Here is a 144,179-nt window from a genome sequence, read left to right as displayed (position 1 = left end):
TGGATTGGACCGGTAGATTCCAAACACATTGTTGCACCAAGTATTTAATTTTAGTAGGACCTATTAACATGTTATTTTTGTCATTTACATTAAGAATGTGTATTTTTCATATCAGAATGCTTGTATTAGGGATGACATTGTACGATGTTGATTTTTTTTCTTAAACCATGTAATGTATCAACTATAGTTAGTTGGTATACAAATTTGGCTATCAATTTCATATCATATATATTTTGTACCAATTTGTTTGGTTTCCAACAAGTTTCCATACAAATTGTTAATGATATATACCAACTTTTTTCTAATTTTTAGCTGTAATAATTAAAGAGCAATAAAAGCATGAGATAACTTTTGCGTTTGGTTAATAGATTAGTGAAGTAATTCTTTGAGTGTACTTAAGAAACTTATTGACAATTGTCGTGTGTGTATTTATAAGAGATGATTTAGTTGGTGCGATAGTATCATGGTCTTCGAATTTTGTATTGTTACCGTACCAAGATTACTCATTTTATATGGTACTACCAACCCAATATGTTGGCTATGAAACATGTTGGTCACTAAATTTTTTGATTCGGTTGATAATATGTTGGCTGGTTTTATGTGCTACATATTTGATATCCTTAGCATGTATATATATATATATATATATATATATATATATATATATATATATATATATATATATATATATATTACATTGGTTTATATATAAAAAAGTTAAATATGAATGTTTAAATATTTGACAAATTTGAATTTATAATAAAAAACAGAAAAATATTGAATTATTAAAATTGAAATGTTTTTTTTATCTTTTAAATCTAAACGATAATTTAAATAAATAAATAAATAATAAGGCTTTAATTTAGAAATTTCGAAATTAGAAGGTAAGTCTATTAATGAAATTGATATTCATTTATTATTACCTTTAAATACTACGTATAATTTAATAAAAAAAACATAAATAACATGAAAAAAAATTAATTCAAAATAACCACAAACTGACATACGATAAAAAGTTCTTTATTTATTAGAGTGTGTGTGTGTGTCTATATATATATATATATATATATATATATATATATATATATATATATATATATATATATATATATATATATATATATATATATGGTTAACTTCAAATGAAAACACTATTTAATGTTAGAACGTGAAAACACTACTTTATGTTACTATTCTACTATGAATTTAATATGTATAGTATTGTAGTAATTACAATATGAATATTTTCAATTTTATATTACTATTCTACTATAATTAATTAATATATATATATATATATATATATATATATATATATATATAGTAATTTAGTAAATTCTAATGTAAATGTTAAATATGTGATTGTTCATATATTCGGTGATTAATAATGTCATAAAGTTGTACATACAAAATTTTAATGTGAATATTAATGTGTGATTGTTCGTATATTTGTTGATGAAAAATGTCATATCGTTGTATATACAAAATTTATAGTAGAATACTTACATAAAGTAGTGTTCTCACGTTCTCACATTAAATAGTGTTCTCATTTGAACTTCACAATATATATATATATATATATATATATATATATATATATATATATATATATATATATATGAGTAAATTACTGAAATCGTCCCTATGGTTTGGTTAAAATTGCACGTTTGGTCCCTAACTTTTCTTTTGCATTCGGATCGTCCCTGTATATATGAGTAAATTACTGAAATCGTCCCTATGGTTTGGTTAAAATTGCACGTTTGGTCCCTAACTTTTCTTTTGCACTCGGATCGTCCCTGTGGTTTGATTTTGTTGCATTTTTCGTCCCTGTGGTTTGATTTTGTTGCGTTTTTCGTCCCTTACATACATAAAATTAGGGACCAAACATGCAATTTTAACCAAATCATAGGGACGAAAAATGCAACAAAATCAAACCATAAGGACTATCCGAGTGCAAAATAAAAGTTAGGGACCAAATATGCAATTTTAACCAAACCACAGGAACGATTTCAGTAATTTACTATATATATATATATATATATATATATATATATATATATATATATATATATATATATATATATATATATATATATATATATATATATATATATATATATATATATATATATATATATATATATTAAATATGTTGATACTTATGTGTACAGGCCCCTTCACTTTCAACTATGTAAATTCCACTTTGGAGAAGGCTCGAGAAAAACCCATACAGTTGGACAAAGGTGCTTATTTGTTACCATGTATTTTACACAAAAACCTTAATTCATATTGGCTAGAATATTTGTGGAAATTTGAATTGATCATATATAAGAGAAAGGTATGAAATATAAGTGACTTCATTTTTAGCTGTTGTTTTTTAGTTGTCATTGTGTTCTTTATAAATACGTAGGAGCATCTTTAATGGTCGACCTAACCTATGCTACAACTCAAAATTATTGTCATCTCATCCACTCTTTAAATTTAACCTTTATTTAAATGACATCTATAATGGTTAACATCTTGAAGTAGATTTTTTTTTTTTTTAATTTAACTAATTTATCCCTGAAATGTTCAATCAAACTCACTCATTTAATTAGTTTTTTCTTAAACACACACACACATATATATATATATATATATATATATATATATATATATATATATATATATATATATATATATATATATATATATATATATATATATATATATATATATATATATATATATACACACACACACGAAAGCTCTTATTTGATATGCATTAAGGTGCTTTTTTTTTTTTTTTAATATTATGGTATGTTTGATGTTAACAACCCAAGGAGTAATAGTTTGTTGATATAATGAAATCTTGGTTGCTTTTTAGGTGGCCAACATAATATTCCTCGATCAACCTGTTGGGACCGGATTTTCCTATGCAAAAACTCCGGACGCTTACATAACAAATGATACGTTATCATCAATGCATGCATACCATTTTCTGAGGAAGGTACAATAACTTTGTGCTGTGAAGTTTCATTTTTCCAGTTAGCATAGCTCACCAAGAAATAAATCCATCTACATATTGAAGGAATTTGCATATATATATATATATATATATATATATATATATATATATATATATATATATATATATATATATATATATATATATATATGCTCTACTTATTTTCTTGTAAATGGATTGTTTACTAATTCTATAACTGACTTTTGCAATATATGAGTCAATTGATGACACATTTCATGTCGTCCAAGCATCGAGATCATATTGCAATCTGTCTGGTTTAGATGTAAATTAAAATTACCTAAGATCATGAATCTTTGTTTGCTATGACTATCCCACCAGTGGCTTGTGGATCATCCTAAATTTCTCAACAATCCATTTTATCTTGGAGGTGAGTCCTACATGGGCATAGTGGCACCAATGATTGTTAACGAAATATACAAAGGTATTCTAAATATCGTTGAAGTTCTTGTTATAGAGTTGTGTTTGATAAACACTAGTTTGATTCTTAAATGCTTGAAGTCTGTGCTATAGAGCTTGCTTTGCTTCCCTCTTTATATAGGTAATGAAGTCGGAGAAGGGCCACAGATAAAGATCAAGGTACAAATTGATCAATCACTTCGATCAGTCGAATTTCTTATTTTTAGGTGGCTAGCTTGTGTTACTTCCTTTTTACACATTCTAAAACAACTATATATAGGTGCACGAGTTTGAATCTTGATTACACTGAATTTTATCAACCGCAATGCTTGGAAAATATTCGTATAATCTTTTCATAGATCATTGAATTTGATATATATTTTTTCAAATTAGGGGTACATGCTTGGTAATCCTCTAACAGACACAAGTGGCGACTATAATTCAAGAATCCCATTTCTTCATCGTACGGGACTCTTATCAAATGAAATCTATAAAGTAAATAACTACAACCAAGTTGTCTACTAATACAACAAGTTCCTTTATATCGTTTCTGTAATACGACTAACAATTAAGTTGCATATCAAATTTTGTAGTCTACTAAAGAAAATTGCCACGGAAATTACTTGGATGTAGATCCCAACAACCATCGTTGTATAAATGATCTTAAAGTTGTGGATAAGGTACATGAGCTACACTCTAAATTGGATCATTACCTAGCTAATAATGGCATCTTGAGAGTATATATTGAGTTTAATACATGTTTCTTCTATTTCGATCTCAGTGTATTGGAAGAATTAACAAGCCCCAAATTCTAGAGCCTGCTTGTGACACTTCAAATACTATAAAATCTTATCACTTCAGGAGGGGCTTAGTATCTCTTCACAATGCCTCTATGGATATATGGTCGTTACCTCAAGTTCGAATACAAGGGTGTCGCGTATTACTCTATCTAAACTATTTGCTTCCCTTCTATCCAATCCCCAAAAAAAATCCATCATTTGAAAGAAAAACATGGAGAAAATGGTTTTTGTCTTAAATCAAGGGAAAAATATAAAACCTTTTAATTTTTATATTTTATTTTCTTTTTTATATATTTCATGCAGGATGACCACTATATATACAGCTATGTATGGGCTAACCGCAGAGACGTGCGAGAGGCTCTCCATATTGATGAGGTTTGTAGTTTATAGTAAACTGAGTTCTATTCATGTCTCTTGAATATAATTTGATGGGATAATAATCTTATGACTACCAGGAATTCGATGAAATCAAATGGGTGCGATGCAATGAAAGTCTATTTTTTAATTTTTTTACGAAACCCATATCTAACACACACAATGTCCTAAATACGGTTGCCTACCATGAAAACCTTGCCAATAAAAATTGTCGCGCTCTTGTATTCAGGTATTACCCATTTACCCTTAGCTATTCTTCTTAATTTTCATTTTCCCTTTCTCCTATTTGTCTAGTACTTTCTATCTATCTTATTCATGCATGCATGTGGTATTTAGACAGAGTTTGGTATGTAATAATTGAAGGGGGAAGAGAATGGTATAATACTCTAGAATTAAAAAAAGGTTGTTTGTTTGCCACATTAAAATGGAGTGGAGCATTCCTTTAAACATGGTCTATTACATTCCATTGGACAACAAAAACAAATTTTTATTCTAATGTAATGAACCATTGTATTCTTGTTTTTTCCTGGTTCAAACGCTGAGAACTTGAAACAAAACAAATATCCATTAAATTTTGCATGTTTTTATGTTTGTGCAGTGGAGATCATGACATGGTCGTTCCATAATTTGGAACAATGCACTGGATTAAATCTCTAAAATTTTTAGTTGTGAATGATTGGAGACCTTGGTTTGTCAACAAACAAGTAGTCGGGTTAGTTCTGTTTTCATTACTTTTGTCACAATAAAATATGAAACTGATAATATGTCGACATTATGCTCTTATCTTATTTTCTTGCAGATACACCATGAAATATTCAAACCATGAATACAACTTGACATATGCTACTCTAAAGGTGAAAATTTATAATACTTGACTTTCTAATTATGATGAATAGTTGTTAAACCTACTGAAAAAAGAAACTTTGAAGTTTTGTGATGAAAAGAAACATTTATTGTTACGATTATGATGGTTACCTATTTTGTGATGTTTAAGGGAGGAGGTCATACAGCTCCAGAGTACAAACCTAAAGAATGTTTAAGCATGCTGATAAGGTGGCTCGCTAATGATGCTTTGTAAGAAACAATAATGAAATTTAATATTTGTGTCTTATAACGAGGGTTTTAAGCTCGCACGTTGCATCATGAGTTTAAATAATAATTTTTGTTGCAAGTAAATTACGATAAACATATGAACTAATATGAATCTAACACTTCTAATTCAACCATCAATAACTTCAAAAATAAATACCTACATTGTTAGGGAAAAATCCCAGCATAGATCATCTTCCGAATCTTGTTCATCACAAAAGGATTCTTCATGTGATCCTGTGTAGGAATACGTACAACCAAAGTTTACAGTTTGACAATCTACATACTTGATCTCTACAAATTATGTTGTTTAAAATGATAATTTAACTTTGACTATTCATTATCATTTGGGATGTGAGAAAACTCTACGGAGCGGATGAGTTTTACCACCCCCCCCCCCCTAAATTTAACTATTTTAATTAAAAAATAATAATTAAAATTATACTAACCATTGTGTAATATATATGTTTTTTATTTGACTAGTTAGTCTAATTTTTAACGTTAAACAAAATAAACGAGTGAAAAATAGGAAAATAAGGGGAGATTTTGTGTCAAACGGGGGATTCTGGGGAGATAGGGTGGAAGCAACGGTGATATTGAAATTGGGGGGGGGGGGGGGGGGGGGGGGGGGGTCGAGGCGGGGAAACAGAAGAATTCAAGGTTGGTGTCGGAATCAGGTAAACAGGCGAATTCAGGTGCGATAGAAAGGGATGCTATTTATGTCCCCATTTTGCCATGTTAACATCCTTGGCTATCCTAGGATCTTTTTTAATTGCATAACAAACATAAAAAAAATAGCAGCGTACTTACACTTATAGTTTTTAGTCTAAAATGCATCATACTTATATTTCTTGAAATTTGTTAGGAATTGAAAATTGATTATGTGAATTGGAAAATTATTGCAAGCACATGGAATAATAGGGCTAAATGAAGCAATTAGAAACATACTTCCATTATTTGCTTAACCTAGCATTCTACATCATTTATTTCCAATACAACATGAATGCAGTCATGAAGGATGTTGTAATTAAAAAAGAAAATAAAGCGCATTGCCATTATTTGTAAAACAACTTGCATCTTTTAGTCCTAAAATGAAACACTTTTGCATAAAAACAACTTTGTTGCATACACTTGGAAAAATGTGAAACGTTATTTCATACATCCCTCATAGTCACGTAAAGCGATTAAGTTGAGACGGTTGTAAATGCAATGTAACATCCCAAAATTCATGACCAAAAGTTTCATTTTTAATATAATTAAAACACATTTGTAACTTGGTTCACACATTGAAACGCATTTCAAAGAAAACATTTATCAGAGTTCATTCCCAGAAATCACATATTGTGGAAAACATAGATGCATGCGTTACGATCATCCCGAGCTCCCTTATTTGAAAACTGGAGGTACCTGAAACCAAAACTGAAAACCATAAGCACAAAGCTTAGTGAGTTCCCCAAATACCACATACCATACATATCAACTAAACCATACATGCCACACATAACCGTTAGCCATACATATATCATAATCAATAAAGGTGCAATGTGTCGTACATAGTCTTACCATTATGTCACGGGCCGCCTCGTCATCTTTCTTGCCAAGCTGGGGGCCACCCCCTGGGTCTTAATGATAAGTGCCAAGAGCCACCTTCTGGCCTTCCATACAAGCATCACAAAGACAACTAGCATACATACTACTCTACTTAGACAATTAGCATAAGTATACCAGTAGCCACCTCCTGGTCTTTCGTACATAATGCCTAGGGCTAACCCCCGGGTCTTCCTACATTACTTAATAGCATACAATGTGCGAGGAGCTGCCTCCTGGTATTTCATACATAATGCCTAGGAGTAGGACTAACCCTTGGGTCTTCCTACAATACATAAACCAAATGGGTCGGTATTAGTGCCTTTGACCCATACAAATAGTGAGCAGACTCACCTCGATTGCAGAAGCTTCCTGGAAGAATCCCTAGCTGTTGCCCCGCTGAATTCCTGAGCTATGAATACCAGAACCAGACAAAATCTTAGTTAATAGGCCAAAACCCTCAAGTTTGGCCCAAGGTCAAACTAGTTCAAAAGTTAACGATCAACAGAAGTCAAAGTCAACAAGTAAAACTTCAGGTTAAGTACGCCCAGTGTACTCAGCTCGTACGCATGGCGTACTTACCAACCAAAATCGGGAAACCATATGAGTACGCATAGCATACTCGAAGGTACGCCCTACGTACTCGACTAAATGGCACTTTTCCATTAAGTGCTTAATCTCTTAAGTCCTTTCATCCAACACTCAGATCTAGTCCCACAACATCATTCTAGGTCAAAAGCTTCAACATTTATGACTTTCCATGTCTAGAAAAGGTCCAAAAGCTAAAACCTTAACTTATCAATCCATTAATACATCATGACACTCTCATGGAAGGTATAGAATGATTACATTTTTATGGATCATAAAAGCTCCATAATGGATAAAGTTTCCAACTTTATCCATTAGAATGGACCAAAACACCAAGACCTAGCCTTTAAGCATCAAATGGGACCAAAAGTGCATCTTTTTCAACTTAATCCATTAATTCCAAGTCTCCAACCTTAAGATCTGAATCACAATGATGTTTAGATGGATAAATTTTCCAACTTTATCCATAACAAGGTCACAAAATTTCAAGATCTAAACTTTATGCACTAAAATGACCAAAAGCTCATAACATCTAAAACTAGCTAGATCTAACAAATGCATTGTTAAGATTCAAACTTTATACCTCTAGAAGATAGATCAAGGTGAACAAAGTCCAGATCTACAAGCTCCAATGCAACCAACACTTCTACAAGAAATCCCTTCTTCTCTAAGGTGCACCATGCATACTCCAAAGCACTCAAAATCACCTTCTTTTAGCTCAAAAGGATCATCTAAGGTTAGGGTTTCATGAAAGGGGTGTTGGAGGGGTGGAGGCTGAGAATGGAGTGGGTTTGGGGGAGTTAAGGAGCTTAAATAGGGATTAAACCACAAAAATAGGGTTTGGGCACTGATTGCGTACGCCCAGCGTACTCCTGGTACAACCAGCATACTCAAGATTCCGTTAGTACGCCCAGCGTACACCTTCTTGTACACCCAACATACTCATCTTGGCCCAAAACCACCCAAACTTCAAATGGTCATAACTTCTTCGTTCTTACTTCGTTTCGACGATTTTTATATCCATGGAAAGGTATTGACGAGCTCTACAACCCTATCTAATTAATTTTGACTTAAAACACATCGAACGAAAATCCATAATTCATAAAGAAGTTTAAATCACTACATTCCCATTTTACCCTTTGACTCCAAAGTGCAAACCGAACTATTGGGTGACATATCTTCATTACCCACATCCAAATAAGCCTCAATCTTACCTTTTTAAAGGCCATAATCCTTATGATGACTGCTTTTCGGGTTACAGCCTCGAATTAGGAATTGATTCGAAATAGGACATTACAACTCTCCCCCACTTAAATTAGATTTCATTCTCGAAATCATTCAATACCACCCCCGACATACCAAGCAACCTGAGCAACACAACCATAATCCCGTGAATACCACAACCTTCCCAAGGCAACCGAAACCAACCAAACCAAACTCTCTCTAATCCCGGAAAAGGAGAAATCCTTCGTCTCATGTAAGAAACTACTCCTGCCTCCCCAGATCCTTAGACCTTACATTGGTCTGACTCCTCGCCAGACCTCCCACACTGGAATTGTACCATACAATTTTCCTTCACAGATAACTGATCGAACAACTACTTCTGATCTTGATTATCTTAGTGTTACCAACCGAATGAATTCACTTACCTTGTCTAGATGTCGAACGTCGATCTTAACGGATAGTCTAAATAATTCTTCGAGTAGAGGATCCATCTCTGCAACACTTAGACTCAGATGAGAGTTACACAGCAGTGTCAAATCAATTATTTTGTGATTATTTAATCCAACAGTTAGACTCGGACGAATATTCCACAAAGGATCCTAATCACTACCGCTACTCGGAACACCATATCGTTGTCTAGCTGCTTTCCATAGCAACCATGACTTCCTTAGATCCCAATCTTGTTTTTCACTATCCGAAATATCATTTTCCTGCCCTGTTGTTGAGCCAACAAGCAACCTTGAATTCGCCCCACGCGACCTCCGAAGGATACCTCGTCTGAAAATAACCGCCCTATCTATACTGCCACTCATGGCTCCTTCAATCCTTTTGATCCATCCGATCATGATAGGATGACAACCTGTCGCCACTAAATCTGATGTAAAAATGTGAATGCTACCAGAGCACTATAATCTTACATCATGTCGAATCTCTAACAACCTACCGTTTCCCGAATCCAATCGTACCGTGGCCTACTCACATTCGTGTGACTGACCTGCCCTGGCCTAAATCATCTGAAGGAATCCGTGAGTGAATCACAAATTTGTCACATTCTCACTATCGACTAGGGACCGGTGAATGCTACAGGCTACCTCGCAATCTTACAACAATCCCATACTAATTGACCACTAGTGAATGCTACGGGACACCCCCCTGCAGTCTTACTATACCACTATACTAACGGATAACTAAATAATGTTATGGGCCACTCCTACAAGCTTACAAGGTTTCTACTCTATCTGCTAACTAGTGAATGCGACGGGCCACCCTGCAGTCTTACAACACCTTTACTCTATCTGCCAACTAGTGAATGTTACGAGCCACACCACAGTCTTACAGCACTTCCATACTACCTGCTAACTAATGAATGCTACGGGCCACCCCACAGTCTTACAACACTTCTACACTACCTGCTAACTAGTGAATGATACGGTCCACCCTGCAGTCTTACACAACTTCTACACTGTCTGCTGACAAATGCTACAGGTCACCCTGCAATCTTACCACATTCCCCATGCTATTTGTCCGTTGGTGAATGTGATGGTTATCCCGCAGTATTACAACACCTTCCATGCTATCCGGATGCTAGTGAATGTTATGGATATCTCGCAGTCTTACAACACCTTCCATGCTATCTAGTTGTTGGTGAATGCTATGGCTATCCCGCAATCTTACCTCACTTCCCACGCTAACTTAACCGTTAACCATGGTCTTACTGTTGATTACCAATCCAAACACACCGAAAGTCGAGCACACACATGGTCTAACATCCCACACTAAACTCATGTCCTTACTGGAATCCTCAAGTTGGTTTCCCATAGTCTGCTACACATCAATCAAATGTAGCCCCAAATTCAGGAAGTTTCCTGAACTTCCAATTCATATTATCCCCCCATACGGGTAGCCACTTGGGCCACCTTTCCTTTCCTGATGGGGATACAAGCCCATCCTAATTTCATGATTGCTTCTGTCCTGGGTACCTAAAAGGTTCTCCCCCACTTCAATCCAACTAAGTTTCCACAGCATATGAGAAATAGAAGGATTTCCAATCTATCCTACCTTCCAATGATCGATCTACTGATAACCAGCACTTACTAATGCTAACGATTCATTACTAGCCGAACTTACAAGACCATTCAACCTCTAAAGACAAGATGAACACTTTCTGAATCCCAACAATACTGATAACTCCAGATGCCTTGAAATGACACCGTACTCAGATCTTGAAGTCCAATTAACTGATGCTCAAAGTAAAACTTCGGTAGTAGAACACTTCCCTTGGCAACCCCATGAGTCAATCTGAGCACAATGATTGAACCCTCCAAATCCTGACGAAGGTGGGTAACCACCCTGCTGAACCCTAACCACAGACCTTCCACATAATGGCCCTGAACTGATCTCGACCATAAACCAAGATGACACAGAACACTTCGAACCAGCAAAAGAGAAACGACCCTTCCCTAAACACTTTGAAATTCAAGGTATGAAAATGGCATATGAAACTACTTGAAGATGTAACTCATATATGAGCAAAGAAATGAACCGGATATATGCTTTACCCAAACTGATGCAAGATTCCAACAACTATAAACATAGATATAAATAACCTGAAAGAAATCAAAAGATGCATACCTGCAGAACTCAACTCCTCTCTGTTGGAGCTCCTGCCCTACCTTCTCGTCCATCGGTGATCCTCATAGAATCCGGAGCAAGCAGGCTCACTACTCCTCCCCTCAACATCAAACACTTGTCCTTCTTGTGGACCACCCGATCGTAGTGAACGTATAATGGACTTGCTCCCTGAGGATAGCCTTGCTGACATGGCCAGCCCGACCACTTATAGCAGTTTCCCACGTGTGTTGCACTGAATCTGGTCCTGTTGGTCAAAAGTCTTAGGTCTCTTCTCGGGACCCTCAAAACTATGCATCTGATCTGACCTCCTCTTCTCAATGTGCTCGAAATCAATATCCCACTCTTAGGCTCTAGAGATCATATCATTCAGGGTCTCGCACACTAAAATACTCACGAATTTCCTGATGTCATCTCGCAGCATATCGTGATACCTTACTTTATTCATCTCATCATCTGCTACATATTGCGGTTCTAATAAATCCCTCTCCTGGAACTTGGCAGTGATCTCTGCCACCTTCTCAGTAGTATGGCGGAGATCTAGGAACTCTCGCACCAACTGATGCTGTAACGTCGGAGTTTCAGGGCTAAGCATTTTAGACAATGTAATAGTCTATGTCAACTCTTGTAACTCTTTTTGAAGAAATAAAGATGAAATATTTGAGTATTATGTGAATTATGTGTATTTATGTGCTTATTATTTAATTATAAATGTATAATAAATAAAAGATAAAAATAAGCGTCAAAATTAAAGTGTGAGATAAGCCCGATATCTTTACTTAATGTTGTAGTGGTCGAAACAAGGATTCCGAGGATATAAGGAACGCCGAAATCCGAGTTATAACGAAGAAGTTATGACCCGTCGAAGTTTCGCGACAGAACCGACACGATACCGGGAAGCGTAAATAGTGAATTTACGATAGAGAGAGATTTAGCCTTAGCGATCTAAACAAAAGTCGTAGAATATGTTAAACTAAGAATATCGATAAAAAGAACGCCCAAATCTGACTTCGTATGAAGAAGTTATGGTTGCGTTTAGTTACGGAAAAACAGTTTTCATTTTCCGTTTTTTGTTTTCCCTTTTTGATTTTCGTTTTCCGTTTTCATTTTTCATTGAAAAATTTAGAAAACGTGTTTAGTTAAGCTTATTCATTTTTCATTTTCAGTTTTAGAAAATTAGAAAACGTGTTTAGATGTGTATTTTTCTATCGGTTTTCATTTTTAAAAAACGGTAGCGGTGATAAGGTGTGGGCGGGGGGGTGACGGTAGTGGGTCGGCGGTAGTGGTGGTGATGACAGGCGGCAGCGGTGGTGGTGGTGCTAGTGACGGGTTAGTGGTGGTGGTGGTGGTGATGGTAGGTCGGTGATTGTCGTGATGGTGTTGGGTGGTTGGGGGTGTGAGTGTGTGTTTGTGGGGGTATGTATGTATGTGTGTGTGTGTTTGTGGGTGGGTGTGGGTGGGTATGTATGTGTGTGTGTGGGTTGGTGTGTGTGTATGGTTGGGTATGTATGTGTGTGTGTTTGTGGGTTGATATGTGTGTGTGCGGGTGTGTGTGTGTGTGTGTGTGTTTGTGGGTGTGTGTGTGAGGATGAGTATGTATGTGTGTTTGTGGGTGTGTGTGGGGGGGGGGTATGTATGTGTGTGTGTGTTTGTGGGTGGGTGTGTGTGTGTGTGCGGGTTGGGGTGTGTGTGTGTGTGTATGTATGTGTGTGTTTGTGGGTGGGTGTGTGTGGTTGGGTATGTATGTGTGTGTGGGTTGGTATGTGTGTACGTGTGAGTAGGTATGTATGTGCGTGTGTTTGTGGGTTGGTGTGTGTATGTGTGTGCGGATGGGTGTGTGTGTGTGTGCGGGTGCTATCATGCAAACTTGTAACAAGAAATATCATAGAAGTTGTGTGAAGTATTGGGCTCAAGCCAAAAAGATTGCCAACTCATTGTCAAATTTCTTTGTCTGATCAATTTGAAGTTAAGGCATCGTTTTTGATCTGTAAATGTGGTCAATCGATAGAGATAAATCAAGGTTCAAGAAGGTTTGTCGATAATGATTGTTGCTTAATCTGGAAAATAAAAACATGTCGAAGATAATGATGTTTTTGGTATTTATGTTGATGAAATTGATTATTTGCTAGAGAACATTAAAGTTTTTTTTTTTTTTGAGATTTGATCTAAAAAAAGAGGGTTGGAAAAAATATTTTGTTATTTATCGGAAAGGAATTGACTTTTGATGGTTTAAAGGTTGAGTCAAAAGAATGGTTAAATTTGAGTTCTATAGTGTATATTGTGTCCATTCAATTTTAAATTGGTTTTTAATGCTTGGTTATGATCTTGGTCAAATTTGATGGCTAAAGAAAGAAAGTGAAGAGCCAAAGAATTACAAGGAATTTTAACAAAGAAATTATGAACCAAATGTATAAATTACCACAAACCATAAAGATAATCCGTGTAATTTACCCATTAATAATAAAATAACACGTATCATTTTATAACATTTTGAATTCCATGAATTTTTCCATTGAAGTCTAATTAACTCTCCCTAGTTAAAACAAACTAAAAAATATGTATACACGACAAAATAATCCTTTTAAGTTAGGAAGAGACCAAAACAGCAACCAAACCTTGCCACGGAGACTATTTTTACAAGTTGAAACATTTTTGGACCTTAGCCATAGAAAATTGCAAACCACAAGGACCATTTTTGCAGTTTTCTTAAATAATAGACTAAACTGCACAAATGGTCCCTGTGGTTTGCTCAAAATTGCCACTTTGGTCCAAAAAAGTTTGGACTAGCACCAGAGGTCCAAAGTTTTCATTTTGTTGCGGGTTTGGTCCAATTTGCTTTGAACTTTTTTATAATGATGGATTTGCTCTTGCTTTTTCAATTTATTTATTTATTTATATTTTTATAGTTAAAAGAAAATAAAATACCAATCTCTCTATCCCCCTACCTCTCTCTCTCTTGTACTGAAACCATCCCTAAAATCTGCATCGTCTTCTCTCTCATGCAAATAAACAACCATGGTTATGCTCCACTTCTCTCTCTTCAATCAAACCCTTATAACTAAATTACACGAATGAAATCCCCCCTCCCTTTTTGATTTCTCATAGATTCTCTATCTGTGTTCTAATCAAGAGTTCTTGATAAACCCTAACTCTTAATCGCACACCCCAGAACAAAACGAAGAGAATAAAATCTGATAATTGCTCGAGTTTTTAGAGTTCTTGATAAACCTAGTTCTTAAATCCACACCGACGAAGAAGAAACCTTGTAATTTGTGATTAAATCTTCTCCGATAACTGTGACAAGATCAAGCTAATGACCACAAATTTTAGATGTTCAGATCTCGCTGGCCAAAAGCGCTAGACCTTTCCGATCTCAGTTCTTTCGTCGTCGGTTCTTTGTCGGTAGCAGTGAAGAGCTCAAGGTGACGAAGGCTTTCAAATCGGAAGGTTTTCAGATGGGTTTTCGAGATCGAAGGGTTTTCAAAGAGGTTCAAAAGCGATGTCGATGTTGACAAGTGTAGATCTGGAAATATTTCTCATCAGAAATTACGGATGAAGACGGTCGAAGGCTGCGACGGATTTGACGAAGGGTTGCAGTGATCTTAAACGAATTGAGAAAGAGGGTTATGACTCCCTCCAAAACGACCGCCATTTATTCATCTTTGTCTTTACAGATCTGATATGCGCGAGCTACGGTGGAAATGAAGGAAGACATAGATCTATATCGACGGTGGTTGCGTTGGTTTCCCACAGAAATGGTAGCAATGGCGGTGGTTTCCAATTATACTTTTCAAATATGAGGGTTTCAAGGAGATGGTGGTGGCGGTGTTGAGTTGCAGTGGTCGTATAGGCTAGATGTGTTGACCCGTCGTGGTGGTGGTGACGTTTATCATTTCCGGCGGTAGTGTTCCAACTTTTCGATGTTCTCTGGAGAGAAAGAGAGAGAGAGAGATTGCATATTTTTTTTATTTTTTTTTTATTTCTTTATAAAAAAATTATAAAAGTAAAATAGAAAAGACAAATTTTTTTATTTTTCTTGTAAACAAAAAATTTTAATCAATAAAAAACTAAAAAAGATAAAAGTAAGGGCAAAATCATCATTATGAAAAAATTTAAAGCAATTTGGACCAAACCCACAACAAAATAAAAACTTTAGATCTGTGGTACTAGTCTAAATCTTTTTGAACCAAAGTGACAATTTTGAACAAAACCACAGGGACCATTTGTGCAGTTTAGTCTAAATAATATTGAATCCCACAAGTTTCAAACTTGAGAGGGTTTACTGTTCAAGATAAAATTGGAAAGAATACATAAATAGATATAAAGCATCATCTCAACACAAGCTTTTAACAAACAATCAACTTGGGTTCTTTGCATTAATCAATGGTTGTCAAAACAAAGAAGCACTTGAAACCACATACAGAAATGAATTATGTCGTTTTAAAAAGAATGTTAACATCATAATCCTTAAACAACAATTATAATATCTGATTATGGGTTTTATTCAATTGAGATTAGGTTGTGATTCATGTATCTAAACCTGCATATCTCCTCAAAAAAATCATCAGCACTGCTATGACCACTTTTCATCCTAAGAATCCTTATCTTCATCTTCTTTAAATTCTTCCCAAACTTCACCAAAGACTCAAGTGTGCTCATTTTCTGCTCAGCATTCAATGGTGATCTCACAGTGATCACTACCTCTTCAAGACAAGGAATCATGAAGCTTGAATCCACCTAAAAAAAACCCAAAAACATGTTTTTCATGAACAAAGATTCTTGTTTTTGTTTTACTAAATTAATTGTTGTTTTCAAACTCACATTCTTTAGACTGTTCTTTTGGCATAGAGCAGCAAACATTGCTCCATGGATGTCGAATGTTTTAAGCTTTGGATGACTTTTGAAAAAGTCAACAAAGTCAATTTCTGGAAAGGGAAGAAGAGCTTCAAAATCTCCAGTGAATTCAACTTTCATATACAGATGTTTTACTTCACTTGCAAGTTGAAGAATTTTGTTTATTGCATCCCAACACCATTGAACACCTCTAATGCATAACGATTCAAGCCCCATGAGCTTACTACCAAAGTCCACCATGTAAACCCTCCCTGCAACCAATAAACAACACCCACAAACACAAATTTTGACATTATCATCAAAAATACAATCTTGAAATTATAAGGTAACAAAAAAAGGCTTAAAGATGATCTTGAAATTACCAGCATTGTTTGAAATGGAGAGATTCTTCAAGCAATTGGTGTCACGAACTCTAATCCAACTACACCCTTGAACTTCAAGATATTCAATCTTTGGAGCTGAAAGTGTAAGTGAGCAGCTACCTGATCCATAAAAATCAAGTTTACAATGCTCAAGTTGAAGAAGCTCAATCCAAACAGTCCTCAAACCCTCACAACCAAGAAGCACAAGATTTGTCAAATTAGGAGTTGCTCTCAAAGCCTCAGTCAAAGCTGAGTCCTCCAATTTTGCTCCAACAATTTCAAGATTCTTCATTTTTTGAAACACATCCCATTTTGGAGCACGAACCATTAGCACACCCCAAAGTCTTAAAGACTCGAGATTTTTAGCAAATTGAATGCATTCAAGTTTAGACATACTGTCTGTGTTTTGATCAGCAAGATTATCCATTCGGAGTTCAAGATTCTTTAGGGTGGGTCCCACAAGTGAGAGCCATGAGGTCAGCCCTGTGCTGGTGAATGGGCAGTAAACTACAAGCTCTTCAAGTTGGAAAATTGATGAGACTATCTCTAAGATAATGCAGTCAGGGGTATGACCGTCTTTTAAGTTGTCAAAGATGCTACGAGGGAAGTAAAGGCTTTTAATGTAAGGCATGGAGTCTTTAAACTTTCTGGAGACACAGTTACAAGATGCCACATCTTTAGCATTGTTCATGTTTAGTAAAATGTATTGGACTACAGCTTCTGGTAAGGATTCCATTCTGTGAGGATAATAAACAAAGATGTGATAGTTAGTTCGAATTCAAACTATATACAAGACTGCAGAAAGATTAGGGTTAGATTTCAAATCAGGAATTGGGGGAGTAATGGTTAAATACTGCTTAAAATTGTATATCTGTTAAGTTCTTCAGATGTTATTGAAAGACGAAAGTTATGTGGGTGAAAACCAACCAAAACTGAATCGATAACTAGATGTAAGTTTCGAAATAGAACAAAACCCAGAAACGATGATCAAATTGAATATAAACAGATGAATAAAATCAACTTTGAAAAAGACAAGGCTGTATATAAATGGAAAATGATTGATTCAATTCGTTATTTTTCAGTATTGTTGGATCTTTAAATTGAATTTTATTTAGGTTGAAAACGAACTGCTATGAAATTTTACAAACTTAACGAAAGTAACAAACCAGAAATGTATAGGAGTATAGAACGACTCTACTGTGAGGATGACATGGATATACACATACATCACCTATAATATAATTTCAGACTTATTTCATAATTAAAGTAGAAGTACATCTCGGCATCTGTCTATGGCAATTCAAGTATATGCAAAGCATTAATACCCGTTATTGCGAATCTAGTTGACGATTAATCTCAAAATTGACGTTAAAAACAGTTACTTTAACATCAATCTCAAGATTTACATCTTTCTGTCAAACAAAGAGTAATTATAAGCGAAATGCAACACAGAAATCCAGGCAAATACCACCTTACAAGTAACAAAGTGCAAATAGAATCGACTCACTTACATCCCTAGTAGACAACATAGACAATTTAGACAATTTATATGAAAACCTGGATCCAACAGATTTACATAAAACTGAAACCTAAAATAAAAATAAAAATAAAAAAAGTTTGAAAACCCCTTTACTGAAATCGGATACCTAATAAGCTTGAACTTTCAAAATCACGAAGTATCAACCAAATCGTACCTAAAGGGTAAGGGGAAGTGGATCAATCAAATTCAATCACGAAGCTTGAGAAGCGAGAAAGCAGATCTCCGATGCTGAATTTGAAGCTGCAAAGGGAGTGTGGAGAATTTATGCTTTTCTGTAAAAATTTGAACTTTGCCCGCCGTTGTATCCTCTTACCAACTTTTACTTAATTTTGTTATTTTAAAAATTATTACAAAAAAGTTTGAATTTTGAATAAGTTTTAGGCTAAATCACAGTTTTAGTCCTTGCCGTTTGGTAGACATTCCGAACTTCGTCCCACAAAAAATTTATATCGTTTTATGTATTTTACAAACTTGGTCCCTATGGTTATATGGTTATTCCGAATCAAATCTAATTTTTTTCAATTTTAACATGGATCGTAGCTGATATTTTTTTTGTTCATGATATCGTCTTTTTTACCATTAAGACCAGGTGAAATTGCTATATACTCGTATTATTATTTTTAATTACTTATTATTTATTTTATTTTAGTTACTAAAGTTTATATCCAATAAAAAGAAACTCTCCCCCACTAGCCCTTGTCTTTTGTACTTTTTCACATTCTTGTATCTTTATCACATAGACATTCATACATCTTCAAGTCATTAACCTTCATCGATTCTACTAGGGATTCATCGATTCTACTAGGGATGTAAGTGGGTCCGTACAATGGACCCAAAAATCGAAATTTTAATATTAGTAGACTGGAAACCCGACTGATATAAAGAAACCGATTACGGTTCGATTCAAGGTATAAATCCGGGTATAACCAATATGTAATGTTTGCAACCGGACTTGGGGTTTGGAGTCGGGTTAGAACTGGAATTTTGGGTATGGAACCGAATTTGGGGTTTGGAACCCAAAAATTTGAGCAAACCATGCATAAGTTATTGAAATTTTAAGGTTAAATATCTTTTTTTTAATAGTTATGTGGGCAGAAAAAAGAGCTAAAGATTTCAATTATTCAAGTGGAGTGCCCTAGGGGATGTATGAATTCATGTAGGATATCCTGATACTCTTAATCTAAGATTTTTTGTCTATTCCTTGTTTGGTTATGGCTTTAGAGTTGGATCATTTGTTCGAGTGACTATCTCACATCTAGTTATTTAGGGTTATGCATTTCATGGAGGATAGCTGGTAGCGGGATAGTGTGCTATGAGAGGACTAGTAAGTAGTAGTGAGTTTTATGATTGATGTTTGTCTGTATTATGTGTCTACTTGATCCCTTATTGTTTATATGTCGACATATGGTAGTAGTGGGTTGAGGCGGTCCTACTTTGTGTTGTAGTCCAAGATACTCGGTGTGGGTCGGCTGTAAACCATAGGCACGGAGGCTCTGGAAGAGTGGTTGGATTGAGACGGTAGACCAACAAACTCTGGGTAGTCCGGTCCAATGGCTAAGTGGACCCGTTACGTGTTGGCATTCCAGTCTGAGGAATGATTAGGCCTAGGCATTCCAATTCGATGATTGTGGGAGGTTATGCATGCTTGTACGTTCATATGATGGGGTATTTTGAGGAAACTCACTAAGCTTTATGCTTACCAAGTTGTTTATGTCTTTTTAGGTTTTATTGGTGATTGTGGGAAGGCGAAGGCGGGACTCTACACATTCATCAACAACATTGAGGATTTTGCGTTTCTTATATTACTCTGATTTTCAATAAATATATTTTAGAATAAACGGTTTTCTTAATAATGAATTTATAATTGGGAGGTTTTACTCTAATAAAAATGAAGTTTTTTTATTGTGAAAATGGGACGTTTCACTCTCAAGGTCCCGAATCACAAAAACGCTATGCTTCCAAAGAAGTAGCACACATACACCTAGGTGCTCAAAGAGCCACATCTAACCTTCTAGTACTCATCCTAGGTCCTTGCTCTACTACATCTCTATTCTGCAAGAAGTCTGTTAACCTCGCTAATGGATTCACATAAACCAATTGTACATAACTTAGACTCAATAGATATTCGAATAAAGAATTCCACCTAAAATTCATAACCAAATAAGGAACAGGAAGAAGGCTAGACCAAACATTTTGAGGCTATAAAATCCCAATTATATACAACCATGCAATTTACATGAAGCAATTAGCAATCTTAGTTTCAGCTGTAGCAAAACATCCGCAAGTAATCTCCTAGGCTATAAGGCATCACAAAATCATGCAACCCTATCCTGAAACGCCTGATGGATCCTTAGCCTATCAGGTATCACACATTTATATCGGCTCAATATACAGCAACTATAATACAACATATAACACATATATAGATATTTTGGGAGATCACTTCCTCGAGCTCCGGCTGATTGTACACTCTGCTTCCTCCGCTCTTTTCCTTGAAATTCATTCTTTCTGTAAAAAGGTTTTTATAAAACTTTCATATCCTTAGTTTGAGTTTGGAATCCTATGAGTGTTCATCTAGTTCTCTCAAACCAAGACTCAAATACCAACTTGTAACATCCTAATTTTTACCACAAATTTATTTTTAATACAGAAAAATCCCAAGTATCATAAAGTCCAATTCGATAAAATCCCAGGTATATCAAATACGATAATCCCAAATTGGAGTATCAAAATGAGGAATCATTGAAAATCTACAAGGCAGTAGTGTATAGTCAAGCTTTCGTCTTTCCGCGATCATTAAAGGTATCAAAACACATTTAATCCACAACTATAAGCACAAAACTTAGTAAGTCCTTTCCAAAATATCCATACAACAAAAATATTCAACAAATATGGATTATCAGCAACCCTGGGGATTATCAGCGACAGTATACCCAGTGGACTAGCAGCATGTTTCAAGGGTTAACAACAACCTTGGGGACTTTTTGTTGGGTTTTATACAAACAATCATATGTGTGCATGCAACCCTAGAATTAGATCTATGTTTTCACTATTAGATACACAACATTATGAACACATAAAGAAACCCTAATGTGGCCTACAATTTTCGAAATTCATGTAGAAGGTTAGAACACATACCTCTTGTTGTTATATTGTAATAACAACTTAAATCTTCAAACCCTAAGTCTTGAAAGCAAGCACCACAAGTGTAGTGCCTCTAATGGCTCACAAACACCAAGAGCAAATGGAGAAGCTATAGAGAGAGAAGAGAGGTATAAAAATTCATCCCTAAGAAGCCTTGGGAAGGTATGGATGAATTCATGAGCCAAAGGGGTGTTTATATAGGTGTAGAGATAGGGTTTCAGTCCTTATCCTTATCTAGTTGCTTGCCCACCAAGTAAACCATAAGATAAGCCTTGAATCCTTATCATGGACGAATTCTAAGGCCTTATCACCTTAAATTCGTCCAACCTATCCTTAGGATAATCCTTACCCTATTTTGTAACTATCACATAATTACAATTCAGTCCCTCTAGTTTAATTAATTACATTTGATCACAAAATTAATTCTTAATTAATTATTGACCAATATTAATTAAACAAATATGATTTCTCCTTTAATATATTATTCTTATAACATATTAATAAATCATAATAACCTCTTTCTCTATTATTTCTCCAGTCAAGTTGCTTTGGTGAAGGCAACCCAAAAGGACCATGTACAATCGGGTCAAGTACTTGACAAATATGGTTACGAGCTTAGACACTAATCCAACAGTCTCCCACTTGGATAAGTCTAGTAACTATAATAGTAAGTACTACCCAATTAGCAATCGTAGCTCTCAAAGACGCTGTTAAACTTTGATCTTATCAGTAACCTGTCCTTTAGATAAGGGATCATATATTCCTCCATTCTAGATATCGTATAGACGTGAGACATGGATTGAAATCATTCTCTCAGTCTATGTGTTGTTTCCCGATTTCCGATTTACGACGACTGACTAATTGAACAAATCAAATTAGCCCTATCCCGACCAAGCATTTACGTTTTTCATCACTAAATCATCGAGGGGCCCAAAGATATCGCTTTTATCCTACTTTGTATAAAAGGAACGGATAAACTTTGCTACAATGCTCGCTTGCACTCACTCACCGAATCACACACAACAATATGTTTTATAACACCAAGTTACTAGTGCGTTTACATATTATCAATGTGAAACCGATTTGCAAGATACAACTCACACATCTCGGTTTCAAGAATATAAGATGTTATCGTCTCACCAATCACTCGTGATACAATTCATGGAGTGATCCAAGTGAGCGTGGGTTTATTCCAATGCTCAAATTCATATTCATAAGCACTCATGAATGTTGCAGCAAACATTTGCTTATGTATAATACTCTTTTAGACAATCCACACACCAATTCACGACAGTCTTCATTCATACCTACTTCCAACATATGAATGACGGTGGCCCGTTCGAATAATTTGACTGTTCTTAATCAATTAAATTACTCAGGAAGTCAAAACATGCAAATTGAAACACAAGAATAATACTAATCCCATATGGCCTCAAGCCTTTGAGTATAAATAAAACACCTTTTATTTATCACCATATCGATTACTCATTATTTGTCGTTTCGGGTAATCGACTTCTTACTTGAATTATTACACTTGTCCCATGCTCATAGCATGCACACAATGTTTACCTATGGTTCTTTCTTTGTGAAATAGATCAAATTGAACACGTTTCCAATCATTCTCATTTCACAACTTGAAATCCTCTTCCATAAGTGAAAGAATATCAAATTCTTGCTACTTATAGAATATGATAGATTCTAACATTTTATGCAATGATCCTTTCGTAATGTCACTGCACCAAAGTCACAAAGACTATTGTCAATGATATTACAAAGTCCTCTATCGGAGATTGTTACAAGACAATTCCTTAGATATGATGTATCTCACTCAAATTACATTCCTTTGAACATCCTTTTGCATAAATGTTTCTAATCTAGACATAGATTTTCAATATTCAATTCCCAATATGGACACGTTCCCATATTTTCCATATGATAACTTATTCTTAATAGAATCTTATCTATTCATAATAATGTTGATATGTTCCATCCAATATGGAAACATTTCCATATTTTCCATATGACAACTCATTCTTAATAGAATCTTTTCTATTCATAATAATTTCGATATGGTCCATCCAATACCATGCTTCCAACTACTCACAAGCAACCAATCCTCGTCGAACTTTGGATTGTCCTTTGATAGTTGTTTAATTATTTTAGTTAAAACCGATTCTAGTCCCTTTTCCCTCTAAATGCGCTAGACATTTGGAAAATTTTAGAATGGCCAAATATTAAAGCACTTGCAATCGATCCTTTACCCGAAGCGTATGGGACACGATGCATAATGTTTTATTTGCTATGTTCTCAAAATTCGAATTGTGAAGAGGAATGTCGTAATCATAATCGAAATTTTAAGAACACACTATGTACCTTTGACTAAATTTATTAACATTTCTCAACCTAAGCCTTTAGATTTGAAATGAAGCATAATATTCTCTCCCTTAATTATAGCAAAACAACTTTACAACCCTTACGACTTTGCAAGGTATAATTCTTGTTTTCTATAATTAATATTGCCAACTTGCAATACGTACCTTAATAATCATACAATCATAACATTTATGCTCCCACTATCATGATGATTATTATAAAACATAACACTTACGCTCCCACTAGCTTTGACATGTATTCAGAAACAGCTTAACTTTCAGAAAAACAATACTTATTGAATTTCTTAAGTTCATGTTTCTAATACTTAGTGCTTTGATAATCTTTTATCAATGCTTCTTGAACTTATACACCTTTGCCTTAGATAGTTCATATGTGTGTCTAAACAATTAAGACTAATTACCAAACCTCACAACTCAAATCATGGAAAGGCATACTGTAACCATAATCGAATTTGAGAATGCAATTTTACAATCACTATCTTTTTTAAAATCTTTCTTAGTGAAAGCATTTCCTCACAATCATTTTCATGAAGGAGGAAATCTTATGACACTTAGATTTAAACGTTGTATGTGTTCCTATCCATGTGAATTTGTTAAAACTAAAGTTGACAAATTTAAACTTATATGGACCGAACTTTCTTAATCTTGATTTCTTGCCTTATGGTAGCATAGTTGCCCACCATGTCTTCCAAGTAGTTAAGCAGTTACACTTTTAAAATGTTAGGTGGTCAAATATAACAATTATACTTTTAATTTTAAACCAAAACTTTTATGGTTTTATTAAACTTCTTTTAATTATACACCTTAATTAATTAATAAAACCATAAGGGTCTGATTTGAACTTTTCAAAACAATACTAGGGTTTTAGAATTTAACATTCCTAAAGTAAACTTTTAATCAACTTTTAAATTCCAAAACTTGAGGGCAAGTTTTGAAACTTTTCAAAACAAGTAGGTTTTAATCTCACTTTAAAATTTTCGAAATTTAATACTATTTAAATTAAAATTTTAAATATTAAAACTCTTGATTTAATAATTATCTTGAATTAGACTATTAATTTAATTATTAAATCGTAAGGGATTATCTAAATCATGAGGGTAATTACCATTTATACATTTAAGATATCCTAATCCCTTAAATATCTCTCTAGATTTCGAAATTATGGTTAGGATAATGCAAAATCTATAATTACCATATATAACAATTAGAGGATAATTACAAGATATGGGATAATCCAAATCCCTAAAATTTAGGATCTTATCTTGGGGAGGAGGCTAATTTCGAAAATCAAGGGATTAAGACAAACCCTAGATTTCGAAATTTAAGGGTTTAAGGAAAAGATTTGAAGATCTTATTCAAACTCTTGCAAATTAGGATTTGCAAACCCTAATCTCGAAAAAACTTAGCCTCTTAGGGTTTATTGGCAATAAACCCTAATATGTCAAGTTCATAAAATTGAATAAACTAATTGAAAACAAGTTAACCAAAGGCTCTGATACCACTGTTGGGTTTTATAAAAACAATCCTATGTGTGCATGCAACCCTAGAATTAGATCTATGTTTTCACTATTAGATACACAACATTATGAACACATAAAGAAACCCTAATGTGGCCTACAATTTTCAAAATTCATGTAGAAGGTTAGAACACATACCTCTTGTTGTTATATTGTAACAATAACTTAAATCTTCAAACCCTAAATCTTGAAAGCAAGCACCACAAGTGTAGTGCCTCTAATGGCTCACAAACACCAAGAGCAAATGGAGAGGCTATAGAGAGAGAGGAGAGGTATAAAAATTCGTCCCTAAGAAGCCTTGGGAAGGTGTGGATGAATTCATGAGCCAAAGGGGTGTTTATATAGGTGTAGAGATAGGGTTTCAGTCATTATCCTTATCTAGTTGCTTGTCCACCAAGCAAACCATAAGATAAGCCTTGAATCCTTATCATGGACGAATTCTAAGGCCTTATCACCTTAAATGCGTCCAACCTATCCTTAGGATAATCCTTACCCTATTTTGTAACTATCACATAATTACAATTCAGCCCCTCTAGTTTAATTAATTACATTTGATCACAAAATTAATTCTTAATTAATAATTGACCAATATTAATTAAACAAATATGATTTCTCCTTTAATATATTATTCTTATAACATATTAATAAATCATAATAACCTCTTTCTCTATTATTTCTCCAGTCAAGTTGCTTTGGTGAAGGCAACCCAAAAGGACCATGCACAATCGAGTCAAGTACTTGACAAATATGGTTACGGGCTTAGACACTAATCCAACACTTTTATCAATCCAAAAGTTATTAACAATTTAATTTAATTCACATACAACAGCCAACAAAAATTAAGACTCAACTGGTCAACCTTTATATCTACCACACAGGTATCCATAGTGAGAAGACTCACCTTGCAAATGCAATCAAAAGTCGACGACTCACACAATCAAGAAATAGGTGTTAAATGCCACCTAGATAACCATACAAGATAAACTCTTAGTCTACTTACCCAAAATTAGCAATTTAACCAAAAATCAACTAGGTCAAAGGTAAACCCTCAAAGTCACATTCAAAATTGCCAACAACAAGCCTCCACATCGTGGCCTCCCTTTGGTCACGTCGTGGGCACAAAACAACAAAACAATCGATTGAACAACCAGTCGCCACGTCGTGGGATCTGGTTTGAATAGCTTAATCGGGTTAAACTGCTTTCTACCAATTCAAAGGGCTCCAAAGCCTAGATCTAATCCTTCACATTGTCTTGATGGGTCAACTTTACCCATTAAGACATCTAAATATGGAATGATCTCTAAACCTAGGTCCTTAAAGGCTTTAAGAAGCAAGACCTAGTCATTACGCCCTTAATCACCAAAGATACTCATCCAAACTTTCCAGAAGGTTTTACTTCGCCTAATGGATCATAAATATTGGTGATTTATGGAAATGCATGTCCAATGTATGTCTCTTCCATTTTAGGTCATAATGTAGATGAAAATGACTCAAACTCATGCATGATTCCCAAACCAAAATTAAATCTATGAGATATAATGTTCTTGGGACACAGAAAAATCATAAAGTTACAAATTTATCTATTTGATTCACTAAAAATCCACCCAAGGGTTCTAACATGCAAGATATCTTTAGATTCACCAAGAAGTAACTAAAAGATTAGATCAAGAAACCTTACAACTGGTCCAACAAGGTGCTTTCAGAGATTAGGGATTATTCTTTGCTTGCTTCTTGCAACAACCTTCCTTTACTTCCTTCAAAATGCACCAAAACACCAAATAGAGCTTAAGAATCACCAAAATGAATTCAAAGATCACCAAAAGGGATTAGGGTTAGGGTTCTAAGGTTTAAGAGTGATGGAGGTTGAGGGTAAACAAACCTTAGCCCATGATTTTCTTTAAATACTCAAAAATCAGGTTTTTCTCATCAGATGGCCATCATGTTGTGGCCAACATGTTTCCATGCCATGTGAATCAACTTAAGTCCCATGAACATTCCAAATGTGTTATGTTGTGGTGGTGTATCCACCACGTCATGGCAACCCAAACTCAACTTTTTACATTAACTAAATAAAATAAGAATACCTCTGTAACATCCTGACTCCCATGTATAATATTAAATTATTTTACATTCATAATGTCAGATCAACTCAATGAGTTGGATGCCCAACTCACCGAGTAGAGGAGTGGATGACCGCATGATTTCTAGAGTCTACTCGACGAGTTGGAGGACCTCAAAACGACGAGTAGGAGCTGAGTGAGAAAACCTTAATATTCAGGGTTTGTGTCATATTTAAAGGACCTTAAGCCTTCCATTCCGCCACCCTGGTCACCTTAATACCCTGTGAGAAACCCTAATCGTGTGTATTTGCTTGTGTGTGAGAGAGAAGCTAACTTTGGGAGTTCTAGTGCATATTTGGAAGAGGATTGAAGAGTATCAAGCCTTGGAACAAGAAGAGGTGTAACATCCGGAATTTGGGTATATCTATTTAACCCTTCTCTTTTGTTAAATTGTCAAGATTGGTCCCTAAGTGGGAAAAGTTGCAAATGAGTACGATGGGCGTACTGGAGAGTACGTTGCGCGTACTCATGCACTTGAAATGGACGCTGACTCCTTAAGGTACGCTGGGCGTAACTAGTCCAGATGCAAACTCTAATTTGAGGCTTGAGCCCTATATAAGGAATTATATGGCCTTATCCTCAGCCACCATTTCATAGAGAGAAACCCTAAGAGAGCATTTCCTTCATCCTAAAGCTTGTGTGTGAGTGTTTTGAGCTTCAAAGTGTCATTTCAAGGTGGTGAAGGAGAAGGTGAGGCCATTGTAGAAGCCAGAAGTTGGTGGACAAGAGTAGATCTGAGTTCTTCAGAGGTTGGAGCTTCCTTCTGAGGTAAAAAGCTCAAAGCTTTCCTTGTCTTTTGTGATTTGTGCTTCTTGGACCAATTTTTAGGGTTTTTAGTCCCAAGATGGAGACTTTATGAGCAAATGGTCTCCATAAGACTAGATCTGCCATATTTCATAGTAAAATGAGTTATATGTTCATAAAAATGTGATCTTGGACAAGATTATTGAGCCATGCATGGGATCTAGATCTTTTGAGGAAGGAGGAAAGGTGTTAGGGAGTGTAGGGACCTTTACAGCCATGCAAAGGCTTAAAGGTTCCGACTATATGGTTTAAGGACTATTAGGGAGCCTAGATCCAAGAGATGGGCTAAGGTCTTAACGTGTTAAGACCCAGAAAATGGATTAAGTGAAACGGAAGTTACGCGCCACGTAATTCCAGTACGCCCTGCGTATTGGGTTGAGGTCCCCGATTAGTTCTTTTAGCGTTTGTGTACGCTGAGCATACCAAGGAGGTACGCCCTGCGTAACCTCTCTGTGGGCTTTTGGACTAGATTTGATATCTGGGCCTTAAGTGTTGGGCTTGAACCCTTGGGCCTGCGTAGTTGAGCATATGAGCAGAGAATTAACTGATGTCTTGGGCCTCATGTTGGGCTTGTCTTGTAGGGTGAGGTTGTGCCTTGGGGAAACCCATTTATTATTGGGCCTTGGTGGTCCCAATGGAATTAGAGCATCGATGGGCTGGTAATTGGTCTATCTTTAGACCTAATAAGTGAAAGGTTGGTCCTAGTTCTAATCGTGGCAATAATGGGATTGGACACAGAGTTAGAGGCTGGTGTTTAGTAGCAGTGTGACTAGAGGATGATTCTTCGTTCCAGGTGAGTCTTCTCACTATACGTTACCTAGAGTGGTATTTATGTGGATCGGAGGGTCTTATGTGATATGTATGAGATTATGTGAATCTATGTGCTATGTGATATTTGTATGTTATATGATTGTATAGACCGGACCGGAAGGTCCAACGATACAGACCGGACCAGAGGGTCCAATGATTCAGACCGGGCTAGAGGGCCCAACAATTCAGACCGGGCCGAAGGGCCCAACGAGCTACGAAACTGGAGGGTTCCGCTGAGACACAACGACCGGAGGTTTGTACAATAACCTCGAGTGGCGTATGTGTTGTATGTGGTATTTTGGGGAACTCACCAAGCATTTATGTTTACAGTTGTTGTGTTATGTGTTTTAGGTACCAGCGAGGATCGCGGGAAGGCGCCGACATGATCTGTACACACTCATAGAGTTTATGTTACTGAGATTCTGTGGGGACATGTTTTGTACGACACAGTGATACGTTATGTTTTGAGATTATCATGTGATTGAAAGTATGATTTAAAAATGAAAATTTGTTTTTAAAAATTTACGTTGTTACAAGAGGCTTTTGGATCCAGTGTTTTTCTGTGATAGCTTCAGTTTGAAGGTAAAAAGCTACCATTTTGAGCATTTCTTTTGATAGATATTCTTCTATATCGTTTTACGGCTTTTCCCCTTAGCTTGTGGTTCTTGAGTTGCTGGAGTTTTTCATGGACTTGATTATCCAGATATGGACAAAAGGAGGTCCCATGAGCCCAAAGATCCAAGCTTTATCAAGCATTGGGCAAGTCTCCATGCATGAAACCCTTTATGGAGCTTGTTTTGGCATTTTGAGCCCTAGATGTCATGCATGAACGGAAAGCTTGCAGCTTTGTGTGATAAGTGAGCCTTAGAAGGTTAGATCCAGAGTATGAGGCATCATTTCTACCTAAAAATGTCTGAATGATAAATGGACTGAAGGGACTCGACGAATCGGTGAGCTGACTCGACGAGTCGATTAGGGTTTTTCCCCGATGAGTCTGGACACGTTGTAACTCGGCGAGTTGATGAGACAACTCGACGGGTTGAGTTTGACTTTCATGATATTTCTGAGAAAATGAAGGAACTCGACGAGTCGCATAGATGCACTCGACGAGTTGAGTCAACGTAGACTGTTGACTCGAGTGTTAACTTCTGTTGACTTTTAGGGTTTGGTCAAGACATGGATTATGGAGACCATGGAGGGGTAAAATGGTCTTTTACCCTTTCCATGGGTTAGAGAAAGAGTTTAGTTTAAATTATTTGATTTGAGGTGATAAGTGTTAATTAGAGATGACTATGACGTGTAAGCGGGGATTAAACCGTTCGAGGGGTACGAGGTTTACTTGCTTGCTTACGAGGTGAGTCTTCTCACTATAATTACCTGAATGGTAACATTGTGTGACCGGAGGGTCTTGTATGCTTATACTGAGTTACGTGATATCATGCATTATGTATTTGTGATTTATGTTATTTATTATTATGAGCTTTATTGAGTTAGGACCGGAGGGTCTCAACTGAGACACACTGATCGGTGGATCTTTATCGAGATATAGCCATGAGAGGCTAACGATATGTGTGTGGTGTTTTGGGAAACTCACTAAGCTTTGTGCTTACCGTGTTATGTGATATGTGCTTCAGGTACTTCTCAGGATCACAGAAAGGCGTCGGTTTGATTGTACACACGAGATGAAGTTTATGTTTTAGAGGATCCTGGACTATTACCAAACAATTGATGACTTGTGTTTTGTGATAATTTAAACAATTGCGGTATTTGAAAAGTGATAATTGGAATTATGTGATTTTGAAAATGAAAAAAAATTAGCTGAAAATTTACAGTGTTACAACCTCAAGGAATCCGGATGTTACAATGTTGCTATGGCAATCAACATCCTCACTGGGTTTAACATACATACTCATGAAAAAGTTTCATCGCAGTATACACCATGAGTTTGCGTGTAACTCTTTACAACCATTTCTTCTTTGTATATGCGTAACTTGTCATCCATGGTAATCTTATTCTAAAAGATCTATTTGCACCCATTGATACATGATTTCATCTTGCTTTCCATATCCTTATTTGATGTAGTAGACTCAGGGCCCACCTTAGCATCTTGATTGTTGGTAGATTCATTATAATCTACCAATAGATCATCACCATCATATATGAGTACCCCTAAAAAATTTCTAGGTGTCTAACATACTCTGTTAGACTTGCAGATAGCAGGTAGTTCTATATTAGGATCCTACGAATTATTTATTGAGGCTTAACAAGTTATACAGCATCTTTTTTTAGAACTAGTGCAACATTAGGTTATTTATTGGTTAACTTTTGAATCTCTCCAACATCAATTTGGCTCCCATTGGCCTATTTGGATATACAATGAATATTAGCCCTTAGAGCAACAACAAAAATTGTTCTTAGGAGGTTTGTAAAAGTCATCCAAATGACCCAGTAGAATATCCAACAAAATAATACTTCTCTAATTTAGGTTCTAATTTCTCTTGAGTTTCATGATGAACGTAAGTCTCAAGACTCCATACTTACATATATGCTAGTGACAAAAACCTTCTTTGTTCATACAAGGTTTAGGATCTTTTCATCAGTTTCTAAGGCATAACCCCTGAAACCGATTAGAAGTTTAGTGTGGCTCATCATAGATTGAATCTTATCAAGTAATGTCCATTTTATTTTCTCAACCATAGCATTGTGTTTTGGTGTCCCGGGTAGACTATGAGATAATCCCATGATTCCTCAGATGATCGTAAAATCCTCGAATAAGATATTCACCACCCCTTTCAAATATAAGAATAATAATCCTTTTATTTTGTTATTTTCTAGTACATTTTGGAATGTCTTAAACACCTAAAATGTTTCAGACTTATGTTTAATCAGATAAACATAACCTTACCTACCAAAATCATTAGTGAATTTAACAAATATATTTGACAATATCTCGTGGTTGATATGAATGATCCATATACACCGGTGTTTATAAGCCCAATATATTTGCCCCGCTTACGGTTTTCTTATGAATAGTGTTTTTTTATTATCTTTCCTAATAAGAAATACTCACATCCAGGATGGATTTTTGGTAAAATGATTCCAAAATCTCATTTGCTTTGAGCTTAAGAATGGCGACGTGTTCCTTTTTTATATGGCACATACTACAACTAGGTGAATGCCCGCGCGTTGCGCAGAAACACCTATATAGTTGAAGTCTTTACAAATATATGTTTTCTTTTTAAATATAACAATAACGTTGTTGTTAAATTTGATATAATAATTTTTATACTAAATTGATATAATATATTGATTATTTTTAATTATATGATAATATATACATCTATTATAGCTTCATAATCTCAATCGTTTGAATGACTTATACCCGCGAGTTACACATGAATAAAATTAAATATAATATATGGTTTAATGTTGTTTATAGTTGTTTTTATTGTTAATTAATTTTTTTAACATTTATTTGTTTAATGTTTTGATTTCTATCATTATAATTATTTAAAACATAAACATTTTTTTTATTTTAAAGGTAACAATATAATCATTTATATAGAGTTATTTTTAACTATTGTTATTGTAAGTTATTTTAAGCTACTTATTTGAAAACTTTTAATGATTATAAAAATATAATTAAGAAATATTTTATTTAAATTGATATTACAATTTAGTTTTTGCATTTATCACTATAATTTATCACTTTTAACTATTTATAAAATATTCTTTAGTTTTTTAAGTGGAACTAAAATTTATATTTAAGTTGACATTGTAATGTTATATTTATGTTCACAATTTAAGTATTTTGTCCAAACTGTTCAAAAGTTGTAGCTTTAAACTGATAATGATTTACATTTAACATCATATTAAATATAATAAATTAAATATAATATGTTTAAAGTTAAAGGCATAACTTTATAAGTAGAAGTAAATATATTATTTTAAAATTGAAATTCAGTTTATTTATGATTACACTTTAAGTTTGATATTTATTTAACCTTATTAACCAACGTATAATCATTATTAGAAAGACGCTACAATTTATCACTTTTAACTATTTACAAAATATTTTTTGGGTTATTTAAGGTAAACTAAAATTTATATTTAAGTTGACATTGTAATGTTATATTTAAATAAATAATTTAAGTATTTTATACAAATTGTTCCAAAATTATATCTTTAAAATGATAATGGTTTACATACAAAAATATATTAAAACTAATAAATTAAGTATAATATGTTATATGTTAAAAAAACATAACTTTATTAGTAGACGTAAATATATTATTTTAATATTGAAATTTAGTTTATATATGAATACATGTTAGGTTTGATATTTATTTAACCTAATTAACCAAATTATAATTATTATTTGAAAGAAATTGAAAAGTCATGGGAGTTTCAAATGAATGTGGTGAAAGAAAAAATAGATAGGAGTTTCAAATGAATGTGGTGCAAGGAAAAATGCTAACTTTATAAGTATATAATGATAATTATGCCACATATATGTCTTATCTATATCATTTTTGGACATAGTCAGATCAACATTAAATATTGAATTATTTTTACTTCGTATGCTTATAATAGTTTCATGGATTCCATGAAAAGGGTTTACATTAACATAAACAACATCATTTTTATAAAGTAAAATCGAATCACTATCAAAACCAAAGTTATAGTCGCTCGTGCGCGCGTGCGTGTGTGTGTGTGTGTGTGTATATATATATATATATATATATATATATATATATATATATATATATAAAGGATGAAATTAAATAATGTTTCTTATCATTTCAAGAAATAGAAAAAACTACATAAAATCATAGACAAACCATCAAAGAAAATTAACTCATAATTCTCATTCCTATCGACATCAACTATTTACTTGTTGTCCATGATCATGTCTAGTTCTTTATGTCTCAGGCTACTAGCTTCCTACTTCCCTTTAGTCCTTACACATTAGTGAAAATGTGAGTATCAAATCTTGTTTCCAATACATAGGAGTTAGAAGCAAATTTAGATGGAGTTCAATCATAAATATATATAAATCACCATACCTCTTGGGCTTGAGCTTCTTCAGCTCTTCCAAATATTTTAATCAGTTATGCCTCCAATGTCATGTCACCTTGTAGTGGGAAAAAAACCGCCTCCTCAAAATTCTTTGATTGAGGTATCTCATAATGAACATTGCCCTTCAATTTGGTCTTGGGGTTGAACTTGGAAGAACCAAATCTTCCCTAATGGCTAGTATGAGAGAACTTGAGCTAGATTGTTTGTATTTTAACATGTTAAACTTTATGGTCTTCAACATGCCATGTGTCTTTTCCCTGTTATTAATGTTGAAGTCTAAGATGAACTGTCTATATGAACTAGTCAAAAACTTGAGGACAATGTTTGTAGCCAACTACTACTTACAAGAAAGATCCATAATTCACTTTTATTTACGAAAAAGTTAGTTGTGGTCGCAAAATAGGGCTGTTTAAGCAGGTAAGCATATTACCATTTTCGGTCTATATAATATTCTTAGGTGCTTGTAGGATTCATTGACATCTAATATATCATTTAACATGTTTAATTCCTTCCACGTTTATCCTTTCTTGTGATAAGTTTACCACGGTTCATAAATCTAAATGGTAAATCGACCCTAAAAAACATATGATATTCGGCCCGATAATGTAGAGTATCGTGAACATCACATCATTATCCCTATAACCTAACCAACATGTTAAGCTTTTTTATTTCTCATGTCGAAAGACTAATAGTTCGGGTGTATATTTCAAGATGGATAAAATGAGATTTACATTTTTAAAACGAGTTTTTGTTTTCTAGTTAAAAGATTTAAACTTACAATTTTAGTAAAATGACAATTTTATACTATTTTAAATTTGTCTATAAAAATAATCTTATAGTTTGCCAAATTTTAATTTGCAAATGTCATTTGTCAACCCATTCACAAATGTTGTGTATAAATTAACTGGAGAGCTTTTTCTAGCATGGAAAGATCATAGATAAAACATAAATATAAACACAATCACACATGCAAATAACAATAAACGTTGTTCACTCTTTTGTGTTCTTCCTATGAGAAGATACACAGAAAACATGTCATAATAGAGAAAACCACAAAATAACGTTATGACTCGCACTTAAACCGCCTCCATGCTTGTGACACTCGGATGGATAATCGACAAGACTTCTATCTTCATGATTGTTGTTGATTGCTTCGGTCTTAAAAATTATAATTTTTCCTTATACATTTGCCTACACTATTTTGTACAATTACTTAGGAAACCAAACTTACCTTTACATGAAAAAATAAATAAATAAACGGCAAGCATATCATGTTTACATGAAAAAATAAATAAATAAACGGCAAGCATATCATGTAAAATACAAACCCAAGCAATCAAACATCACAAACTATTACTAGATCATACAAAAAATAAATGCAACATTCAACGGTTAATTAAAAGTGTTGCAATGGAAATGATGTAGCACTTTTCTAAAGCGTTGCAACCACAAAGGCCCTGAAATAGTATTACATCAGAATTGTTACAACAGCACTTATACTTAGACCAATCTTTATTTTTATGTTTCAATGTCATGGAAATCAATTTAATGACACAAACATATAAACACACCTCATTATTTTATTAGTATGGTTTTCATGCTAAAATCATCCAAACAAAATTACAAATGAATCAAATATCTAGGAAAACATAATTATAATAATTTCAAAATCATTGAAATAAAAACCATTTTTTTTAAAACCCTAGAAGTTCAATATGTATATATTATACACACAATTTCCATTTGTGTGTGCAATATCACACCTAGTCAATTTCTACATAAAAACAATTTATTTGCATACAAGTAATCATGAATAGGCCCAACCCTAAGATATTGGAAGCCCTGTGCAAAAATTAAATTAAGACCTCATACCTTTTTTGTAAAATATTATTAAGAAATTTTTTTACCGCTAAAGACAAAAAGAATCCACTATTTGATCAAACAGAATTTTTATTGTTTATAATATAAATGAGATTTTTAACATGCAATTCTATTTTAATTAACTTATTATTATTATTATTTTCTTCTAACTTTTTTTAGTAATATAATATTAAAGAAAATTTTCAATCGAATGCCCCTTACGATTAGAAGCCTGGTGCGATTACACACTGACACCACCTCCACTGAGCATGAACAAGAGTTTCTTGTTGGATCATGGTGGTGGTTTAAACATAAACACAAAATAAGCAACATAAAAATAATAATAAGAAAACCATCATGATTTACCACATATCATATGTTCATCAAAAACTTGCAACAATAGTAATCTAAAAGAGAGTATATGTGCATTTTACCTTAATTCGAATTCTATGAGACGATGAGGATCTAGAAATCCCTCTTTTTGTTTCACACCCCAAAGTAGCAATTCGGAAAATCTAGAATGTCTTCTTATCTGAACCCTATAACTCAATAACTTGAAGAGTAAGGGGTCGTTTGGTTCGTTGGAATTGGAAGGAATCGAAAGGAATTGGAATTTAATTCCATCACTTTCCTATGTTTGGTTTAAGTTTTGAGAAGGAATTGGATTCTTAAATGTGTCAAACATTCTTTTCATTGTGGGAAAATAAATTTCATCTAAAAGATGAGGAAATTTAAATTCCTTCAAGTGGAAATGTTGAAGATTACCATATTACCCTTTTCATTTTTAACATTAAATATGAAAAACTTTCGTCACTACTCGTGACCACCTCCACTACAACTTTCACCACCACTACCCACCATCTCCACCACCACCCACCATCTCCACTACCACCCACCACCACCACTAACCGTCACCACTGATGTCGCCGCCACTGCCACCCAACACTACCACCACTTCCGTTACCACCACCATCACCATCGCCGATACCACTACCACCACCACCATCATCCATAATATTCGTTACCACCTACACCACCACCCTACCACTGTCGTTGTTATTACTAACTCTATCATCAGCACCACCACCTTTATTGCTACCATCATGACTACCACAGTCGCCGCCACCCGTACCCACCACCACCACAACCACCACCACCGACATCCACCATCACCACCGCTGCCACTAACACCCACCGACACAACCACCACTACCTCTATCATTAACACTAGTAATGTCACTACCACCACCACCTCCACCTTTGTCACCACCACACACTGTCTCCATCACCACCACCGTCGCTTCTGCCACCATCGCTGCCGCCACCACCGCCGTTTACTATTTTTATAATTTATATAATATATATTTATATATAATTATAAAACAAAGTAAAAGTAAGAAAAAACCAATAATGGTAGTTCTGTCATTTTACACGATTCTAATTCTATTTTCCGCCAACCAAACAAAATATAAAATTGGATTCAAATTCCATTTACTGCTAACCAAACAGAATATTGAATTGGATTTCAATTCAAGACAGATTATAATTCCTTAATAGATTCCAATTCCTTCAAAAACATTTTGTGAACCAAATGCCGCCTAAGTAAAAACAATGTGTATGTGTGTTTCTTCGGTTAAAAGCAAAGGAGGGAGAAAATAGATCATAGGAGAAGAGGGGAAAAAGAGGACAATAGAAGTTTTTTCCATGTCAACCCTAATTATCTGACTTGCCATCCAAACAATATTTGAATTAATTAGTTAATCACCAATAACTGAAAAACTAATTATCTAGGCATAATCAAATATCCATAATTAAACCATCATATTGATGATGAATAACAAACTAGACCCTCTATCACTATACCTAATTTTAACTTAGATTGTACTTTGTGTGCAACTCAATAGGCCTACGCAACATTTGTAAAGTTAATAACTTGTTTTTATCGATGAACACATTTCTAAATTCCAACGATAATAACATCATAAGAAGATCCCATTTGATCATCTTCACACTTCTTATCATCAATAATTTCATGATTTTAGTCCCAATCCATGCTTCTTCAACATGTATCCATTCAAGAATTGAGCACAATTATAGGGTATCGCTCATTCCTTTAGCAAGTACAATTGCAAATTCATCGATTCTTCCTTCTACAAAATAATTCTTCAATCGTGTAACACTAAGATGAACAGTGAATGTTCATCCTGCCATATTTCATTTAACTTCGTTTCTTCAGAGTTCTATTTTCTTTTCATTTCCAAATTATTCTTCATAATAGTCAATAACGAGTTATGATCATCAATATTTGAGAATAAATTAGAATACGTAGATAGAGACAACAACTTGCTTTATGGATCATCGTCGAATGATACAAGTGTTTTCTCTATAGCAATTCGCTTTGACAATTACAATATAATTTCATATAACAATCCGAGGTATTATAGATGCATTCACTTATCTTATTGACATCTTGTATTTGTAGAAATTAACATTTCAATTTCTTTAAAAGGCCTACCTACCTATAATCATTAAAATCCTAATACCACTTGAGGTCAAAATTAACCTTATCGTTGGAAAGTCTCTTTAAAAGTTATGGACTAAATCTACCAATTTTCGAGCAAAAAAAACACTTGACAAATGAGAACTTACAATATCTGATTAATGAGAATCATTCCATTTCTTTAAGTTATGGAATGGTTACGAACGCTCATGAAGTTTCTCTCTTTCTAGAAATATTTATGTCAAATGAGGAGAATATATACATTACTAAAAAAAAATCTCAGTAAAATAAATGAGCTAAAATCTAAATTAAGATTCTAATACCACTTGAGGCCAAAATAAACCTCATCAATCAAACATTTGAATTTCTACCCTTTGTCCAACTAAAATCACAACATTTGCAAAACCAAAAAGCAAGCACATGGAATTAATAGCAACATTCTAGCATCAACAATGCTAATTACATCCAAATTTGAAAAGCAAGAGATCAAAATCCATTTTTTTTCATGCACACAAAGCTAAAGAATCGGCATCTCCCTACCATTTATCACATAAAAGAAACAACAAATTTATATCTAGATAAAAATTTTCAGTATAGAAATTGATACTTGCAGCATCATGGGGTGTCAACAATGAGCAGTGCCTCAAGTTCTGCTCTGCGACGCTCAAGATCCTACAATATTACCACGTCTCAATAAGGAAAAGGTTGAAAGAAATTATACACAAGGGTAAAATGGTCATTTTCATCATTCAGCACACCAATTCAGATGTTCTAACCAAACTTACCTGCAGATCTTTAATGGCTTGCTGTGATGATACTTCTTTGTTTTGGCGAGCACGTTTGAGAAAACCAAGGCAGAGGACACCCTACAAAAATTCCAAATTTAGAATGAAAGTTTTTTGAAGTTAAAAAGGCATAAGGACATAAAAACAATGAAATATATATATATATATATATATATATATATATATATATATATATATATATATATATATATATTTCATTTTGTCTTACTGAAAGAACATAGATGAATCCACAAGCAAGGAGCATGTAACTTGCAATGTCCCGAAGAAGGAGCATCTCATGCCTCTCTCCATATATATCAGGATAAGCTCTTGTCATAACAGCAACACTGAAAATATAACAATGATATAAATTACAATACTGCAGATAATTTGGTACTTTTAAACTATAGGGTGGATGATATAACATATAAGTCTATAAAAGGTAAAGTACATGTAAATATAGACTTACAAGATTTGCAGCATGCCCCTCCCAGCCCAATATTCCAGTACCTGAAACACACGATTTTCAATCAGCAAATCCATTAAGCTCTTAAGAGTTTGAAATCATCTCCAGATTGATAAAATACGTGACTAGATTGGAGGATTTTAACTATTCATGTGTTGATTCTTTATTATTGAACCACTATTGGCGCATAAGAAGGGCAGAAATCAAGCAAAGTAGCCCTTGATGTTAATTGAAAAGTAGCATGGGATAATATTTCCATCAAGAATGTATACAGTGTTTCATATAGACTGTAGGCAGGTAAAAAGAAAATCGAGATTCGAGACAACCTTCCAGAATTTGATGATGAATGTCCACTCTGTCTCACCGACAATCACAATAACCGCAATGATCACGGCATAACATCGAAATATACCATCAAATATCTGCAAAATACGTAATATCACGACGATTTTAGCTAGAAATGTTTTACTATCTGTGTGTAGGGAAAGAGAAATAGATCAACGGCGTACATCTGAAACGTTTTTGAAAGATCTGATGGCAGACAGGACATTAACGATAATGCACAGAACAGAAGCCATGACGGTTACGAAGCTGAAACACCGACATGTAGCGAGTACCGGGTCGGGTTTGGCCTTGATTTTGGGGTTGGTGCCGGTCGTGTTTGATGAACTGGAGGTGGCAGTAGTTATCGGTTGCGACGTCTCTCCTTCTTCGATATCTTTCGCCATATTTTCCGGCGAACTTCTTCGGCTGTCGGAACTCAGAATCGCCGGTGATCGAATTAGGAAAGGGCTTGCGTTGTGTGTTATTTTCCGGTGGGCTTCTGCTTGTTGTAATGGATCGGCGTTAATTTGCTCGTGTAAATCACAACCATACAAAAAAACGTGTATTCAATATTATAAATTTTTTTTTTTTTTAAATCTATTTATAAAACAATAAATTATAGTAAAGACAACGTCGACAAAATTGCAAAAATAGTCCTTTTTGTTTGTCAAAAATCCCATTTTGGTCCAAACATTTTAAGTCTAACACCACTAGTTCAAAATAGGATTTTAATTGTGCTTTTAGTACCTCCAAAATATAAAAAGACTTCCGTTTTTAATTGTTTTTTACTTTTCTTTTCATTTATTTTTTAATTAAAAAAATTAATCACATCTCTCTAAAATTATAGCGACGATCAGAGATTACAAGCACCATCAGAGATCATATCCACTAGGTCAGACCACCTCGTTGTCGAAAATGTCCAACCCAAAGTCACTTATGGTTTTTCAATGAGAAAGAAAAAAGAAAAACAAATATAGGGTTTTCAGACTTTGGACATGGAGTCGCTACTATATTCATCAGTAACCTTGTATCGCCATAAATCGATGCTAGGGTTTTCAAACCCTTAATGGTAGTGATGGCGTTAAACGGTGGTGATGTTCTCTCGAAGATAAGCATTGTAAGAGATAGGAGTGGTTTTGGGATAGGAGTAGGGATAGTATTTTATTTTTATTTTTTTATAATTGCTGTTTTAAAGAGCTTTTTTTCTAGTTTTTGCAATAAAAGGAAAATGAAAAAACAAAATAAAAAAGGTAAAACATTTATTTCATGTATTTAAAAAAAAAATAGACAAAAAATGTAACAAAAATCTTGTTTTGGACACGACAAGCCCAAATCTTTTGGATCCAAATGACAATTTCACAAACCTTGAGGACCATTTTTGCAATTTGGTCAATAGTAAACTTATATTTCAAGTTATCCTCTCTTTTTCGCTTTCTAAAATTTGGATCACGATGGAAAAAGTTAGCGATTAATTTTAGAGAGTTTGTGTATTTAATAGGAGGTGTAATACCTATATATTACAGGGTAATTAAAAAAATAAATTTAAATGTTTAAATATTTAAGAATTTTGGATTTATAAGAAAATAAGAAAGATAATGAGTTATTAAATTGATTTTTTTATCATTTAAATTTGTATAAACAAACAAAATAAACTAATAAGTTTTAATTTTGAAATTTTAAAATAAGAAGGTAAGTTCATTAATGAAATTGAGATTCATTTATTATAATATTTATTGTAATTATTATATAAAAATATTATGTGAAATTTAATAAATTAAAAAAACCAATAAAATAACATGTGGAAAAGAAATTAATTCAAAATAACCACAAATAACACTTGACAAATTGAATGAGAGTATGACATGTAATAAAAAAAAAATATATTTATTAGAGTAGATTTATTCAAACAAAATGAATAATTTATTTTGATCCAAAAAAGACAAAATTACAAAAAAAGACAAAATTGCCAAAATAATGTATGTGGTTGTCAAAATTCTATAGTTTTGATAAAAAAAAATTGATAGCACATCAATCATCCAAGTTTGAATCTTTTAGTGATTTTGGTTCTTATACATTTGAAATTACTTTTATGCCCTTATAATTTATTTTTCCATTTTTTAATTATTGTAATACTTTAATTAGTTTAATTTACATTTTTTTTATCTTAAAACAAATTCTTTCCTCTCTAGTAAATAAATATTTTTTGTCACTTGCCACACTCTCATTCAATTTGTCAAATGTTATTTTATGGTTATTTTGATTTTTTTTCCATATGTCATTTTATGAGTTTTTCTGTTTTATTAAATTCCAAATAATGTTTTAATAATAAATGTAGTAATAAATTGATATCAATTTCATAATGAACTTATCTTTTAATTTCAATATTCTCAAAATTAAACCTTCTTTTATTTATTTAAACTATTGTTTAAATATAAAAGATAAATAACACTTTTATTATAATAATTCATTATTTGTCTTGTTTTCTTATAAATTCAAAGTTCTCAAATATTTTGATATTTATATTTAACTTTTTTTAAAAAAAATTAAAATATGTAATACATGGATCTTATAACTAGCAAATAAATAAATAATCCAACCCTTTTCTATCTTTATTATAGTAGTGAGGAGAGAAGCCCATTCATCACCAACTCCACCTCTATAACCGATGCAATTCTCTTCTATCCGGAACCACCGTTGGCGGCCATCATTCTTGCCATAAACCACTGTCAGCGGCCGTTATTCTTTCCAGAAACCATAACAGACTTCTTTATGGGGGAATGTATTTTTTCAATGAAAATCATAACAAGCGACGTGTGTATGTGTTTCATCAGAAACCAAGACATCCGGCAAACTCCAAAACTCCAATACAACCCCTATAATTGTCCTCTTCCTTTTTTTATTCTTCTTCTTTTAATTCTCGTTTTCCATTTTCTGATGACGAACACCAAAGCTTCGTCATCCTTGTCAATTACCACCATCTTCGCCACTTCTCCCTCCATCTCCCCAACATGTGTGCTTCGATTTGCTATGCCATAGATGAACCACCACCTGATCACTCTTTATTGTTATCGTTTGTCTCCTATATCATTTTTGTTAAATCTGTTGTCAAAGTTATGGTTTCCAAAACAGAGGTTAATGTCCAGCGATGACAATGAGGTTCACACTTATATCGCAGTCGATGAGGTTCACACTGATGTCGACAGTTTGGTGTTGGTAGCGGTCAAATCTTCAAATGCCTACTGCTCCATGTGAGGGTTTTTTGGGGATGATGTAACGACCCAAAAATCAAGGATAAAAATTTCATTTTTAGTATAGCTAAAACATTGATACCATTTGTCCCAAACATTTCAAATCATCATTAAGTAAAACATTCATCAAAGTTCATCCCAAAATCATATATAGCGGAAATATGGGTGTGTGCAATGCGATCAAGCAGAGCCCTTCCATTCCAAAACAATGATACCCAAAACCACAAACAAACATGTAAGCACGAAGCTTAGTGAGTTTCCTAGAGCATACCAAACACACAATCCACATATCACATATCATATCATGTTAGCTATAAAAGCTACCTCTACCACATAATACATATCAATTAGCTATAAAAGCGACCTCTACCACATATCACATATCAATCAGCTATAAAAGCCATCTCTACCACATAATACATATCAATTAGATATAAAAGATACCTCTACCACATATCACATATCAATAAGCTATAAAAGTTATCTCTACCATTAGCCACAAGGCTATCTCTACACTTAGCCATAATGGCTATCTCTACCCTTAGCCATAAAGGCTATCTCTACCATTAGTCGTAAAGGTTATCTTTACCATTAGCCATAAAGGCTATCTCTACCCTTAGCCATAAAGGTTATCTATACCCTTAGCCATAAAGGTTATCTCTACCATTAGTCGTAAATGCTATCTCTACCACATATCACTGCATAAATATGCCACACACCTCTACACAACAAGTATACCAACTATCATAAAATGGGTCGGCCTTAGTGTCTTAGACCCATTGGTATGGTGAGAAGACTCACCTCACACTACTGAAGTCTCGCGGATAAAATCTAACTGTTGGTTGACAGGTTCCCGAACTGTTAATCATCAAAATGACGCCTAATTAATAATTGGGTTACAATACACAACCATAATCTACACTTGGGGTAAATGGACCATTTTACCCCTAACCTGGGTTGGTTCACAACCAAGGCCCAAAATCACACCTTGAAGGCCCAAAAGCCCAATAGTCAACAAGGTCCAACATATGGCCCAATTTTCCAAATTGGGCCTAAATCTCTACATAGACTTATTTTAAGGCCCAACCAATTATTCTAATCCAAGCAATTGGCATTCTGATGGTCCACTAAGGCCCAAAGTCCACTACCTGGCCCAAACCGAGGCCCAAAACACTCCAAGCCCATAACTGATGAGTATGCGGGGCGTACTCCCTTGTACGCTAAGCGTACTGGCTGAAGGTGGTGTACGTTGCGTGTACTTGCATGTACGCCTAGCGTACTCCTCTGTTAAGCTACTTTTCCAATAAGTGCTTAATACTCTACTCTAGAAGCTACAATTATAGACCAAGTCCTATTCAACGTCTTAAACCATAAAGTTGCTTACTTGATGGCTTTGCATGAACCACGTAAGCTCAAACTCCAAAAATGATAAACTACTTCCATGAAAATGGTCTTAACTTATGCATGATGTAACATCCCAAAAATTCAAGCCAATTTAAAACTTTTTATAACATTTAAAACCATTAAGTCATTACAATTTATTTTCAAAATAGTGTAGACATCAGAGTATCCCCATAATCAATCAGGAAAATATAAGGAGGTGCACGATCACGCCTTCGCCTTCCCGTTATCATCAGAAGTACCTAAAACAATAATCGATAAATGTAAGCTCGAAGGCTTAGTGAGTTACCCCTAAAATACCAACGTCATAGAGACATAACCATATCACATAACATATAAGCAAACAGATACAACATGCATAATGAGCCATCAGTCTGACTGGACTGACTCAGGTCCTCAGTCTATCTGGTGTTGGATTAGATGTCTAAGCCCATAACTATTATTGGTATGTACTCGACCCGAGAGTAGCATGGTCCATTTAGGTTGCACTTCACCGGAACAATTTGTATGGTTAGTCTTTTAAGAATAGTATGTCTATGGTTTATTAATATATTATAAGTTATAATATACTAATATGAAATCATATTGTTTAATTAGTATTGATAAAGAATTAATTTAGTGATCAAAAGGAACTAATTAAATACAAACTCTTATATATAGGATGGGCCAAGTTCATTTAGGTTGGGCTAAGCTTGTATGGATAGTCCATGGAGTTTTTAACCCATGCATCCTATGGAAATGAAAGGTCATGGGTATTAGGGTTTACATGGATGTAACCCTAATCCTCCATACTATATAAAGATGTATTTGGCACATGAAATGGCACTAGTGTGTGAGTAAACAAGAGTGGGTTGATTTCTAGTGTAATTATCATTCTCTCAAGTTTTCCAAGGTGTTTTGGTTATTTGTGATTCCACTTGAGGCATCCACATTATTGGTGCTAGGCTCTTGAAGCTCCAAGGAATCAACCACAAGAAAAAGGTATGTCATCCTTCTAAGTTTTATATTACAAGTACCCCATGGTATGTTAGTTAGGATGAGAACCTAGGAAAAATCATATTTGCATGTATAATAGAGAAAACATAGATCCAAGGTTTCTAGGGTTGGATGTACACCATAGGAGTGTTAAAATGCTCAAAACACTTCAGTGGTATCAGAGCCTAAGCTTGTTTTCATTATACTTGATGTCAAATGCTTTAAAAAGTCGAAAATCTGTTCACTGTTCAGTGGACCCGACGAGTCCACAGGGGGACTTGATGAGTCCAAGTATAAACTCATCTCACTCATCGAGTAGGATCTTGCACTCGGCGAATAGGAGGCCATGTGTAGATTTTCGAGTTTTGTTGCTGGAAATGGACTAGAATCATTACCCTAAACTGTTTTGGACTTATAAAGCCTGTTTTTGGTGTGGTAATGATTATGCAAATCCATTTTCAATGGTTATCATCAAATTTTCAAGTTTTATATATGTTTGTATGATTCTTGAAATTGTTGATATAAATGTTCATACTTATGAGTTTTAGTAGATCATAGGAATTATTTGCAAATTGTTTGTTAGTGTAATTATTGATCTAAATGTCAATTAATGGACTCCAGAACTTGTCCTAAAGTATGGAATTCCAAAATTTTTTTCTTTAAAAACCATTAAAACTCATAAGTTATAGAAATGAAAAGTTTTTGAATAGTTTCAAAACTTGACCTCAAGTGTTGGAATTTGTAAAGTCTCACATACACTTTAATTCCAAACCCTAGAGTTTTAAAAGTTAAAATTCAACCCTTATACTTTATAGTATTATAAGTTAATATATATATATATATATATATATATATATATATACACACATATATATATAAGAGCAAGTCGGTCTTATCTTTAGTAGGCCTTATTTACGAATCCGGTCTATAAGGGAGTATAAGGTTGTTGCCTATAAAATGGCAACTTAATGGGTGTCCACTCTCACCTACCGCTTCCTTGACTGGTGGAGGGTTGTTAGCCGAACGGGTAGGACAAGGACTGTAATTCTCATTATAAGTATAATGATAAATATAAAGTAACTAAACCTTTTATAAATTCTCAATCTTAGTTACTTTAGGAAAATGTGAATTTGGTGCTAATCCATGAAATTACACTTTGTACATTACCAAGTCATTGGTGGAGCATGTGTGGGTAACCGTCACACTAACATGGACTAGTAAGAGTGGAAAAGGGTGACTTAATGTTTATCATAGATCGGTGAAGCGCATGTGGGTAATCGACACATCGATTAGGTGATAAAATTAAGGGTACAAAGTTAATCTGCATGATTATTCGCACATTGTTTGTGATCCTCGACATCCCAATCACAAACTTAAGAGGGAAAAATCGAGATTTAAACATGCCATTGAAAAGTTTAATGAATCTCAAAAGATCTAGGAGTTTCAATCCAATTAAAACCTAATACCTAGTTTCGTTTTTCATGGTGGAAATTGGTGAATCGTCATTTGCCTACCTTCAAATATTTTGTGGCTTGGATTACGACATCTCTCTTCTGAGTTATGAAATATTGTGTTGGGTCCTACCCTTAATATTTCATATTGGGTGTTATATTAAGGACTTAAATCAACTAACTTGAATTTCTCCCATTGTAGATGTCTAGTTCAGACAACTATGGTCTTCCTAAATCCCTTGGAACAAGCTTTCCTAATGAAGATGATGTCCCGTGGTTGGATCATGGAAATCATACTTCTCTTCCTCCACCTCCTCCAATTATTCTCCCTGACCCACAAGCTCGAAGACTTGAAAAATTCAAGGTCACTTAAGCCCTACTTGCAATGAAACATGAAGATGGAAGGCCAGTGTGCACACATGTCTTAGGATGAAGGCACACTGATAGGCTGAGAATGTTGGGTGTCATTTTCCCAAGGAAGTTGGCTATTGACTAGGTTCTTCAGTCACTTCCTGAGCCATATAGTGAGTTCATTAAGGACTACTATGTGACAGACCACGATATGACCCTTATTGATCTTACCTATTTGCTTGTTGCTGCTGAATTAGCAATGATTTGGCGCACTGGAAAAGCAAATTTGGGTGGAAGATCTACTTCTCAAACTTCCATGGGCATTGACAATAGAAACATTGGAAGTCCAGAAAAGTCTTCTCTTCCCAATGGAAAGGGATCGACCATGGTCAACCCGGTTGACCAAAAGGCAAAGAGAAAGGCTAAGTCTGAGATAGTCTCGTGTACCATTCTCAAAGAGTCTATATGTTTCTATTGCCAAGAGAAGGGGCATTGGTTGCAAAGCTAACCTGACTACCTGAAAGATTTTAGAGAAGGTAGAATCAAAAAGTTTGACTCTGCTTTAGGTAAGTCCACTATCTAACTCAATTAAGTTCCTAATTGATGATTCTTAATACATGATGTGACTAGGTTGCATTTTAATGTTTTTTAGGATCATTTAAAAGAAAGGAAGCTTAAAAGAAGAGTATGTTGAATTTGGTCGTGAAGATGGATTTTAATCGCATGGTTCGAAGATCGGATTTTTGAGCTGCTGCTTAGGAGTTATGATAGATTGCTAGGAAATATGTAATAGCATAGTTTTTTTACATGTAACTGCATTGTAAGGAAAAGATTTTCCGCATTTTATAACTAAATAAAATTTTGGTTTCGGTTTATTTTATATCTCCTCGCAATGGCATTTATGTGAATTTGATGTTTGTATGTTTCTAGCAGTATTGGGAATATGAATTTGATTCTTTCATTTGTGGTAGTGTCTAAATTTACCAAATAAGGAAAGATTCCATCACACAAGTTTCGATTGGACCGAAACTTGGAATCATGCAAGTTGTATTGTATGATGAATGAGAATTTTCATCTTTGGAAAATTAAGACGAATTCTTTGTTCACATGTACATGTGAGTCAATTGAAGGACTATGGGATCGAGTACACTTTCTTGTGCACTGGTCAAGTCCACCACAAAGATCGATAAGATGTTCGTCATGATTTACTAAAGTTTAGTAAATATGGTTATACTTACAAGTTTATGTACAATTATGAAACATTGGGAAAGTTTCAATGTATGGCATAACGAATGAGAAGAATCAAATCAGGCAGAAAGATAAAAGTTGTTCAAATCTAAAAATATAGGAGAGTACTTTAGTATCATGTTTTATGATTGTCTTAATGATTATGAAACCATATCACAATTTATCCTCTAAGGACATCTTAGTGCATTCTTATGGCTAAGAAGAAGAGTCATAAATTGTTGAAGTGGTTAAATCAAGAAGATGAGTCATACTTCGTTCCAAAGCAATTCTTAGAGTCATACTCCAAGAATGTAACTTGAGTGACATATCTTAAAGAAAGTTTATAACACTTGTCAAATGTAGAGTAAAATGTTTTCTACTCTTGTACATTTGAAATTGGTAAGTTGTGACGTTTTGGATAAAACAAAGACCAACTAAGGCCAATTGTGTGAAGTGTTTGTCTTGATAAGAATCTGCACTATCTCTTGAATATTTGTTTGTCAAGGAATGGTTTTTGGAAAAAGAGAGTCTTATATGTCAAGAGGACAGTGGGAGTCTAGAAGATCCTGAGAGAGTTTCAAGAACTAATCAAGAAGAAAACCTGTAGTGTATCACTAGCGCACAACCTGAGGTTTGTAACCTATCGTGTTGACATATTCTTATTTCTGTGCCTATTCCAGTTAAAGTTAACTATGCACATGAGTTCTACAAGTTCTTAATTGCTTGCATAACAACTTGGAAGCAAAGGTAAGCCTTGTGCTTCCAAGTGCAAAGAAGTTAAGATTCAACAAGTTCAATCCATATGAGTTTGAGTTTGTCACTAACCTTGTCTTGTAATTATGGTTTTGACAAATTCACGTGGATAGGAACACATACACCATAAAATCTAAGTGTCATAAGATTTCTCTTCGATTCATGAAAATGATGGTGAGGAAATGCTTTCACTGAGAAGATTTTAAGGAGATAGCAATTGTGATATTTGCATTCTTAAATTCGATCATGATTACGACATCCCTCTTCATGGTTTGAATTGTGAGAATGGCAAAATGTCTAAACATTATGATTACGACATCCCTCTTCATAATTGTTTAAACACACATGTGAGCTATCTAAGGAGAGGTGTATGATTTTGAGAAGCTAAGATAAAGTTTTATCGAAACATCTCATATCAGAAATCTGAACTTTGGTAATAAAAGTCAATAAAGTATTGATTTCTAGAATTCTAGTTGATTTATAAGTACATGATCAGAGTTAGTAGGAGCATAAGTGTTATGCTAGTAAGATAATAATTATTATGCTAGTGGGAGCATAATTAATTATGGTAAATATTGCAAGTTAGCAATGTTAATTATAGAAAACAAAAGTTTTAATTCGTGAAATTGTAAGGGTTGAAAAGGTTGTATTTCTATAATTAAGGGAGAGGAATTCATACTTCATTTCAAATCTAAAAGCTTAGATTGTGAGATTTTAATCAAATTTAGTCATGATTACATTATTTGTGTTCTATAATTCAATTATGATTACAACATCCCTATTCATAATTCGAATTATGAGAACATGGCAAATTATAAAAATATTGTAGCAAAAAGAATGGCCAAGTATTGTGTCTTTATGTGAGACATCATGAATCGTGTCCCGTATGCTTCATATATAGTATTGATTGCATGTGTTATAATATTTATCCGTTCTAAATTTCCCAAGTGTCTAGGCTATTAAGAGGGAAAAAGGAATAGAACCGGATATGACCGAGATTAAGCAAATGTCGAGGACAATCTGAGGTTTACCAAAGATTGGTTGCTCATGGACAGTTGGAAGTATGATGTAAATTTTTGGAAAGTACCATATTGAAATATTCTGAAAGTAGGCAACTTTTATTCAAAAGTGATAGTCAGAATGGCTTCATAGGTGAAAGTTATTCATTAAATCTATGTAAGATTAGAAAACTCAATGCAAGAAGAATGTTCAAAGGAATGTACTTTGAATTTGAGACTTTGTTTCCATGGAATTGATCTCCATTGGAATACTATGTAATGTTTTTTGACAAGTCTTTGTGACTTTGTGCATAGTCATTACAAGAGGATCAATACATATAAGTTTAGAATCTAACAGATTTCGGTAAATGGCAGGAATTTGGAATTCTTACGTTTACGATAAAGATTTGGGATTGTGAAATGAGAATCATTAGAATTATGTTCAATTGATCTATTCCACAAAGTAAGGATCATAGACAAACATAATGTGCATGCTTGGAGCATGGCATGACTATTGCTTTTTATTCAAGTATAAAGGTGATTATTCAAAACATTATACAATGAATAATGAGTAATCAATATGGTGTTTAAATCAAAGGTGTTTTATTTACTCTCAAACGTGGTTGGGGCCATATATGCTTAGTATTATTCTTGTGTTTCACTTTGCATGTTTTTGACTTCCCGAATAACTAGATTATTTAAACTCTCCACAGCCAATCATACTTTGGAAGTAGGTATGAATCAAGACTATGATGAATTGGGCTTGTAGATGTTTAAAGTGTTTAGACATAGCAAAAGTTGTTGCAACATTTATGAGTGCTCCTGGAATGAGATTCGAGTATTGGGTTAAACCCACGCTCATTTGAATCACTTCATGGATTTTATCACGATTGATAATAAGACGACAATATCTTATATTCTTCAAACCTAAAGATATGATTTGTTCACTGTATGTTGGTTATACATTGATTGTATGAAAACGCATCAGTAATGTGACATCTCCAAATTTCTCGGCTAGAAAAGACTGATTTAGTTTATGCTTTTAAAATAAAATAAGAGTAATCTTTTTAAAAGATGTTACGAAATTTGTCCGCAAAACAAAACCTGATAAAAAAAATTTATCAAAACATTTCTTAAAGAAATATATATTTTCCTTTTATATCAAAACCTTGGGATGTCATGTTCTGATACAAATCAAAAGCATAAAAGTACATTATAAGCCTTACAACAGTTATTTACAACTACTGACCTATAATCCAAAAATCTCTCATCATCATTTGACTATGCTCGGTGTCCACTACCTGTAATATAAAAATGTGAGTGGATCAGGCTTGGGAGCCTGGTGAACATATAGGGTTTTCAACCCACAAATAATAAATTTATTAATTTCATCAACCACAATAAATTTATTTATTATGTTTAAACATGAAACAATCAACCCAATTTCCAACCCTCATTATCTTCTTTACTCTTAAGGATTCACCCTAAGAAATCAGTTATTCCTCGTTCATTCATTTCCTAATTATTAACCTAAGAAATAAGCACGAAGTCCATCTATGCCTATGGCGCAACTACAAATGTTATTTATTAGGCGTAGCTGCTAACAACATCAATTATCCTCTAATTGGAACAGTCGCCAATATTATTTATTAGACGCAGCTGCCAACAACATCATTTATTCCCTAATTGGCATAGCTGCCAATGTTGTTTATTAGGCGCAACTGCCCAACAACATCATTTATTTCTAATTGGCACAACTGTCAATGTTGTTTATTATACGCAACTGCCAACAACATATTTCATCCATCATTCTTTATCTACCCACGTTTTACCCAACATATTTGTAGATATAAAATATATATACAGTTTAGAATCTGTATAAAACAATCTTTCATCTACTCATGTTTTACCCAACACATTTGTAGATATAAAATACATATACAGTTTAAAACTTGTATAAAACATTCATTCAACATTCATATCAAATAAACAAACAACATATATACACATAGCACATATTTTATATAAAATACATCATATCTATATGTAAGATGAAAGTGACTATACACTCACTTGATAAGACGACGGTTGGAGAACACTTCGTCCCTAAAAACAATATTCTTCGATGAAACCGGGATGTTTTTCTCAAAAACCAGGCTTCAAGCGGACAGAGTTTCTGCTCGAAAACTCTTTTTCTCTGGATCTTCGGGATCTCCAAGGCTTGCTTATGATGCTAGGACGATATAATAGGCTTGGGGTAATTTTTTCAATATTGAAGAAAGTTTAGGGTGGGAGAATGGAAGTTTGTAACCAAAAATCGATTGGCATCGTCCGCCATTTATAGGGGCTGAAAGCTCGAATTACGTTGGGCGTAAATTCAGAGTACACGGGGCATACTACTAATTCAACTAGTACGCTGGACGTACATCATGGTACGCGAGGCGTACTAAGGAATAACTCCAGACTCATCAAGGCTACGACACGTGGCACTCATGCAAAGGAGTAGGGCTATGTGGCCAATCTCGAACCGTGAACACTCACACGAGTACGCTGGGCATACTCATTCGGTACGTTGGGCGTACTCCTTCGGACCAACCTCGAAGTTTGTGCACAAAACTTCAAAAATTCGTAACTTTGACATAGGAACTCCGTTTTTGACGTTCTTTATATCCACGCGTAGGTGAAATTACGCTCTATAACTTTCGTTTGGACTCCGTCGGAAAATTTTGACTTTATTATTAAAGTTATATTTTTAACAGGTCGGGACAAGAAAAGTCCGTTAAAATTTCATAACTTCTTCATCTGATGTCCGTTTTTGTCTATATTTTTACCGTTGAACTACTACCAACAAGATCTTCAATTCTCGTTTAGGTATTTTCGGCTAAAAAACACTCGATCTAAAATCCGAGTTTCAGGCGGCATATTGTTATGCCAAATCTTAGAAAATTCATAATTTCCTCATACGAAGTCAGATTTGGATATTTTTTTATGCACGCTCTCGGTTTAACGAATACTATGACTTTCGTTTAGATCACTAATGCTAAAAATCACTTTATCGTAAATTCACTTTTTATGTCATACCTCGTCGTGTCGGTTCTGTCGCGAAACTTCGACAGATCATAACTTCTTTGTTATAACTCGGATTTTGGTATTCTTTATATCTCCGATATCCTTATTTCAACCACTACAACTTGGTTAAGATTATTCATTCTAAATAATCTTCTTTCAAAAGGTCATTTTTCACGCTTATCGTTTCTAAGTTGATTCGCTAAGTCACGACTATGAGCAGCTCGATAGGATTCAACGAGTCGGAGGATGACTCGATGAGTTGAGTCGCGATTCAAGGATTTATGAGTTATAGAACTCGACGAGTTGGTCAACCCAGAATGTTGACTTTGACCAGATCATTGAATTTGACCAGGGGTAAAATGGTCATTTTATCCTTAGATGGATTTTCAGTTTTATGACTAAGTAGTGTTGTATAGAGTTAGTCGGGGAGTCGTGGGAGCAGTCAACAGAGATTCCTCACGCACGAGATCAACATCCAGTTTGAGAGGTGAGTTTTCCTCCAGTAGGAACGGGTTGAAGGCACCAATGTCGGCATGTTCATGTATGTTAGTGTATGTCGGACTTAGGTCCGATGTCGGGGATAGCCTGATGCAGTTTATATGCTCCGGACCCCAGTCTGATACTGGGGCAAGCCCGAGGAATGTTGTATGCTTGATGTCTTTTTGATTCTTGCATGTACTTGTTTGTATGTTCTAGACTTCGGTCTGATGCGGGGGCAAGCCCGATGAAGATTTAGCTTATATGTTATGTGTTATGTGTTCCAGAATTTGGTCCAATGTCGGGGCTAGCCTGAGGAAGCTTTACCTGTTATATCTTATATGTTTATGTGTTATGTGTTGTTGTTATGGTATATGTGTACCGAACTTCGGTCCAATGCATGGTAGGGGACGATGTCGAGCGGGGCCCGATGCCGGATTTCGGTCTGATGCAGGGCGGGGCCCAATGTCAGATTCGTCAAATGCTGGGCGGGGCCCGATGTAGTGGGAAAGGCCCAATATGTGCTATTATGTGTTAGTTTAGGGTATGTGGTAGTTTAGGGGAGCTCACTAAGCTTTGTTCTTACAGTTTTCAGTTTTGGTTTCAGGTACTTCTGCTAGCAAAGGGAAGGGCTCGGGATGGTCGCATGGCACACACCACAATCTTCGGCCTGGGATATTTTAGACTCTGATATTTTGACACATGATTTTGATACAATATTCTTGATATGATGTTTGAGATACATGACATGCGATTGTATTATGTTGTTTTATGAGTTATCGGTTTTCTTTCATGATTTAAAAACAAAAAATTTGGTCTATATTTTTGGGATGTTTTAATTGTTATGAGTGAAGTGATTTTTCTATTTAATTCATAATTTTGGTTATTTTGTTTGAAGATTAAAGGTATTTGGATTTGTTATATCAAAGTTTTATGTCTAACTTATTTAGGTTATGTTTCCAAAGTTTTAAAATGGTATTTTTATTCTGAAGCATTGCCTTGTAATAATATATATGAAATTGTGATGGTTGTAGACAACTTAGGAAATAATGTGTTGCATATTGATTCGTCCAATGGTTTGGACAAGGCATGCTTGTGGCATTGTTGTCTTGGACATATCAATAAGAAACGCATAGTCCAACTCTAGAAGGATGGAGTGTTAGAGTCATTTGACCTTAGGTCGGATGACACATGTGAATCTTCTTTAATTGGGAAGATGACTAAATCACCCTTCACTGGTTCTTGTGAAAGACGTGAGGGATTATTGGATCTCATACACACGGATGTGTGTGGGCCCTTTAGATCCACCACAAGGGATGCAAATCGCTTCTATGTGACTTTTACCGATGATTATCGCAGATATGGGTATATCTACTTAATCAAGCATAAGTCATAAACTTTTGAAAAGTTCAAAGAGTTTAAGCAAGAAATGGAGAATCAATTGGGCAAGAAGATAAAGATGCTACGATTCGATCGAGATGGTGAGTATCTTAGTATCGAGTTCCATGACTATCTCAAGGAATGTGGAATTGTATCACAATTGACGCCACTTAGGACACCACAACTTAATGGTATGGATGGAAGGCACAATCAAACCTTGTTAGACATGGTTTGTTCCATGATGAGTCGAGCTTTGTTACCTATCTCATTATTGGGGTATTCCTTAGAGACTGCCGCACATATCCTTAATCTAGTCCCAACAAGGAAGGTTGCCAAAACACCTCACGATATGTAGACAGGGAAGGTTCCCTCGCTATCACATATCAAGGTTTAGGGTTGCGAGGCTTTCGTAAGACCTAGTGAGAACGTGGTCTTCATAGAACGGAGATGAGTCTTTCGCGAGAGAGAACTCATATGCCAAGAGGACAGTGGGAGGCAAATTGATCTTAAAGAGCTTCAAGAGTCAAGCGATGAAGAAACCTCTAAAACTAGCACTCAATTTGAGGAAGAGATTAATGTTGAACCAATTGACAAGTCATTACCTCTAAGACGTTCCTCTCGAGTTAGGATGACACCAGAGTTTTATGGTTTTCATATTACTATGGAAGGTGATACGTTTATCAGTGATAGTACACTGGTAAATTTGGACGATCCTACTAACTACAAGGAAGCCATGGCGGGCCCAAATTCTGCAAATTGGAAAAAGGCAATGCACAGCAAGATCTCATCCATGTATGACAATCAAGTTTGGAACTTGGTTGACAATGTACCAGGTCGAAAGATAGTTGGGTTCAAGTGGATCTTCAAGAAGAAGACTAACATGGATGGTAAGGTGCATACATTCAAGGCACGACTGGTTGCAAAGGGCTTTACTTAAACCCCAGGGGTTGACTATGATGGGACCTTCTCACCAGTGGACAAGATCAAGTCTATTAGGGTTATGTTGGCAATCGCTGCGTTTCATGATTATCAAATTTGACAGATGGATGTCAAAACCGCTTTCCTTAATGGGAAGCTGGCTGAAGATGTTTACATGTGTCAGCCATAAGGTTTTGTGGATGCTAAATACCCTAATAGAGTATGCATGCTTGAGAAATCCCTTTATGGATTAAAGCAAGCATCTCAAAGATGGAATCTTTGCTTCGATGAGAAAGTCAAAGATTTTGGTTTCTCTAGAAGTGAGGATGAGTAATGTGTGTATTTCAAGGCTAGTGGGAGTATATTTAGCTTTCTATTTTTGTATGTTGATGACATACTACTCATAGGAAACGACATCTCGACCTTGCAAGAGGTTAAGTCCTGGCTAGGGAAGTGTTTTGCTATGAAGGATATAGGAGAGGCTGCCTATATTCCATGGATAAGGTTCATGAGAAATAGGAGTAAAAGACTAATAGGACTTAGTCAAAGTATTTACTTGGATAAAGTATTGAAACGATTCAACGTGGAAAATTCCAAGAAAGGGGAGTTGAATTGAGTAAGACTCAATGTCCAAGTACCGATGCAGAGATAGCGGAGATGAGTCAAGTGTCATATGCTTCCGCTGTTGGATCGATCATGTATGATATGATGTGTACTTCTCTGGCGTGGCTTTTGCTTTGAGCATGGTTAGTCGATATCAAGGAAACCCTGGTAGGGCTCACTGGATAGCATTAAAGGACATTCTAAAGTATCTACGAAAGACGAAGGATTACGTCCTCGTACTTGGTGGAAGTGAAGACTTGAGAGCGACATGGTATAATGACACTAACTTTTAGACCGATAGAGATAATTTCCGCTCTCAATCGGGTTGGGTATATACCCTGAATGAAGGATCAGTGACTTGGAACAATTCCAAGCAGGAGACTGTGGTTGATTCAACATGTGATTTAGAGTACATAGCAGCGAGAGAAGCATCGAAGGAGGTGATACGGTTGAAGAACTTCATCGGAGACCTTGGAGTTATGTCATCCATAAAGGAGCCTGTGGAGATTTTTTGTGGTAACAAAGGAGCAGTTGCCTTGAACAAGGAACTGAGGGATCCTGGTAGATCCAGACACATCGACAGAAAGCACCACTTCAACAGACATCGGGTAGAAGAAAGACTCCTCATAGTCAAGAGGGTATCGTCATAGGAGAACCTAACAGATCCTCTTACGAAGGGGCTAAGCAGAGTTAAGCATTAGCATGCTAGGAGCATTGGTCTATAGGACGATATTAGTTTTAGTGGTTAGATAGATAGTTGGAAACTTGTAATAATTTAAATGTAATTGACATTTGATGATTAAGTAATGGATGATTTATTTATAAGTAAAGTTTACTGTCTTTTGTCAATTGTTTATTTTGTGTTTTGTTTTTTTGCATGTTTTACTTCCAGAATAATAGGATTATTCGAATTATCCACAGTCAATCATACTTTGGAAGTAATTTATGAGGTTAGACTATCATGAATTGGCTTGTAGATTGTCTAAGTGTTTAGACATATCAAAGGTTTGATGCAACGTTCACGAGTGCTCCTGAAATAAGATTTGAGTATTGGATCAAACCCACGCTCATCTGAATCACTTCATGGAATTTAACACGAGTGATTATGAGACGATAATATCATATATTCTTTAAATCGAGATATATGAATTGTTGTTTACAAGTTGGTTGTGCATTGATAATGCGTAAACGCATCAGTAGATTGATGTTATAAAATGTCTTGTTGTGTACGATTTAATGAGTAAATAGTACAAGAGTATAAGTCAAAGTTTATCTATTCCTTTTATCCTAAGAGGATTAAAAGCGATATCTTGGGTCCCTCGATGATTTTGTGTTGGATTATGTGTCAGGCCCAGTAAGGACTAAACTGATGTGTTCATTTAAGTTCCATATCAAATAAATCAGAAATTAGGAAACAAACTGTTGGACATTGAGAATGATTCCGTTACATGTCTTTGGAACGGAGGATTGTATGATCCCTTATCTAAAGGACACATTATTAACTAGGTCAGAGTTCGACATCGGCTTTTGAGAGCTATGATTACTAATCAGATTTTGAAGTCGTACTTGTAATTATAGTTATTAGACTTATCCAAGTGGGAGATTATTGGATTCGGTGTCTAAGCCATAACTATAATTGGTATGTACTTGATTTGATAGTAGCATGGTCCTTTTGGGTTGCATTCACACTGATAACTAGATAGGATGGCTATTGAGGAGAGAGACTGATTTATTATAAAAAATAATAAACTGGGGCATAAATATGCTTTATTAAGATATTATAAGAATAACATATTAATTGGAAATCATATTGTTAATTAGTATTTAATCATAAATTAATTTGGAATTAATTTTGGGATTAAAGGAACTGACTAAAAGTGCAGGGGCTATTTTTTAATTATTTGATAGTTGAGGCTTTGAGCCATTGGATCACTCTTATTAAGCATGGTCGGAAATCTCTAGAAGTATCTAGGAGTTTTCATCCAAGGATTAGGATAAGGATGTCCATGGACTTGCTTGGAGCCTAAGCTAAGGAATTAGGGTTTCCACTTTAAAACCCTACCTAGCCTCAAGTATAAATAAGACCCCTAGGCATTAGATTTTTGGCTAACTCTTCAAGAAACCCTATGAGTACCTATTTCTAGATCAAGCCACCATCTCTCATTTCTCTCATATTCATCCTTTCACTTAATGTGTCTGTGAGCCATTAGAGGTACTATAATTGTGGTACTTGTTCTCAAGAGCCAAGGAAATTCAAGAAACTAGTTGTTATTACTATATAGAAACAAAGGTATGTATTCTAATCTTTTATTTGTGTATTTCAATAAATTTAGATTCATGCTGGGGTTTTCTTTTGTGTTCATTTGTTGTATGTCTAATAGAGAAAACATAGATCCAAATTAGGGTTGCATGCACACATAAGATTTTTTGTATAAAACCCTTCACTTGGTGTGTTAGAGGAAGAAGAAGATTCTTAGAGAAGCCTTGGTGAAGGATTAACTTGTGGATATGGGATTCTTACCTTCTCGAGAAGCTCCAGAAGGTATAAAGCTTCAATCTCGACTTGTTTTTCTTTTAGATCTTTCCATTTGTAAATTATGTGTTCTTAGTCCCTTTTCTTGGTGTTAATGAGTATGTGCTACTATAATACCAAAGGATCCGTCCTTTATGAAGAAATAAGGTGCAATAAGTCATAAAAATGTTATATTGGCTCTTTTGGTGCATGTATGGGATCTTAAGTGGTTAAGACAAGCTAGAATCTTGATATTGGGCCTTATTAAGACATGCATGACCATAAAGTTGGAAACTTTATGGTTTGGAACACCTCTTTGGACCTAGATCTAAAAGTTGGACATTGGACTAAATGGGATAATTTCTTAATCAAGTTTTGCATGGCCACCGTATACGATGTGCTTAGGTTTTCATTGGCGTGATTCCAATCTATGCAGAGTACACTGAGCGTACATCTGTCAACCAGCAGGTAGAGTTTTAGGGGTAAGAGAGTCTCCTTACCCCAAGTATGGATTTGTGGTTATGCATTGGAACCCAATTATTAATTGGGTGTTGTTTTGATGTTGACAATTCGGGAATTCGTCAACCAACAGCTAGAGTTTTATCCGCGGGACTTCGGCAGTATGAGGTGAGTCTCCTCACCACACTAATAGGTCGAAGGCACCAAGGCCGACCCATTTATTTAGTTATGATGATTATTGGGAATGTGCTATCGATACATTATGTATTTATGTGGATACCATGCGGGGGTTCCCATGGCAATTGGTTATATGTTGTATGCTAGTTGATTGTGTGATATTTTGTATGCTAGTTGTCTTTGTGATACTTGCAAGGAAGACCTCGGGGGGGTCCCAAGGCACCTTGGTGTAAGACCTTGGAGGGTTTCCATGACATTCTAGGTAAAGACCTCGGGGGGGGGGGGGGGGGTTCCCGAGGCACTAGGGTTTAAGACCTTAGAGGGTTTCCATGGCATCCTTAGTTAAGACCATGTGGGGGTTCCCATGACATTGGGCTAAAACCATGTGGGGGTTCCCATGACACCCGGTGTAAGACCCTAGAGGGTTTCCAGGGCATCCTTATATGTTTGCATGTCTAGCTCATATGTTTGTATGTATGGATTGATTGGTAGTTAGTGAAGACTATGTAGAGGTTCCCATGGCAATAGGCTAAGACCTTGGAGGGTTTCCAGGGCACCTGGAGTAAGACCCTGGAGGGTTTCCAGGGCATCCCTATATGTTATATGCATGAATTGTGTAATGGATACAGTTTATGTGATTATGTGTGTAAGACCTTGGAGGGTTTCCACGACATCTTATGCATGGCTTATATTGCTTATGTGATTGATATGGTTTATGTAGTTGTTATAACTGATATGGATTATGTGGTTATGTGGTTGTGTGAGGTATGCTCTAGGGAAATCAATAAGCTTCATGCTTACAGTTTTGTTTATGGTTTCATGTATCATTGTTTTGGAAATGAAGGGCTCAGCTTGATCGCAGCACACATACCCGTGTTTTCCGCATTATGTGATTTTGGGATGAACTCTGATAAATGTTTTTAGTTAGCAATGTTTTTGGAATACTTGAATTAAAAGATATCTGTGTTTTGACTATAATAAAAATGAATATTACCCTTGATTTGTGGGTCATTACACAGAGGTTTTCAGTGTGATTCAGCAATGCGAGGTGAGTTTTCCTCACTGTACTTGAGGGAGAAGGCATCAATGTCTGCCCTTGGATTGATATCCTGTTATGCATGTTTGTTTTAATGTTGAGATCTGTTAGATCGACATCCTGGTAGATAGGATGATGTTATGCTATAATGATTTGTTAGATAGGTATCCGATTAGATAGGATGATGTTATGCTTAATGATCTGTAAGATCTGTTTATTTGTCTGCTAGTTGGTTAATAGTATGCTTATTTGTACTATATGCACATGTTTGATCAGTGGCTGAGGCTTCACTGCTTTGTGCGTAAGCCAACAGGCCGGGGCATTCCAACCTAATGGTTGATGGCTTAGGGTATATTATCCTGAGGATGATTGGACCCATAGTATGTTGGGATTCTAACCCGATGGTTGAGGAGCCTGGGGTATTCCAACATAATGGTTGATTAGACCTATAGTATGTTGGCATTCCAACCTGATGGTTGAGAGGCCTGGGGTATTTCAACCCGGTGGTTGATTGGACCTATAGTATGTTGTTATTGTATATGTGTTATTTGTTGTGTTGGTACTTTAGGGGAACTCACTAAGCTTTGGACTTATAGCTTTGGGTTATGTTGCAGGTACATCAAATGATCATGGGAAGGCAAAGGCTTGATCGTGTACCTCCTCATGTTGTGTTTTGTGATTTTGGGAAACACTCTCATGTTAAACTTGTTTTTAGATCTACACTGTAAACAATTATGATTTTTGGTTGGTTTGAGAAAGTTTAAAATTTTATGGATGTTACATGTATGTTTATCCTGATCGTCGATTCTGATCTCTACATCGCCTTCACTTGTCTCGCATTCTTCATCTTCTTTATCATTTCAAGGAGAACAAAGTCTGATCAACCCTTTCATTGATCCATACCCATCAACACCCCATTATTCTTTTTCCATGTCAACTAAACCCTCTCGAGATGGAGAAAAAATCGGTGTAGGGAGTACAGAAGGAGTAACAAGGCATGAAGAAACCAGAGATGTATTCGTTTTGTCATTTCGTTTCTTCACCTTCCAATTTTTGTTGTTTTTTGGGCCTAAGTGTTCTGAAGATGATGGAACGAAACTTTAAGGCTTCATGTTCAAATTCTGTAACTTGAGCTACTCCAGTAGCGCCGAATGCCACATCCCCGTAATGACCACCTCGGTTGTTCAACATCCCCTAAGACATGATCGAAAACAACCACCACTATCAGTGGTATCGATTCCTGTAACCAATTCATCTCCAAGGTTGCAATCCAACGACAACTCTCCGGTGAGATTCACTAGTGGGTTTTTTTCGAGGGTTAGCTAACTGTGTAGTTCCATGTCGAAGGTACTTTGGTGATGGAACCCCATAATGGTAATGGAGTTTCAATGTTTTTAGAGGTGAGTGAGAAAGAGTGGGTGCGTGGGTTTATTGACGAGAGAGAGAGAGAGAGAGAGAGAGAGAGAGAGAGAGAGAGAGAAAGAGAGAGATGGGGTGGGACCCCTTGCATATTAATTTTCATTTTTTTGAAATAAAATAATGGAAAACCTCATAAATGGTATCTGGGTAGTGAAATGACGAAAATACCCTTTACTTAATGGATAAATTCTGACTGGGTGAGCCATAAGGACTACGCATTAAAAGTTTTGAAACCACATGGATCATCCGTGAGGTTTTTTAAAGTTAGGGATGAAACTTCAGATTTTATGAAACCACAAGGACCATTTTTTCCATCTGATCAAGTACTGATTGGCTGAAGGAAATTATTATTTCCAGTCATGTAGGTAATATTTTCTTAAAATTTTAATAGGTTTTTTACGTTATTTAAAATTAGTTTTTCTAGAAAAAAACTGATAGCTTCTTTTAAACTTTTTTTTTATACTTTTTTTTTTATAAATTTTATATTTTTGTCTTTTTACATGTTCTTTTTAGTATTCTTTCAATGTTTTAAAACTATAATTATTAAAATTTCGGTGTTGATATTATCTTTTGTTTGTAAAATCAGTTTATTTAAATTTCAATTTATTATAACAACCTGCAGATGTTAAAAACAAACAAGTTTCTTATTACAGGCTACAACCCTTTGGTCCACATCATCTGTTGCAGAGGATTGAAGAAGTGGTATGCAAACTTCATGAATTTTCGCTTTGAAAAAACAAACAACATCTTAGTGATATTTAATTAAAGAGAGTGTATAGTATGGTTTCGTATTGGATGTCACTAGCACTTGTTTGTTCTTTTGTATTTTTTGGATGTGTGCTTTTGATAATTGCTCCGTCTGCCACTAAAATTACACTTTTGGCAGCATTAAAGAGTATGGCGGAACCCCTAGTGTGTTTTGTCTAATGCACTTTCTACATTAATCTAGGCCAAAGTATCCCTTGACTGGATTCAATTATTTCTTAGTTGACGATGAATTAACAGATAATACAGTGAAAAAAGACCAAGAACTTGAAAATTCTCACGATGCTATTAGAATCCAGAATGAGAATTTCACTTAGGACTCTGAATCACTCATTCCAACTCTTAATGGGATATGGATATCAATAACAAACAACGAAAAATATATTTTAGAGCTATTTATGGAATATCAATAACAAATGTAATTAATTTCGTTGATAATTTGAATGTATAATTGTAAATTTTAGTGAAAATATATAAATCTGCTATGGAAAAATCAGGTTTATAGTTTTCTGGACCGTATTGGAATAAGAAATTGAAGGAGTATATAATATACTAGTTTATAACCTGCGAGAATCACGATTATAAAATTAATTAAACTTTCATAGTAAAAACTTAAAATTATTAATCAATTATTTCAAATAAATTAATTTAAATAAATTATTAATTAAGAGATATTTTTTTAGTTATATAAAATTATAATCGTTAATTTAAATAAATAAATGAATTATATCCTCTTATAATATATATATATATATATATATATATATATATATATATATATATATTTTATATTACTTTTTGTTCTAATATTATTAATTTAATGTAATTAAATTTGAAATTTAAAATGACCAATCAATTATCAAATATTAATTTAATATAATTAGAGTGAAATTTTTAAAATTTAAAATTTAAAATGAAGAATTAATAGGTTGACATGTGACATCTACCTCCTCTGATAAACAAAACCTTGAAATACTACATGTCCCATTTCTAAGTAGGCTAATTGACACGTGGCGATTTTTAAGAAATTCCTAATTTTTGATTTTTTTTATGTACTTCCTTATTTTCCAGAAAATATTTATAAAGAATTCAAAATTCAAAATTCAAGTTTTCATTTTTTTTTTTTTTGGTAATTGTAAAAATCTTTCATTTGAAATTTTAAAAATCGTCCTATTCTAATAACATAAATATTCGAAAAATTTAGAAGTATTTATAAGAAATTTTCAGTTTTCCTTTTTTTTTTTTTGTAACTAGTAAATCATCTTTAATTTAAAAATTCCTATATCTCTTGTAATCCAATTTCATGCTTTTTATTTAAAGTTTGAATCTAGTCCCTATATCTTGTTAGTGTACCAGCATAAGTCCGTGTAACTTTTTTTCCAATCACAAATACGTTTACAACTTTTTTTTTAACACAATAAATTATTATTGTTAAATTTTAGTTTACAAAATTAATATTTTATCATTAACTTTTAATTTTAAAAAAAAAATATACATACAAAATGCTTAGTAATAATATACAATAACAATGACTTTATCATATATTTATCTATACACTTTTATATAGTACATATTCTTTTTTATAAATTATCTTTAACACCTTTGGACGTTAAAACTCCATTCAAATTGAAAATAAGATAATTTTCGTTGGTTGTTTGTTTTGTTGTGACCATAAATAAAAGTCAATATCAATCGATGTCAAATGTTGATTTTTTTACAATAACAAATATTCTCACACGGTCAATTATACGTTGTTTTATCCAAAAAAATGAGCATATAATGATTGAAGTTATTGCTTTTAGATAAAAATTGTAATTTAACCAATAAAACGTCAAATGATATTATACCAAGAAGTGTTTCAAAATGTAATTTAAAAGATTTTTTTTACTTATCAAATTCATCCGACTTTACTTACAATCTGAAATACATTGATTTTTACTATGTTGACATTTAATCTTATTTTTGTTTATATAATAAAAAATTTTGAACATACCTACCGTGGTTTCCATAGGTTATAACCTAGTATAATATTATCGAAGATTTATAATATTATGATACTTATTTATAGAAGAATTAACTTATTTATTTATTAGAATTAGAGGAGAAAAAAAATCAACTTGAGGGCAATTAAGATTTGAAAGCAATTAAGAGAACGAATCTAATAATATGGTAACAAATTATGCATAGAGTGGAGTAATAACAATTAAACATAAAAAATAATGAACATGGATATAAATAACGTATGAACAAAGAGATGAAGATTATACTTAGGTCTATTGGTGTACAAATTAAATAGCCACAAATTAAGAGACATAAAGTATTAAAGTTATAAACATTTGTATTTTTTTAATGACATAAATCATCCCTAATAAAAAAAACTTGTTGTCACATGTTCTCTTCTTTTTTATTTGGATACACAACATTTTCTAGAATTTTTGAATTTTTTATTTTCCACTTATCATTTTATTGTATTTTTTATTTTATTAAATTAAAATTTCACATTTAATATGTAAGGTAATATATATGTAATGTATTTATTAGAAAGAGTTTATATATGTAAAATACATTAAAATCTCACTAATTTTAATAATTCAAAATTTTTCTTATTTTTCTTATAAATTCAAACTTTTTAAATTGTTAAAATTTCATATTTATTTTTTTTAAATAAACTCATGTAATACATAGGTCTCACACCTAATCCTTTCTAATAAATGAAAGTTTTTTTTGCCACGTATCAATCTCTAATGAATTTTGACACTTGTCATTTTGTGATATTTTTTAAATAAATAATATCCATATTTCAATTTATGTTTTTTTTTCAATTTTTAAAATTAAAAAACCACATAATCTTATACTTATATATCTAAAGTATCAAATGTAATAAATACTATAATAAATTACAATTAATATATTTTTTTCATTCATTATTTCAAAATTTTATTTTTAAAAATAATTATTACTTACATTTTAATATTTTATATTTTAGTATTTTATTTTTTTTAATCAACTCGTGTAATACACGAGTTTTACACTTAATATTTCAAATAAAAACATATCAAGGAAGATAGTATTACAAATAAAAATATACGAAGGAATCTATATAACTAAACGAATAATTATTAATTAAATTTAATTATTATGTTTATCATCAATTTTGTAATTATTAAACTGTTATTGATTCCACTCAACATTTTATAAGGTTTTAATCACTCACATGGCTTATTTATTATTAATTTGGCTACTACTTTGACAATTAAATAGGGAATAAAGAATTATTGGAGGAACAAAATGTGAATCTAGGAATAGTTTAGGGACCATTGATGTAATTCATATCAAAATATATTTTGGTAGAAGAGTGCCAGACGTAATCGTTAATTTGCTCACTCGCCGACCAGAGTTTCAACACGAATCTGCAAGTAGAGAAATGGAGAAGAAGGAAGAAGTTGGAAAAGAAAATGGAAATTCGGAAGAACCAATGCAAACACTATCAGACGGTTCGATTTGTGGATTCGAATCTCTTCATCGTCTCCTCGAATCGTCCCTCTCTCCCTCAGTTTTCAAGGTAATTTGTGCGTTTGCGTTTACTGATTATGAAAGTCATATTGATTTATTTAAATTTCATTGTTTTTCGGATGGATTGTTGCTTCCTATGTTTTAATTTTGCTGTACAGAATTGTTCCCTAATTTCAGTGGATTTGGTAAAACTAGTAGATTGGTTTGATGTGATCACTTATAAATTGAGGTCAGAAAGTTTATTTTTGACCAGCTTATGATCCCATAGTCGGATTACCAGCTGATGTTAAGTTCTTCCTTGTTCTTCCATATTGAAATTGAAAGTAGTACCTTTAAATTAAGTCAACTCAGCTGTTTTTGATCTTCAAAAGTTATAAAATTCATAAAGTTTTTCTTGAATTCATTCTGTAGTTAATTAGATTTCATAACCTGTACTGAAAAAGAAGTAATCGTATGCTAAGTTTTCTGCAAAACCCAATCCAATTTTGTTATAATCGAAATCTAACATAAAAAAGAAACTCTTAATTGGAAAAGTCACTTTTGGACTTCTTTTTTTGTTTTCTTGGTGGGGTAGAGGGAGAATCCATCCTTTCAACATCATCAGTGTTGAGTTCTTGACTTCTTGTGTACTCTTTCTGGCCCTATGGCTATTATCTCAAGCCCTTGGCTTCATATTATTTTGAACATGAGAAATATAATTAATTTAACCACGAAAGTAAAACATTCATCTATTTACGGGATCAAAGGTAATATGAAAGAAATTAAATTAGTTTGCAGTGATAATCTTTTGTACATCATATTTCTTTTCCAGGAAGTCAGTCGCTTGCTTACTGGAATGAATTGTGGAAAACCACTTGAGCCCTTGCCAATAATAGAAATCGCCAAAGAATTATCTTCACAACATGATTTCGATATTCAGGTAGAGTCATTGCATATTTCATATAAACAAAACCACTTTGTTATATAAATTGAGAAAGACGCAAAACTTGAAGTTATATATCAAAGATCCATACATGGTTTTCAATTTTCAATTCATGTTACAGGCATTCAGGTTCAATGCTGACAAGGAATTACTAAGAGAACCTCGTATAGTTCGTGTTGGACTCATTCAAAACTCAATCTCTCTACCAACAACTGCACCCTTTCTCGATCAAAAGAAAGCCATATTTCAAAAACTGAAGCCCATTATTGATGCAGCAGGTGCTTCAGGGGTCAACATATTATGTCTACAAGTAAGCTTTCAATGTAATAATAATAACTTTTTTTCCATTGATCTTTGGATTAAATCATCACCGAATTACAGGAGGCATGGACAATGCCTTTTGCATTTTGCACCCGTGAGAAAAGATGGTGTGAATTTGCTGAGCCTGTAGATGGAGAATCAACACAATTTCTTCAAAGTTTTGCAAGGAAATATAACATGGTGATAGTAAGCCCAATACTCGAGAGAGATTTGAAACATGGAGAGACTATGTGGAATACTGCAGTTATAATCGGGAACAATGGTAACATTATTGGCAAACACAGGAAGGTATAAATTGTTTCTTTTCTACATGTATTTCCATTTCTTATTGAGTGATAATAGAAATAAAGTTGTTGCAAATGAAATGGCAGAATCATATACCTCGGGTTGGGGATTTCAACGAGAGTACATATTATATGGAGGGAAATACGGGTCACCCTGTGTTTGAAACAGCATTTGGGAAGATTGGTGTGAATATATGCTATGGAAGGCATCATCCTTTAAACTGGTTAGCCTTCGGGTTAAATGGTGCAGAAATTGTCTTCAATCCTTCTGCTACAGTTGGTGAACTCAGTGAGCCAATGTGGCCCATCGAGGTATTCTCTTTATTCCCTTATCTGGTACACATGATAGAACAGGTTGTACTGACTGTGATTGTGACTGGTACACATGACAGAACAAAATAGGTTATACTGAATTACTGTGCATGTGGATTTTTTTTTTTGTAGGCAAGAAATGCTGCAATAGCAAATAGTTACTTTGTGGGGTCCATCAATCGGGTGGGGACGGAGGTATTCCCGAACCCGTTTACATCGGGTGATGGGAAGCCGGCACATGCGGATTTTGGTCATTTCTATGGATCGAGTCATGTTTCAGGACCAGATGCATCGTGTACTCCATCACTTTCGAGGAATAAAGACGGGTTGTTGATATCAGATATGGATCTTAACCTGTGCAGACAGCTAAAGGACAAATGGGGATTCCGTATGACGGCTAGGTACGAGGTATATGCCGACATGCTTTCGAGATATGTGAAGCCCGACTTTGAGCCGCAAGTCATTTCCGATCCCTTGTTGCATAAGAATCATGTGTAAAAAATCAAATATATATATATTTTTTCTTTTCTCATGTATTATGCCCAACCATGCTTGTGAAGAAAAAAAAACATTTGTCTATTATGGATGTTAAATTATTATGCAAAAAAAAAAAAAAAAAAAAAAAGTAAATTTGGTTTAGTGTTCATATGTAACAATATTGTGATTTGCAGTTGGTTGATTTGTTATTAAGACCTTTTTTTTGGAGCAAACTTTAAATGTAGCAGTTGGATTTGTGGTGGTATGTTTTTAGAAAGGTCGAGTGCTCAAGGGATGAGATGTGACAGTGTAGGTCAGTTTAGATATTGCTATAAGAATAACATTTTGGTAAATAATGTCTACTCTTTAATCAATTAAGTCAACGGGTCATGTTAATAGCACCTGATTATCGGTGAAAACCCGATCCAAAAAGAAATTCAACGAACTAGAGGTTTTATTTTTCTCAAATACTCGGGCAACCCATTCTGTTACTTAAAATAGATTGTTTTTCAAAATTTGATAGGATGAAAATGAAATTGAAATAGTTTTTTTATAAGAAAAATATTACCTATGGTATGGTTCATGTCGAGCAGATTGAATTATGTGTTGTTGAATTGTGTATTAGATAAGGATTAGGATTCTAAATTATATGTTGTTGAATTGTGTGTTAGATAATGAATGATTATGAATTATGTGTTGTGTGATGAATAAGGTTTCTGTACATTATTATATATTCAAATCTTACATTTATAGTGTTCTATTTATTGTTTACTTTTGATTTTCATCCTTTTTATTTTCAAAATATTATTTAAATTTTGTTATGATCCGATTTTAGACTAAACTAGGTTCTTGTAAACATAGTGCTTAGAATGATTTACACAAAACGTATGAAGCATTATGATCTACAAAAAAACGTATTTTATAAAGATATAAAAAACATATTTGATGACAACACTTGGGCATCAGACTTTTTAAAATTTGACACTTGCAACAAAGGAATGAAGTTTTATAATATAAAAACAAACACTCCATTTACTTTGTTGTTTTAGTTATTTAAAACAAAGAATGGCTCACTTCCACTCCATCCCACCACTTTATACCCTTTCTTATCCTTCGTTTCTATTTTTGCATCACCGTCGCCCATGAGTCCTTGTAAGTAACCCCCAAAAGCATATTTCTCACCCTTTCATCCTCTATATCCTCTAACATTATTCACCTCATATCACCTCCTCTTAAAGGTTTGGGCGTTGTTGAAGACCAAAACCACCATCTACCAAAAAAGACATTTTAAATCTAGGTTATAGAGAACGGTTTCTTGATTGTCAGCGAGAGAAAGAGAGTAGAAGATGTGTGTGTGTGTGTGTGTGTGTGTATATATATATATATATATATATATATATATATATATATATATATCTTTACTATCTTATAAAAGAAATCTAACTATTTCTAAAAATAGATTGATTATAATAATAATATTTTTTAAGACGTCCAAATGATGAAGCTGATAGTACAAGTAACAATTAATAAAATAATATTAAATTTTAACCTCATTTTGAATTCAAATATTTATCATCAAATCTCCTTATATTTCTCAGCAATTTGATATGGTTCCCTCAAATCCCGGATTCATTCAAATTTTGAACCCTTTTAGATATCCTTAAATTTAGCATGTTGATTCAAATATCCCTCCAATCGCATATACCTCTTTGTTCCCTCCTCTGCTATAAAGCCCACCGTCCAGGAACAAAAAATGACTTCATCTCCTAAATAACACCATAGTTTGATTATTTTGTCTTCGACATGTACTTTCTTGTGTAACATAACATTTTTGTAGAGCAAACATATCATCGAAAGAATTTACACGCCCTGCCACTTTGCGCGTGTACACTAAAATGACTCCATCTCCTAAATAACACAATAGTTTGATTATTTTGTCTTCGACATGTACTTTCTTATGTAACATAACATTTTTGCAGAGCAAACATATCACCGAAAGAATTTACACGCCCTGCCGCTTTGCGCGGGTACACTGCTAGTGTATATATATATATATATATATATATATATATATATATATATATATATATATATTACTTTTATAGAAATATAAATATAAAACTATTTAATTTTTCTTAAGATTAAATTTAAAACATGTTTTTAATTTCATAGACATATTAGATAGCATTTGAAACTTTTATAAATGCTACTCCCTCCGTCCAATAATTATAGTCTATCTTTCATTTTTGGTTTGTCCCAAAATAATAATCTACTTTTAAAAATAAATAACATTTTTACCGAAATAACTCTCATTATTACTTAACCAACTACACTTTTAATGGAATATTAAATATAAAGTAATAACAAAACTGTCATTTTATTGTATAAAGTTAGTGGTAATTAAAATTTCATTAATATGTTTGTTTTTTTGTCAAACCCGCCACCACCAACCACACGTGCAATCGTCAGAATCATCATTTCTTCAAAATAAGATTTATATATGAAATCATTAATTGGCAGCTAAAATACTATATTCACAATTTAATAAACCAATTAATTCACCTAGTTAGAGTTTAATGCTAAATAACTATATAAACTAATTCATTCTTATGTGTTTATACAACACAAGAAAATAAATATATTCACAAGAAAATTAATGCAAACATTCATATATAAATCATCCATAGTTTAACACAAAATTCATTAAAATTTTACAACTTAATATATTTAATATACAACTTAAACAGAAAATCTACAGCTTAATGCAGTCAATTATTGTTTAAAATATAAAAATCAAAATTTAATACATAAAATTCACAACTTAATATAGTCAATTCACAGTTTAAACATATAATACACAACTTAATGTAGGTAATTCATACTTTAAAACAAAAAAAAATCACACATTAATACAATAAAATCACAATTTAATACACAATAAATATAAATTCATAACTATACTTTCAAATTAAAATTTTTAATACAGTCAACTCACAATATAATACACAAAATTCACAGCTTAACATATTCACAGTTTAATATATAAAATTCACAAGTTAATATAGTCAATTTATAGTTTAAACAGAAAATTCATAGTTTAATGCAGTCAATTTACAATTTAAAACACAAAAGGTATAACTTAATACACAAAATTCATAGTTTAAGACAATAACTGAAACGTTAAAACATAAAAAGTAACAACGTAAAAAACCTAAATTAATGTTTTTTTTTTTGAGAAAACACTAACATAATAACACATGTTCTAAACTCAATTCACAAAATAAAAACCATAAAGCATAAGATATGTAAAAATATTATAACAAATAATAAAACAAACATCGATTCAACATTGTTTTCATCGGATCTCATCAGTTATGTGTTTTCATTGGCGGTAAGGTAGCGATAAAGGAGAGCAAAGACAAAGGTAATAGAAGTCACCGGAGGAAACGATAGTGAGTGTGTCATCGACGGTGTTTTTGGACATTGAGGCTCACTGGAGGTCGTAGATTTGGCCTCGCCATTCATCAGTTATTAAGACCTTTTTTTTGGAGCAAACTTTAAATGTAGCAGTTGGATTTGTGGTGGTATATTTTTAGAAAGGTCGAGTGCTCAAGGGATGAGATGTGACAGTGTAGGTCAGTTTAGATATTGCTATAAGAATAACATTTTAGTAAATAAAGTCTACTCTTTAATCAATTAAGTCAACGGGTCATGTTAATAGCACCTGATTATCGGTGAAAACCCGATCCAAAAAGAAATTCAACGAACTAGAGGTTTTATTTTTGTCAAATACTCGGGCAACCCATTCTGTTACTTAAAATAGATTGTTTTTCAGAATTTGATATGATGAAAATGAAATTGAAAGAGTCTATTTATAAGAAAAATATTACCTACGGTATGGTTCACGTTGAGGAGATTGAATTATTTGTTGTTGAATTGTGTATTAGATAAGGATTAGGATTCTGAATTATATGTTAAATTATAAGGAATGATTAGGAATTATGTGTTGTGTGTTGAATAAGGTTGTTGTACATATCATTATTATATATTCAAATCTTACATTTATAGTGTTCTTATTTACAGTTTACTTTTGATTTTCATCCTTTTTCAAAACATTATTTAAATTTTGTTTATGATCCGATTTTAGACTAAACTAGGTTCTTGTAAACATAGTGCTTAGAATGATTTACACAAAATGTATGAAGCATTATGATCTACAAAAAAAACGTATTTTATAACGATATAAAAAACATATTTGATGACAACACTTGGGCATCAGACTTATTAAAATTTGACACTTGCAACAAACGAATGAAGTTTTATGATATAAAACCAAACACTCCATTTACTTTGTTGTTTTAGCTATTTAAAAACAAAGAATGGCTCACTTCCACCCCATGTCCCCATCCCACCACTTTATACCCTTTCTTATCCTTCGTTTCTATTTTTGCATCACCGTCGTCCATGAGTCCTTGTAACCCCAAAAAGCATTTCTCTCACCCTTTCATCCTCTATATCCTCTTAACATTATTCACCTCCTCTTAAGGTTTGGGGTTGAATATATATATATATATATATATATATATATATATATATATATATATAACATTTTTAATGGAACATTAAGTATAAAATAATGATAAAACTGTCATTTTATTGTATAAAGTTAGTGGTAATTAAGTTTCATTAATATGGGTGTTTTTTTGTCAAACCCAAACTCTACCACCACCAATTACCACACGCCACCACCAACCACATGTGCAATCGTCAGAATCACCATTTCTTCCAAATAAGATTTGTATATGAAATCATTAATTGACAGCTAAAATACTATATTCACAATTTAATAAACCAATTAAATCACCTAGTTAGAGTTTAATGCTAAATAATTATATAAACTAATTCATTCTTATGTATTTATACAACACAAGAAAAAAAAATATATTCACAAGAAAATTAATGCAAACATTCATATATAAATCATCCATAGTTTAACAAAAGATTCATTAAAATTTTACAACTTCATATATTTAATATACAATTTAAACAGAAAATCTACAGCTTAATGCAGTCAATTTATTGTTTAAAATATAAAAATCACAATTTAATACATAAAATTCACAACTTAATATAGTCAATTCACAGTTAAACATATAATACACAACTTAATGTAGGTAATTCATACTTTAAAACACAAAAATCACACATTAATACAATAAAATCACGATTTAATACACAATAAATATAAATTCATAACTATACTTTCAAATTAAAAATTTTAATACAGTCAACTCACAATATAATACACAAAATTCACAGCTTAACATATACACAGTTTAATAAATAAAATTCACAGGTTAATATAGTTAATTTATAGTTTAAACAGAAAATTCATAGTTTAATGCAGTCAATTTACAATTTAAAACACAAAAACTATAACTTAATACACAAAATTCATAGTTTAAGAAAATAACTGAAACGTTAAAACATAAAAAGTAACAACGTAAAAAACCTAAATTAATGTGTGTGTGTGTGTGTGTGTGTTTTTTTTTTTTTTTTTTTTTGAGAAAACACTAACATAATAACACATGTTCTAAACTCAATTAACAATATAAAAACCATAAAGCATAATCTATGTAAAAATATTATAACAAATAATAAAACAAACATCGATTCAACATTGTTTTCATCAGAACTCATCAGATATGTGTTTTCATTGGCGGTAGGGTAGCGATAAGGGAGAGCGGAGACGGAGGTAATAGAAGTCACCGGAGGAAACGATAGTGAGTGTGTCATCGACGGTGTTTTTGGACGTTGAGGCTCACCGGAGATCGTAGATTTGGCCTCGCCATACACTGACGCTTGTGATCTAGCCTTGGATGGCATCAATGGTGTTGTGATCGTAGTTGAGAGTGACAGTTACCATGGAAATCCATATATCTCGAGATGTTTAAGGATGACGCTAATGATGGATCTGGTGCACCGGATGGCAGCATCGGTGTTGATTTAGATTTCGACGAGCCGTTGGTGGGGCGGGCATCAACGATGACAGCACCAACAAGAGGTTGTCAGTGGTAGAAAGAGGGACGGTCAAGGCCGGCTCTATGCTTTATGAAACTAAGCAATGACTTAGGGCCCCCAATTCTAAAGGGCCTCCAATTTTAAAACTTATTATGTTAATTATATATGTATATATACATATTTCCTGGGTTGCAAACACAAGTTGTAGCTTGGCCTAGTGGTAAAAGTGGTGGTTTAGCAAATCAAGGGTCTTAGGTTCGAATCTATTTGTTTTCCTAAAGGGCCCCAATTTTTTTGTTTTCTTAGAGCCTCTAAAATGGTTGAGCCGCCCCTGGGGACGGTAAGGAGAGGTTGATGTTTATAAGAATTATTAGAGAATGAATCATATTAATTTTTTTGGTTTTTAAAAATTTATTATTGTTTGTGAAACTAGCATAAGATTTGTTGTTAATTACAACAATGCCATTCTTTTTTTATACAAAAACATCCTCTTTAATATTTAAAAACATTTATTAAAAAAACAACAAATATATCTTTAATTATAAGCCAAATAAGTTGAAATTTTTTTATTACAACATATATATTATAAGAATTTTAGGTTATAGCGACAAAAAAAAAGGTTAAATAATTAACCAAAAAACAATATTTAAAGAATTGGTTTGAACCGGACGATCGAATCAATGTATCAGAAGAAACCGGGGACAAGAATGGTTCAACAACGCCTGATTTTATATCAATTTATAAGCTGGATCAAAACCAGAAGATTTCTTCAAAAACTGGATTGGACCGGTGTAATAGAATCGGTAAAAAACATTTGAACTTTTATAATGGACTTGTATAGTTTGATTTTTCTTAGCCCGTTAAAAAAATAACTCATTTTTAAAGCAGAATGAACATTTTTGAAGTGTACACAACTCGAAGGCCAGTGCCCACCACCATCAAACATATGAAAATTGTTGGTTGAACCTATGATCAAACTGAAAATTGATTACCATATGGATTCAATTTAAAAATTGGTTCTTAAAACATATTTAAAAGCTCCATAAACAAGTTCTTAAAACATATTTAAAAGCTCCATAAACAAGAGCATCTCCAATGATCATTTAATATTTTTGCCCTCATTATTTTAACAATTTTGAAATCTAATTAAATGATCACTCTAATTGTTATTTTTTTACACGCCTGATATTACTAATTATTGGCAACATACTTTTTTCATGATTCTTATTTTGTTTTTCTTTTTCAACTATTTTCTTTACTTTCTTTCTTTCCCTCCTGAACCGATAGTATATACAAAATGACAAAATATCTAGAATATACAACTAAGAACAATGAAGACTAAAGACACAATTTAGTTTATATCAAAGATTAAAAGGCATGGTCACGTCTAGTTTCTACAAAGCTTATTTCAAAGATTAAATTCATTTAAAGATTCAACATCCGTCACATTGTTTGAAGATTTTAAAAACAGTTTGAGCATTCATTATATTGCAAGATGAGAAATTAAATATCATCCTATCTTTAATCTTTTATTTCTATAAAGTCTTTTATCCAATTAAATGGTGACATATCTAATATTTAATGTTCATTTAATGATATTTTAATATATTAACATGACACATGCTATCATTTAAATGGATAGGAGGATTGATAGGAAGAAAAAATAGAATGATATTTAATTTCTTTTGCAAGTTACGATTGAAGGATGTATTACCTCTAATAAATAATGTTTGTTTTATCAAATGTCAATCTCTAATAAGTTTTTGATACTTGTAATTTTGTGATATTTTTAAATAAATAATATCCACATATTAACTTATTGTTTTTTTTTTTCAAATTTTAAAATTAAAAAATCAAATAATCTTATATCTATGTATATAAAGTATCAAATGTAATAAATATTATAATAAATTGCAATTAATATGTTTCTTTATTCTTTATTTGAAGATTTTATTTAAAAAAATACTTATTATTTACATTTTAATATTTTATTTTTCTTTAATCAACTCGTGTAACACATGAGTTTTACACATAATTAGATAATATGATATTAGGGATATCTCCAGAAAAGTCCCGATATTTTGGGCAAATTTTTAATAAAATCCCAAAGTTTATTTTTTGAATAAAAAAGTCCTGACGTGTTCACCTTTTGAATAGAAAAGCCCAAAAAACTTGCTAGTTTATTTACTTTAGCCCTTTTTGACCTATTCAGCAGGTCATGAGACCAAATTGTTAATTTTTCGAAAATAACGAGACTTTTTGCAGATTTCGTCAAAATTTTTATATAATGTATAAACATATTTTTTTACATATCTATATCAACTTTTACGTATTTGTGTACTTATTATGTTTTTATATGTATATATTTACGTATTTTTATGTATTTTAAGTGTATAAACGTATTTTTTTACTTATTTATATGTATTAAAAACAATTTTACATATTTTTTTATGTATTTTTATGTGTAAATTTTTATGTATTATGTATTTATATGTATTATATATTTTTACGTATTTATGTATTTTTTAAGCTTTTTATATAAATGTTTATGTATTTTAAATGTATAAACGTATTTTTTACGTATTTACATCTATTTTTTAGTATTTTACATATTTTTTATGTATTACGTATTTATGTATTCTTTTAAGTGTTTTATATAGATGTTTTTGTATATTCATGTATTTTAAATGTATAGACGTATTGTTTTACGTATTTATATGTATTTTTTTTTTAACTATTTTACATATTTTTTGTGTTTTTTTTGTATTATGTATTCTTTTAGTTTTCTTATATAGATTTTTATGTATATTAAATGTTTAATTGTATTATTTTTACGTGTTTATATATTTTTTTATGTAAAAATAATACAGTTTAACATTTAATGTACATAAAAATACAAAAACATCTATATAAGAAAACTAAAAGAATACATAAATACGCAAAAATATATATAAATACATAATACATAAAAAACATATAAAAACACACAAAAATATATGTAAAGTACTTAAAAACACATATAAATACGTAAAACAATACGTTTATACATTTAAAATACATAAATATACAAAAACATCTATATAAAAAACTTAAAAAAAATATATAAATACATAATACATAGAAGATATGTAAAATACTTAAAAATAGATATAAATACGTAAAAAATACGTTTATATACTTAAAATACATAAACATCTATATAAAAAGCTTTAAAAAAATACATAAATACGTAAAAATATATAAAAATACATATAATACATAATATATAAAAATAACACATAAAAATACATAAAAAAATATGTAAAATGGTTAAAAATACATATAAATAAGTAAAAAAATAGGTTTATACATTTAAAATACATAAAAATACATAAATATATACTTATAAAAATATAAAAAATACAAAAATACATAAAAATAGATATTAATATGTAAAAAATATGTTTATACATTATATAACATTTTTGACGAAATCTGCAAAAAAATCCCTTTATTTTCGAAAAATTAACAATTTGGTCCCATGACCTGCTGAACATATCAAAAATGACTAAAGTGAATAAATTAACCGGTTGCTTGGGTATTTCTATTCAAAATGTGAAAAAATCAGCATTTTTTAATTCAAAAAATAAAATTTAGGATTTTATTAAAAATTTACCAAAAAAATCGGGATTTTTCTGAAGATATCCCTATGATATTAGCATGTTATCATAGTTTCCATACTTAAGTTTATATAGTTTCCCTATTTATGTTTTATTTTTCATATAGTTTTCATATTCTAGTATTACTATTAGCATAAAAGTCTTTGTAATCAATAAATACCTTTGAATCACAAAATTATTCTAAATATTTTACATAATTGACGGTTTATATAAACTCACTCACGTCTTTTACATAATTAATATTTTACATCCATATAATTCACTGTATCTACCCATCATATTTTTATGACAATAATGCCAATTCTCGTAATTTCCTAGGACTTAAATGTTCATTAAGTTTTTTCATGCCATGTTTTGTGATTTGCTAATCTGATAATGCCCAAAGGCCAAAGATGTCATGCATTCCAATCCATATATATATATATATATATATATATATATATATATATATATATATATATATATATATATATATATATATATATATATATATATATATATATATATATATATATTTTGGAACCGGCAAATAATATATTAGAAAAGAGGCCAAAATAGCAAGAAACTATAGGTCAAAAGTACAAACTGCAGATAAGAAATATTTACATGCAATAAGAAGGACAAGAGCACCAGTCAATCCATTTATAAGAACAATTAACTCTCCTATGTTTAATCCATGAAAACACCATGGATTGAATGTTCCCTGCCAGTTGGTTGGGTGATACCCGAATCTTATTAAAGATAAAATTGCACCTTGCTCTCCAGATTAGCCATGCAGTACCATAGCAAATGCTAATTAGGTTCCTCTTCTTCTTTAAGCATCTTCCCCATGTAGAGCAGAACCTCACCACGTCACTTATATTCCCAAATTGAGGATGAGGAATGCCAAACCACCTTAACATCTCCTCCCACACCTTTGCTGCCATCGGGCACTTGATCAAAGCATGATCAGTATCTTCTCTTTCCAGATCACAATAGCTGCACATAACTGAGTTGAAGTTGATTCCTCTCTTTTGGAGAGCACACGCAGTTGGGATACCATTTAAGACCGCCCTCCAAATGAAACACTGTACCTTAGTTGGGACCTCCGGAATCCAATCGATCTTCCCTCCTTCATTACTCGAGCCCACCGTATCTATCAGTTCCCTTACCACATTGACATGGTAAACCCCATCCCCCGAGATGCTACATACCCACCTGTTTGGTTGGGAGTTTCGTAGGAATGATTCCACTTTGAGAGCCAATTCAGCAAATTCACATGCTTGAGAACTAGAGGATGGACTCGATTTCCATTCCCATGTTATTCCCCCGGTGTTTATCCTGTCCCTTATTTTGCACTTTTTAGTTTTCTCTAGCTTGTACAATTCTGGGAACATTGACTTTAAATTTTCGTTGTCCAGCCATTTATCTAACCAAAACAACGTGCAGTCACCATTACCCACCTGTTTTTTTATTACTTCATCAAAATTGATTCCAACTTTTAAGAACTCGCTTTTTACACCTGCTATATTGTTCCAAACACCCGGAATGGACTTTTTTGAGATACAGTCAGCAACTTTATTCTTGAGATTATGGATACCCATAATAGACTCCCTCCATAGACTTGTACCCTCATTGCGCAACCACCACCACCATTTTCCGATTAGTGCCAAATTCAAAGCTTTAAGTGAACCCATCCCCAGACCACCAGTTACTCTAGGAGACACCACCTTTTGCCAAGAAACCCAGTTGATTTTCCTCTTCCCATCATCATTCATACCCCATAAGAATTTCCTTCTAATCCCTTCCATAATATTTATGACTCCAGAGGGTGCAACAAACAGAGAGAAATAATATGTAGGTAGATTACCAAGAACCGCCTTACATAGAGTGAGACGTCCCCCCATTGAAAGTGTTTTTGACTTCCATAAGGATAGTTTGGCCTGGAATCTATCAATCATCGGTCCCCAGTTTTTCTTTAACCTCATGTTCCCTCCTACCGAAACACCAAGGTAGTTAAAGGGGAGTTTGGTCGGTTCACATCCGAGGGGAGTGGCATATCGTGTAACCTCATGCATATCTACTCCAACACCAATTACCCGTGATTTGTGGAAATTAACCTTAAGGCCAGAAGTTACGTGAAAGCACCTTAGAATTCTTGCGAGATTCCTAATATTTTCTTTATTCCATTCACCCACGAATAGAGCATCATCCGCGTAGAATAAATAAGAAATAGATGTCTTTGAATGTGGGAGGGATATCCCAGTAAAAATGCCTTTCTCACAAGCTGTGTTTATTGCAATATTAAGCCCCTCCATGGCAATAATGAAAAGGAAAGGTGACAGTGGATCGCCCTGTCTAACTCCCCGCTCCATTCCGAACTCCTTTGTGGGTGACCCATTTACTAGCACAGAAGCTCTTGCAGAGCGTAAACAACCTTGAATCCAACCTCGCCATTTATCTCCAAATCCCAGTTGCATTTGAATCGAGTCAAGGTATTCCCAATTGACTGAGTCAAATGCTTTGTCAAAGTCCACTTTGAAGAGCAACATTTTCTTTTTTGCTTTCTTACTCCATAAGCACAGTTCATTTACAATCAGCGGACCATCCAGGATATTCCTTCCTTCAACAAAAGCAGTTTGCACCTCTCCAATACACTTGCCAATAACCTTTTTTAGTCTGTGAGCCAAGGTTTTTGCAATTATCTTGTATAGACAGCCAATAAGACTTATTGGTCTATAATCTCCAAGCGTGATCGGGTCCTTGATCTTTGGTACTAACGTAATGAAAGAAGAGTTGCATCCTCTTCCAAGTCTCCCATAGTTTTCAAAGTATTTAACAGCATTTGTTATGTCATCTTGCATCTCCGCCCAGAACTTTTTAATGAATTGGAAAGAAAAGCCATCAGGGCCCGACGCCTTTTCGTTCCCGCATGCCCATACAGCATGTCTGATTTCTTCCCTGGTGAATGGGGCTTCCAACTGGGATTTGTCAATTGCATCCAACGGGTTGAATTTATTGCTGAACAGCTTTGGTCTCGACGACCATTTCTCCAGGAACTTTCTTTGGTAAAATGAAAAAACTTCTTGTTTAATAGTCTCTGCATCTGTGGTCCAAGATCCATTGATCTGTAGCCCCATTATTCTGCTCTTTCTAAGCTTGTTATTCACATATCCATGGAAGAAAGATGTATTCTCATCGCCGTCTATCACCCACTTTATTCTGGATTTTTGTTTCAGATCCAAAGTCGATAATTTCTCCATTTCAATTAATGTCTGTATTCCAGATCGCCGGTCATTCATCTCCAATTCACTAAGTTGTCGCCTCTCCGCCAAACAATCAATATCATGTACCTGCTGTTTGATTCTCTTCAACTCAACTGTCTCCTTGGGGTATTCATTTGCTCTCCATTTTTTAAGTTCATTCTTCAAGAATTTGAGCTTGGCCATCAGATAGTAATCTGGGGTACCATACCCCTTAAAATTGAGCCAGGCCCTGACAAAAACATTAGCAAAGCCTTCTTTCTGCATCCATGAGTTGAAAAATCGGAATGGGGGTTTTCCAAAGTCGGGTGCAACAGTTTTTAATACAATAGGGCTGTGATCAGATACATCCCTTGGGAGTGCAGTAATAGATACTGAGGGGAAGACGTTTAGAAAATTATTACAAACCAGGAAGCGGTCAAGTTTACTTAATTTGATATCAGTTGGGCAATAGAAGGTATAACGCAAACCACCCATTCGAATATCATTAAGGCCTGCTTCCCTGATGAAACTATTGAAATGAAAAGCAGACTGAGGGCAAAAATGCGAATTGTAGCGTTCGTCTGACCGCCTAACAGTATTGAAATCACCAAACACCACCCAAGTACCTCCTTTATTCCTTTTTATTTCTAATAATTCATCCCAAAGCTTTCTTTTCTCTGTGCTAGAATGTGGTCCATATACATTCACTAAGATAGTGTCCTCTTGAATTCCTTCCTATCTCCCAATTGTTGCCAGTAGATATCTCGATTTTATGATCTCAGAGACTTTGAAGATCCTGCTGTCCCAAATGCTTACTAGACCACCAGACCTACCTTGGGATTGAATTGCCGAGTAGCTAAAATCTATTGAGCCCCAACATCATGCGGCATCTATATCATTCACATTCACCAGTTGTGTCTCATGTATCCCCACAAAGGAGGCACAATGTTGCGTCTTTAATCTCCTCACCCATTCGACCTTGTAGTCTTCGCCTATTCCACGCATATTAATGCTGATACAATTCACTGTGGTGCTGCAGCCTCGCCAATTTCACCCATTACTCCCTTTAAAATTGGGTCATTGGGGCTAATTTCGAACCCTAATGCATTCCCAATTTCTACCGTCTTTCTAATTTCAGTTGAAGAAGAGGAGCAATCGTCAGACACGTCTTCATTCAGGTTTCCATGACTTTCAGACAGGACTATGTTAATGTCGATTGGAGCGTGATCGACTTCTTTGACTACCGCCGTTTGGGAAGCCATGTGTAACGGGGGTACGTCAAGGTCAAAGAGGCCAGTCATCGGATTTATTAAAGGGATAGGTCGTCTGGGTTCGTCATGCTCTAGTCTCCTCCTTTTCCCCAGTGAACTACATACTTCAGATGACTGGCGTATGCCTTTGTTTGATACAATAGGAGACGAAAACGGCCCAAAACAACCAATTGGGGGTAGCTCATAAGAAAGCCCATTTAAGTTTGGGTTTGATTCCATACCTGGGCCAGGGCAGTTGTCCTTTGAGTTGTGGATTAGACTAGGGATGTTACCGTTATCCATTAATGCCTCCAAGATTCTAGGCGACGCTACGTGTTCAGTCAACATAGAATCCCGCACCATCATTTGTTCGCCAGGTGTCCGTTGCACTTCTTCCGACGTTTCGTTTACCTCACTTCTGACCACCGGTTGTCTGGTCGGAAATTCATCTCCGATCTCTGTGTTTATCGCTTGTCCACCTTCCGATTGAATCACATTCCAATCCATATGTGAACACCGTTTTGTTGAAACATGTTTTATTAAATATCAAGAAATTGATCAACTAACAGTTTTTAACAATTTTTATATTTAAAAATGAACACTTTAAAGGAGATTATTGAATAACTTAAAACAAGGTTGCACCACCACAAATTCATATTGATTGAATAAATTTATTACGTTATCATTGAATTGTAGGATGTTTTTGCCGTTCATTAAAGCACCCATTACTATTATATTATTATTATTATTATTATTATTATTAGTAATTAGTAATACAATAATAACTGGATTTGTATGAGAAAGGGGACATCGCCTTCCCGGAAATGGAAACGAAGAAATCTGAGTAATTATCAAAATCAACAATCTATTTCTGGACTCGAATCAATCAAAAAGATTTCATGCTGATTTTACTCGAGTCGTTAAAGATTCTAATCAATCTTCCTCTGATGTAGTAGGAGTACGACCTCCCTTTCTCACTTCTCCTTCCCATCCAATCGCCGCCGCACCGCACCCACAATGTTCGAACCCATCAATAGTCCTCCAACCATCACCGCCGTCACCGTCAACGGTGGTCACAAGCGCTACAAACCAAAACAGCCGCCTCTTACCGTCCATGCCGGCTGCACCTGCTTCCGCCTCCTCTGCCATGCTTCTCGCATTGGCGGGGTCATCGGGAAATCCGGCGTTATAATCAAACAGTTGCAGCAGGAAACCTCAGCCAAAATCCGAGTCGAGGACCCGCCTCCTGATTCCGACGACCGTGTGATCACTGTCATCGCCAACAGCACAGCAAACAAAACAATATCATTCATTGAACATAATAATCAACTAAACAAAAAATTTGATGAAGGTAGTGACTATAGTGAGGTTTCAGCAGCACAGGAAGCGTTGGTTAAGGTGTTTGAGAGGATTTTACTTGTTGCTGCGGAGGCCGATGGAGGGTATTTTGCCCCTGGGGGAGTAGCTTCGTGTCGATTACTAGCGGATAAGAGTGTTATCGGGTCTGTGATCGGGAAAGGGGGGAAAGTGATCGAGAAGATCAGGAAGGATACTGGATGTAGGGTTAGGATTTTAGTTCAAGATAAGCTTCCTTCTTGTGCACTGCCTACAGATGAAATGGTCGAGGTTAGCATCTCGTTTCTATTGCCTTGAAACTGTTTGATTTTATGCCCCACTGAGAAGTAGTCCTAGATTCTTCATCAAACTAAAGGATTCAACCATTGTTGCAGAATTTTCATTGATGTGACGGGTTTTGCATTTTGTTTGCGATTGATTTCTTGAAATCACCGTCTTCTTTACATTACGGATCATTGATGATTGTTGTGAAGATGTACAAACCATGGCTGTTCTTTGTAAAAAGACTCCGATTATGGGCATGTTGAGAACATTTAAATGCAAAAGGAACACTTTTTTCCAAAACTGTTCACAAGAATAATGTTTTTATGGTATTTTTGCCAAGAATGGTCTTTATTGATGGGTGTACAATATGCCCTCAGTACCAATCCGAACACAAGTTCAAATCTTGGGTGATCTTTGAATATCTTTTTACCTAATTTTTGTCTGGAGACATTTGCTTTTAAGATAACCCCACAAGTTTCTATTTTTCAAATCCCATGGAAAAGCTTTAAGCAGACAATTAGTTTATCTTTTTTTTGTGTTAGTATCTGCTTTATTCAACCTTAGTTGGACTAACAAACTTTTTAGGAGTATTTTTTATGATGAGTATTAGAAGGGCATTAATGTCTTTTGTACACACCAGAGATAGATATCTAGTCTAACCTTGTATCTCCTTTTCCTGTTGGACAAAAAGCTCCATTTGCTGCATCAAATTTGGTGTTAAAAGTTTCATGTGTCCAATTTTGTCCTTCAAGTTTGAGTTGATACTTGATAGTTGATACATGTATTTGTATTCAATATATCTAAATTTAATAATTCATATGTTTGTTGCAGATTGAGGGTGATATTTTGGCCATTAAAAAGGCACTTATTGCTGTGACTCGTTGCATTCAAGATTGCACCCATTCTCAAAGTCAAAAGACAAGGGCAGTAGTAGGTAGGACCCACCCTACTACAGCTCCATGGGATCTCATACCCAATGGGGTTTCCAATTCCAATTCCCACACACACACACCCACAGACTTTGACTTCCCTCCACCACGAAGTCAAGGTCAAGGATTTCACCTTCACCCTCACCCTCACCCCCCAACATCCATAGATGCTGACATGGAATCCCAGAAGGAAATAGTTTTCAGGATTCTGTATTCCAGTGATAAAGTGGGTAGCTTGATAGGCAAATCAGGGACAATCATTCAAGCTATTCAAAACGAATCAGGTGCCCATATAGCAATTGGAGCTCCCGTTTCTGATTGTGATGAAAGATTGATCACCATTTCTGCAATGGAGGTTTGCTACTCACTTACTTACTTTCATACTATGATTTATATAATTTATCGTATTAATCTGTTTTTTTTTTTTATGGTGAGAAGAGTGCAGAGTCACGAAACTCAGCTGCACAAAATGCAGTGATTCTTGTATTCAATAGGTCAGTTGAGTCTGGGTTTCAAAAGGGGATGGATATGGCATCAAGTGGGACCCAGGTTTCTGCTAGGCTTGTGATATCACAAAACCAAATGGGTTGTCTGTTGGGTAAAGGTGGGTCCATAGTTGCAGATATGAGAAAGGTGACTGGTGCTTTTATAAAGATAGTTGGTGATCATCAAGTTCCTAAGTGTGCACCTGAAACTGATCAAGTAGTGTTGGTGAGCACTCTTTCTTGCATTTACCCAAACAAATTATCTGTTGTAATTATAGATTAATTGAAGCTTCAATTTTTTTTTTTTAAAGATGACAGGAGAGATGATAAATGTCCGAGATGCTTTATACAGTGTTACTGGAAGACTAAGAAACAACTTATTCTCAAATAAAATGTCAAATAGCCATGGAACAACCAAGGGCACATATACACATCATCAGTCTTCTGTTGCCACGTCCTCACATTATCCTAATCAGCATAATACTAATTTAACTCAAACTATGGATAATCTCAAACTCTCAAGTAGTAGCATAGATCGTCCTCTGACACCTGGACAATGGCACCTTCCGGTAATATTCTTTTTCTTATTTCTTCCTGTTTTTGATGTTTGAGAATTGAATTGTTTCTTTATTTATTGCAGATGGGAAAGGATATTAACACAGGGTCAACTCCTGTAGTTAGATCTGCTATAGTGAGTAACATGAGTGTGGAAATTCTAGTACCCCAAACTGTCATTTCTTTGGTTTATGGGGAGAATGGAAGCAATCTCACTCGATTAAGACAGGTAATTGTTACAATTCTACTTACATTTTCTTTTGTAGATTACTATAAATAAATAAATAAATAAATAAATAATAAGGATTTTTGTTATATGGAAAGCAGATTTCAGGTGCAAAAGTGGTAGTGCATGAGCCACGTTCAGGAACAAGTGATCACATTGTGGTTATTTCGGGTACTCCAAATGAAACCCAATCTGCTCAGAGTCTCCTTCAAGCGTTCATACTTGCAGACCAATCATAACAAACAACCAAAATCACACAATTTATTTTACATACAGCAAGTTAAAAAAGTAATTTCATTAGAGATCTTTTGTCTTTTTGAAACTAAACCCCAATGAATTCAAAGTAACTGTAAACATCTCGTAAGTTATATAAAATCTTGTATCATAGACATTGGGGGGGTTTTGGTCTAACATACAAGAAAAGTAAAACATGAAAAATATAGACTTTGTGATTATGGGTGAATCATGCTGTTTCTTTTAGTATTATCTCAACATTATCATGAACACCTTGTAGTAGTAACTCCCCATCATATGTCACAATTTTACGTTTTTTGGCTGCCCTTAGTGTGCCTACAAGTGCCTCAAAGATGTTTGCACATCTGTCATCGTTGAACAGCACGCCAAATGTCACCTTCATCATTAATTTTAATCAATTTTTGTATCAGAAATGAGAAAAGAATAATGTCATAAAAAATGGTGATTGAAAGGTTCGATCATGATATAAAAAAACCTATAATGTGCAAGCGTATAACGCATTATTGCACTAAATTTATAGATAAATAAGAGAACATTATAGATCCGCCATTAGCAAACAACAATTCAATTACACCAAATTTCATATCAAATTCTCTGAACATTGATGTAAATCTGAAGAACATATGAAGAAAACGAATGTGAATTTGGTGGGTGAGATTACCTTGTAAAATCCATCGTTTTGTTTGTGGCCAAGTCGTTTGATTTCTTCTTTGAGTTGCTCAATTTCTTCCTCTACGTTCATGATTTTCTTGAAGCTTTGGTTTGTTTGGTTTTCACTTTTCAGGGGATCTCGTGTTGTCTCTCTCACAAATCACAATACATACATAGAACCATTTATATGGTCATATTGGGAATACAAATTAATAATACGAGTACTATAATATCTTCAATATATTTCTTAATAATTTAAACTACATATGACCAATGTGTAAACGTTTTAACATCTAATGATATCACCAAATGTCATTCACCAACATTCTTATGAGGATATTCAAGATGAATAAGTCGCATTATAGCGCAATGCGGTCCAAGTCGATTTGAGGTCCGTGACAAAATAAAAAAATAAAACCTTACAATACAAAGAATTAGTGTATGAGGGTAGCTTTATTTTTTTTTATTTTTTTTTTATTTTTAATTTGCACTTGTTATAAATTATTCTTCGATCATTTTTGTAATAGTAGTATTTGCTTGTTTTTCTTTTCTCGCAGCCAGATATATTTTCCAGGTAATATGTTATTATTTTAAAATTATAAAATAAAGAGAGAAAAAAAAAACAAGTAAAGGAAACGAAAACACCTAATTGTTGACTTTTGATGTGAATCATTTTCCAATAACGCAAATAACAATTTTTTATTCGTTTTCTAGGCTCCAGCAATAAAGAAGTGTACAATAACGAAATCTTACAACCGTAATGTTAAAGTTTCAAGTTATCTACAAAAAAATAAAATGAAAACACATAAATTAATTTTTTATCATAAAACTAATATGAAATAAGTGTACAATAACGAAACTTACAATTTACACGAATAAGAAACCATATTAACATGAATATGAAATCATAAATCAGAATTAGTAAGTTTGCCTGAAATCATATTAACACGAATGCAAGATTAGTTTTTTTAAATGATGCGTTAAATCAGATTATCATAATTGATATATTAAGAAATATTGAAATCGGAAATCAAAAAACAAAAACTCAAATTGAAAATTAGAAGCTTGCATGAAAAAACCAGAATTGATTTATTATGAATTGATATTTTGTTACCGTTGAAAAAATCAAAATTAATTCATAGTCTTTCGATCGATGGTGTAAGAAGCTTAATGCGATGATTATTCCAGAAGAATTGCACATCTGTTAGTCTTCTATGTTGATTAGGTTATGGTTTCATTTCATTTGTCCACTCATTCTATTTCGGTTCCATTTTTCCGCTCAGCCGCTATACACAATATGTCAGTTTTTTCTATATTAAAATAATAAGGTATATAAAATGAGGGTCTTCTAAATTTGGAGGCACTGGGTCATCATCTATGTTATCCTATCCATTGGCACCCCATGCATATTGCAACAAAATATTGATTATTTTTATATGAAGCAAGTCGAGTAGAAGCTAACCTATAAATTCATGGACTAGTGCAATTATGAAAATGGTTTATGGCTCTAGATTTACCATCTTTAGGTTCCGTTTGATACGCATCTTTCCAGTCCAAACAGATCTTTCTGGCTGAATGGACCGGAAAAACTGTTTGATTTGCACAAAAAAATGAGTCTTGTCCGGTAAGATATGTCTTTTCCAGATTGCCCCCAAATCATATCTTTCTGACTAAATTGGCTGGAAAGACAATTATGCACCAAACCTCACCTCTTTCTTTCTTTCTTGGATTATTAAATAACTTTTTTAAAATTTATTTTTTAGTGAATTATTACTTTTTTTCATCATTCAGCACAGTCAATCAGATGTACAATCAAACAACATAGTTTCTTTTCCAATCAGAAAACTTTCCCAAACAACAGTTTACCAGACAACACTTTCCCAGACAGAAACTATCAAACGAAACCTTAGTTTTGGTCTAAGAGTTTCTATATTTTTGTATTTTCTAATGCAAAATGAAATCAAGAATAAAGAATACTAACTGAGAATTTATTACTAATTTAATATAGTGATGAAATGCTTATAAAACCTTTTTATATAGAACAAGCTAAATTTGATAGATATGTGAAATTCTGAAAAACTAAAATTGACATTAAAGTCTTCAAATTAAGCTCCTAAATAAAAACAAAAAATTTAGAAAGAAATGAAAACAAATATTATATCATTAAAACATAATAAAATAAAAATGAAAATTGGGAAAAAGTGGAATTTGAGAATCAAACATGGACAAACTGCATGCTTCAGTTTGTCGAGAACTTTCCGAGGATGTATCACACACCTCTAAACTCTTGATGGATCAAACTCGAGAGCTTAGAAGTAATTTTACATGGGTTAAAGACCAACTAAACAACAAATCGAAAAAATTAACTATCCCATCAAGAAAAGAACTTAAGGGTTGTATTTGTGACTTTTTGTAAAGTACAGGTACCATTTATGTAATTTAGCCTAAATTTTTATATGTATTAATCGTTTTATTATAATCCAACCAAACAAACAATGCTAAGCTGCACAAGGTACAAGTCATTAAGCATAAAGAGTGACGTCATATTTTTAAGCTTACCTTCTATGTTCTATGGCACACAGAGTGCATATACCAGTACTACCTAATCGAATGTTGTGAAAGCCTCATCCGTTTTCTCGTAATCCTAATCCCTACTACGATTAGGGTTCATCCTGTACTTCAAAAAGGTTGTTTTCCCCCCCTTACGCCCATTCTTACGTTCCTCTTTATTTCACAAGAAGCTTAATTCTGATTCGATTATTCGGTTTTATTTGTTGGATCTCATTCTCATATGTATCTATCGTAGAATTCTGTAAAATTTATTGCATTTTGGGGTTTTTTTGATGGTTTTTGAGAATGTCGGAAGCCAATATTAATAATCAACGCCATCATCAAGCATCGATTTACGAGGGCGTTAATCTGCAACCCGTAAATTTGCATCATCATCAGCAACAGGGAATTAGCATCAATAATAACGATAATCAACATCACGTAGTTGAAGATGTGGTTGTACATGAAGATGATGATGTTGCCGTCGGCGAAGAAGAGTCTATAGACAACCCTAGTCGTATCCGCTACGACAACCACAACTCCCATCACCATCACCAGCATAATACTTTACAGAACAGCGGCAGTCTCGAAACCGGCATGGAGGATATGAGCGTTCAGCCGCATGCTTTGTATGTACAGGACGCTGAAATTCAGCCTGTTAGCGGTGGAGTTGCAGGTGCAGGTGGAGGTGGAGGTGCGGATCAGCTTACCCTGTCGTTTCAGGGAGAAGTTTACGTCTTCGATGCCGTTTCGCCTGAAAAGGTTTATTCTCTTTCTATGACATTAGGGTTTTGTTTGCTTATAATATATTGAAAATGCCTTGTTCGTTATTCATTACCGACCTAATTGAACAATTTTCATTATTTATTGTGGTTTTCCCCTTTTTGGCATGCTTACATCTTTAGGATTGAATCATGATATTGATGATTGATCTAGTTCTTGATCTGCCACAAATTTACAGGTGCAAGGTGTGTTATTGCTTTTGGGTGGTTATGAAGTACCAACTGGTGCCCCTACTTTAGGGATCCCCCCTCAAAATCAAAGGGTATGAGTACAGCAGAGTGTTTGGACTTCTGATTTTCATGTTTGTTTTAAGAGATTTTTTTTGGTATAAATGCAAAATAGGGTTTAAACGTGTTCCCTGGAAGATCAAGTCAACCACAAAGGGCTGCTTCTTTGAGTCGATTCAGGGAGAAGAGAAAAGAAAGATGCTTTGATAAGAAAATCCGTTACACTGTACGGAAGGAAGTTGCTCTTAGGTAATATATTATATGCTTATAAGTTGAGGTGGATATATCATATATTATATCTGATTCACATTTTATACTCCCAGAATGCAGCGTAAAAAAGGGCAGTTTACATCATCCAAGGCCAATTCTGATGAAACAGGCTTAGCTTCTTCAGATTGGAACGGTGGTCCTGGCCAAGATGAAGAAACAACGTAAGCAGCCTTTTTTTTTTTTTTTTCATAATGATTTTTCTTTTATTTTATTTTGTAGCTTCAGTAAGACAATAGTCCATTTGTTTCATGGGACATAACAGCTTTTTTATGATGAGGATGAAGAGGGACAGTAATTTGGTTGTTTGTATTACTTTTTATAGATGTAGGCACTGTGGGATCAGTTCAAATTCAACCCCAATGATGCGTCGTGGGCCTTCTGGGCCAAGGACATTGTGCAATGCATGTGGATTGAAATGGGCTAACAAGGTTTGTCGATTAGTTTTGATGTTGACATTCTTAACTGATTTTATTGAGATGAGTTGTAATGTGCACAGGGGGTTTTACGGGATCTTAATAAGGTTTTAGCAGACCCTACTACTGGAAAGACTATTATTGAGCAGGTGCAGGTGAGGTACACAATTATTTTTCAGATTTAATTAATAATAATAATAGCATTTGGCATTTGTGTTGATGTGTTTTTGGTTTATTTGCAGAGTGGGGGTGGGGAAGGGAATGGAAGTGATGGTGTAAATGTGGTTTTTAATGGAGGAGATGGTTCAGCTGTGACTGCTGAAAGGTGAGGGAGGAGTTCCTTTCCTTGTCTTATTCAGTTATTTGTTGCAGCAGCCAAAGCCAATGGAGATATATATATATATATATATATATATATATATATATATATATATATATATATATATATATATATATATATATATATATATATTTATGTTGAAGGAAAAAAGGTGTAAAATAAGAGAGTAGTTACTGTTTACAAAGATTGTAGATATTGGTTTACGTCTTGAGGGAAATGGGAGTTGCATTTTATATATATAGCATTTTTCTCTTTTATAATCATAGGGTCGCGATGTAACTTCTAAATTCACGATTTGTAACACACTGGTAGATCACTGCTCACCTTATTGAACATGAAATACATTTGGGTCGCTAGCTTTTTTTTTTTTTTTGGATAGAGGATGGTGTCTCAGTTAAAATTTTATTAATAGAAAAATAATAATAATAATAATAATACAATATACAGGATTGAAGTAAAGAAAAGGGGCCCTTGTACAAGCCAAGATATTACATAAAACAACAAAAGGAAAGGAGGTCAGAACAGTTATGTACAAACATAAATTTAAATGCCACGAACAACAGACACATACATTACGTTTTTAACGTCACTGTTTGTAACTACATGGAGACAGCCTGAGCAGCATTATGATATTTGAGAAAAGAGAAGAGAGGCATGAATTAGTCGAGTGGGGTGACAAGTGTTGAGAAAATTATGGAAGTGAGACATAAGAAGATTGGAGACACCATCACTATTCACCCATACACCATCTCCATTTTCAATGGTATCAATAATGTTTCTGGAGTTGCGACTTTTTCTGAGTTTTATAGAAGAAAGAATAATTTTTTTCACCTTCGTAAAGCCAATCAGCTTTATCCTTTTGCTTGAGGAATCTCTCTTCATCAAGGCAGGACTCATTATAGGCATTGAGGTAGGACTTATGCTCTTGATGCAGATCCGGATTTTTATAAATAACAAATTAGACAATATCAAGCTCTATGCGAGGGTTAAGGACTTTTGTAGAAAGTTTGCCATGGCTCTTTAAGAAATTCCTAATAGGGTCTTTCAAACGTTTTAGGTTTTAGGAAGCCTTGAACATATGATGCCTACAGATATTAGGACCCCACTAAGATGCAACAATCTGCTTGAAATATTTTTTATGGGTAAGGAAATTTGGGAGTTAAAAGGCCTGGACTTAAACGAGGAGTGAGAGGGGAAAGAAAGCATAAGAGGGCTATGGTCAGAGGTATAGTAAGGGAGGAAGACAACAGAAGCGGAAAGGAAAGAAGAGAGGAAATGGGGATTATCCATGATACATTCAATATTCTTTGTAAGAAGTCCAGTACCACCATTATGATTTTAGGCCCAACCGCCCAAGTATAAAATATGTCTTTAAAGTTGAGGTCCGCAGTATCAATCTGATTGACACAGTCACAAAAATCATTCATATAACAGAAATACTAGAAACATCTGCGGTGTTGTCTTTAACGTCTAAACAACACTAAGTCTCTTATACTTGACGGAGTGGCTGCGGCTAAGGCCGCACTCCTTATGCCACGTATGCACAAACACCACCCCCTGGGGGCGGTCCAGGTGCGGCTACAGCCTTCAGAGGGAGTGCTTCTCATTTGTTTTTGATTGGTCGATGGAGTTACTGTTTGCAAACGGTCAATTATTTTTAAAAAAATTCATTTACTAACATTATAAATACCTTATCAAATTAACCAAAAACACCCACAAACATTTTATTTTTTTACCATCTTCTCTATTTTAAAACCCACAAAATTGTCATCTTTCAAAAATCCAACCAACTAAAAAACACTCACTAGAAAAACCACAACTCCAAGACCTTCACCCGATCAACCGGTTTATTCGCCTTCTTTCTATCACTACGGAGGTGTGCTTCCCTATTTTCCGCAACATATCCAACAACCACAACGCCCTATGCAACCATTTCCACAAACACAAACACAATTTGATGCGGATTTTGATCCTTTTGATTTTAATTCTCAATCATAGTTTGCTCCACAAATATCCATTTTCGAATCCGAACCAGAATTTGTTCCACAAACTCAACCCTCTCAACCAGGAAATAAAAGAAAAGAGAAGGTGGAATCTAAATCGTAGGAACCTCAAGAAATGTTAGTATTAGCACAATCATACATTGACGTTTCAGAGGACACGAAGACGGAAGGGAACTAAAGCATGATCGTTTTTGGATGCGCTTTAGAACTAGATTCCACAAAAGAATGAACCTAGAACCATATTGTACTAAACATCAAGTGTACTCAAAATGAGGAAAGATGAACAAAGACGTAAAGTGATTTTGAAGAAAGTTTTTAACATTTATCAAAAAGAGCAAAAGAAGACTTTCAAGTTTTTTGAAGTTTTGAATCTACTCAAAGGCAACAAAAATGGCAAAATCAAAAAACAAGCGACGAGCACATCGATAGTGGATTAAAACAGTCAAAAGCTTCCGAATCCGAACACACTTCATCTAATGCTCGTGTTGGTTTCAACCTCAACGAGGATGAGCCCGTTCAAGTGTCACACCCCCCCCCCCCCCCCCCCCCCCCCGGGGACCAATGGGAATGGACAAAACAAAAAACAAAGACAATGGCAAAGCGTCGGAATCGGATGACTTGAGAAAAATAGACGAGAATGTGTAAGGTATAAAAGATAGAATGGATAAATTTTTGCAACTTGCTTCGGATAGAGAGAGTCGGAAACAAAGTGACAGCGACCAGAGAGTGCTATCGATGGATATGTCGAATTTGATCGGGGATGTGCCGATCCACTTCAAGTTGTTTTGCAAATGAAGGAAGACGTGAAAAAAAGTTACGTTAATCGTGGTTAATTTGTAGTTGTTTTCCAAAATTTTAATTATTTGATGTGTGTGTGTGTGTTTTAATTTGTAGTTGTTTTCTAATTTTCTAGGATTTTTTTATGTCATGTTTTTTAAGTAATGTAATGGTTTTATATTTTTAATTAAAGAAATCTTTTGTTTTTAATTAAAACTAAAAATTTTAATTATTAAAAAATAAAAATAATTAAAGGAGTGTGGTACCATTCCTTGGGTGTAGTATGAAACCATATTTTTATGGTAAAGAGTAAGGTGACACCTACGTGGTAGTCAAGAAAGTGTAACTTCTAGCCTTGTAATGAACCTAAAAGAATTTTTAACCTTATGGTTCTGAGAACAAACCCAGGCCCACATGTACATAAGTTATTAGGCTAGCGGGTGCAGCGTCACATTTGTCACGATCCACATATGTGTCACGTCAGTTTTGTCACATTCCTTCAAATTTTTGTTATTTTTATGGCATGGGTTGCCACACTTATCATGATATTTTTTTTAATTAATTAATTTTAAAAAAAAAATAAACATTTCAAACATACATTTTTTTTTTAAATTTTCATTTAACTAGAATAATAATTAGGATTTATAAGTCAATGGTGGATTCTGTAATTTTAGAAACTATTTATGTAGAGAGAATTTATGATGGAGGTACTTTTTGTTAGTAGACCAAACCATAAGGACCTTGCATGTTAAATCTAGAAAATTTTGTTGTCTTCTCCATCATTTAAACACATACAGATTCAAAAGTTTCTTACGTTTTTCACCTCCAACTTCAAAGCTTCAACTTCAAAAGAAAATTTAAATCCTCACTTTCTCACGGTTTTTCCCAAACCATACACACTCTCTCATCAGTACGAATCCACCGAGTTGTCGAGCCGAGCTCGGCATGCTGAGGGCTCGACCCGGTGTTCGCCAAAGTAGTCGAAGTGCTTGTCGAGACCACACCCACCAGCCTTATGATATAAAGAGAATCCCACAGGGGACAACGTTACATATGGTTATTATGATATAAATGAACTGATTTTTTTTTTAAATAAGAAAATGCATGACCTGATCGGTGTCATCTAAAAACATCATGTCAACATGTAACAACAATATGAGTGCCTCTAGGGCTCTCGGAAAACTTAGACCTAACGGAGTGGGTGCGGTAAGACCGCGGTTTTGCCACGGTGGTACTGAGGAACACCGCCCCCGCCATGCGGTTTGACTTTAATATTAAATGTTACTAGCTTCTTCCGTTTATAATTTTTTCTTTTTATTTATACTTTTAATTATCGTTTTTTATCTTTTTCTTTCAACATTAGGCCAATAACAATAATTATTATAACATTTTGATATTATCATCAATCATAATATTTTAAATCGCACAACTGATTTTTAGAAAGAATATTATTATAGTTTGAATCCTGTTACTAGGTCCATAATCATATTTTTGAACCCAAATTTATGTGAAAACATTTTTTTCTTCAAAATCATAGGATCAAAAATAATTACCATTCAAAAATATTTATGATCATTAAATTGTTCTAATCGAAAATATTATGATACTTAATATTATATTTTATTATTCAAAATATATAATTTAAAATAATTTATGATGCAAAATAATATAATCCAATATGTTATTATGAACCAAAGTTTATATGAAAAGACTTTATTTGGATTAAACTTATTTGGTTTTAGAAGTGATTTGATCTACAATATTATAATTCAAAATATTTATAATTTTTGAATTTTAATCCAAAATGTAATAATTTAACTATTTAAGTTATGATGTAAATATTTATGATAAAAAAAAAAAGATATGTATAAAATATTTAATGATGCAAAAAATATTATTTCCCAATATAATTTTGATCCAAAATATTATTATTCAACATAATTTTGATCTAAAAGCATATGGTCCAAAATAATTTTTGCCCTACGATAATTATAATACAAAATATTTATGAACTAAAAATTACTGATTAATGAAAAAAAATCTTTGTGAAATTGATATGATCCAAATAATATAATCTAAAATCATATTATCCAATTGACAAACTATATGACTCAAAATTTTATAATTCAAAATCTTATGTTCTAAAATAATATGATTCAAATTTTGTTATAATTTCACGTGTTATATCCAAAAATTGTTATGAAGAAAAAGTTATTTGAATAATTTGATTTGGTTTAAAATTTTAATATCCAAATTTGACGATTCACAATTATTATAAACATATTTTAAAAATACGATATAATTTTAAATTATTTACTAAGAAATTTATTATTAAGAAATATTGTGAGTTATAAAAGATTTAAAATAAGTAAAATTATTTTATGAAATTATAAAATTATCAATAAGTGATGCCTATCTATATTAATTAATTTGTGCATCAAACTATAAAATAAAAAAATGTTTAATAAAAGCATGCAGGATATTATTTATTTTGTCTTAGAAAATATTATTTATTTAATTTGAAATAATAGTCACGGCAAATTAGGGCACATTGGGCCAACGCAATTAAAAGGACCACACTCATAGCTCATGTCCAAGTAGGCGTCAAACATAAAAATATGGTGTACTTATTACCCCGATCATGTGACGCAATATAGTCGTATGTTATTTTTAAAAGATCTAATATGCTCAAGAATCGTATTAAAGTGATTATTATTTAACATATGATAATAATCGATCATACTACCAACAATTTAATATAATTTATTATTTATTAGAAATTGGTTTTAATAAATATCCAATAAACTCTTATAATTAAATTTGAAATTATTTATTTCTAGGAAATAATAATTTTCATTAGCAAGGAACATTATATAATTCATATGATATAAATTAATAAGACATGCATGTAACATTCAGTAAAACTCATGAAAAAATTAAAGTTTTTAAACAACCCATAAATCATCATTGTTTACAAAATAGTTTTCAAAACATTTCTAATATCAGAGTTTGCCCAAAATCACAAAACCAAACACAAGGAGGTGCATGATCAAGCATTCGCATTTCCGCGATCATCTGAGGTACCTGAAACATAATCTAAAACTGTAAGTTCAAAGCTTAGTGAATTCCCCCACAATACCAATACACAAACAAATAGCATATATACAATAAAAACATGCAATGGATCCACAGCTAACAGACTAGATTACCCCTGAGCCAACATCATAAGTTCGGCTTGCCCTTGGCCCACAACTTATGTCTGGCTTGCTCCTTGAGCCCACAACATAAGTTCGGCTTGCCCTTAGGCCCCACAGCTTATGTCTGGCTTGTTCCGCGGCCTGATCAGCTCTCGGACTGGATACCACTAAGCCCTCAGTACGAGTCTGGCATGCCCTTCCTGACCCTCAGATTGTATATGGAATGCTCATGAGCCCTCAGTATGAGTCTGGCATGCACTCCCCGACCTCAGCTCATATATGGCTTGCTCCAGGGTTTGTTGGCTACAGCACAGAGAAGTACAACCTCAACCCAACCCACATAATATGTCGACATATAACATATAATATCATACACGGATAAACAGACAGTATCACAGGTAATCTTACAGATCTACCAGACTAGCATATGAAAACTAGCATGCATATCTATTCCATACTTAACATATCACCGAGTATCATGTTACAAACCAAAGGGTCCGGCCTTGGTGCCTTCGACCGGTAAGTACAGTGAGGAAAAATCACATCAGAAGCTAAACAAAACTGATGAGGTCCGACTCTGAATCTCGGCTCTCTACTTAATACCTACATCCACCAAGTGATAAACTCCATCAAAAATCCGAATTACCCAAAATGCCCTCAAAGTCAAATTTGGTCAAAATCCAAGTCAACCAGTCAAAGTCAAATGGTCAAACCCGCTAAACCAACCAGGTCAAACCAATAAACTCATTGAGTCAATTCGGCCGAGTTAACTCAACCAGGTCAAACCAATAAACTCATTGAGTCAATCCGGCCGAGTTAACTCACCATGGACTGACCCCTGTGAGTATGGGGGGCGTACTTCGAAGGTACGCTCAGCGTACACAATGTTGCGCAGAAAACCACCATCAGGGTGGCTGACCGAGTATGTGGGGCGTACTCCTAGCTACGCGAGGCGTAACCTCGCAACCCTAAATTCTTCATTAAGTGTTTAATGGCTTCAGCACTTAAGCTCATACTTCAAATCCAAGGTCCAAAGGCATACTAAGGTCATAAAGTTTATGGCTTTACACGTCCATAAAGTCCTTAACAAAAGGTCTTAATCCATTAAGACCTTCTACAAGATGCATGGAGCCAAACTAGCTAAAGGGACCTTATTTTTATGGCTTAGGACCCTTCCTAGGGTCTAGAAGGACAACTCAAAATGTCAATAGCCAAACATGCATAAAAATGGGACTTTTGAAACAAGAAGAACAACATAAGGTTCCCAAAATGAGATCCAATCAATCAAAGCATCAAGGTGAAGACTTTTTACCTTTTGGAGCTCCTCAAGAAGGTAATGATCCAAGATCCACAAGCTTGCTTCCACTTATATGCTCGTTAATGCAACTCCTTCTTCCTTAAGGACACCAAACCACACTTTTTAACTCAAACACACACTTGAGGGACTAGGGTTTTGCAAGGGACAACTCTAAGGCTTTGGAGACTAAAAAGGTGGGGGTAAATGAGCCTTAAGGATGTTTAAATACTTCTCAAACCCTAAAACTTAGGGTTTCCTCTAGACATGAGTACGCCTAGTGTACATGTGTATGCCCAACGTACTAAGGCACGCCCTAATACGCTCAGCGTACCCACATGTACGCTTAGCAAACTCCTCTTGCCCCTGAAATTACAATCTTGCCACTAGGTATTCACATGGCTACTTCCTTTTATCACAAGGACTAAAATAACATGAATTAAAACTATAAGGATGCATTTAAAAGTATCGGAATACCGGGGTCCGGTGTTACAATGCACAACATTTTAGACTAGATAAATTCTTTTGTCTTTTACCAAAAAGTTAAAAGTTTATATTTTATAAACTTGGTTTATTAAATATAGAGTTTTTGTCCTCTTTGGTCTTATTAATTTCGAAATTATGGAAGCAAAAAAGGATGGCATGGTGTTTTGACTAGCTTATTCAAAAGAAGAGCATGGTCTTATACTTATTTAATGTATAGAGGATGAGAGGTATGGTGCTTTCAATTGTTTAATTCATTAGTATGGAAGGACAAGAAACATGTCTTTTGCATTAGTTAATTATGGTAGACATGCTTTAGAAGTATGTCTTAATATAATAAGAAAAAATAGGGCTAGAGGTATGGTGCATTAAGAACTCTTGGGTAATATCTTTACTATAAGAAGGCTTTCACTACTTCCTCTTCTATAATGCAAAATCCAAAACATTCATATGTGTATGTATTTTCTCTCATCTTTTGTTCATGCATGAAGATTACTTGCTTATTTTATGCTCTCTTGAAGTTCATATTGGTTATGAACTTCAAGCTTAAGAGTTAAGAGTTTTATACTAACATTTACATCAAGTTGGCTTCTTGTTGGTATCTCTAAATTTCACCATTCTTCATCAACTTCCAAGCCTCCCAAGAGGATCCAAAGAACTACACTTTTCAAGAAGATCCTTGGTGCTTAATCTTTCTACACTTTGCAAGAAGATCATTGGTGCGTTTAACTTGTTTATGTTATTCAAAAAATGATTAAGTCTTCCATTGCAAAGTTTCTTGTTTTTGAAACTAGTTTTTGAATAAAAACCAAACAATTTCAGTCAGCTCCCATTAATCAATTTACGAGTTTACCCTTATTGCAATGAGTGGTGGAGAATTGCTCTTGCAACCCTTATCGAAATTAGAGTCCTTACCAGATCCGAACTATATATATATATATATGTGTGTGTGTGTGTGTGTGTGTGTATCTTTTTTACTTATTAATAAACCTTATACAACCCTTATTTCTCTAAACCTAAATCAAATTATTATATCTTTCTATTTTTATTTCTCTCAAAATCACTATAAAATGTCATCATCTTCATTTTCTGAAGAATTTCAATTTATGTTTGATGTTGTTAATGGTGTTGCTAAATTGATGGAGCAAACATATAACCCGTCATGCAATAACGAAGTTGCAAGCTCGCAATGAAGAACACGGAGATATATTCAAAGAAACTGTGAAGATGCCTAGCAACGCTTGATAAAAGATTACTTTGACGAGAATGCCATTTTTCCATGGTACTACTTTCGAAGGCGCTTCAAAATGTTCAGACATTTATATGAACGTATAGTCGAAGATTTAACGAGGGAGTGTACTTTCGTCCAACAACATCCCGATGCTAGAGGTACACCTAGTTTCACTCCCTTACAAAAATACATAGTCGCACTTCATCAATTAGCATATAGCATCCCTCCTGATGTGTTGGGCTGCAGGAGATAGTCTCCACTTTTTTGCAAACATGTGATTTAAGATTTATGGTCCAAAATATTTATGTAAGCCACACGCAATGACATCTTACAAATGCAAGTTCATCATGCTAGTGTACATGGATTTCCTGTAATGATAGAAAGTTTAGATTGTCTCCATTAGGCATGGGAAAATTGTCTCGCCTCACACCATGGTCAATTTACCCGAGGTGATCATGCTCATTCAATAGTCATACTTGAAGCGATGGCATCACATGATCTATGGATTTATCATTCTTTTTGTTCTCCCAGTTCGATTAACAACATCAACGTTCTTAATCGTTCACCTATATTTGACAACATAATGAAAGATCTGCACCAGATTCTTCTTTTAAAGTGCATGAAACGTCATATAAGTGTGGTTATCATCTTGTTGATGGGATCTATCCTAAGTATGTTGTGTTTATTAAATCATTTTTGTGTCCATGTGATTCTAGACGGAAAAAATTCAAGAGACCTCAAGAAAGTGCTAGGAAGGATATCGAGCGGGCCTTTGGAGCTCTTAGGAGACATTGGTATATACTGAAAAAACCAGCACTCATTTTCGGCAAGAGAAAACTTCAAGAAATTATGTATGCGTGTATCATATTGTATAAAATGAGTATGAAACCATCCTTGAGACACAACCAACAGAAATTAGTGGCGATGAGTACATGGATAAAAGAGCAAAGATTCGTAGCACCAACACATTTCATAATTTTTGTGGACTTGGCAGTGGCACAGTCAGACTCAAAGTAAGGGGGTATCCTAATTTTTTTTAGGGTTGCCCAAATTTTTTTCTGGGGTACTTGGGTTTCCAAGTTTGGTTTCGATTTTAAACCGAAACTTTAATCGAATCATTAGCTAACCTCAAGTCTTGTTATATAAACATGAAGTTGAAGTATATTTTGATACTTGAATCAATGTGAAACTCAAAATAGATATTAAATAAAGCTTGAGGATAATAGGTCTATATAATATAAGGAAATAGTTGAATTTACATGTGTTTGGCGATGTAGGATAGAATAGCATAAAAAATAAAACAAAGGATATGTAAGGAGCGAGAATCGATCCTAAAACATTTGCTTCAATAACCAGCAGATCAACTATTTGTTTATGTTTATAAGTGAAGGGGTGCGTATATATACACTACATAAAATAAAATTTTCTTAAAAAAATTATACTACCGAAAAAAATTGAGGGGCATCCAGGGCTACCCTAGGATCCATCCACCATGGGACTTGGTGGAACACACTTACGTGATCAACACATTAATCTCAATTTGGATCCCCGAACGACTCAGAAGACAAGTTCTCGGATAAAAACTTCATGTAGTATGTTTTAGTTATTTTATTTGCGAACTTTTTTAAAAATGTTTTTTGTGTTTCTTTTTAAGTTATTTTAATTTTAGTTTGTCTGTCTTATTTGAATTAATGCAATTTGGTGTTTATATTTAAATTAAATTCTTCAAAAAAAAGGTGGCGATTAATATTTAATGTATGGCAAAGAAACCACATTTTTGTCATAAAAATGACATGGTACTACAAAAAGTGTTTTCATTGCACCCGTCCTTCCAAGCGTACAGGACCATGACCATGAATCAAAACTTTAGAGACATGCGAAATTTTACATAGAACCGCACTAGTTTCAATAGCAGCACAAATATGAATATGATAGCTATCTCATTTCTTTTTTGGTACGAAAGCTTACAAAAAAAATGGCCTTGGAGCGATGAGGATTGGGAGCCTTATAGAGTTTTTTTTTTTTTTTTTTTTTCAGATATCAAAATAAAAAAGCTCGTTATATTCTTATTTTGGTTTTAATAAGATTTTATTATGTTAAAAATTTCTTTTGTAAATAAAAGATCCCCTTGACCACTACCAAAATTTGGTAGAATATAATTACGAGTGCGTCAACTAACTAAAATGCCCATATTTTGAACATTATCACAAAAAAAATATCATTAATTTTAACAAAAAAAAAATACAAAACGTTTTTTTAATTTCACATAAAGATTCCATTACAAACATGAATTTAAAGAGTATGGAAATCTTTTTTTTTTGCAAAACGCTTATATCGTTTTGATAATATTCGTCAAAAAAAGTGGTGATTGACCCTAACTAGAAGTATACATAAATTTTACAACCATTACAAATTATGTTTAACCAAACAAGATAAATAAATGTAACTACCTTATTACCTTGTTTATTTCATTATCATATTTCCTGTATTTATTGTATTCCATCCGATATTTAATATAACAGGTATAACAACAATAAGTCAACAATTCCAGGGCGTATAGAACTAAGCAAAAACTACAATAAATGAAATTCCTTTGTAAATCGCCCAAACAAGGACAAGTAATTATTCCTAACGCGGTATGAGATTTGTTTGGTGAAAAAAAAAAATATGGAACTTAAATGGGTTCCAAAACTGAAATAGATCAACATAAACCCTACTCCTGTCAGCAAAACAATGCACTTATATTTTTCTATAATATATTAATATTAATTAATATCAACAACTTCACTGCAACTAAATAAATCATTTCTTTCAGAGAGAGCAAGAGGGTTTACTGATCATCGAGTGTAGGATAGAAACCAAGTAGGGAACTCCGACTATTTCCATTGGCTTCTACATTCCCATAAAAAGGTGATTGCAGCTCTCCTGAATTAGATGTTGACTTTCTTGACCTTTGGTGCTTAGGTGAAGCTGCTGCATATGAATCATTATAGAATGATGATGATGATGATGTGGGAAGCCCGTGGATCTTTGGGAGACCCGTTGTATCATTATTGCTTGTCAAGCTGTAACCTCTCTCCACTGTTTCCGCTTCCAGTGGTAGTTCATCCAATGTCTGTAACACAATATATATAATTAAAACTTTTATATACATTTATTATGTTTCCCATGATTTAATTATAGTAATAATTGAAGAACTTACACGAAAAGCTTGCTGAAGAACACGTAACATATCTCGGGTGCGTTTTCTTTTTGTAGCAACTTCATCTGGTTCTTGTAACATTTGTTCAAACAAATCATCTCTGTATAGCTTCTTGATGAACACATTGTGGAGCTCTCTTTTTGTATGGTTCACCTGACAGATAGATAGATAGATTGAAGAATAACAGGAAGAAAAAAAAAGAAGAGATATGTGAAGAGGGTGGATATGGTAATTTTACCAGAAAGTGCATGATTGCTTTAGGCACTGAGTCCTCGATGTTTTTTCTGACAATGTCATAATATGACCTTAGTAATAGCTTTGTAACGTGAATCTCAACGGATTCCTGATCTGAATGGGCATCCGAGGGCCTCAAAACTGTTGGGGGCTATTATTGGAAATTAATCAAACATTATGTACTGGAGTTATATATAATATCATATTTTTTTTTGAAGAAAAAATTGGGATAAAATCATAAAAACAAATACCTCCCTCAAATGGATCATAGAAAATGAATGATCCATAGCCTGAATAGGTTCGTCATTAAACAACTTGTTTGCAGGATTTTCTTTCACAGAAGTGCGACTTTCTGACCCACCGAAAATCGATGAGATTCCCCAACTTGTGCTTCCTGGAAAAAATAAAAAATAATAATAAATTCATTTAATTTTTTTTTCATGCTGCTAAAAGGTTTTCTATAAATTACGTCTTGTTTTTGTTAAAGCAAAAGGTTACCAGATGTTGGCTTCTCAACCTCACCAACTGCTCGAGACCCCGGTTGATTATGCTGTAAACATGAAATTGGAAAGCTATGTTAACTTTTTTTTTTTTAAATTAAATAATAATAAAAAATCTGCTTCTCTAAAATATTCTCCAACAGCAATGCTAAAACAGGTTTAAATGTTAAATGCAAGAATAAAAACCTGTTCAGTGACAATTCCATTAACAGGCCTAGCAAGAATTGCACGTGACTTAATACCCCTTTCAGATTGTGGAGCTTTTTCAGACTCAACTCCATCCTACAAATTACAAAATCAATCAAAAAATATAAAATTATAACTATTAACTATATTAACCACACCTTTTGCCTTGATACTGCTGTTGCAAGCTTAGAAGATTTCACTTGCTGCAAGGCAATCTCCACAGCTTTACTCCCACCCACAAAATTCGGATGTGAAGTGTTTATGTAATCCATCTACCCAAAAAAAAATAGCAACATTTTCAACCATGTCACAATAAAAATAAAATAAAATAAAAACAGACATGTAATGATGCATAATTGCAGCATACCTCCATTTCAACTATGTGCCCAATCATGGTTTCAGAAGGCTGAAGACCATCGCGTAAAAAATTCCCTATCACATCATCCATTCTCTTTCTGAGAACAGGAAACCTCTGCAACTCATTCACCATGCATCGATGACTCATCTAAAGCATAAACAAATCAGTCAACTCAAATGTTGAATTAGAATTTGAGCAGATAGATTTTGAGAAAGGTGTTACTTTTATCAATTCGTCGTATATGAATCTTGCACATTGAAGGCTTGGATCTAGTAAACGTGCAATTTGTCGTCTAATTAGAACTTCAAATGGAACCTGTGTAACAAAATGTTAAGTTAAATAAAATTATGGAGATGCGACTTGTGATTTGTGAGTGAAAGGTTTATAAAAATAAGACCTACTTCAGGTACAAACAATGCAGATCTAGGGCCTGTTGCATTTTGTATAGCAGTTCTGATGTCTTCATCAGTTAAGTCCTCACAAGGGTCAACTTCCTGCAGCAGTGACTCGATTGATTAAATATATTAATTGAAACTAAGGGATTTGGGCGTTAAATATTAATAGGTGAAAATGTGAAATGGATAGATAATAAAGACACACCTCCAAACTTTTGACAAATATTGACTGGAAAATATAGTGTATTCTTGCTCCTCCTGACAACTCGGATGTTGACATCTCTTCGTTTTTACCCTCAATCATTGAAGAAAAGGCTGTTTAAAGAAATCATGAAGATCATCTATGAGATTTATAAAAACATGCATGCATATTTATTATTAGAAATAAAAACAAGAAAGCCAGTATCACCTTCAGAATACTTTGAAAGAATATTTAGAAGAAGAGCTCCCATGCCAGCCTATAAATCAGTAACAAACGGAAGTTAAGAAGGTAAAAAGGTAAAAACTTGTCTGAAAAAAGGATTGATAAACAGATTAAAAACCTTAGACTCTGTAATCTCTCCATAACTAGCATGTTCTTTTGCTACAGAGACTAATGCAGCACTAATACGCGCCTTCAACCCTGGTAACACTGTTTTTATATGTTTCACCAAAATCTACAAAAGAGGACATAAGTTAATATAAAGTTTCATCCTTAATGAGCAGATAAAACCCTAAATCCCTAAAAGGCTAATACAGTTTTACCTGGTTTAACTTTTTTGCCAGTTGGGGTACACCACAACGATCTGCAAGCTCATTATACACCTACATTATAAGAATTTGTTAAACCATGTGAAAAAATATATATTCTTTTTTAAATAAGATATATGAATCATTAAAGATGGAGGAAAAAGTTGCATACTGGACGACTGCGAAAGAATTTCTCCTCAGCTGCTAGTGCATCTTTAATAGTTCTGTTGAACATAATGTCCTGTTTTTAAGAAAATGACAACCATTGTTAGATTAAAAGTTAAAGAGAACTAACATTATATTATATATAATAATAGAAAAAAGAATATTACCTCCTGACTACGATTTACAACACCAATAAAGCCAAGTCGAAGGGGGATCACTTTTCCAAGCAAAAAATTACGTGCATCGGTTCCTCTATCCATAATATCCAACTAAAGTATCAAAAAAGATAACATTGTGTTACAAATGAAGAGTACTAAATAATGGAAGAGAAGTAAAAAAAAAATTGAAATTGAAATCATGTATGTTATTGTTATATAGTTCTATTATACCTTTGTGATCACACCAATTGTCCTGTAACCTGACACACAAAAAGAAAAGAAGCCATGTTAAAGAGGTGAACTTTCATTCTATTTCTAGTTTTTCTACCAAACTCAGTCAATGAAATCAGTGCATACCATCGGGATCTGCATTTCCAGCAATTTGAAGTGCATCTGAGTTGGCAAGGTCAGCATTTGCAGGTGTGACAGCTAGGATTAAACAGCTGGGAAGCCTAATGTATGACATTATCATTGTCCTAATACGAGCTTCAATGTCTGATGGCTGATCTCCAACAGGAACTTTTGTTATACCAGGTAAATCCACAAGGGTAATGTCAAGTACATTAGGGGAAAAAATCTTTAAACGAATTTGTTTATCAGAGACACCCTTGTTTCCTCCTGCTTCCCTATCTGTTTCAGCCTACAGTATTCAGACACCCAATTATGGTGTCAGTGATCAGACTTTGTGTTGATTGACATAAAATAAAGTTTATCTTTTTCGTAAAAGCTTAAAGAATCCACATGTATCAGAGCTCTAACATTTTTTCCTTTTAATCAATCCTCATACTCAAACATACAACTGATTCAGATGAGCTATACCAAAGACACTCTCATTTAACCCTGAATAATCTGATCACCTAGCTGATGTGAAGTTTATGAGTATATACAAAAATTACTTGAACATGAGAGGTTATGGATGCTTTGCTGGCCTGAAAGACAAAGACTCATGTTGCTAGGTTTAACAGGCAGTTGGACGAATTCTGAATCATTATACATTCAATTAAAATGTCACGTTTTTCAAACTCCAGTAAAATACACAAAGGGTTCTATCAGACATGTAGTTTTGAGTTTTCTGAAGTTGACGAATTTAGGCGGTGTGTTATTAATCTTGGTAGGTAAAAGAAAAACTGCTTTTGGTCTAGTATTCAAAGCCCTTTAGTTTAAATACAAAAGATCTCAAATATACGTGAGAGTTCTTTTTGAGTAACAAAAAGTGCATCTGCGCAAGGAAATGATTTTTTGAATTTCACTGGAGAAAAATCATAAATGTTTAACGTACCAGTTCAAGCAAGGTCAACTCAGATAGTAATATAAAAACTATAATGATGATGATGAAAAGTAACAAATTTGTTGTTGCGACTAAGTACCTGAATTTCCTTACGAATTTCATTGAAATTATAGAACCTCTTCCCCGGGACGTGTAAGAACTCACCATACTCTTCATCGGTGCCGTCAGGCTTCCGCTTCGTCTGAAGCAGCTGAAGCACGAGAGGTCGGCGAGTGCAGATGTCGGATCCCCTGGGCAAGAAGTCCCGGCCAACGAGAGCTTCAAGCACACTGGACTTACCACTGCTCTGGCTACCAACAACGGCGACCTGAGGGAGCTCGATAGTAGAGGAGCTTCCAAGCTGGGCGAAAATGTCTTGGAGCTTGTTCACGATGGGGATGACGTTGTGGCCAAGAGGAGCGGCGTTGGAGTTGGATGAAGATGGTGGTTGTTGAGGCGACGAAGGGACTACTGGTTCGTCCGCCATTGAACTGGATTTGGTGGTGAGATCGAATTTGAGTGTGTGAAACCCTAGAGGTACGAGGGAGGTGGAGAGAAGGTGGTTTGTGTTTGCAAATAGTTTAGAAAGAGATGTGGGAGATTCTCGTGCCGCCCAAGCAGATGGGAATAAAGTGAAACTTTTCAATTTATAGGGGGTGAAATTGACATATTGTGGTGTCGTGTTGTACAATTTTTTGATTTAAAACATTCGAAATTTGAATTTGGTTTTTCAGGATATACATTTATCTTCTTTAATTTACTTTGGGTTTGAGATTAATATTATTCACGATTAGCAACATTGATTGGTATTGGAATTGTGACATGTCGTTTTTGCCACCTATTATTAATGATTTAAATAAATTATGTATATGATCATATAATATATATGTTTTATTTTGGATCGGTTTAAACTTCAATTCCAAATATAATTTCTAAAGATTTTTATTCTGGATGTATTTATCTTTCCATGTATAAAGATTATAGGCGTGTTTGGTAAAAATAGTTGTTAGCTTGAAGCGGGTAGCTGGTAGCGGAAAGCTCTAGTTTTTATTTGTTATATGAATCATAAATGTTTGGCAAAAGTAACTGGAAGTTTTTGAAATATATAAAATTATATAAAAGGACAATTGATTAAAAATAAATAAACATATAAATATATTTTTAAGGGTAATTATGAAAATTGATATCAAAAGTTCATGGACGTGTTGTTAAACGCTACATGAAGTAGCTTTTAGAATCGGACCGTTTTGTTAAAACTAAAAGATAAACGCTCGTACTGTCAAACGAAGCTTTTTGTTTAAACTAAAGCGTTTTATCAAATGTTAAAAGCTAGAAGCTCCCAAATGCTTCCAAAAACTATGTGTCAAACACGCCCTATGTCCCAAAAAATTTATTCAGTAGTATTTTACTAATATGTAAACTCTCCGCCTTTCATACTTTTCTTTTGGTTTCTATTAATTACACGAAATTTATAAAATGGATTATCTCAAAGTTAGACATGTCAAAAACCTTTGTGTGACCATGTTTACATAAGTTACTTACAATGTTTTCGGTTTTGGGATGTGGAAGCGGTGAGGGTTTTACCCCCATTTAGTTTTCGGGGTCGGTAGTTCCATCTCGAATACCTTACGAGAACCTTGAAATAATTACCCTATATTTAATTATTTTATTTATAAAAATAAATATTAAACTTAAAGTAGTCATTAAGTGATGTATTTTTGTATTTGAATAATTAGTGTAATATACTAATATGTGAGGAAAACAAAATAAAATGAGTTAAGAGTAAGGTAAATAAGGTTAAACGGAAGATTCTTGGTCAAACGGGATTAAGCTTCAAAATAACACTTACACTCAAAATCATCCCATGTAAAGGTATAATGAAGATATATCGATGATCTGAGTGATTAAAAGTTACTAGAAGCCTATTCAAACATATCCTAATCATAAAAGGATTTCATATCTGGGAATTCCCAAATTCTAAGTCAAATTTATAATAAGAGCAAGAAAGGTTATACCCTTATATGGTTTCTGTAACGACCCGATTATCGGGTATTAATTTTATAGCTTTAATTTTCATAATTTGTAAGGTCTACTCGACAAGTTGGATGCCCTGACTCGTCGAGTATGAGCGGGTTTGGTCACGTGTATAAGTGACCGACTCGCCGTGTCCGGGTTAGGACTCGACGAGTCCGGGTTAGGACTCGACGAGTAGGAGCTGGAAGATGAAACCCTAATTTTTGGGATTTTGCACCCTATTTAAAGGGTCACTAACCTCCCTTATCTTCCCTTACGGCCTCTTGAGAGTCCAACAAATCGTAATCCGTGTGTGTGCTCCATTCTTATGTGTTTTAAGCTTTGGGAGGAGGATCTTAGTGAGAGGGCTTGAAGATCAAGTAGCTTGAAGCAAGGAACGTGTGTAGATCTGAAGTCTACCTCAGTTTAGCATCATTTGAAGGTATCAAGTGTTACATTGATCTTATTTCCTTCTAGATCTTAATTGGTTAAAAATTAGGGCTTTTCTAGCATGTTAGAAAGCCATTCTTGGGTATGAGCTAAAATTTAAGTTGCAAGTCTCTAAGTCCATAAAGTCTTCAGCTATAGCAAGTGTAAACCTTTCCTTATGTGTTAAACTTCATTACAAGCTTGGATTTGACATCTTAGGTCATTAGAGCCTTGCATACACGTGAATTTTGCAACTTTACGTGATTAACATGCCTTTGGAAGCTTGATCTGCAATATGGAGCCTTATAATGGCTTGAAAAGCATCTGAATGGAGAAAGGATTAAAGGGACTCGACGAGTTGCATGGTCAATTCGGCGAGTCTGATGAAGATTGTCGTGCAAGGACTTCTACATGGACTCGACGAATCAGTAGGGTAACTCGGCGAGTCAGTTAGGGTTTCCCGACATTTGGACATGCATGAACTCGGCGAGTTACAGGGAAACTCGATGAGTCATTGGGGGGAACTCACTAAGCATCAGGCTTACAATTTCATATTATTGTTTCGGGTACTTCAAGGGATCACGACAAGGCAAAGGTGTGATTGTACAACTCCTCATATTTATGCTTATGTTTCTGGGATACTATGATAATATACATTTTGAAAACAATTTTTGTAATGGTTAATGGTTTTTTTATATTTTAAAAGTTTAAATTTGACATGATTTTTTTATGGGTGTTACAAGTTGGTATCAGAGCCTTGGTTCGAGTGAATTTGGAGGAACATTTGTGTGAATCTAGTCTCAAATCAAGGAAAATATTTTCAAAATGTTTTTTTTTCAAAAAGGTTTCCAAAATATCAAAGGATGATGCAGGGTGTACGATCAGTTGGAGCCAGTAAGTAGGCCCCAAAATACCATACGGTTATTTGATATTATGATATGTTAGAACAACATGTTAGTATTAGGCTAAGGATCTTCAGGATTTGCATGATAGAATTGTATGATTACATGATGCCTGCTAACATAGGGTTTCCTTTATATGAGATTGACATCATTACTGTAGTTTCTTAGTATTATTTAATATCTAAAAGAATTAATCAAAAAATTAAAAGGTGTGTAATTTAATGAAATTGATTTATGAAATTATTAGGATAAATATAATTCGTTTTAATGGGGTAATTGGGGTTGAGGGACTCAAATGTCATAAAAGAAAACTTTAATTGTCAGGATTCTAGGGACAGGGTAAAAGGGATACAATATGGGATTTAAGGGACTAGATGGTAAATATTCGGGTATAACCCTCCATGTAGAGGGATTGACAATGCCCAAGGGACGTGCATTTTTTTTTCATGTACCTTTTATTCACGAAGGAGATCAATCGACCCTCCTTGTACGTATGATACTGTGACGCAAGCTGTAAGGAAAAAAAACGACGACTTGAGGGGGAAGAACGCATCAACGAACCAAAGGAGGAGGATTGATGAAAGAAACCTTGTTTTATCGATCCTAGAGATAAGAAAGAGGGCTGCGATTTTGGCCAACAATTGGTAAAAAATTTATTTTAATCTCTTTTGTTGTGTATATATGTCAATTGATTCTAGTAATCTTCTTCATCCTACTCTCAGTTCTAGTGTTTTTGTGGGGTAAAGTACCACCCATGTAAGGTGTGTTCTTGGCTATCTCTTGCTCTCAAAATTCATTTTGAAATCACTTCATCATGTGTTGGAATTAGTACTCAATAATTGGTTACAGTCTTGGAGTCAAATGTTTTCTTTTGTTGTAAGAACTCATGGTTTTGTTATCTTCAATTCTCTTGGATTCGTGTGAGTAATTTCCTTCATATAATACCTTGTTTTGAACCACCCAAAAGGTCTTCAAAACAATCCCTAAAAGGTCTCAATGTGAGGCTTAATGGTGGAGAAAACTCAAGCCCTAGTGGTGTTTTCTCTTTTAGCAAAGTACTTTGTTTTTCCTATATAAGCATAGTACTTTGAGTCATGGTTTGAGTTTGAAATTGTTATTTTAACTTCTTGACATGTTTCTATTGTTAATTACTTAATTTTTATCTTTGTAATTGATTTTGGTTATGACTTAATAGGTTAAATTGTCAAATAACACTTAAAATGCATTGCTGTGAAATTTTGAAAATTTCCGTTTCTGTCCCTGTTTTGAAAAAAATATAGAAAAATCATTAGAAGTTGTATCAATGATCCGTAAACTCTTAAAGTTTAAATTTTGAGTGTAGTTTGTCCATAAATTTTTACAGGACCTGTTGTCGCCTCCAACTTAGGTGAAAATCGTCTTTTTCACCAGCTGGTCAAAATTTAGCTGCATGGATAGACTGTTTTGTAAAAATCATATAAAATTGCAGAAAAATCGTTTGAGCCTTTCAAAGTACTTTCTAAAAATCTAAACGTATAAACTACTGTATATACAAAAATATTGTATATTTTGAAGGCCTTGGTGGTGTAAAAATGGCTTTGAACAGGTGACTGTTACAGGTCAAAATCTGAAACTTTGTTCTAAACGTTCGTCTATATGTTTAGGCATTATACTCTCAACATTTTTGTGTCATTTGTTTGATATTCTCATAAAATACACAATTGTTGTCTTAGTAGTATCATTAAATCGTGTTGTGTGTCAAATTGAGTGACTATAATCATTTACCTAAAGTCTTAAAGCATATGGTGATTTTTGGTGAATGTTGGAATTCTGCACAACCACTTTGCCCCATCTCGCGAGAGCTATAGATGCTAATCTGGGCAGAATTGGATGATTCTACAATCTCATGAAGTTCTAGGAAATCGAGTCTAGTTTCCAGAAAGTCCGATTTCATCCCAACTAGGGTTGTATATTTGATTTTATTCTTAAAATGTTGAATAGGGGTCGGGCTGGGAAATTATAAAAAAATAATAGAAAAGTTAGAATAAAGTAGTATTTTTGAAACATAATTTTTTTTGTTAATTACTTATTATGTGTGGTGTTATGGTGGGCCCTTGAGAATTTCAAGTGAGTTCGTGACTTGGAATAAAATGAGGATTTCTTCAAGGCTAAATGCGAGTTCATAGTTTTAACTCGCTAAGGTTGCAGATTGAAACGTGCAATCCATAAATGGTGACTTGATTTACTTTAGGATGATCGTATCATTACTTGTGCTTGATGATGATATGATATTTGTGATGCTAATATATGCTTTGTGCTAATGTCATGTTATGACCTATTGTTATGTTGCTTACACTTTGATGAACTTGATGTATATAGCATGCTAGCTTAAGTTGCTTGAAATATGATGTATGGTTGTCTTTTGATGTGTTGGTTATGAATACATTGCATGTTTAATACACATTTATATGGTATGCATTACATGCATTACTTAATGTATAAATGACATTGCAGGGTGTAATGATGACATGGGTAGAACCTTGCAAGTATAAGAGGTTGAAAGAGCTTAAGACTTATCGATTGTTAGTTGTACGAACTTTTTAGATGGTCGTGTGACACGTGGTTCGTGTGCACCTCAGTATACAAGAACTGGAGTGGTGTTGGCTTTATGGTGTGGTCGGATCAAACATCACGTGGGAATCGGGAGGTGTATCGGTAGAATTAACACCGTTTGTACCGATCTTGAACGATAGTGCGGGGTACTTGTACTTTGCAAAGTCGGAGTGACGAAAGTGAAGTCACAGGTTGGTGATTCGGGTGGAAGTCATGAGCCACTTAGAGCATTCGGTTGGCCGTGCACACAAGTAGTGAACGAGGTGTTTCTCTTGGGCTAGGTAGCGCTAAGGGACATTTTTCTACCAATAAACTGGATAGATACAATAAGAGGTTGAATAAAAAATAAAAGGTTGGTTGCATATTAAAAGGTTGAATATATAACAAATATTGGTTTTATATTAAAAGGTTGAATATGTAACAAAATGTTGGTTATTAATAAAAGGTTGCTTATATATATGAAATGTGATTAATTATATGTATGCGGTTGCTTATGTGGTATTTGGTTGATCATACTTATATGGTAGAATTGTGGTTAAACATATATGGATGTATGCGGTTGAATATGTGATTGAATGATTATGATATGCGGTTGTTTTCTAAGTGGTATTTGTCTATCATTTTTATGCTTCACCGTAAAATGAATGGATGACATATTTGGGGTTTGTATGTTTTATGTGCAACTTTATGAACTCACTCAGCAAGGGCTGGCATTTCTATTTTTTCTCTTTCGTGCCTTATGATTGGTGCAGACACTTAAGAAGATTAACCTTGATGAGAGGGGTTCTTATGGGTAGTAAATTTATATTAACAATACCACTATAGGATACGTTTTTGATTATTTACTTTAAAGTACTTTTGTTTACATTTTAAATGGTTTGGAATTATGCTTGAGTTTTTGAAGTAACGTTGTGGGTTTGAAAATATTTTGAATTAAAAACTAAGTCTTCCGCTAACATATTCTCTTAAATATATGTTCTAAAAAGAAAAAAAAATATGGTGAAAATCACGATGTTACAACACCTGAGAATAACAAATCTGTAAACCGAGCGGTGCTTGATGCTGGGTGATGCCCGATGTTGGACGGGGGGCCAGTATATGATGTATTATGTATGATATGTGGTAGTTTGGGGAACTCACTAAGCTTTTGTGCTTACAATTTTCAGTTTATTTTTCAGGTACTTCCAGTGGCAAGGGGAAGAGCTCAGAGTGACTGCATTGCACACGCCACATGGATTCCGCATTTGACATTTCACTATGGTTTTTATGATATGTGATACACTTGTTTTATTTGAGACGTATGGATAATGACTCAAATACTATTTTACTTGATTTAAACATGATTTTTTTTACTATATTTTTTGGGACGTTACAAGAAGTGATAGAAAAAAATACGATCCTTTCACTCTTACCTAACATCTCTTTACATTCTCTCTAAGAAATCAACTAACTTGATCGTCAGAGCCTTGTTCCGGGACTGCCTCTCGGACGACGACTGACGATCCTTTTATTTTATATATATATACACATATTGTTGTGATTATCAGGCCTTTCGTTCCATTCTTCAAAGATACGAAGTTAAGCCGGAGACATATCACAACATTCTTCAATTATCATATTATAAATTATAATACACGCTTGGACCATCCGTTTAATTTCATTCTTATTCAAAAGTCGTGTAGCGTATTTCAATACATGCCATGTCAGCTTTAGTATTCCAAATGCCTTCTCAATATCCTTTTTGCTGATTCTTGCCTTTTTGTGAACTACTTTGCATTTTCACTTCGAGGAACCGAATATGCCTTCATAAGTGTAGAATAATCCGGGTATATCCCATCACAAATGTAGTAGTCGTATTTGTACGAATGCGCACTCACCGTGAACGACATATCATGTGCTCTGCCGATCCAAATATCGTTGAAAACGGGAGACTGACCAAAAACGTTAATGTCGTTGTTAGACCCCGCAACTCCAAAAACGAATGTCATATCCACAAATCCTGAGATGCAACAGTTTTTAAGATTATACTTGGTTCACCTATATCTCATCGAGTAAATTAACCACACCATGCAATTAGATATTTCCCAAGTCACATGCGTACAATCTAGATTGTCAAGCGTACCCGAAAATCCAATAATTCGTGTGCGGTTCGGCGATCACGATTGACGAAGGTCCTTGAACGAGCAACATTCGAACTTTCTTTATCGTGAATGTGTTGCCCAATGTTGAAGAAGGTCAAAATGAATTCTCCGTCATTATCCGAGTCAAAATTCTTAAAGAAATACATGTATTTTTGTTTTAGAGATAGAAAGTATAGAGAATGTTTTTAGTGTATAGGTTTCTAGATTATTGTGTTTATATATAAGTAATGTTTTATATAAAAAAAATAAAAAATAAAATTGAAACAATTAACCGTTGAACGGTAACATATTAAAACTCAAACCCAATTGGCCGTTTACATTCGTTGTTAGCACGACACTTGAGCAAGACCACGCCCAACCACAAATGGAAGGGATGGTGTCCACCAGGATCTTCAGTACCGAAGTAGACCATGAGCTTGCTCGTCGAATGTATACCATGGTCTTAGGAACAAAAAACTTGAACAAAAACCGCATCTGTTACGCTAGTCTGTAACTACTCTAGTCTGTATACGTGGATGAAAAAAAGAAACAAGTTTTTGACAGAAAATAAATAGATTGCGGAAAAAAAAAAGCTTTGTTTTACTTGAAAAACAAGTTAACATGAAATTCAAATCGACCCGACCCAGATAGCGAGGTTAGGCTTTGGTCGAGTAGCCAACGATTTTTTTACACGGAGGAATAAGACGCTTCTAGAGAAACACACGATCGCGATTGCTCAGTCAACAATCTCAACACAACAAGGTACAACTTGGATTTCGTAACGTACAACCATGACAATGTACACCTTTCCTTATAAAGAGGCACCGATAAGGCATCAGGGTTTTATTGTAAATCACCCGAAGCTTTTTGTCTCGAATCTCTCTTAATTTTCTCTCTTTAGTTTTCGCCGCTTCTTTGTCTCTCTCGAAATCAACATGCCTCGCAGAAGCTCCGGTGGTAAGTTTCCTAACCATTTTTTCCACTGTTCCATCGTTCGTGTTCTATTCATCAATAATTTTCAATATGTGTGGGAAATATCTTGTCCGTGTAACTACACCATTTCCGTTTTCTAGGGTTCCTTGCGTTGTTTTTGAATGGAATATTTTTTTTTTTTGAGATTTGACTGTAGTGCCGTGCGTTTGTGTTCGTTTTCTGTTTACCTGCACCATAGAGATCTCCTGAAATCGAGGAATAGTAGGGTTGTAGATATTTAGATTTTACTTTGTAAGAATTAGGGAAATCATCATTTGTGGTCCGATGGTCGTATCGTTGTCATTTCAGCAGCATACGTGTATTCCTTTCTCAGTGCATGCTATATGAGTTCCTAATTGATGTTTGCATCAATCTATTCTGAAGAACCCTAGAATTGTCATGTCTTTTTGGACAAGTAAACTTTATTGGCTTCGTGTTGCACATTTTTACTGTCTAATTTGTAAGATTAACCAATAGCATGATTTTGAATTTCCAAAACAAATCATATACCAATAGCACTTCTCCTATGGCTGTTATGTTTATATGTTTTGTGGTGTTCGCAATTCCATATGACAATTGACAAGTACACCATATGTTGCAGGAAGGTCAGCTCGTGCACCTGCTCGTGCTCCACCACCAGCACCAGTTAACCGATCACCCCCTCCTGCCCCTGTTCAGCCTAGCAGTGGTGGATCGATGCTTGGAGGCATTGGTTCAACCATAGCTCAAGGTACCTCAATATAAACCATATCCTATAATATTATTATACATATACACCTTTTCTCTCTTTCTTAATTTTACGAATTTGAGTTATATTTTGACACTTTTGGTATGTTAGGAATGGCTTTTGGAACTGGAAGTGCTGTTGCTCACAGAGCTGTGGATTCTATCATGGGTCCTCGCACAATTCAACATGAAACTGTTGGTGCTGCTGCTCCAGATGCCTCTGCTACAAACACCTCTGTCTCTGATGCGTGTGGCATGCACTCCAAGGCATTCACAGATGTATGTCTACATTCCCATTGTTAATATATCGAAAGGTTGTTGATGAATGTTTTGTTAATGGTGATTGATGTATGTTTATGCATATGCAGTGCATTAACAGCTCTGGAAGTGACATCAGCAAGTGCCAATTTTACATGGATATGCTGGCGGAGTGCAGGAGGAGCTCAGGTCTTACAGCTTAAGTAAAGCTGTCTGTCTTGATTGAATTTGATTTGGTCATTTGGTGGCTATGGTTTTAATTTGATTGTTTGCTGGTTTTACAAGAAATATGAACTAAGAACTCTTTGCTGGCCAATAAATGATATGGATGTTTGGTGATATGATCATCATGTTTTTTGGATGTCTTTTTTTTTTCTATAAAACTGAACATATTAATTTATTTGATTTCATTGTTATTTGATTGCTTTTGATTGGTTTTCTTCGACTTAATGTAGATGTTTTGAAAAACTCTACTGAATATTTCTGAGAAAACCCCAATGATATCAACGACTTTCCTTTTAGTTATTCCAAAAATAAGAAAACCTACCGAATAAACCGCTTCACAACATTTTTGTATTCCCAGTAGTTATATTACAGTGAACACAACAAACAACAATAATATTTAGGCCATGGAAACAATGTAATAGATGGGTAGGAGAGGTAGAGATATTGGCAATCTGCCTTGAAAAACGACTGCATCACATCTTACAAGTCAATATTATCGTTTTGATTACTGTCGATTAAAAGGTTAACTTATGTTCCTCCATCATAATCTACCCTTGAGAAAGCTGGTGCATAGCTTCTTCCAAGACTCCATATCTGGGTCCATCTCCAACTTTGACATAATTTCCACAGCATAAGACTCCTGCACATATATTTATATGTCAATTATCAACACAACAAAATCACCAAAATGTCATACAAACTTCTTACAAACCTATTATATTAAAAAAAATCAACAAGATGTTTCAAAAATGCACCTCAATAAGATTGCATTGAAGAAGGCGATCATTAATGAGTTGTTTAAGAATGTCAGTGGAGTACTCTGGGTGACCTTGAACACCCATGATGTTGTCCCGGTACCTGAACATCTCAACTCGAGTCTTGTCTGACCATGCCAACACCTCCACCTCACACGGGAGGTCATGAATCTGTTTATTATTATTATTATTATTTAAAAATGATGTTTAATTCATATCATCATAGAAATCGATAGTAGTTATGGATGCTTAAAATGATATATAGGTACCTCATCACGATGGCATTCGATCACAGACAATGTTTTTGGCATTTCTAGATTAGAAAATATTTTCATGGATGATGATGACAAGTTAATGCTTCGGACCCCAACGTCCCAACCTGATTCCGCACGTGCAACTTTACCTCCCAAGGCACGTGCCAATATCTACAGATAAGATAATACGATTTAACGTTTTACAAATTCAAAATGATTAAAATTAAATCATTTATTTATGACATAGTATTGTAAGAGTCTGTTGATCGTAACTTGGTTACGCTTGTCAATAATGATCATATATATGATCATGAGAATGATTTAACTCATAGTCAAATTCTTGGAATGATGGAATTAATCATGCAATCGTACACTAGGAGGACAATACAATTGTCCCATTCCTATCGATGTCTAATGTCTCTACACAATGCATACAAATCAGGTTCCAGATTTTAATGTCCTACTTTCAGATAAAATCGAAACGATCCCACTCTTAATTTTTTTTTTGATATATGCCTTCACTTATTATTTTGGTGAATTTTGGAAGATTTTCTTTAATATTTTGTGTTTTGTATTTTTTTAATGGTTAATTAGAAGTCTCATGGTGTTTACAATTATTGTAACTAAGCATATACTCGAGCATTTACAAATTATGAAATGTATTTAAAATATTAATAAGTAGATGTCGTTAGAAACAAGTTGGGGCTAGCCCATTTGGCTAACAAGGTGTCTAACTAGGAGCTTCTAACCAGGAGATCTTGGGTTCAATCCCAAGCAAATACTAACATTGCCGTTCAAAAAAAAAAAAAAAGATGTCGTTAGAAAACTAAATTATTGTTGTTAATTATGAAATAATAATTTTTGTATATATTAAAAAGTTAAGATAAGAACCATATAATAAAAGAAATATCTATTAGAAGGTTAGAATTAAAGAGTTATGGTAGTTATAGTGGCAACAAATTGAACGCAGTTAACTAATGCACATATATTGGAACCATAAGATTTCTGATTTTTAGTGGGGACGAAGGTTGTTGGTATCAAAGGAGTTATTAGAAAATATGGTCGACGAAATGCGAGTAGTGGTGGGTACGTGGCTCCTTAATTATTTAAAGCTAATTTAATTAATAAAATTTAAAAAATCAATACAAAATAAAATAAAAATAAGACAAAACTGCAAATTTAGTCATTGTGGTTTACAAAAATCTTTGGATAGAATCCAAAAAGTTTTTAACTTGCATGCAGATCCAAAATCATAACCTTTCCGTAGTTTTAATCCAAAAAAACTTGAAAAGACGATTATGCCATTTTATTTTATTTTTTGTATTTTATGTATTTATTTAATACCTCTTTTAATTAAAAAAAAATAACATATCCCACCCTATCACTCTATCTGACCCTCCCCTTTCTCTCTTTCACTCCACCCGACCCTTTCCTTTCTCTTTCACTCTCTCTGCCATCTTCATCTTCTTCACCCTTCACCTGCTTTGAAGATAGCTTGATTAGCGATGAATCGTCCTCCACCACTAGAATCGTCAAAGCTTAGATCTGAAGTTGTTGATGTGTTATCGATGGTGCTCAACGATTACCAGGAAATTGGAATACGACATCAGATGCACACCTGAAGAAACTGGAATCACTCCTAAAAGAATCACCATCAATAAAATCAAAATAATCCCTCTCCACATATCTCTCAGTCAAAACACAATTCGCAGCTGAATGATTCACACATCTCTCAACCATTGAAAGTTGGAAGCTTTCCAGTTCTTGAATTTAATAGGGAAGAAATTGGAAACATATGTTGGTCTTATGTTGTTCTTGGAGAAATGAATCGGGATTCCTTTTTCAATATTTGGATCGAGAACCCTTTCAGAGAAATCAGATTCATTTAAGACACATTTATTCATTGATTCAATCTCATTGAAGCAAACATAAATCAACCAACAAACCTAGCAAACATAAATAAACCAACAACAAAACCTCATCAGGGGCTGTTGTCTTTGATCCATCGACAACAGTGGGCATGGGAAGCATTTGGGTGATTCTTCTTCAATAAGAGGGGCTGCAGTCGACGTCTCCGACAGGCCCGTCGTGGCTTCCTTTCTTATTGTCGGTAGTGAAGGAGTTAGGGGTGTTTGGGTGGTGTTCCTCGACCAATCACCATGGAGGAAGAGGGTAGTTTCGGTGCTTCACTCGACTGCTTCCCTTCTCGTTGTAGGCTGTGGATTTGAGTAGTACCCGTAACGATGAAAGGGGGGGTGTTTGGTTAAGACCGGTGATCAGATTAGGAAGAGGATGAGTACTGTCATGGTGGCGATTGGTGGTCTCCTAGTTCCACCGATTTCCTCCTATGCTAGAGATGCATAACTGGTGAAGGGAGAGAGAGAGAGAGTGTGTGTGTGTGTGAATGTATGGGTGGGTAGGGGATAATATATTTCTTTTCTTTTTATTTTTAAGACAAAATGGTATTAGAATAATTGTAAAAAATAAAAAAATAAATTAAAATGGTATAATCATCTTTTCAAGTTATTTTGGACTAAAAACCCAGAAAAATCTTGATTTTGGACCTTTTGTGCAAGCTGGAAACTTTTTGGACCCCATCCAAAGATTTTTGCAAACCACAAGAACTAAATATGCAGTTTTGTCTAAAAATAAATGGGTATGATAGTAACTGGCCATTTGGCCAAAGACCAACCGTGATGAACTTTCAAACTATTAGGACCAGTTGTATCATTATTTTTAATCCTGGACTAAACATGCATACGAGTGCTAACCATAAGGACTAAAATTGTACTCTACTCTTATTGTAAATCAATTAATTTAAAATTACAATTTTTTTTGGTCAGGAAGTTATGTTTTTCAAATACCAACTATTTTTGAAAAAAATTACGTAATTTTCAAGTACAAATTAAGTATAATAAGTTCAAGAAATACGAACTTAAGTACAACCATGAAACAATTACAGGTTCAACCCAAAATTACACAAATAAGTATAATAAGTTCAAGAAATATGGTACAAGTGTTTTACATAAGTTCAATAAATTTTTTGAAGTCTTTATATAGGTATGAAACTATACTCGCAACAAAATACAAAATTAAAGACAACATTGAAATAATTACAAAATTCGGATTGAACTTACAGTTTTTAGTAAAACATAGCGATCAAAATTTCAATGTATTTAATCAAAAAGAATTAACATTGGGAGTTTATTGAGAATTTTAGATAAATTATTAAAATATAGATTGTGTTTGGTATTTTTTGTTCTCATCATATCGGATAAAAAAGAATAAATAATATCAAAACATCTATTTGTTTTAAGAAAAAATTAAGTAAAAAATAAAACTGGTGGGAATGGTATCATGGTTGTCGAACTCCACCTCTGTAACTCAGCTCCACCCAGGAGTGGTGCCATTTTACCATATATATATATATATATATATATATATATATATAGAGAGAGAGAGAGAGAAAGAGAAGTCCAAACTCTTGATTCTTTTCAAGTCATCATATCAAACAAAAATGAGTTCTCTTAATTTAGATTGACGAATGATAATAATCAAGAACCTGGGCTCTTCTTTCCATTTTATGTGATTTGGAGAGAGAGAGAGAGAGGAGAGAGAGAGAGAGAGAGACGTTGAAGGCCCTTTTCGTGGAGGTTGGGTGGTGTGGTCACGACAAAAACAAATTGCATCATCTTTGTCGTGTTCACTCCGAAAAACATAAGTCATAAGATCAAACTTTATTTTTCACATTTCCTTTTATATATATATATATTTTGAAAGACAAACGTGTTTTATCCAAACTAAGCAAAAAAAGCAATCTCAACATATAGATAACCATGTATTAATAAAAGAGATTTTTTTTTTTTTTGAACGGTAAATCTATTTTCTCCTATACTACTCCTAATTGTCCACCTATGTTCCTCACGCGATTTGAACCCTCAAACATAAAAGAGACTTTTTTAGTACGTGTCTTAAGACACATAAGAAACATTAATTATAAAAAAACATTACAATAATTATGAATTTATTAAGAAGATTATTAATGTATCTCACATTTAATTATAGTAATAATCTTTATAATTAATATATTTTATATTTAATTATGATAATATTTGTTATAATTAATATTTTTTATAGATACAAAGTAGAACGAATGAAAAAAAAAGCAAATAATAAAGATGGATAAAAAGCAAATAACTTGGTCTATAATGGAATCTCTTGTCACCCAATCATCAACTTACTCTTTTGATCCATTGATTAATTTTGTTCGCCTACTTAATTATTAAAAATTAGTCGACAATTTTTAAAGATCAAGTCTACCATATTTATGGGACATTATAGTCTACAACTTTATATCCAGTATTGTAGGACTCTTTAGTCTTTTTACCCTATTATATATATTGTTTATCCACTCATAAATCATATCCCATGCAAATCTCAACTACTTATTGGAATAAATCAAATTAAAATTTATAAAAAGTTTGTTTATGAGTCTAAAAAAATCATTAACAAAACAAACATTTTTTTTGTCCGTTACAATTTCACATTTTTTTGCAATTGCATGCTCCAATAACAAACAACAAGCTTATTAGTATATTGTTATAGATATATCACGAAAAATGTTTCTTCGGTTTTAATTAACTTTCATTTAAATTATCAATAACACAATATTGTTTGCTTTGTTGAATTATTCATATGATTAATCTCTTGTCCGACATTCATCAAGATTGAACAAAGGTAAATTTGTTGCTATTGTTGTTTACGATAAATAATATGTATAGTGGTTTAATCTTTTTTTAAAACAAAAATTAAACTAAAAAAATATGGTCATTTAATTGTTTTTACCCGTTTCTTAATTGATCGATAACAAATTTTAATAAAAAATAACTCTGAATAAATTTAACACATAGATCGATAAAACTATAAAAATTATAACTTAATTTTTTTTGGTTTGTAAATCAACACGTAAATAACCTTTTGTTGTGGTTACTTATGTATTTAATAATATGACACATGAACATGATATATAATATCTTCATGTTTGAAAGTTGAAACGAAAGCTCAGAGTTTAATTAGCTGATAATTGAGGTAGATGAATAAGTTTTGCAGAAAGAATAACTTGAATCAATCAAAAACTATATATAATCGATGAAACCAAAAACTTAATTACCTGGTGACCGAAGCAAATGCCGAGAATTTTTTTGTTCATTAATTGTAATTTGTTGAGTAAAGTGAGAAGCTCGCAGATCCAAGCATCATCGCCGTATGCATCTTTACAACTACCAGTAATCACGAAACCGTCATAAACTCCGATCTCCCCATCATCAGGAAAATCTCCGTCGGCAACACGAAACACGTCCCAAAATTCGCCTTCCTCCGCCAGCATTCTCAGGAAAACCCCAAAGTAACCTCCGTATTTCTTCTTCACGTAATCAGTGTCCTCTGCACACTGGAGAACGCCGAATCTCATCGTCCTTTTCACTTTTCACTACTCCTCCGATGATCAAATTAATGTTGTTTTCTCTCACTATAGTGAATCCGTGCTCGCGTATCTCACTGGAATCGGATTGGATTTGATTTGAGAGAGATTGATTCTTGTCTAGTGTGGGAATGAATCTTACATATTTCATTTTCATACACACTAGGTGCTTATATATAAAGGGTACAAGATACATATTACATACCAATCCATAATTAAATAATTTTATATTCGTCATCGTAAAATCATTTTTTTTTCATGATAAACTTTTAAAATGTGATTATTTAGTTTCTAAATTTTTTTGCTTAGAGTTTAATTATTTTTTATATCATGTTTAAATGATTTTGTCTAATAGTACAAACTTATTTCTTTATCTACGTGTTTTATTGATTCAAGTGATGTGGTCTTTGAAAAGTGTTTTTAACTTTTTTTTTTTTTCTACAAATCTATTTTAATAATTACGTTTGTTATGTTTTTAGTCTCTTAGTCGTTTTAAATTAATGCCTCACATATTAAATTCATATAAGTGAGAGTAAACTACACATTGGGCCCTGTGGTTTATCCAAGTTCACACATTTGTTCACTCTATTCGATTTTTGACATAGATGCTCTATGCGGTTTGCATTTGTTGCACCTAAAAACAATCTTTACCCATTTTAATATGTTTTTTTTTCTTTACCCATTTTAATATGTTTTTTTTTTTCCCTTTTTAGTTATTTAAATATTTAAGAGAGTGTTATTCTTGAGCTTAAAAGTGATATTGGTGGTCATTCTAGTGGATTTGCAAGAAGGAGAAGGTGTTGATCAAGTCTTGGTTGTTAATGATCTTCTAGATCATGCATTTAGCTCATCTTGGGGAACCTTTAGAGGTAAAAAGTCCAGACCTTGCTATTTCTTTTGCTAGTGTGAGTTAGGGTTTGGTATTGAGTCCATTTTTGATCCATGGACCCTCTCTTGTGAGTTTGAGCAACTCCGGAGGTTAGAAATGTTAGATCTAAGCTCCTTGGGCATGCTAGAAGCATAAAAATGCTAACATGATGGTTGTTATGGGACCATGCATGAGTTTAAGGTCTTAAAAGGGCTCTTAATGGGAAAAATGAGGTGTTGGGTTCCCATGTGGCATGCAAGGGCATAAAGTTGCCAACTTTATGGCCTAGGACCTCTTAATCGACTCAGATATGGAATCGGATGTTGAGACTTCGCGTATTAAGCACTTATTGGCCTTTTGTGCATGAAGTGTTTGTACGTTGGGCGTATTGTCTTGTACGTTGTGTGTACCACCCAAGGACCTCGTACGCTAAGCGTACTGAAGATGTACGATGGGCGTACGCTTCCAGTGAACTTTAGGCTTTCGTTGATCTTGTCATTAGACTTTAGGTGGTATGGTTTGGGCCTTGTGGGTCTTGTGGCCCATTATTGTTTGGGCCTTAAATGTTAGGCCTATTATTGAAGGAAAAACTTTGGGGGCTTATTGGATGAGTTCAGACTTACGAGTTAGGACTATGTCTTGGATTCATGATTAAATTCTAATTAGGATAAATCGTGTTTATTCAGTGTGAGATTTCCGGACCGGTAGCCTAGCAGTATTTTATTAGCATTCTGAGGTGAGTCTTCTCACTATGTCAATGGGTCGAAGACACCAATGTCGGCCCATTATCTGATATGTGGAATGTTGATTGTTATGCATTGATCGTATGAAGACCCCGGGGGTAACCCGTGCCACTTATGTGGAGACTATGTTGGGTACCCATGACACCTGGATATTAGACCCTGGGTATAGCCCATGGCATTTCAGGTAAATACCATGGGGGTAGCCCATGTCACTTGGATATTAGACCATGGGGGTAACCTATAACATTCCAGGTAAAGACCATGGGGTAGCCCATGACAGCTTTTTATATGTTGCATGGTATTCTGTGGTTATATGTTATGCAATATTTTGGGAACCCACTAAGATTTTGCTTACAGTTTATTTGGGTGTTTTCAAGTACTTCTGATACTAAGGGGAAGGGTCTAGCTTAATGATGCAACATTCACTCTCCAATACCTTTCGTAATTATCTATTTTGTTACTCCGATATTTGATACGATATGATGTAATGGATTTTTAGGAACAAGTTACAATTGTATTTCTATTTTCAAAAGTGAAAAAAAAAATTATCTGCTTTTTAGGCTATTACAAGTTGGTATCAGAGCCTTGGTTTGAGGGATTCAAACACACTCTCGGGTGTGTCGGAACTCAAACTGAGGAAACGGTAAACCTTTTCAAAAGAAACAAAAGTTAAGTTTCTCTAAAAACGGTTTTCTTAAGTAAAAAAGGAGATTGCAATGCGCGGAATCGGCTGAGCCCAAGTAAGTGTTTCCCAAAATTTAACCATGCTATTAATATATATATTTCTTGGAATCAATGTTGACCCTGTTATTTGCTATGTGTATGCTTTCATAGTTGTATATGCTTAGGATTACATAGCCCTAGAATGATGGAATATTCCTTATTTCCTATTCCTTGTTTTGTTATGATCTTAGGGCAGAAGCTTTATTTGACAGTCTATGTGATTCTATTTATGTATAACTTGCATGCATAAGGCAATCTGCGATATTGATTTAGGTTTCTGGTTCTGTGAGGATTGAGAAATCCTAGAATAGTCTAGGATATGTGTATGTGTTGTGTTATGTGGGGCATGTTTTTATCTTTGGTTAGGTGAATTAGAGGTATCAGGTATGGCCTTTGGGAGAGTACAGGTAGGTGTGGAAGGTAGTAGTGGGCCCGTACTATTGAAAGAACATGACATATACCCGAAACAAGGACATACCTGGAAGCTCTAAGGAGTCCAGTGGGGGAGGAATTCCTTAAAACTTCCTTATCAATTGCTTTTTATGTTGTATTTTCAGTTGAGGATGGTGATGACTACACGAGGAGGTTCAGGTTTGGGATCAGGTTCAGGATTGGGTTCAGACTCTGGTGTAGAGCTAATTGATGAGATGCTGCACGATCTTATCACAAACAAGGTTACACTTGGCATCCTTGATGCTACCCTGGTGATTTTTGGTACCGTCATGGAAGGGATCATAAAGATTATGGAGGAGCGACTCAGGTCTTTTCGAGCTGAGATTTCTACGGGTCATATTGGGGCTCATCCCTCATTCCGGGAGTTCAAGGCGTGCAGGGAGTCTGAGTTCTTTGGGGTTAATTAAGGACCCCATCGCTAGTCGTCATTGGATTGCTGACATGGAGAATGGTCAGCGCAAGAGCTTTTGCCCCGAGGCGGAAAAGGTGGCATTCACGTCTTGTATGCTGAGGGATCAGGCACGAGACTGGTAGGAGGGGGTTACCCATGAGGTTGGGTCAGTAGGTGTGACAGTGATGATGTGGGAGGATTTTGAGCGGAGGTTTGATTGGGAGTTTGCAAGGGCCATTAAGGTGCAGTAGCTGGTGAGGGAGTTTCAGGACCTTCACTAGAATATAGAGTCTGTGGCAGAGATTATCGCCAAATTTAGAGAGAGGGCACTACTGGTCCCGTAGTACGCTGCGGATGAGGATATGAGAAATATGAGATGTCATGCTAAGTTGAGGGATGATATCCAAGAGTTTATGAGCTTCTTAGGGTGCAAGACCCTGAATGACATGATTGAGAGGCCCGTAAGCAAGAAATTAAGTTGGAGCTTCGGACAAAGCGGAAGCCGGAGCAGGTTCAAACAACAGTGGGTTAGGCTAAAAAGCCTAAGACCTCTGATCCTCCCAACATAGGCCATCAGGGTTGGAGCTTCTAATGATTTCTTATTATTCTTATGTTGTTATGATTTTGTATCGGGACATTTTTGGTCAATGAATTATCGGATCATGTTCTTTTTGATTCGGGGGCCACCCGACCCTTTGTATCTCTTGCGCTCAACAAGAAGTTTTGAGAGGCTTCGGGGACTTTGAATTCCCCTCTTGAGGTGGAGATTGCGGATGACCATACTGTGAGTGCTGCGAGGGTATTTTGTAGGAGTATTCTAAACATGTTCGGCGAGAGGTTTCCTATTGACTTGGTACCGATTCCTTCGAGGGGACTGAAAGTAATCATCGGGATGGATTGGTTGGGAACCAATGGATCCGTGATTGATTGTGAGCGGTAGTTGGTGAGGGTTCGAACTCCAAGTAGGGGAGAACTGGTCATTCATGGTGAAAGAGCTTCACATGGGCCAACTCTCTATTCGGCTACGGGGGCTAGGAGACTTCTTCAACAGGGTTGATTTGGGTTTCTGGCTTATGTTTCAGATTTGAGGGTGGAGATAATGACAGAGTTGAGTAGGGTACCTATTGTGTGATATTTTCCCGATGTTTTTCCAAAAGGAGTTGCCTGGAGTGCCTCCCGAGAGGCAGTTTGAGTTTCAGATTGATTTGATGCCTGGCGCGACTCCAATAACCAAGGCGTCGTATCGCCTAGCTCCGCCTGAGATGCAGGAGTTGTCTATGCATCTACAAGAGCTTCTAGACAACAATTTTATTTGTCCGAGTAGTTCCTCGTGGGGGGCACCGATCCTGTTCGTAAAAAAGAAGGATGGGTCACACAGGATGTGTATTGATTATCGGGAACTAAACAAGCTGACCATGAAGAACCATTACCTGCTTCCAATGATTGACAACTTATTTGATCAGCTTCAGGGTGCTTCTTGGTTTTCCAATATCGACCTTCAGTCAGGGTATCATCAGATGAGGATTAGGGATGAGGATATACAAAATACGACCTTCAGAACTCGATATGGTCATTATGAGTTTGTGGTGATGCCATTCGGGCTCACTAATGCCCCAGTAACGTTCATGGATCTCATGAACTCGGTGTGTAAACCAATGTTGGATCGGTCCGTGATTGTTTTTATTGATGACATCTTAGTCTACTCTAAGACCAAGGAGAAACATGAGCAACATTTGAGGGAGGTATTGGAGACCTTGAGGAGGGAGAGGCTTTTTGCTAAGTTCTCCAAATGCGAGTTTTGGCTACGTGAGGTGCAGTTTTTAGGGCACATCATTAACCAGGGTGGTATCTTGGTGGACCTGGCCAAAATCGAGGTTGTGATATGTTGGGAAGTTACAAAGAATGCATATGAGATTCGGAGTTTATTGGGTATCGTGGGTTATTATCGGAGGTTTATCCATGAATTCTCCAAGATTGTAGTGCCTTTTACTCGTCTAACTAAGAAGAATGTGACCTTTCGGTGGGGTCCGGATCAGCAGTTAGCCTTTGAGACTTTGAGATAGAAATTGTGTGAGGCCCCGAATCTTGCGTTACTTGAAGGATTAGATGATTTTATGGTTTATTGTGATGCTTCTATTTCGGGTTTTGGAGTTATCCTTGTGTAGAGGGTGCATGTGATTGCTTACGACTCTAGGCACCTGAAGCATCATGAGGGGAATTACGCCACTAATGATTTAGAATCGGAGGCGGTGGTGTTTGCCCTCAAGATCTGGAGGCATTAATTGTATGGGGTCCGATGTACTATTTAGACCGATCATAAGAGTTTGAAGTGTTTGATGGATCAGTCGAACTTGAATATGTGGCATAGAAGGTGGTTAGACATGCTAAAAGATTATGGTTGTGATATTTTGTACCACCCCGAGAAGGCCAATATGGTGGTCGATGCTTTAAGTCGTAAGGTGTCAAGTGCTCCGATCCGAGATATTTATTTGAGGATGATGTTTACCTCACCATTTATAGATATGATTAAGGAGGCCTAGGCTGAGGGATTGGACAAGGAAATTTGGAAGACCGAGCGGATTAGGGGGCAGATTCCGTTGTTTGTCAGAGACAGCCAGGAATTATTGACTTAGTGTGGCAGGGTTTGGATTCTGGCATTTGGTGGGGTGAGGTAGAAGATTTTGGAGGATTCACAAAAGTCCAGGGGGCCACGAAGATGTATCGAGACCTGAGATCAAGCTATTGGTGGTCCTGCATGAAGCGGGAAGTTGCTTGGTCATTTGAGCGATGTTTAACCTGTAGGAAGGTCAAAGTCGAGCATCATAGGCCTCATGGAAAGGTCCAACCATTACCCATCACCATGTGAAAATTGGAGGAAATCACCATGGATTTCATCACGAAATCACCTAGGACGATGCAAGGTGTTGACTCTATTTGGGTTATTATGGACATGTTGACCAAGAGTGAGCACTTTATTCTGATTGCTGAAAGTATATCCACCGAGAAATTAGCGGATATTTATGTTCGGGAGGTGGTTGTCAGGCACAAAGTTGATTGGTTTTGAGCATTCTAACACTCATATGGTGTACATGCAAACCTAGAAACCTTGGATATATGTTTTCTCTAAAATACATTCAAATAAGAATTTTCCAAGGTTCTCATCCTAACTAACATGGCATGGGGTACTTGTAACATAAAACTAGTAGAACTGTAGAATGACATACCTCATCCTTGTGGTTGATTGCTTGGAATTTGAGAGCCTAGCACCAATAATGTGGATGCCTCAAATGGAATCACAAATCACCACACAACTTGGAAAACTTGAGAGAGTAGTATGCACACTTAGAAATCGGACCACTCTTCTTTTTCACACACACTAGTGCCATTTCATGTGCCAAGGACCTCTTTATATAGTGTGGTGGATTAGGGTTTCATCCATGTAAACCCTAATACCCATGCCCTTTCATTTCCATAAGATCCATGGGTTAAAGCTCCATGGACTTCCATACAAGCCTAGCTCATTCTAAATAAGCATTGTCCCTCTCTCTCTCTCTCTATATATATATATACACACACACACACACATAAGAGTCCATATTTAATTAGTTACTTATGATCACTAAATTAATTCCAAATTAATTCTAGATCAATACTAATTAAATAATATGATTTCATATTAATATATTATAACTTATAATATATAAACAAATCATAACTATACTATTCTCAAAAGACTATCCAAATCGTTATGGTGAAGTGTAACCCAAATGGACCATGCCTGGTTGGGTCAAGTGCATCCCAAATATAGTTATGGACTTAGACATCTTATACAACAGTCTCCCACTTGGATAAGTCTAATAACTATAATTGCAAGCATGACTTCGGGAACCGACCAACAATCATAGCTCTTAAAACTCTGATGAACTATGAAGCGTCATTTTAGATAAGTGATCATATAATCCTCTGTTTTGATCAGCTAGAAAAATACATGGAACAACGTCGTACTTATTGTCCATCAATTTGTTTCCCGATTTTCGATTTGTTTGACATAGAACTAAACTGAACACATCAATTTGTGTGACATCCCCAAAATCACGGCCAGAAAAAGACCGATTTTGTTTATGCTTTATAAAAAATCAGAGTACTTCATTTTATAAAAAGGTTGCGGAATTTGTTCCCAGAAAAACATGGTAAATACGTTATTAAAACATTTTCGAAGAAACGTATTTATTTCATTTTAAAACGTTTGGGATGTCACCGTTAATACAGGAACATAAGCATAAACAGAACTTACAATTATTCACACTAGTGGTCTACATCTCTTTAAATCTCTCAGTGTAATGTCACTTCATATCAACACCTGTGATATAAATAAACTGAGTGAGTCAGGTTGGGAAACCTGGTGAGTACATAGGGTTTTCAACCCACAATAATATAGTTATTATGTTTAAACAATCAAACACTCAACCCAATTACCCATCCCCATTATCTTCCTTTAGTCTTCCCTAAATATATTATCTCAAGGGTCATCTCCTATATCATATTTACTTCTCATCTCCTTACATCGTATTTCCTTATATGATTGTTCCTACGAACTTTACCTAAGGATCATCGCCTACATTGCATAGACAATACTATTCCAGGGATTACTCCCTCAATATGTGTCTAGCAAGAGTTAGGGTATCATCACATGATTACACAGCCAAAACATCGCATGGACTTGTAAATCATGATAAGGGTTATGTTGGATAAGGTGTCTAAGTCCATAACTTATTTGGTATATACTTGACCCGACTGGCATGGTCCATTTGGGTTGCATCTCATCCAAACTATTATGGATAATTTTATGAGAGTTATACACATATGTTTATTAATATATTATGAGTTATAATATATTAATATGAAGTTACGTTATTTAATTAGTTTTAATCTTAAATTAATTATGAATTAATTTAGAGATTAAAAGGAAGACTAATTAAATTATGGGCTATTTGTTTTATATAGTGTGGGCTAATACTCATTTGTTAATGGGCTAGGCTTATGTGGAAGTCCATGGATGATCCATGGAGCTTTTAACCCATGGATCCTTGGAAAAGGAAAAGACATGGGTTATTAGGGTTTCACCCTAACCATGCACACTATATAAGCATGCTTATGGAGCATGAAATGGAGCCTAAGAGAAAACTAGTGAACTAGTGTGTGTGTGCATGTGTGTGGCCGATTTTATACAAGGTGTATACTCTCTCAAAGTTTTCCAAGAGTTTGTGGTGTTTGTGATTCCATTTGAGGCATTCACACTATTGGTGCTTGGCCCTCAAAATCCTTAGAACCAAACTCACCAAAAGGTATGTAATCTCTTCTAACTCTTTTATGTTGAAATGTTCCCCATGCCATGTTAGATAGGTTATAAACCTTGGAAAATTATTATTTTGCATGTATTTAGACAAACATAGATCCAAGGTTTATTAGGGTTGCATGCACACTTAGGAAGTGTTAGATTGCTCAAAACCCAACAGTGGTATCAGAGCCTAGGCTTGCTTGTTTGATACTTGATGCAAAATAGTGAAAAAGGTCGAAATCATTGATGTCTGCATGGTGGACTCGCCGAGTCCATTGGGGGGACTCGCCGAGTCCAAGGCAAACTTCAACCTACTCGACGAGTAGGATCGAAAGAGTGCAGTTTTTCGACTTTTGCTGCTGGAAATGGACTAGAAACATTACCCTAAACTGTTTTGGTGTTATAAAACTTATTTTAGTTGGTGTAATGGTTGTTCTAATCCATTTACAATAGCATATATCAAAATTCCATGATTTTATGTGTTCATATAATTCTTGAATTTTTGATGATCATGTTCATGTTCTTATGAATTTAGAAAAATGATAGGAATTATTTGCTGAATGGTTTGAGATTAATTCTTTATCATTTATGTGTTTTAATGGAGTCCATAATTTGTCCTCAAGTTATGGATTACCAAAGGTCACTTTCATTTAACACACACTTAAAACACATAAGTTACATGAAAATGAAGAGTCTTCATTTTTATGAACCTTTAATTCATAAGTTATGAAATGAAGAGTTTTGCAAAGTTACAAAACTTGCCCTCAAGTTTTGGAATTTGTAAAGTTTCACACACTTTAATAAACTTTAATTCCAAACCTTAGAGTTTTAATAGTTAAAATTCAACCCTTATACTATTTATAACATTAATGGTTAATTATTATATATATGTATAAGAATAAGTCGTTTTACCGTTAGTAGGCCTCATTCACGAAGCCGGTCTATACGGTGGGTATAAGGTTGTTGCCTATAAAATGGCGACTTAATGGGTGTATACTCTCACCCACCGCTTGCTTGATCGGTGGAGGGTCGTTAGCCGAACGGGTAGAACAATGACTTTAAATCCTCATTAAAAGTATAATGAATATTATAAAGTAACTAAACTCTTTTAATTCCCAATCTTAGTTATCTTAGGAAAATGTGAACATGGTGCTAGTCCATGGAATTCACACTTTGTACCTTACCAAGTCGTTGGTGGAGCGTGTGTGGTTAACCGGCACACTAACTAGGACTAGTAAGGATCACGAAGGGTGACTTAATGTTTGTCATAGATCAATGGAGCGTGTGTGGTTAACCGGCACATTGATTAGGTGATAATATTAAGAGTACCAAGTGAATTAGCATGGTTATTCACACCTTGTTTTGTGATCCTCGGCATCCCAGTCACAAAACTTGAAGGGCACAATCGAGATTGAAACATACCATTGAAAAGTTCAATGAATCTCAAAAGAATCTAGGAATTTCAAATCCAATTAAACCTAATAAATCATTTCGTTTTCATGGTGGAAATTGGTGAATCATCATTCACCTACCTTTCAAATATATTATTACTTAGATTACGACATCCCTCTTCTAAGTGTAATATGTTGTGATTGGATCCTAGCCTTAATATTACATTTGGGTGTCTTATTAAGGATCCTAAATATCTAATCTAAACTTACTTTCTTCTTTCAGATGTCTTCCAACACTAATGCTTCAGGCTCTAACCCAACTGGTTCTTTCTCTCTCATGAATCTTTGTGGGAGGGTCATCTTTGATGGTTCCAACTTCATGGATTGGATTAGGAACATCAGGATGGTTACTCGTTACGAGGACAAGGAATATGTCCTCGATAAGGAGTTAAAAGAACTTGATGAGTCTACTGCTACTCCTGAGGAGATCGCTGAATTCGGGACTCATGAGAGAGATGCTACTAAGGTGGCATGTATCATGATGGCCACGATGACAGCCGAGCTCCAAAAGTCGTATGAAGATTTCTACCCTTTTGAGATGCACCAAGACCTGATGGAAAGGTACCATCAGAGTGCTCGTCAGGAGCGGTATGAAATAATCTCCTCCATAATAACTACCCGCATGAAGGATGGTGAATCCGTCATGGGCCACATGCAAAAGATGCAAAGAGATGTGGACCGTTTGCTGAAGCTGAATGTTAACATCCCCGAGGAGTTGGCAATTGACATCATTTTGCACTTCTTGCCTTCTTGTTATGATCATTTTCGAATGACATATCATATGAACAAGGAGGAAGTTACCCTCAGCAAGCTTCAAGGACTCTTGAAGACCGCTGAAACCGGTCTTAAGGGTAAAGCGGTTGTTACCTCTACTATTCCTACTCCAACTTCTACCCCTGTTTTAGCTATTGGGCAAGGCAAAGGGAAAAAGAGGAAGCACCCTTCGAAGGGTACCAAGGGAAAGTCTCTTGAAGGCTCCTCATCAAAGACCAAGAACGGTTCTGCCACTCCTTCTGCCATTCCCAAGGATGCTGAATGCTTTTATTGCCATGAAAAGGAACACTGGAAGCGAAACTGCCCTAAGTACTTGCAGGATCTAAAGGATGGGAAAGTGAAACCCACCTATGCAGGTATTTACACTATATTGTCTAATTACTCAACATACTCTAACTCTTGGGGTGCTTGATACAGGATGTGGTATTCACATATGTTCTGATTTGCAGGGCCTAAGAAGAAGTGAGGATGTGGAGCACGGGAAGATAAACTTAATCATGGGGAATAGGAAGGCTTCACCTGTTTCCAAGATTGGAGTTTATACTTTGTTGCTTAATAATGGGTTAAAATTAGATTTGAATAAATGTGTGTACTCGTCTGAAATGGCGAGGAATATTATTTCTTTTCATGCTTTGTACAAACAAGTTTTTACCTTTTCGTTTGATAATGAATGTGGTGGTATTAATGCTTTCTTTAATAATGTGTTTTATTTTAAAGCATTACCTCGTGATGGTGTGTATGAAACTGTGTCGATTGTAGACAACTTAGGAAATAATGTGTTGTATATTGATTCTTCTACTAGCCTAGATAAAGCATCATTGTGGCATTGTCGTCTTGGACATGTAAACAAGAAACGCATAGGCCAACTCCAAAAGAGTGGAGTCTTGGAATCATTTGACCTTAAATCAGATGATAGTTGTGAATCTTGTCTACTTGGAAAAATGACAAAATCACCCTTCACTGGAACTTGTGAGAGGGGTGAAGGTTTGTTGGACCTAATACATACTGATGTATGTGGACCATTCAAAACCGCCACAAGGGATGCTAATCGGTATTATGTGACTTTTATTGATGATTTTAGTAGATATGGGTATGTCTACTTAATCAAACATAAGTCCGAAACCTTTGAAAGGTTGAAGGAATTCAAACAGGAAGTAGAAAATCAATTGGGCAGGAACATTAAGATGCTTCGATCCGATCGAGGTGGTGAGTATCTTAGTACCGAGTTCCTTGACTATCTTAAGGAGTGTGGGATTGTCTCACAATTGACTCCTCCCAGGACACCACAGCTGAATGGTGTAGCTGAGAGGCGTAATCGAACCTTGTTGGACATGGTTCGCTCTATGATGAGTCGAGTTTCATTACCAATCTCTTTTTGGGGGTATGCCTTAGAGACTGCCGCCCATATCCTTAATCTAGTCCCTACAAAGAAGGTTACTAAAACACCTCATGAGATGTGGACTGGGAAGGTTCCCAATTTGGACCACATCAAAATTTAGGGTTGCGAAGTCTTCGTGAGGCGTGAAACTCATGATAAGATTGAACCCCGAAGTGAAAGGTGTATTTTCATCGGCTACCCACAGAAATCCTTCGGTTACCTCTTCTACAGACCCAGTGAGAATGTGGTCTTTGTAGCACGAAGAGGGATCTTTCGCGAGAAAAAATTTATAAGCCAAGGAGACAGTGGGAGGCAGATTGATCTTGAAGAAATTCAAGAATCAATTGGTGAAGGAACCTCAGACACTAGCAATCAACCTGAGGAGGACACTCCTGTTGATCCAGCTGACGAGTCTGTACCTCCGAGGCGTTCCACACAGGTTAGGAACACACCTTCGTTTTATTATGGTTTTCATATTACTACGGAAGGTGATACGTTTATTAGTGATAGTACACTAGTAAATTTGGATGAACCTAGCAGTGTTAAGGAAGCCATGGCAGGCCCGGAGTCTACTAAATGGAAGGAGGCTATGGACAGCGAGATACAGTCCATGTATGACAATCAAGTTTGGAACTTGGTTGACAATGTACCAGGCCGTAAAACAGTCGGGTGCAAATGGATCTTCAAGAAGAAGACATACATGGAAGGAAAAGTGCATACTTATAAGGCTCGACTGGTTGCGAAGGGTTTTACTCAAACTCAAGGTGTTGATTATGATGAAACCTTTTCGCCGGTAGCAAAGATTAAGTCTATTAGGGTTATGTTAGCCATTGCAGCATTTCATGATTATGAAATATGGCAAATGGATGTCAAAACCGCTTTCCTTAATGGAAAGTTGGCTGAGGATGTGTACATGAATCAGCCAGAGGGTTTTGTCAATGCAGAGTACCCTAATAGAGGATGCAAGCTTGAGAAATCCATTTATGGATTAAAACAAGCATCTCGTAGCTAGAATCTTTGTTTTGATGAGAAGGTAAAAGAGTTTGGCTTCTTGAGAAGCGAAGATGAGTCTTGCGTGTATGTCAGAGCTAGTGGGAGTATAGTTAGCTTCTTGGTACTGTATGTGGATGACATACTACTCATAGGAAATGACATCCCAACCTTGCAGGAGGTTAAGTCCTGGCTTGGGAAGTGCTTTGCTATGAAGGACCTAGGGGAGGCTACCTATATCCTAGGGATAAGGATATTAAGAGAAAGGAGTAGAAGACTAATTGGACTTAGTCAGAGTATCTACTTGGATAAGGTGTTGAAAAGGTTCAACATGGAGAATTCCAAGAAAGGAGATTTACCAATCCAAAGCAATACCAAACTGAGTAAGACTCAGAGTCCGAGTACAGAGGCAGAGATAGTTGAGATGAGCCAATTACCATATGCTTCCGCAGTTGGCTCGATCATGTATGCTATGACTTGTACCCGTCCTGATGTGGCATTTGCTTTGAGCATGGTCAGCAGGTATCAGGGGAACCCTGGCAAGGCTCATTGGACCGCGGTAAAGAACATTCTCAAGTACCTATGGAGGACTAAGGATTGGATCCTTACCCTTGGTGGCTGTGATGACTTGAAAGTATTAGGGTATAGTGATGCTGGTTTTCAGACTGATAGGGATAATTTCCGCTCTCAGTCGGGCTGGATCTTTACCTTAAATGGAGGGGCAATTTCTTGGAAGAGTTCCAAGCAGGAGACGGTGGCTGATTCGACTTGTGAATCAGAGTATATAGTAGCGAGTGAAGCAGCGAAGGAGGTGATATGGCTAAAGAACTTCATCGGAGACCTTGGAGTTGTACCAGCTATTAAGGAACCTATAGAGATTTTCTGTGACAACAATAGTGCGGTTACCTTAGCCAAGGAACCAAGAGATCATGGCAGATCCCGACACATTGACAGAAAATATCACTTCATAAGACACAAGATTGAAGAAGGACTCCTTGTGACAAGGAGGATATCGTCGGATGGGAATCCTGCAGATCCCCTTACGAAGGGACTGACGAGGGTTAAGCATTTTCAGCATGCGAGACGCATCGGGCTGAGGGACGATATTAGTTTTACAGATTAGATAGTTTTCCTGAAACTTGTAAAATGTAATCGACGTTTGATGATGAATAAAATTTGTGATTTATTTATGAGTAAAGTGTTACTATCATTGTCAATTATTTACTATTGTTTCAGTTTTGCATGTTTTGACTTCCAGAATAATTAATTTATTCAAACCTCCATAATCGATCATACGTCGGAAGTAGGTATGAATCAAGATTGTCATGAATTGGGTTTGTAGATGCCTTAAAGGTGTTTAGACATGGCAATGGTTGCTGCAACATTCATGAGTACTCATAAGTTATGAGTATTGGTATAAACCCACGCTCACTTGTATCACTTCATGGAATTTATCTCGAGTGATCGTGAGACGATAACATGATATAAATCTTTAAACCTAGAGATATGAGTTGTTACCTATGAGTTGGTTGTGCATTGATTGCACGTAAACACATCAGTAACTTGATGTTATAAAACGTGCCTTTGTGTACAATTCAATAAGTAGTAGAACAAGCATATCAGTCGAAGTTTATCTGTTCCTTCTAGAAATAGAAGCGATATCTGGGCCCCTCGATGATTTTGTGTTGACCCATGTACCAGGCCTGGTCAGAACTAAACCGATGTGTTCAGTGAAGTTCTTCGTCAAACAAATCGGAAAATCGAGAAACAACTGCTAGACAATAAGCAAGACATAGTTCCATGTGTTTGTCTGGCTGATATCATGAGAACAGAGGATTATGTGATCACTTATCTAAAATGGCGCTTCATAGTTCGACAGAGTCTTCATTGTTCGAGGGAGTTTTCGAGAGCTATGATTGTTGGTTGGTTCCTGAAGTTATAGGAAAATATAGTTATTAGACTTATCCAAGTGGGAGTCTGTTGGATAAGGTGTCTAAGTCCATAACTTATTTGGTATATACTTGACCCGACCGACATGGTCCATTTGGGTTGCATCTCATCCAAACTATTATGGATAATTTTATGAGAGTTATACACATATGTTTATTAATATATTATGAGTTATAATATATTAATATGAAGTTAAGTTATTTAATTAGTTTTAGTCTTAAATTAATTATGAATTAATTTAGAGATTAAAAGGAAGACTAATTAAATTATGGGCTATTTGTTTTATATAGTGTGGGCTAATACTCATTTGTTAATGGGCTAGGCTTATGTGGAAGTCCATGGATGATCCATGGAGCTTTTAACCCATGGATCCTTGGAAAAGGAAAAGACATGGGTTATTAGGGTTTCACCCTAACCATGCACACTATATAAGCATGCTTATGGAGCATGAAATGGAGCCTAAGAGAAAACTAGTGAACTAGTGTGTGTGTGCATGTGTGTGGCCGATTTTATACAAGGTGTATACTCTCTCAAAGTTTTCCAAGAGTTTATGGTGTTTGTGATTCCATTTGAGGCATTCACACTATTGGTGCTTGGCCCTCAAACTCCTTAGAACCAAACTCACCAAAAGGTATGTAATCTCTTCTAACTCTTTTATGTTGAAATGTTCCCCATGCCATGTTAGATAGGTTATAAACCTTGGAAAATTATTATTTTGCATGTATTTAGACAAACATAGATCCAAGGTTTATTAGGGTTGCATGCACACTTAGGAAGTGTTAGATTGCTCAAAACCCAACAGGTTAGTCTATCATCGCATGAATACGTAGCCACAACATCGCCTGGACTCGTACTTCATAATAAGGGTTAGACTATCATCGCATGAATACGTAGTTACAACATTGCCTGAACTCGTAATTCATCACCTACAGGTTACTAGCCTGCTGGTGTTTCTACGGGGTTGTCTATAATAGTCCGTGGTCGCCATCTATACTCTGGTAGATGACTACATCTCCAAATTGTCGGACAAGGTTGTAGTATCCTACATCACCGATTCATAATCACCTATCTATCATCACCTTCCTATCATCACCTATCTCTCATTATTTTATTTCATCACTCACCAACTATTTCATCTACCCATGTTTTATCCCAACATATTTGTAGATATAAAATAAATATACAGTTTAAATCATTTAAAACATGTATAAATCATTCATCCAGCATAGACAACAAGTATTCAAACAATATGCACACATAGCATGTAATTTATATTAAAATACTTCATATCTATGTGTAAGATGAAAGTGACCATGCACTCACCTGAGTAGGTGGTGACTTAGCACTCGGACAGCGCTTCGATACTCTCAAAACAAATTCCTTCGATAAAACCTAGTACCAATACCACTATGGTTTAGTCTAACGATAACCGTGACTAATTAATAGTCTAGCTATTATTATTATTATATAAGTGTTAAATAACACTCAATATAACTCATAATAATAGCCCAAATAATTATTTTAAGGTCCTAATAATGTTACTATAATTAATTAGAAGCTATATTAAAACTAGCGTAGGCGTACCTCACTTACAGCGAGTTTTTCGCAAAACCGGGCTTCGCTGGAGCAGCGTTTCCCGAGCCGAAAGGCTCTTTTCTCGGAGCCGTCGGGTGCTCCGGAGCTTCCGCTTCGTGCTAGGGAGTTACCCTAGGCTTAAGGGGGTTAGGGAGGCTTAGAGAGAGAGTTTAGAGAGAGAAAGAAGGTTTGGGAGGTGTGAGAATGAATGGAACCCGACACCTCTATTTATAGGGGAGAAATATGATGGAATCGTCGAGTATGAGTCATGACTCGTCGAGTTGGTCCATGTGGTGGCCTTCTGGTGGTGCCACGTGTCCAATTCTGGTGGTGCCACGTCACCCCCTATCGCGTATGAGCCTTCAAACTTAGAAAAATCATAACTTTCGCATACGAGCTCCGTTTTCAACGTTCTTTATATCCACGCGTAGGTAAAATCAAGATCTACAACTTTCGGTTAGACTCCGTCGGCTAATTCTCGACCGATCTCAAATTTAACAGTAGGAGGCGTTTAGACTGTTAAATGACCGCGAAGATATCATAACTCCTTCATACGGACTCCGTTTTCGTCTGTCTTTTTACCGTTGAGTTCCTATTAATGAGACCTTCAACTCTCATTTAGGTCGCGTAAGCCAAAAGCCACTCGAACTAAAATTCGAGTTTCGGGCTGTACACTGCTAAGCCGAATCTTAGAAAAATCATAACTTCCTCATACGAAGTCAGATTTGGGCGTTCTTTTTATCGATGTTCTTAGTTTAACATATTCTACAACTTTTGTTTATATTGATAAGGCTAAAAAGTCTTCTATCGTAAATTCACTATTTACGTCTCCCGGTGCCGTGTCGGTTTTGCCGTAAAACTTCGGCGGGCCATAACTTCTTCGTTATAGCTCGGATTTCGGCATTCTTTATATGTACGGAAACCTTGAGACATATTCCACAACTTGGTTAAGATCATTTATTCTAAATAATCTTTTGTCGAAAAGTCGTTTTCGACCCCTATTGCCTCTAAATTGACTAGCCCGGATCTACGGGCGTTACAATTTGGTTCTGATCGGGCCTGGTACATAGGTCAAAAAAATCATCGAAGGGCCCAGATATCGCTTCTAATCCTCCAAGGACTAAAAGGAACAGATAAACTTCGAATCATATGCTTGTACTACTACTTGTTGAATCATGCACAAATGCACATTTTATAACATCGAGTTACTGATGTGTTTTCGTGCAATCAATGTACAACCAACTCATAGGCAACAACTCATATCTCTAGGTTTGAAGACTTATATGATATTACCGTCTCACTATCACTCGAGATGAATTCCATGAAGTGATACAAGTGAGCATGGGTTTAATCCAATACTCAGAACTTATGAGCACTCATGAATGTTGTAGCAACTTTTTCTATGTCCAACACCTTAGTGTTGGGATTAATATATTGCTTCATGGGCTCGGTCCTTAGCCCAGTTTTGATAGCCGGTATTGGGCCTGTCCAACCGTGCATGTTTTGTACTAGGGTTTAGTATATAAGCTGCATGCATGCAGTCTTAGATGTTATCGCTTTCATTATTTTATTTTCTCTAAGTTTTGTAAACCTTAGCTTGCCTCTACAGCGGAAGTTCTTTGTCGAGCTCTGCTGAGGCGTGATGTAACGCCTGTGTTTCCAGGCTTACCATTTTTAGCAATGTAATGGTCTAGGTTAACCTTTGTAACCCGTTTTGAAATAATAAGATTGTATTATTTGAGTATTATGTGTTTTGTGCTTAATTGCTTAATTATGTGGTTTGATTAATTAAGAATAAAAATAAGCGTCAAAATTTAAGTGTAAAATTAAACTTTATATCTTTAGATAATGTTGTAGTATTT

General features: G+C 34.6%; 10 protein-coding genes and 1 long non-coding RNA gene across 12 annotated transcripts; 5 read left to right on the top strand and 6 right to left on the bottom strand.

Annotated features, from left to right (window-relative positions):
• The first annotated feature begins 3,821 nt into the window (after positions 1 to 3,821).
• LOC145047451 (serine carboxypeptidase-like 18) lies at positions 3,822 to 5,727 on the top strand. Its single transcript, XM_078995723.1, has 8 exons — positions 3,822 to 3,919; positions 4,018 to 4,104; positions 4,206 to 4,361; positions 4,528 to 4,599; positions 4,680 to 4,828; positions 5,198 to 5,311; positions 5,399 to 5,453; positions 5,594 to 5,727. The coding sequence occupies exons 1-6, from the start codon at positions 3,824 to 3,826 to the stop codon at positions 5,223 to 5,225; spliced, it is 588 nt and encodes a 195-aa protein (XP_078851849.1). The 5' UTR covers positions 3,822 to 3,823; the 3' UTR covers positions 5,226 to 5,311; positions 5,399 to 5,453; positions 5,594 to 5,727.
• A 10,332-nt stretch (positions 5,728 to 16,059) lies between these two features.
• LOC144997496 (F-box/RNI-like superfamily protein) lies at positions 16,060 to 18,763 on the bottom strand. The gene is made up of 4 exons (XM_078957403.1): positions 18,626 to 18,763; positions 16,932 to 17,668; positions 16,537 to 16,820; positions 16,060 to 16,452 (listed from the first exon to the last, which is right to left on the bottom strand). Exons 2-4 carry the CDS (start codon positions 17,665 to 17,667, stop codon positions 16,216 to 16,218), a joined length of 1,257 nt encoding a protein of 418 aa, XP_078813529.1. The 5' UTR covers position 17,668; positions 18,626 to 18,763; the 3' UTR covers positions 16,060 to 16,215.
• A 20,331-nt stretch (positions 18,764 to 39,094) lies between these two features.
• On the bottom strand, positions 39,095 to 40,838 carry LOC145047449 (vacuole protein). The gene is made up of 6 exons (XM_078995719.1): positions 40,459 to 40,838; positions 40,276 to 40,371; positions 39,953 to 39,993; positions 39,713 to 39,830; positions 39,484 to 39,564; positions 39,095 to 39,370 (listed from the first exon to the last, which is right to left on the bottom strand). Exons 1-6 carry the CDS (start codon positions 40,675 to 40,677, stop codon positions 39,314 to 39,316), a joined length of 612 nt encoding a protein of 203 aa, XP_078851845.1. The 5' UTR covers positions 40,678 to 40,838; the 3' UTR covers positions 39,095 to 39,313.
• A 26,011-nt stretch (positions 40,839 to 66,849) lies between these two features.
• BETA-UP (beta-ureidopropionase) lies at positions 66,850 to 69,423 on the top strand. Its single transcript, XM_078995718.1, has 6 exons — positions 66,850 to 67,054; positions 67,817 to 67,924; positions 68,049 to 68,237; positions 68,309 to 68,536; positions 68,620 to 68,844; positions 68,977 to 69,423. Exons 1-6 carry the CDS (start codon positions 66,917 to 66,919, stop codon positions 69,340 to 69,342), a joined length of 1,254 nt encoding a protein of 417 aa, XP_078851844.1. The 5' UTR covers positions 66,850 to 66,916; the 3' UTR covers positions 69,343 to 69,423.
• A 14,777-nt stretch (positions 69,424 to 84,200) lies between these two features.
• On the bottom strand, positions 84,201 to 85,008 carry LOC145047447 (uncharacterized). The gene is made up of 2 exons (XR_013682234.1): positions 84,893 to 85,008; positions 84,201 to 84,745 (listed from the first exon to the last, which is right to left on the bottom strand). It is a non-coding gene; the product is annotated as an uncharacterized LOC145047447 (long non-coding RNA).
• Positions 84,493 to 87,794, top strand: LOC145047444 (KH domain-containing protein HEN4-like). The gene is made up of 6 exons (XM_078995716.1): positions 84,493 to 85,101; positions 85,927 to 86,379; positions 86,463 to 86,735; positions 86,821 to 87,078; positions 87,150 to 87,293; positions 87,392 to 87,794. The coding sequence occupies exons 1-6, from the start codon at positions 84,493 to 84,495 to the stop codon at positions 87,527 to 87,529; spliced, it is 1,875 nt and encodes a 624-aa protein (XP_078851842.1). The 3' UTR covers positions 87,530 to 87,794.
• On the bottom strand, positions 87,746 to 88,492 carry LOC145047445 (costars family protein). Its single transcript, XM_078995717.1, has 2 exons — positions 88,207 to 88,492; positions 87,746 to 87,921 (listed from the first exon to the last, which is right to left on the bottom strand). Exons 1-2 carry the CDS (start codon positions 88,285 to 88,287, stop codon positions 87,754 to 87,756), a joined length of 249 nt encoding a protein of 82 aa, XP_078851843.1. The 5' UTR covers positions 88,288 to 88,492; the 3' UTR covers positions 87,746 to 87,753.
• A 2,273-nt stretch (positions 88,493 to 90,765) lies between these two features.
• LOC145047443 (GATA transcription factor 24-like) lies at positions 90,766 to 93,146 on the top strand. Of its 2 annotated transcripts, none has more exons than XM_078995714.1 (7): positions 90,766 to 91,508; positions 91,708 to 91,791; positions 91,872 to 92,005; positions 92,080 to 92,187; positions 92,349 to 92,454; positions 92,523 to 92,594; positions 92,682 to 93,146. In XM_078995714.1, the coding sequence occupies exons 1-7, from the start codon at positions 91,053 to 91,055 to the stop codon at positions 92,766 to 92,768; spliced, it is 1,047 nt and encodes a 348-aa protein (XP_078851840.1). In that variant the 5' UTR covers positions 90,766 to 91,052; the 3' UTR covers positions 92,769 to 93,146. The 2 variants fall into 2 exon arrangements, with proteins under 2 accessions (XP_078851840.1, XP_078851841.1); XM_078995715.1 differs by having other exon boundaries at positions 92,523 to 92,599.
• Positions 93,147 to 104,298: 11,152 nt separating this feature from the next.
• Positions 104,299 to 109,589, bottom strand: LOC145047442 (dynamin-related protein 3A-like). The gene is made up of 19 exons (XM_078995713.1): positions 109,059 to 109,589; positions 108,049 to 108,331; positions 107,923 to 107,951; positions 107,701 to 107,802; positions 107,541 to 107,609; positions 107,384 to 107,443; positions 107,182 to 107,295; positions 107,049 to 107,097; positions 106,845 to 106,954; positions 106,646 to 106,738; positions 106,467 to 106,559; positions 106,254 to 106,391; positions 106,045 to 106,158; positions 105,887 to 105,982; positions 105,699 to 105,750; positions 105,452 to 105,594; positions 105,205 to 105,351; positions 104,967 to 105,119; positions 104,299 to 104,879 (listed from the first exon to the last, which is right to left on the bottom strand). The coding sequence occupies exons 1-19, from the start codon at positions 109,443 to 109,445 to the stop codon at positions 104,595 to 104,597; spliced, it is 2,517 nt and encodes an 838-aa protein (XP_078851839.1). The 5' UTR covers positions 109,446 to 109,589; the 3' UTR covers positions 104,299 to 104,594.
• Positions 109,590 to 117,836: 8,247 nt separating this feature from the next.
• LOC145047441 (uncharacterized) lies at positions 117,837 to 119,311 on the top strand. The gene is made up of 4 exons (XM_078995712.1): positions 117,837 to 117,971; positions 118,588 to 118,716; positions 118,825 to 118,991; positions 119,081 to 119,311. Exons 1-4 carry the CDS (start codon positions 117,950 to 117,952, stop codon positions 119,171 to 119,173), a joined length of 411 nt encoding a protein of 136 aa, XP_078851838.1. The 5' UTR covers positions 117,837 to 117,949; the 3' UTR covers positions 119,174 to 119,311.
• Positions 119,312 to 119,521: 210 nt separating this feature from the next.
• Positions 119,522 to 125,830, bottom strand: LOC145047440 (gamma-glutamyl peptidase 5-like). Its single transcript, XM_078995711.1, has 4 exons — positions 125,375 to 125,830; positions 120,220 to 120,375; positions 119,951 to 120,121; positions 119,522 to 119,835 (listed from the first exon to the last, which is right to left on the bottom strand). The coding sequence occupies exons 1-4, from the start codon at positions 125,672 to 125,674 to the stop codon at positions 119,737 to 119,739; spliced, it is 726 nt and encodes a 241-aa protein (XP_078851837.1). The 5' UTR covers positions 125,675 to 125,830; the 3' UTR covers positions 119,522 to 119,736.
• Positions 125,831 to 144,179: the final 18,349 nt, after the last annotated feature.

This window comes from Lactuca saligna, chromosome 5 (genome assembly GCF_052625555.1).
Source record: "Lactuca saligna cultivar CGN05327 chromosome 5, ASM5262555v1, whole genome shotgun sequence".
NCBI classification, from domain to species: Eukaryota; Viridiplantae; Streptophyta; class Magnoliopsida; order Asterales; family Asteraceae; genus Lactuca; species Lactuca saligna.
Note: the sequence above shows the minus strand (reverse complement) of the source record. Positions and strands in the feature narration are given on the sequence as shown.

Bases quoted from the DNA above. Each gene is read 5' to 3' on its own strand.
- LOC145047451 (XM_078995723.1), top strand. From the start codon at position 3,824: ATGCTTGGTAATCCTCTAACAGACACAAGTGGCGACTATAATTCAAGA. The intron at 3,920-4,017 runs GTAAATAACTAC...CAAATTTTGTAG, and splicing joins TATCAAATGAAATCTATAAA to TCTACTAAAGAAAATTGCCA. The intron at 4,829-5,197 runs GTATTACCCATT...ATGTTTGTGCAG, and splicing joins TGTCGCGCTCTTGTATTCAG to TGGAGATCATGACATGGTCG.
- LOC144997496 (XM_078957403.1), bottom strand. From the start codon at position 17,667: ATGGAATCCTTACCAGAAGCTGTAGTCCAATACATTTTACTAAACATG. The intron at 16,821-16,931 runs GTAATTTCAAGA...TATTGGTTGCAG, and splicing joins CTCCATTTCAAACAATGCTG to GGAGGGTTTACATGGTGGAC. The intron at 16,453-16,536 runs GTGAGTTTGAAA...GGTTTTTTTTAG, and splicing joins AAAAGAACAGTCTAAAGAAT to GTGGATTCAAGCTTCATGAT.
- LOC145047449 (XM_078995719.1), bottom strand. From the start codon at position 40,677: ATGGCGAAAGATATCGAAGAAGGAGAGACGTCGCAACCGATAACTACT. The intron at 40,372-40,458 runs GTACGCCGTTGA...CGTATTTTGCAG, and splicing joins CTTTCAAAAACGTTTCAGAT to ATATTTGATGGTATATTTCG. The intron at 39,831-39,952 runs GTAAGTCTATAT...TTATATTTTCAG, and splicing joins AGGGGCATGCTGCAAATCTT to TGTTGCTGTTATGACAAGAG.
- BETA-UP (XM_078995718.1), top strand. From the start codon at position 66,917: ATGGAGAAGAAGGAAGAAGTTGGAAAAGAAAATGGAAATTCGGAAGAA. The intron at 67,055-67,816 runs GTAATTTGTGCG...TTTCTTTTCCAG, and splicing joins TCTCTCCCTCAGTTTTCAAG to GAAGTCAGTCGCTTGCTTAC. The intron at 67,925-68,048 runs GTAGAGTCATTG...TTCATGTTACAG, and splicing joins AACATGATTTCGATATTCAG to GCATTCAGGTTCAATGCTGA.
- LOC145047444 (XM_078995716.1), top strand. From the start codon at position 84,493: ATGTTCGAACCCATCAATAGTCCTCCAACCATCACCGCCGTCACCGTC. The intron at 86,380-86,462 runs GTTTGCTACTCA...TATGGTGAGAAG, and splicing joins TCACCATTTCTGCAATGGAG to AGTGCAGAGTCACGAAACTC. The intron at 86,736-86,820 runs GTGAGCACTCTT...TTTTTTTTAAAG, and splicing joins AAACTGATCAAGTAGTGTTG to ATGACAGGAGAGATGATAAA.
- LOC145047445 (XM_078995717.1), bottom strand. From the start codon at position 88,287: ATGAACGTAGAGGAAGAAATTGAGCAACTCAAAGAAGAAATCAAACGA. The intron at 87,922-88,206 runs GTAATCTCACCC...TTAATGATGAAG, and splicing joins AAAACGATGGATTTTACAAG to GTGACATTTGGCGTGCTGTT.
- LOC145047443 (XM_078995714.1), top strand. From the start codon at position 91,053: ATGTCGGAAGCCAATATTAATAATCAACGCCATCATCAAGCATCGATT. The intron at 92,455-92,522 runs GTTTGTCGATTA...TAATGTGCACAG, and splicing joins GATTGAAATGGGCTAACAAG to GGGGTTTTACGGGATCTTAA. The intron at 92,595-92,681 runs GTGAGGTACACA...GTTTATTTGCAG, and splicing joins CTATTATTGAGCAGGTGCAG to AGTGGGGGTGGGGAAGGGAA.
- LOC145047442 (XM_078995713.1), bottom strand. From the start codon at position 109,445: ATGGCGGACGAACCAGTAGTCCCTTCGTCGCCTCAACAACCACCATCT. The intron at 107,952-108,048 runs GTATGCACTGAT...TTTGTGTGTCAG, and splicing joins TGGAAATGCAGATCCCGATG to GTTACAGGACAATTGGTGTG. The intron at 106,392-106,466 runs GTAACACCTTTC...TTTATGCTTTAG, and splicing joins TATACGACGAATTGATAAAA to ATGAGTCATCGATGCATGGT.
- LOC145047441 (XM_078995712.1), top strand. From the start codon at position 117,950: ATGCCTCGCAGAAGCTCCGGTG. The intron at 117,972-118,587 runs GTAAGTTTCCTA...CATATGTTGCAG, and splicing joins GCCTCGCAGAAGCTCCGGTG to GAAGGTCAGCTCGTGCACCT. The intron at 118,992-119,080 runs GTATGTCTACAT...ATGCATATGCAG, and splicing joins ACTCCAAGGCATTCACAGAT to TGCATTAACAGCTCTGGAAG.
- LOC145047440 (XM_078995711.1), bottom strand. From the start codon at position 125,674: ATGAGATTCGGCGTTCTCCAGTGTGCAGAGGACACTGATTACGTGAAG. The intron at 120,376-125,374 runs GTAATTAAGTTT...TCTTATCTGTAG, and splicing joins GCATTTGCTTCGGTCACCAG to ATATTGGCACGTGCCTTGGG. The intron at 120,122-120,219 runs GTACCTATATAT...AATAATAAACAG, and splicing joins TCGAATGCCATCGTGATGAG to ATTCATGACCTCCCGTGTGA.